Below are 144,179 nucleotides of genomic sequence, written 5' to 3' on the forward strand. Positions count from 1 at the left end.
GAGGGTGGTTGTAAGAGAGGTGATGTGTGATGGAGTGATGGAGTGATGGGAAGTGAGTGATGGGGTGATGGGCATGTACTTGACATATATGGGTGTGTAAGAGAGAGAGAGAGGGGGAGAGAGTTGACTTTGGGTTGCTTTTGGGGATGGGACATGTACTTGACATGTGAGGTGATTGATTGATTGATTTAACATGTCATAGAGATTCTCTTGGGATTGCAAACACGTGGCATTTTCTCGAACTGAACGCGGGTCCACATCTCCCTGCTAGGGTATCGGATCGGTATGCAAGACACGACGTTGGAACCGTGGCGACTGTGCAGTCGCAAAGATACAAGTTTCGAGTCGAGCCGATTCTGCTATACAGGATACGACTTAGGGTCAAGCACAAACGTTGATCATCGGTCGCAGGTTGCCAGAATTCGATGGAAAGGATCGCGGGAGTCTACGGAACAGTACGGAGTACGGACTAGGATACGGGCCTTATAAATGTAATCCGAAATCACTAAAAATGGACATATAATACGAAACATATGAACATTTTACGAAAAAGGGCACGATATAGAAAATATGGAAAAAAAAAACTAATAATAATAAAATAAAATAAAAATTCAAAGTCAGAATGCAATAACTGGCCATTGGATGGTTGGTTGTCATATAAATATTTTTTAATATAAAAAGGAGCCTTGTTGTCCCTTTAACATTTTTTAATAAAAAGATAACCTACAACTAGCCCTTTAAGGGGCTAGTTGTTCAACAAAACCATCTTTCTTCTTAGAGCATCATTACCTATCTCAAAAAGCCAACGTGAAAGAAAGAGAGCCTATAACCTACAACCACCCCTTCAAGGATTGGTTGAATGTCACGCCCCGAAATTCGGCACCTGGGTATATCCGACCCCGATTCTGTACCCGCAGGCATGACTTATGTTTTGTATGTTTACACTTCATATTCCACGCATATATTGACAAAATAACCTCATTCATAAAATATAACAATCCAAAATTTTAATAATTAAACATTTATTTAAAGAAAAATGTCCATGTTCCGATTATTCAAGATTATCATCAAACACATATCATCGTAATGTTGTCATACTAAATGTTCATTACACTTATTTAGAAAATGGTAAAGAAACAAAATAAATAAAAGAAAATCTCTTTAAGCTCCTCCATGTGATCCTGATCCTGAAATTTTAAAATCCCAACAGGGTAAGCTGCGAAGCCTAGTGAGTAATCTCAACACAGGTTTCAAAATAACCTCATATAACATGAATAAAAGTATTAAAAGATACAATATCTATTTAGGTAAAACAACAAATGAGGAGATCTAATAAACACCAAATTTCAACGTAAATTTAAAGAAACATGAATGAATGAAATCAACATATGATATACTCCATAATAAAGGTGTGGTTTATTCTTTTTTTAACACCAGGGCCAGTTTACACCGGTTGGCCAACACCCGCGCCAATACAACACCTAGCCTGACAATGGGAACCTCTTGCATGACATGCTCACCCATCCAAAGGGCACTTGGTGAGGGACCCATTTGTACGTTAGCTGGTCAGACTATTACCCTACCGAACCTGGCAGTGGGAACCTTTTGCAATCCTGGCATGCTCACCCACTCAAAGGGTACGGTAGATGTTCCAAAAGGTACCAATTGGGTTTCTAGGACTTTCAACCCAAGGGTCTTGATCGCCCCACCTATTTACGCTTTAGGGATTTTCAACCCAGAGGACTTGATCGCCTCACCTATTTTCTGGTGTTTGATAACTATTTTAATGATGCATGATTTTAATATTGCATAAATCAAATATTTCTAAATATCTTCAATGACTACTATTCTTCGGTCAATCCATAATACTTGATGTACATGATTTAATAAACTAAAATTTTCAATCAATGTAAATTGTATGTAGATAATTAAAATTTTACATAAAAATAAAATAAACATTCAACATAATCTATTAGATCATGGTTAAAATACAATGAAAAAAATAAACATGCAACGTGATTTATTAAATCTTGATTAAAAAGATAAGCATGCAACATGATTTATACGATTTAAAATCTATATAAAAAATATATATAAACTCAAGATTTTGCAATAACTTTTAACAAAACAAAATCTAAATGCAAATAAATAAATTTTTTTTTTTTTAAAATAGGATTAACAATAAGATTATAAAACTTCAATGAAATCATATTAAAGCAATGACAACAAAAATAATAATTTAAACAACATTTTAAGAAGCAGGGTAAGTAATTACGTCAAATTAAAAAGTACATCTAAGATGGCAATTTTGTATTATAAGTACAATTGAATTAACAAATAAAATGAATTAAATTAAATTATATAAAGTTTTCATAAATATCAAGTGAGAGAAAACTCACTTTTTTCTTAAAAAGTATATTTTTTTTTTCTTTTCTTCCTCTTTCTTCCTTTTTCTCTCTCCTCTTTTCTTCCTTCCTTTTTCTCTCTCTCTTCTCTCTCTCCCTCTCTTTCCAACGTGAATGTCTAGCAACTTTTTTTCTTTTTTTTTTTCTTCTCCTTCTCTTCTCTCTCCTCACTCTTCTCACGTCCCTACACTTGCTCTTTATCTCTCCTCACGTCACACACTTCCTCACTTTTCACACTCACCTCTTGGTTAAGAGCGATCCTCTAATTTATAGTGTTGTTGTAGGCACGTGCATTAAAGAAACTCTCACCTTTATTACTACCGTTTTCATTTTCTTTTGGCCATGTTTTTTTTTTTTTTCTTTTTCATTTATAGTCATTTACTGTCTAGTGTATACATGTACCATGCATTTCACAACTGCCACGTGTGTGCCACACACATTTGTCAAATGTGTGTACATGCCACACATGTGTAAGTGTGTGTGTCTCATGCATGTGCCACATGTGTGTGCATGTGATGCATGCGATGTATTTGATGCATGTATGCCACGTGTGAAAGGTATGTGTGCATGATGTGTTTAGTGCATGTGTGTGATTGGGATGTATTTGATGGTACATGGATGATGTAGATGGATGGATGGATCAATGTATAATAGATGGACGAATGGATGTATGGGTAGATGGATGGATAAATGTACGGCAAGATGAGATCGAAGAATGGACTTTGTTATGTACCTGTGGATTATTGGTGAGATGGACGGTCAGTTTAGATGGATGGTAGATGGATGGACAAGTATTCTGATGATTTCACCATTTGGACGGTTTGATGGTTGTATTGTTGGATGGATGGCTAAATATAGGGTTGGATTTATTAGTTAACGAACAATTGGATTGGATATGTCCAAATTAATGGTTGAGATTGAACCAATTGATCTTGTAGATCGACGGTCATATCAGGCTAATTGGATACATTGGTCAATGGTTAAAATTTGACGGTCAAGATTTATTTGGGTTATTACATTGAAGGCCTATTTAAGCATCACAACAATGAGTCCTATACAGGCAGAGTGATCAGATAGGTAGAAAGAGATATATAAAGAGGGAGATAGGGGGAGAGTATGGAGAGAGTTTAGGCTTTAGGAGTGGTTTGGTGTGTGGTCCATCTAAGGTTCCAAAGTGTCGAAAATTTCCAAATGCACAGAAATTTTGCCCAACTTAGGAGATGATTTTTAATCAAAGAAGCCACTGAAGATAAGAGTAAGCTTAGAATTAGGGATATATGACCACCCCTTTTACAAAAAAATAAAATAAAATGGCATATGGTCTTTCCCTTTTCCCCCCCATATCTCAATTCAATCTACATTACATTCCACACATTTCAAGCACATTAATAGCACACATTCACTTTTATTTTATTTCTGTAATAATTTCTCTTATCTACATTCTCTTTTAACTTATTTGTCTACTCATGGACGTATACCCTGTGAAGTAAGGTTAAGTGTAACTTATTTTTCTTTTTTACCTACCCGGGGTCATAAACCTATGTCCGAAGTCTTAAACTTTGTGAAACACAGCTTGATGTAGTAACATTGAAATTCTTTCAAATCCCCCCAAAACCATTAAATCATATAAAATAGATATCTTATGTTGTACAAATAGAAAAGGATGCTAGCTAAAAGTGTCTGAGACTATTCCTTCAAAATTTAGGGCTTGTTTGATAGTTAGCAATTCCTTCTAGTCATGTCCACCTTTGTTGTGGACCGGCCATCATGTGGGCCCCACCTTTAATGTGGGCCACCCACCCACCATTCAGAGCTTGCCCTAGATGTGGGCATTCATCATTAGAGGTCAACCTTTGATGTGGATCATCTAGCATTTGAAGCGAACTTGATTGGGGCCATTCATCATGTGGGGCCCAGCTTCATTGTCCATTACTTAGTATGTGGACCATCCAACATGTGGGCCCCACCTTGGAAGTGGGCCATCCATCATACGGCCCATTTTGGATGTGGTCTATTTATCATTAAGGGTTGACCATTGATCTGGACCATTGATTATGTGGGCCATGTTAATGTGTGATCCATCATGTGGGGGGAAACCTTTGATGTGGATCACCCATCATGTGGGCCACACTTTCGATGTGGACGGTCCATCGAGTGGCCTCCTTTGATATGGACAGTGAGAAAGTAGTAGAAAAGTTTTTAAAAATTTTAAAAAATATTTAAAGGGTATAAGTAGCTTTTAGCACATAAGTTGCTTTTGTAATGATGCTAAGGAATCTACCTTGAGGGAAAAAAAATTTAACTTATTGACTTGATATAAGTTAGAAAATAACATATTTGGTGTTATCCAAATAGGCCGTCAAGATCAAAGTATGGATTTTTATCTACTTAAACCACCATCCTGGAAGAATCTTATAATCAATAGGTAGAGATGGACACAAAACAAGGCTTAGTTCGGATAAACTCGACATGAAGCTGGGTTTAGGTTGAGCCGAGCTGAATTTTTTAGCTCAAAAGAATTTCAAGCTGAGCTCAAGCTGGCCCGAGTTCACCTGGACTCATCTTGGCTCGAGTTATATATATCTATATATATATATATATATATATATATATATATATATATATATATATATATATATAAGGGCCCGACTATATAAAAACAAAAAAATAAAAATAAAAAAAATGCTCAACTTGAAAGCTCAAGCTTGAACTTGGCTCGAGCTGACCTGAGTTACCAACTGAACCAAGCCAAGTTGGCCAATCAGGCTCGAGGACCGAGCCAAGTTGAACTTGAGCTGGGATAGGCTGCTAACGGAAACGAGAGTTCAGTTTGTGTACAGCTCAGCGACAGGAGCTCAAGTCTTTCCTATAGAAAAGATCACTGAGATGATGGAATAAAAACAACCAATGAGATTCCCATTTCCTAATTTCTTGTTAATTCCTGCACGGGGGATGGAATTCCACCAAAATGGGAGTAATTAGGCAAAAGACCCAAACTCCTCGTTCCTAACTCCTAAGATGCTTCTGAGAAGGGTAGTCCAAATCAGTTCTCTCCCTCTTCATGAAAGGGCTCATTGTAGAAGCCTTTTCGTTGATCAATTAAGAAGATAGCAGACATGATATCCAGAGAGAGAGAGAGAGAGAGAGAGAGAGAGAGAGAAGAAAAGATGCGAAAGCAATTCATGCAAGGAGATTGAGAGGCACTTTATGGCACATGTATGAAACCAAGCCATTCATCAGGACAGGCCCACCACGAAGATCTGGCTAAACTGGGGTCATTTATCATGAGGACCACTATATGAGAAAAATGTTTGGTTAATGAAAAGAGAAAAAACTCAAAAGAGTACTTTTAATGTAGCCAAACCTGAAATGTATATAGATTTTTTATCCTTCTGTTTCCAACCATCCGTTTTTCTCACAAGTAGTCCATGTGAAACAACTCTTCATGGGGTAAAACGCTAGCGTAGCTCACGTAGGTAGGTAATCGGGCAGGGTAACTTTCACCATCCAAGTACCACGTGAGGATTGCTTCAGCGAGACTACAATGTTAGTTTTCCTGCTTTGGACCATTTAAATTTGGACAGTAATTATTTTTGTTTTAACCATCCATCCGGTAATACATTAATTGGCTAACAAAGATTGATCAATCAGTATGATTTTAGATTTATGCTCCATCGACAACGGGACCCACAATTTGGATGTTCTGCAAAGCTGAAGAACGCAGTACCACGTGAGGAATACGAGTCAGGAGTCTAATCCTCCTCTCCATGACACCATGCAGTGCTTCAAGAAAGTTATGAGTTATTATACCTACATAAGTTGGGTAGGGCAGTTCCTAGCAAAAGGCTAGATTCTCGCACAGGCATCCATGCTGCCACATTGTCCGCCCATCACCTATTCAACCTCCCCCCAAATTCCTTCAGCATTTCTATATGATATAATCATCCGCATATCTCCAAAAGTACCAGCTATTAGAGAATTTTTAAGGGTGAAATCCTTCCAACAATCAATAAAACATCCTGTGCAAGATTTATGGTTCCGGACCAGTGTGTATTGCTGGATACCAACAGTTTTGTTCATAAGAGATACCTGTACCATTTCAATACAATCACAAAACAGCCTGAAGGGGAATACAGCCCAGTTTCAGTGGTGTCCTGTATTGTAATCTGTAATCCATTTTACGGTGTGGATTGATATCTCAAAATTTTCTAGGATGAATTGGCTGATGCAGAATGTAAAACTGAAAATGTTGCCTCTTGAGAGCACAGGCCAGGGATTTTACCAATGAATTAGAGAAACGAAGTTTGGGGAGAGGGGCAAGATAACCTGTCAACGGAGGTCATGGTTGAGCAGAAAAGGGTAATTAGAGGTGCTTAGAAAAGAAAATTAACATCCTTGAATGGTATTCTACTAATGCTACTCTGGTTGTCCTTATCGTTCAAACATAGCACAAGAGAATTGCATTTAAAAAAAAAAAAAGTCCACAATGATTATAAGGAAATCACAATATCCATAACATACAAAGACGACCTAATTTCAATACTATGCTGCTCTTTGATAATGGTTAATTCCACAATTTTCTCAACATAGACCAGAAAAATTATCCTGTGTAAACCAACATAAAAGCAGCGAACAATGCTTTTACACTAACAGTGCTGACTGAATTGCAATGCGTCTCTCCATAAGTTTACAGATATAATCTACAAGAGCTCTGCTTTAGTTACATGAGAGATGATTGGGGGGGGGGGGGGGGGGGGGAAATAAAAATAAGAAATGCAAAGCTTATAACCAATCGTAGCAGAAACAGCAGAAACAGCTTTCCTAAAGTTCTCCAATCACACATTCTTGAGAAAAATAAAAGAAATGTCAAAACAAACAAGGCAACAGAGAGAAAAGACATGCAGCAATTTTATCGTGGATGTACAAACAGCAGAGGGGTGTATTAACAAATCCACCTTTCATCTTGGGCTTGTGGCCCATGGAGGTGATGCTTTAAACAGCAAGCCTTGTGAAGACGCTCCTCCGTAACTTGAATCCAGATTGTGGAGTTGCTCCATGAGTTGTGAGCGTCGTTCCTTGAAGAAGTCAAGACGTGTTGTTAATTCCACCAGAGTAGAAGACGCTGTAGGTGCCTGCCTCTGCTGCTTGTAAAACCAACCATACCATGTCAGCACCGCATTCACATGACAAGTCCAAGCAAACAGTTTTTTTTTAAAGGTTATAACATGATGTTAGTAAAGACGTGAGTGCTATCATACCTCAGATGCAATGCCCCTACTAGATGTATTGGCAGGCATCATGGCAGAATTGACAGCAGAAAGCTCATCCATGGAAATGCTTGTCGACGCCTCTATGCTCTTGGAATCACTCTGATTTGGTGAATCTGTGCATGGCTTCCGTGGAAGCTGCTGCTTGCTATTGACTGACATTAATGCCTGTGCTTTATTGTTTCTCCAATCTGTGCCCAACGAGCTCTCCTACCGTACATAATTTGAACAGTGACAAAATTAGACTTTGGGTGGAATGACACTTGAATTGCAGGCATACAAAGTAGCAACAGATGTTAGGCAAGGCATATTTCCCTCACTGGTGCCTGTTTCCCAATTATATATTAATATTATTAGATACATTAAGAAACTATATCATTGCATCAATCAATCAATAAAGGAACAACAGCAATTATAAAATAAACGAAATGCTAATCCCAACAAGCACGTAGAATTAAGTGTCATACCCACACCTCCGTTGGTCACACTTGAGATGAATATCATCCCTAAGCTAATGTCTGTAACACACTTTCATTGGTCACCCTATCAACTGATCACATACTATTCCACTTTCATCACCACAGTAAGCTTTTGCCCACCATGTTTTTTTTTTTTTTTTTTTTTTTTTTTAAAGAAAAAATATATCACATAACTTTATCAGGAAAGGAAATTATGGATGGGGGTGATTGCCATGAAGTTGGTGCTCTATACCAATTCCCGTTCCCTCATATTATAATACAATGGACAGGTAGAAATTTTATATGATGAAATGATCAACACAATTCATGTGAAAAGGACAGGTAAGAGGATCCTCATTTTGGCAAAATAACCTCCACAACTTCCTCAAGAGTCCCAAGCTTCTGCTCTACATTGCAATGAAGTGTTACCTCACCACTACCCGTGTGTGCACCAGAGTTCACTAAGAGAAAGGTTTATAGTTTCATGAATTGCAAAGGTAAGAGGCAACAAATTCAGGTGTGAGGGAAGCATTAGTTGCTAAATGTTAGCAAGTATAAACAGCTTAAAGTGAATGCATGAATCCGAAGCCTGGTTCTAAATGGGAACAGCACATGGGCAGAAGGTTTGTGTACAATTTAGGCTTACCCCCAGTTAGCATCAAAGAGCCAGCGCAAGTGCCCCACAAGTTTGAGGCTAGGGTTTGGACAAACCCGTAATACCAGTCCTCAAAAGTAGACCAAGTTTCCATGGCTTAGCCTCATCCTATCATGGAACCTTGATTCTATTGCAACACTACTAACGGAAGCACCCATTGTGGCTTTTGCCTAAAAAATATTTTGAAGTGGAGTATTGACTCACATGTTGACATATGGTAAAGATAGGCATCCAATTATTTTCTTTACTCAGCAAGTTGAATGATATGAGAGGGACAGATAATGACCTATGTGATATAGAGTTTCAAGCAATTATGTGAAGCCTTAAATGCAACAACAAAGTTGCTTATTCTAGAAAGATTAAGCTTATTTTACACAACAGCTTATTTTACACAACATTGAAAATGTACAAAAGGAGCAACACAAACTGAACCATTGAAATCCAAGTTGGAGACTTTCAGGAGACTATACTTTGGGGGAAGACATCGACACCACTTCTCAATACTTAGTATTAGATGGGGACCTACTTCAGCAGAGGAAATAATAGATGACAAAGGGCCAAGATGGACCCATGCCAAAGCATTGGAAGTCTACCAAGATTTCAACTCAAGAGCAGGTTATTAGGAACTGGGAGTACTAATGCAATCAAAGAGGGCTTGCATGCCTAACTCAAGAAGCCAAACAAGCAAACAATAAAATCATTCACAGCACAAACTATGTAGAGAAATATTCAAGAATTCATTTGAAAGAAGTATTCTGGATTGCTGTAGCATATGCCCAGAGAGTCCCAAAAGCAGGCAATTCAAAACCATATATTGGGTGGGCTACGAGTGTAAAATTATTCAAGGCCTATGATGCCTATAGACCACACAAGTACATCATAAGTAGCGATCGTATAGTTAATACAGATTAGCTAAGTGCGCACAAATGTGCAAGAGAGTGTAAAGCACATATGCCAAAGTGGAATTCGTGTATGAGAACCAAGCCGCCAGCAAGATGACTCTCACCATGCAGAAGCCCTCGACCAAAAATTTTGCACGTCCACTGATCATTTGAGTGGGAAGTTTTGGATGGCTAAAGAATTTAGCCAAGTTTTTCTAGACCATACTTTTGCTGGCCTGTTTGATGAGTGGACTGGCCTGATTCTTAGGTAGGGCTACAAGCTCAAAGCCACCTGATAGACTGCCTGGAAATATGTATGCCACATAGACAAATAGATGGTATGTAGATGGCTATCTTATACATGCATGTGGGCTTAGCAATCCTTCCAGTTAATAAGTATAAACATGCAAGCAGTACAGATACGATGTCCATGTTGAAGCATAGGTGTCACAAGTTGCAGCTTTTTATTTAATCCTCGAACAAATTCTGATCTCTACTAAAAAAAAAGTTCATATGAACATCAAGAATTGTAAAAACAAATGGAATGATGTATAACTCAATCGAACTACCATAATAACAATGTCGGGAGTTTCTCTTTACATTAGAATGCCCTCAAGATATTTATGGAAGAATAGGAAAAGTATTCCTAGAATTTCCTGGCAAGAACCACAGGCATAATGGCATATATGTTTCTTTACGAGTGGGGAAAAAAAACTATACCCTTAAAAAGTGAACATTTTACATAATCAATGGAGCTAAATACCATACCTATCTTCGGATTTATAATCTGATAAATCTTATAATCAAATGAAATGGAAACATCAGGAAAATGAATGAAAGAGACGGACCTCACTTCTTTGTTTCCTTTCATGATTACAAAAGGCAAGGGTCATGTCAAAATCTTGTTGAAGAATCTTCCTGCAGCCATTAAACATCATATTGTAAAGGGATAAAAAAAACTAACAACACGTAAGAAACTTCTAGACATATATATTGCATCCCTTCTTTCTCAACATAACTCAAAACATTCATCACCTCAATTAAGTACTTTTTTATGTACCATATGCATTTGAATTCATATGCTAAAACCTATGACACCCAGATAGGGATATTTTGATACAAAAATGGACATGAGAATGGGGATACAGCTCTCAATTTCTCAGAAAGAAAATGTGGGATACAGACACATGATAAGGGTATCTCTTTCGTGGCATGCTATTCATATATACTTTTATGATTTTTACCAGAATCAATTGCCCTATTCTATTAATTTTTAGTTGTATTAAAGTTAGTATTGTGTTTTAATTAGGATTTAACTAAAACACATCCTGCAAGTATCCAACGCTACTATCAGTATCTAGTCGTATCCGAGATAATATATTGAACATATAAAAGTATATCATAGGTTAAAACTAAATTCATTTGTGTACACTTTAGCATCCTGAGAACATAAATTAACTGAACCTAAGAAAGAAATGCAGCAACAGGAACATGAAGAAGCGCATTGCATCTTCTCTTCGCAGCAATAAGAACACATAGACAAAAACCACCCCCTCGAAGTTACTAGAGTCTTTGTAGTCATAATTCCCACATTTCTCTTTTGTGTGCATGTGCATGGTTTTTTTTTCTCTTCACAACAATAAGAAACACAGACAAAAACCACCCCCTCGAAGTTACTAGTCTTTGTAGTCATAATTCCCGCATTTCTCTTTTGTGTGCATGTGCATGGTTTTTTTTTTTCGTGGGGATTATAATTCCCTATTTATTTCTCTGTTGCAATTTTTCTGCCACTGGGCTGTCAGACACAGCTATGTAGTTAGCTAGCTAAGTCCTGTTTTGGCTTGCTGCTATTTTTCTAACTTTAATAGTTGTCCAAGATAGTTAAGTAATGGTTTAGGCACTGATGTAAAATATGTTTTATAACTACGTTTTTCCTAATTCACTAAGAAAGATTTAACCGGAAGCTCTGGGCAAAAATGAAAAAAAAAAAGAAAAAAAAAAGAAAAAAAAAAGGAAAAAAAAAAGAAAAAGAGAAGGCTTAATTTGAATGTGTAACCTATAGTTGCACAAATCGTGAAGCAAAGCCGCAACAAATTCAGGTGTGGGAGCGGGAAGCATCTCTTTCAAAATGTAAACAAGTATAAATAGGTAGGAAGTGGGAGCAGGAGTGAGAGTTCAAAGTGGGAGCGGCACTTAGAAGGATCCTGCAACCAATGTGTAACTTTAACATGGACACATGATTGTGTTGGACACGGCAGCTTTTAAAAGTCAGCTTTGCTGGCACGTCCACAAATTATTTTACTCCCACTCCTTGAGACTCTGGTTTGCGTAATTTCTTCCATTGTGCCATTTGAAATTTGTCGAATGAACTGAATGTGTATGAAGCCAGTCTCACTGTAAAGAAGATCATGAAATGGTTCCGAAGCAATGTGATGAAACAGGGTAGATGCAGTTCTTGTCGGGGTGAAAAATGGAATTCCACAAGTTTCACAATAACACATCCTCTACATTATCACATACCCTGGTTATGTCCAATCAATCGGCAATGTTTTCTGATCCTCGCCTACCGATAATGATCATTGGAGGCCATGGTGATGGTAATGCAAACGGAAAACACAGGTGTGTATAAAGGTTGAGATACTAAAAAAGCTCGTCAGCTGATTGGATCAAATCATTTTTGTACCCATTGCATGGGATGAATCATACCATTGATAGGTGCTAGGATATTATTGGGAAACCATACGGTTCATTACTTTCAGATCAATGCCACTTCAGAAGAACCTGGAAAACTAATCTTGATAAATGTTTATTGTGTTCAATAAACAACTCCCTAGGAGGCTGCATTTCCTTAATCCCAAGAAGAATCTGAATCTTTTCAGCAATCCAAATGGAAGGATAATGCACATTTATCTAAAGAAATATTAGCCCAATCAGGTAACTGCATGTCTACCTCATACACGTCTCATAACTCATCACCATCATCATCTAAGCCTTATCTCAACTAACTGGGGTCAGCTACACAAATCCTATTCTGCCACTCTAATTTATCAAGGAACATATCCTAAGTTAAACTGTGGGTCATCAAGTTTTTCTTACTACCTCCACCCATATCCTTTTGAGCCTTCAACTTGAACTAAATCACTCCTAACCAGTGCAGTTCTTGGACTGTTGCACATGGCCAAACCATCTAAAGTCTACTTCCCCTAATCTTATTACCTATTGATGCTACTCATAAGTTCCCTCGAATGCATTCTTTTGTAATTCTACCCTTCCTCATCTTGCCACTCCATCTCAACATCGTCACTTCAGCTATGCTCATCCTATGAAAATGTTGTTCCTTAACTGCCCAACATGTGTTCCATAAAGCATAGCTGGTCTTCCAGTTATCCTTACAATCTCCCTTCATTTGATGGGTATGCGACAATCACATAAAACTCCAAGGCACATCTCCACTTCATCCACTCAGTTCTACTCTAAGAGCAACATACTTCTAGCATCTCTACTCTCATGAATTATTGACCCAAAATATTGAAAATGATCATTTTGGGGTATTTCTTGGTCAACAATCAGAAATAATTCCTCATTGCCACTCCTATTGTTACTAAAATTGCATTAAATATACTCTGTTTTAGTCCTATTAATTTTAAAACCTTTAGATTCTAGAGCACCCCTCCATAGTTCAAGCTTTATATTTATCCCCTCCCTCGTCTTTAATCAAACATACGTCATCATCAAACAACATGAATCACAGGACCCACAAGACCTCTTCCTGTAAATACCTCGTTAACTCATCCACAACCAACTTAAAATGATGCAAGCCAATGTCGGCTCCTACTGTAAGCCTACAATGATTGGAAACTCACTGATCTCTCAACCGATGGTCCCCACATTTGATGTCACCGCCTCATACATATCTTTGATCATGTCTATATGTCCTCTTGAGACTCATTTCTTTCCCAACACCCACCAGATTAAACCTCCAAAGACCCTCAAATGTGCTTTCTCTGGGTCAATAACGACCATGTGGAGATCCTTCCTCCTTTCCCTATATATCACCATAAATTGTATAAGTAGGAAAATAGCCTCAATGGTTAAACTTCTTGGCATTACATCCAAACTGATATTCTGATATATTCATCCTACCCCTTTATCTTTGCTTAATCACTCTCCCAAAGTTTCATAGTATAAATGATAAGTTAAATCCAAACTGATATTCTGATATAATCGTCCCACCCCTTTATTCTTATAAATGGGGATACTATCTTTTCTTCCATTCTTTTGACATTTTCTTCAATCTTTTAATCTTGGTAACAAATTTGCCTCCCAATATCTCCCGTGCAGTTCCAAACCTCCATGAAAGCATCTACCATCACTGACTCATTTGAGTTTATGATTCCTTCTTTCAGTTCAGATATCCTATTACTATGAAAGTATCTACCATCTCTAACTCATTTGAGTTTATGATTTGTTCTTTCGGTTCAGATATCCTATTTCTACGAAAGTATCTGCAATCTTTGAACTCATTTTAGTTGAATGCATTTTTGTGTTAGGACCTACCCTGTTATTTATGTTTTTTGGATATAAATATTTTATCTTGTTAATTTATGAACTCTCCTGATTCATAAATTAACAAGATATTTTATCTTGTTGAATGCATTCAACAAGATAAATTAACAAGTATCTGCAATCTTTGAACTCATTTTAGTTGAATGCATTTTTATGTGTTAGGACCTACCCTGTTATTTATGTTTTTTAGATATAAATATTTTATCTTGTTAATTTATGAACTCTCCTGATTCATAAATTAACAAGATATTTCATCTTGTTGAATGCATTCAACAAGATAAATTAACAAGTATCTGCAATCTTTGAACTCATTTTAGTTGAATGCATTTTTATGTGTTAGGACCTACCCTGTTATTTATGTTTTTTGGATATAAATATTTTATCTTGTTAATTTATGAACTCTCCTGATTCATAAATTAACAAGATATTTTATCTTGTTGAATGCATTCAACAAGATAAATTAACAAGTATCTGCAATCTTTGAACTCATTTTAGTTGAATGCATTTTTATGTGTTAGGACCTACCCTGTTATTTATGTTTTTTAGATATAAATATTTTATCTTGTTAATTTATGAACTCTCCTGATTCATAAATTAACAAGATATTTCATCTTGTTGAATGCATTCAACAAGATAAATTAACAAGTATCTGCAATCTTTGAACTCATTTTAGTTGAATGCATTTTTATGTGTTAGGACCTACCCTGTTATTTATGTTTTTTGGATATAAATATTTTATCTTGTTAATTTATGAACTCTCCTGATTCACGTGGATTTATTTTATGAAAACTAGAAGTGAAAGTGTCATCCACTGTTGAAATTTTCCATAAATGGTTCCCACACAGTTTTGATAAGAAAATAAAAGTGTTTGCATTAGACAAAGCAAACGAATATCTATGCCATGATCATTAGTGTTGTTTATGTGATCATAGTATAAATTCTAAACATCCAGTCCTTGTACACCATGGTGTGCCGTAAAGGCTGTTACGGGGCCGTAAAGGCCGTTACGTAAAGGTAACGGTGGCAACCGTTACACGTTACGGGATCGTAACAGCCATAACAACCGTTATGGAAAAAAACGACCTGCAATTGCCGTTAACAGCACGTTACATCCCCTATAAAGGTCGTAATAGCCCCGTAATGGTCTATTACAGGACATATACAGGTTTTTCATACTTTTTAATCAACATTACGGGTAGATATAGGTTTCTCGGGGGGTTTTTCAATAAATAAAAATATAAAAAAGAGAGACCGTAACAGCCGTGATGAGGTTGTAATAGCTGTCATGCCCCGTATCGTAAAGGTAACGGTGGTGGCTGTTACGGCCACCGTTACCGTTACGGAACACCTTGTTGTACACCTCAATAGAATGGAATCTCAAAACCTCAAAACCGTCATCTTCTAGAGGTCAGCAGATCCATATTAATTAGGATGAATATTTAGAACTATTAAGATGAAGCAATTCTAATTGCTACCTCTATGATCAATAGAATGCCAACTCTATCAGTTGGAAATAGTTATCCTCTAAAAATGTTAAAACCTGATCTCCAACTGTTCTCTAATCCCCCAAAGACCCTTGGTTGTGTGTTTTGTCGAAATGTTAGGTTCATTTTAGAGATTAGCCTCCCCTCAGTCTATCAAGTGTATTTTCTTGGGTAATTCTTATTGTACTATGACCTAAAAACATATATCTCCAAGGATGTCACAATCTTTAACAATGCTCCTTATTTCTCCTCATAGTTAACTGCACTTGCTCCATCTAGTAGTGATGCATTCCCTCTTCCATCTACTCTGTCACGTGCCCTGAAACCGGCAGTCGGGCTCTCCAACTTGCCAGGCGCCGATCCCAGGCTGATCCAGATTCCTTGCCATGCACCAAACTTCGCAAACGGGCTCACCAAATTCCCAACCTCCAAATCTGGCTTCTGGCGGAGGGAAAAATTGTTAGGCAGGCTAAAGCTACAATGGAAATGTAAAGCATTGCATCCTCGTAGCATCCATCAATCAAAAGGGCAACCCAATCCTTCCAAGGAAGGATTGGCAAAAGCATATCCATACATCACTAAAGTATCATCCAAAGTTCATAACGTCTACATGCCCAAAATTCAAAATGAAAAAAGCAATAAGAAGGGCATCCATCAACGTTTATATGTACCTTGGATCTGATAATGTCCTAAAAGCACATAAGAAAATATGGGTAAGAGCACATAAGCTCGCGGATCATACTGCATGTCGAAAGTTGAGCACGACTTATCCTGGACCTTCCTCGAACATAACAAACTACCGCTAAGCATGTTAAGCATATTATCATAAGTATGCATGTTACAAAGAGAACACAAAATGAATGGTTGAGTTGTAATGCGTTGCGTCGTGGGCCGATAGGGGCCTCACACAAGGGCTACAACCCACGTTAGTCCCATACCTAACGTGCAAAGTGATTCCGAGATGATAGAGCCTCGATCCCGAATAGTCACATACCTATTGGGGACCATGGCCCACGAATTGTGGTACTTAGACTATATTTAAACATCCATAATCCCGAACGCATGAATACTGTACTTGTCAGCAAGTCGCATCTGTACCATCATAGCCAAAACCGTATCCATAATCATAATCAGAAATTTTGGCGCCATTCCCTCACAATGGCTTACATACATAGAGGTTTCTGTCACACTCGAGATCAGGACTAAGCTGCCTTGGACGGGGTAGATGACCCATATTTTTCCAATGAGGCAATCTTTGGGCTAGTCATACTCCTTCCCCATCCAACATTCGGCACTAGACTTGGCCACCCGGTTAAGCAACATAAGCCGCATTTGTTTTTCCTACATGACCATCGCCATTGGGCCACCATCTCCAACTAATACCCTCACCCGGTCCTAGCAGTAAGTAGGGTTGTTACAACTCTTTGCATTCCTGATCTTAATAGTAGAGTCTTGACGCCCCTTTAGTCATGCGAGACTACACTCACTCATCTGCCTGTTGCACCTCAATAACTCTGCTAACAACAGATGGTTCAATAGACAAACTCGAAAGGCGGGCAATAAAAGACTCCAAAATCAGCTACACATAAAAGTCTGTCACCGCATCCAATGCTGCCCATGGCCATGCTTCGTACACCAAATCATGACTCATCCCATGCCTCTTGCCACCTCAACAAGCCACCCAATCAATGCATGCCCCCTAGTGTTGCCACATCATCACCTACAACCAATCACCACACATTCTTCCACCTCACATCCACTACTGACACCACCTCCATAACCACCCACCAATGCATGCTTAGGAACCAACTTGTCCAATGCATGTGCAAGGCCATTCCACATCACCCATCCATCACCTTTTCCATTTAACAACACCTAGCAGCAATGAGAATTCAAGGAATTGCAAAGTAGACATTCCACTAGCTAGCCACCTCATCCTTTTGCTTTTCTACCGCCAATAGTATTGCCACAAAGTGCCACATAAGCTCCACATCAGCCCCTCTTTTCTATAAAAGAGAGGGAGCTCTCTCACACTCATCCCCTCCAACACCTAGCAAAAAATCCAGATTTTTTCCAAGTGAGAGAGAGAGAGAGAGAGAGAGAGAGAGAGAGAGAGAAGTGGGGCCAAGGTGTGTCCCACCATCTAGTTTGTAAGTGGACAACCCCATCAAGCCAAGTAAAGAGTGGACCACCCCAGATCATCCAACCAAACCCAAAATCCCTCTTTACTTACTGTTTTTCAAAAAAAAAAAAAAAAATCTAAGTACTAGAACTGCTTACTGGTAGCCCTATTTGATACCTGATGGACCCCACGCTCTGTAGCTAAGAGTTCCCCCATGGGAAATGTCTAGTATTCGTATCAGAGGGTTAGGGTGTCCCACCACCTTGATGAAAACGGGCCCCAAGTGTTTGAAAAATGAGCCCCAATTTGGGACAGACCCCAGTTTGGAAACTGTAGTGTCTGATTTTTCTTATTTTGGACCAACTTTTAGCATCTGTGGCAGGCCCCATGTACGAATTATGTGGGGACCACCATTTGGGCTTTTTAACCTATATATAAGGCTAGAAAAATGACCTTTTACTTCGGCCTAAATGGGCCCCATGTGATTGGTAATCAGGTCCTAAAATGGGACCAGTTGAAGTTGTGCAGAAATTTATAGTAGCCATGTTTGGCCTTGCACCGAAAATTGTGCATGCACATTCAGCAGGCCCTGCCTTGGGGGTTTTGAAGCCCATATATGGGGTTATCCCTGGGTGGTGTTCCTTCGCCAAAAGAGGGTCCCGTGCGATTGTAAGTGGAGCCCAAAACTAGGCCGAACCCATTTCTGAAATAACTGAAACTTGGATTTTTATTTGGTTAAAACTTGTGAGGACCCCACCTGGTGTGCATGTGCTGATACATGTGGTCCATTTGGTTGTAGGCCCCTCAGGATGTGTAGGAGTATATATATATATATATATAAACTTTACCCACTCTGTCCATCCAGTGGGTCCACTGACTATGGACCCCACTTAATGTAAGCGTTGTATATTCACACCATCCATCTATTTTGTCAAGCCCACTGGAGGGCATCCCCAAAATGAAGCACATTCAAATCTACCGCGCTATACGAAAACAGTGGACTGGGCCCCATTTACCTTAGGGCCCATCCTAACACGTGTTCTCCACACCACCTACTAGAAATCAGGTGGGCTGGTTGACCATAGAGCCCACCTTGAAGTAGAGCTAGGCATGGAACGACTCGACTCGCCTGACTCAACTTGTCCGACTCATTCAGACCCAACTCGACCTAAACCGAATGGGTGAGTTGGCTAAACAGAGCAAGCTTCGCCCAATCCAAATTCAAACCAAGTCGAGTTCGAGTTGCCTAGTAATGACCCGAAACTTGATCCGGTCAGACTCGACTCAATTTGAAACCGTCTCAACTCGGATTCGGGTATATATATAATAAAAAATCCTAATTTTTAAGTATATCTAACCATATACACCGCACCCAACCCCTACCTGATCCCAAACTCTCTCTCCTTCCCTTATCCTCCTCTTCCAAGCCCGGCAACCACCCATCACCATCACCACCCTCCTCCTCCTCTCCCTCTCTCCTCTCCACTCCCTCCCTCCCTCCTCTTCCAAGCCGGTAGCCACCCACCACCACCATCACCACCCCCCCCCCCCCCCTCTCTCTCTCTCTCTCTCTCTCTCTCTCTCTCTTCCAATCCCGATAGCCACCCACCATCCTCCTCTCTTTCTCCTCTCCTCTCCATTCCCTCCCTCCCTCGTCTCTCGATTCGAATCGGTGTCAACTCGAACCGACTCGGTACTTTTGACCGGGTCAGACTTGGTCTAGAATAGTCTAGGCCAGACCTGGATTCGAATCGGTTCAGGCATGCTAGACTCGGTACTGAGTCGAGTCGAGTTCGAGTCGGGCCTATTTCAAAACCGGATCGAGTCGGGTCAGTCCTAACTCAGTTTGACTCGACTCGAGAAGTATGTATTTTCTATTCACCCTGCCTATCAATTTTGGAAGCTCATGTGGCCCACCTTGGTGTATGCATGTTAGACCTATGCTGCAAATTGTCTTGGGCAGTGAAGTAGGCCTTATGGCAAGGCCCAAACTAAGCCCAATAGTGGAGCCACTTCAAAAGCCCAAATAAACCAAACCAATGGGTTATTATCCAGGCCATATGTGAAGCCCAAACTAAGGCAAATTGTAAGTGCCAAAAGGCACAACTACTTGAAAGGATAAGCTCATCTAATATTTAATGCACATGAGGTCGTGTATGCATGTGTTGAATGTGATTGACTGAAATGTGTGGATATGATCATATGTGATGTGATTGCTTAATGATGGTTGGTTTCCATGTTTCATTCGGCCCATTGGCAATAATGTAATAAGCCCATAAGAACACGTGATGTACGCATGGTGAAAATAACATGTGACATATAAATGTTGTAGATGACATGTGATGTATGCATGATGTAGGGATTGATGTTATTGGACCTTGGTTATGCCCATGATGAAGCCCATTGCTTATGAGTATTTCGGCTATGATCTGGTCCACATTTGAGTAAGTTAAAATGGACTACCACAAACAAGGGACTATGAGAAAGGGGCCAGAGGACCCATGGTACACTTGGTAGGAAATGCAAAGTGGCGTTGTATTTTAATCTAGCATCCACATATGATATTGTACACATGATGACTTGTTTAGTGGTTCATAATATAAGCATGCATGGCACGTATGCATGAGCATGTCATGATATTTGGGCCCTTTTGTTCGTTTGTATGCCTAGACGAGATCTAGAGGGGTATTGAGTATTGTAATAGATATTATTTATGGTATTGTGAGATTGCGAGTGGCATGCCCTTGAACCCAAGTAGTTCTATTCTATGGATTTTGTGCTCGTTAAGTCGGTGCCGACGGGTCCCTTCCAACGTGGTCGAGTAGCGGGCGAGCAAAGTTATGAAGTGCCAAGACCCTCAAATATCGAGACCGGGAAGGCAGAGGTGTAACAAGCTTACCTACTACTAGGACTGGGTGAGTGTATTAGTTGGAGATGGTGGCCCTACTGTCGATGGTCAAGTAGGGAAAACAAATGCGGCCTCCATTTGTAGACCGGGTGGCCAAGTCCACTGCTGAGTGTCAGATAGGGAAGAGGTGTGATGATGCGGACATCAGTAGTGCACCCTTTAGAGTATACCAGAAGAAGAGGCGTGGCTGACAGAGTACCGGAGTAGAAGAGTTGATGTGGATGGACGCCGGACCCATTTTCTGACGCATTATAAGTGCAGGAGTGGCATGACTACATCCTGACCGCACGCCCATGGGGCGGATTTCAAACCCTGTCGTGCAGGTGCTTTTAGTTTTTAACCGTTTTTTTGTTCTTTTCCTTGTTTTTAGGGTCTTTAGTACACTTTTACTTTTTCCATGACTTGTATATACACTGTGAGAACCCTATTTTATTATTATTGAATGAATAGAAATTCGTATCTTTTCTTCCTCTTTATTCAAGAGATTAGTATTTCAGGATTGACCCTTGCGTGTTGAGGATTCTACCCCGGTTTTAGGTTTCCTTCTTTCTGGATCTTCGAGGTGCAAGAAAAGGTAAGTATCAAGTGTCTATTTCTTTGATGCCCTAGAATTCGTACTCGATCTCATCTCCAACCCATCTCTCTTCTTCATCCCTTTCATTCCTCACTGGATATACTCTTTTGATTTGAACGGAAAAGAGGGATAGTTAGTCAAGAGAATCAGATCCAAACTTGATTGTGGGTTGACTTATGTTAAATATGGGATATCCTCATATCCCTAGGTCCTTCATTTTTACTGTTTACGTGATTTTATGCCAAGGGGCATGATCTTGACAGAATGTCCCTTCTTGACCTCTCAGTTATCTTCCTAGGTTTCGTTGTATCGTCAGAGAGTATGTCTGCAGACCTTGAGAAAGTCAAGGCCATTGTCAATTGGCTTAAGCCGCATACCATACACGACGTGCGAAGCTTTCATAGCCTAGCTACATTCTATCGACGGTCAATCCGTGGATTTAGCTCGATTATGGCTTCCATCATAGATTATATACGAGAAGGGGAGTTTCAATGGACGAAAGCCATGGCACGGGCTTTCTCAGTAATTAAGAAGATGACGGAAGTGCCAGTCATGCGTCTACCTGACTTTACCAAAGCCTTTGAGATAACATGTGATGCATCAGGAATTGCCATATGCGAAGTGTTAAGCCAAGAGGGGCATGATGTGGCCGTTTTCAATGAGAAGTTGAACGAGGCTAAACAATGTCGTGCAATCATTGCGCCATTGGCAGCATTATTTATTACCACAAGAATTCATCCTGTTCTCTGATCATGAGGCCTTGAAATGTTTGAGCTCTTAAAAGAAGTTGAGCCTTATGCGTGCCAAGGGGGGGCACAGTTTCTTCAAGAGTACACGTTTGTGCTTAAGCACAAGGCTGAAAAAGATAATAAGGTTGCTGACGCACTTACCGTCATATCATGATGTTGCAATCCATGAGTATTGAAGTAACAGGCAGAGCAACTCAAGGGTGAGTACTCAAACCGTCCTAATTTTAGGATCATTTACGCGTCATTGTCTAGTGACCCGCCCTTGAGGAGTGTAGAGTTCGTCCTTACAGATGGATATCTTTTTAGAGGGGACAAGCTCTGTATCCCATGCACATCCCTCCGTGATTTTCTACTTTGGGAGTTGCATGTTGGAGGGATGGCAGGTCACTTTGGTCGAGATAAAACAGTTACCCTTGTGTCTGATCGTTTTTATTGGCCTAATCTCCAGCGAGATGTGGCTAAGATTGTAGGGTAGTGCGGACATGTCAACTGGCAAAGTAGAGGAAGCAAAATATAGGTTTATATACTCTTTTGCCAGTTCCACATGCCTCGTGGCAGGATGTCAGTATGAACTTCATACTTGGGCTTCCTAAGACTATTCGTAAGCACGACTCCATACTCGTGGTTGTTGATCGATTTTCTACAATGGCTCATTTCCTATCCTATTATAAGACTTCAAATGCCTCCCACATTGCTAAGTTATTCTTTCAGGAGGATGTGCGACTTCATGGAGTACCTAGATCCATTGTGTCTGACAGAGATACTAGGTTCACTAGTTATTTTTGGAAGACTCTCTGGCATCTTTGGGCATAGGGCTCTAGTTTTCTTCAACATATCATCCCTAGTCGGATGGTCAAATTGAGGCAGTGAACCGTAGCCTAGGGAATTTGTTGAGATGTCTGGTTGGAGACCGCCACGGAACCTGGGACACGGTTCTTCTCACAGCACAGTTCGAGCATAATTCTTCAATGAATAAGTCCACAGGAATGAGCCCGTTTGAAATTATTTTAGGTCCCCCGAGTCCCCATAGATTTGATCCTCATAGCTACCCCACGGCGTCCTTCAGAATCAGGAGAGTCCTTCATCTAGCATATACATGCATTGCATAGTGAGATTAGGAGGAAGATTAATTCAAGTAATGAACATTATAAACTTTTTGTTACACTCACAGGAGATTTATGGAATTTCAACCTGGAGATGACGTCATGGTTCGTATTAGGTCTAATCGATTTCCACCTGATCCATGAAGAAGCTTTATGCCTGTATCATAGACCCATATAAAATTGTGAAAGGTTAGGGTCTAATGCTTATGTTGTTGATATCCCAGCTACCATGGGCATCAGTTCCACATTTAATGTGGAAGATCTAGTTTCCTATCACGAGCCATTACCTCTATCTATTGATTCTCCTGTTTCTTTCCAGACTCCCATTATATATGGACCTTGGCCACAACCTGACTTTCCTATACCCAGCTTCCACATTTAATGTGGAAGATCTAGTTCCCTATCATGAGCCATTACCTCTATCTACTGATTCTCATGTTTCTTTCCAGACCCCCATTATATATGGACCTTGGCCACAACCTGACTTTCCTATACCCATCTTACCTTCTCTTCCACCTGCACCGCGAAGGGACGAGATAGAGGAAATTTTAGACTCGGAGGCGGTTTCCGGAAATTCCTAGTCAAATGGAGGAATAGGCCCGCTACAGATAACTCTTGGATCACAGAGAAAACTGCAGCGCATTGACCCCCGATTTGTTCAAGAGATTAAGGTTCCTACCCAAGGAGAATTGATGCGGACATCAGTAGTGCACCCTTTAAAGTGTACCAGAACAGGAGGTGTCGCTGACAGAGTACAAGAGAAGAGTTGATGTGGATGGGCGTCAGGTGCATTTGACCCATTTTCTGACGCGCTATGAGTGCGGTAGCGGCATGATTGCACCCTAATCACAGGCTCGTGAGGCAGATTTCACACCCTGTCGTGCGGGTTTTTTTTAGTTTTAGGCGTTTTTTTGTTCTTTTCCTTGTTTCGGGATATACCCTTTAGTGCACTTTTTACTTTTTCGTATTTTTGTTATTTTCCTTGTTTTTAGAAGCTTTAGTGCACTTTTACTTTTTCCATGGCTTATATATATACTGTGAGAAACCCTAATTATTATTATTGAATGAATAGAAATTCGTATCTTTTCTTCTTCTTTATTCAAGAGATTAGTATTTCAGGATTGACCCTTGCGTGTTGAGGATTCTACCCCGGCTTCAGGTTTCCTTCTTTCTAGATCTTCGAGGTGCAAGAAAAGGTAACTATCAACTGTCTTTTTCTTTGATATCCTAAAATTCGTACTCAATCTCGTTCTCATCTCGAACCCATCTCTCTTCTTCATCCCTTTTGTTCCTCTCTGGATATACCCTTTTGGTTTGAACGGAAAAGAGGGAAGGTTACTCAGGAGAATCATTTCCAAACTTGATTGTGGGCTGACTTATACTAGATAAGGGATATCCTCATATCCCTAGGTCCTCCATTTTTATTGTTTACGTGATTTTATGCCAGGCAGCATGATCCTAAGGGAATGATCTCATTTATGTGTTGAGATTTGCCTAATTCCTTTGATTGAGAACAGTTAGTTGATTAATTTATTTATTTGAAACTCTTCATCCTGATCATACATGCATCTAGAGTTAGGCCATCACGTCCCTACACATGTGACGAGCCCAAAGATTGCCTCATTTGAGAAATATGAGTCATAGACACTATCCGAGGGAGCTTAGTCCTGATCCTGAGCGTGACAAAAAATTCCATATATGGTTCATTGTGAGGGAATGGCGCCGAAGTTTATGATTATGATTTTGGCAATAATGGTACAGATGCGACATGCGAACAGGTACGATATTCATGCATTCAGGATTGTGGATGCATAAATATAGTCTAAGTGACCCATATTCATGGGCCACGGTCCTCAACATAGGACTATTCGCACGTTAGGTATAGGGACCAATGTGGGTTGTTGCCCTTAGTGTGAAGCCCCTACTGGCCTGCAATGCATCGCATTATGACTCGACTATTCATTGTTTGTTCTCTTTGTAACATGCTTGTGATCAATGTTCGTAATATCGATGCTATCGGCCGATATTATCCTTATCGTTGGCTAGTGATACGAAACACCTCAGAATGCCCTCAGAAATGCAAAAACAAACAATAATAATAATAATAATAATAATAATAATAATAATAATAATAATAATAATAATGGAATTCTATATATCATGTGATATATCGCAAAATATCGTGCAATATCGATGATATATTGTAATTTATCGTGATTTTCAATTGATTGTATACACGATATCGTCGATATCCACGATATCTTTCTATAGCCACCTACTAAGGAATCTTCCTATAACCAACTACCCCTGGTATCAATAAAACAAGCATCGTTTTCGGCAAGAGTGGCCAAATCCCCTCTACCAGTTTCATAAATTTCAAAAAATATATATATAAATATATATAGGAAAATCTCTCTTACCTTTAGATCTACCTGTGGGAGTAGCCTTTGACTGGATTTAGTGGGCCAATTGCCGAGTGCGTCGGATCAGATAAGAAAACTTTGAAACCCCTTTTTTCTTCCGAAGAGAATTGCTTAAATAAAACAAAATTTACACCGAGGTTTTGGGGACTTGGGTAGGGATTTTTTTTTAATGAAATCCGGGCGAATTTTTTGGCCTATTGAACGAAATCGCAGGGATTTGCAGCTGCGATACTATGGCTTTAACGGAGAAGAAGACGAGCGGGTTTCATCTTTCAAACGGAGTTGGGAGTGCTTAAAAGGGAGTGGATTCGGTGCAACTTCAGCTGCATTTAAGACCGTGTGGCCCTTACAACGAGGCCCACATTTATGTATATATTTTATATCCATTCTATCCATACGTTTGGGGAGATCAATTTAGGTCATGAGACAAAGAATGAGTCATATCCAAAGCTCAAATGGACCCATCACAAAAAAATAGTGGGGATTGAACGCTTACCATTAAAAACTTCTTGAGGGTCATAGGTGTTTTCGATCACGCTGATATTTGTGTTTTCCCTTCATCCATATCTTCCTAAACTTATGAATAGGTTGGATCTTAGATAAACATCATGGTGGGCCCTAGGAAAGTTTTAAATTTCAATGGTGAGAGTCAGTCCCCGCTGTTTTCTATGGTGGGGTCTACTTGAGCTTAGGATCAGCCTCATTCTTTGGCTCATGCCCTAAAAAGATCTCTCCAAATGGATGGACAGTGTAGAAATAACACATACATCATGGTAGGGCCCACGGTCAGGGTCTCGCCCACTTTGTCAATGCGGTTTGGGGAGTACCCCAACTCAGGTGCGATTTTGGTGGATCCCTAACTGTAGGGCCCACTGTAATGTATGTGCCTTACATCCATATCATCCATCCATTTTGAAAGCTCATTTTAGGGCATGATCCCAAAAATGAAGCAGACCCAAATCTTAGATGGTCCATAATATAATTAACAATGTGAATTGATTGTCTACCATTGAAAATTTCTTAGGGTTTACAGAAGTTTTCAATCAAGCTTATATTTGTTTTTTTCCCTTCATCTAGGTTTGTGTGCAAGGTATCCCGTATCAGTATCGGTTGGCGTAACGGTGCCCACCGATACCGATACCGATACCGATACCGATACCGATACCAGGGTGTATCAGCGATACGGGGGCGTAACGGCCCATAACGCTGCAAAAAAAAAAAGAATAAAAATTGCCAAAAAAATATGAAAAAAATATGAATTAAATCCGGAATATTCTAAGCATTCCAAATATGCATTCATTTATAAATTGGAACATGTTTATGGTGGTGTAACGATCCATTCTTTGGTAAGAAGCTGTATCGGACTATCTGATGAATTTATGAACCAGACAACCTGGTATTGGCTATAGATATTTTATATTTAATTATTTAACTATATAATATTAATATGAATTAATTAGAATGAATCTAATACCAAAATATCTCATATTTGTAGGTTTGGTGTATTACATACCTTGTGACTTGTGTACATTTTATTTCAACATACAATCTAGGGACTTTTATGTCCAATTATATAATTCATATATCTAACAAATTAATATAATTTTTCCCAATAAATCATAAGAAAAAATTTGAAATTATATTCACGTAAATAGTGTTGTTAATTTAGAACTGATTTGGTGGACCATTTGATGCCCCAAATCAATGTTAAATTCATGCAATCTATTGGCACTTACCTCACTAATGGATTGGTGGATATTTATTGAACAATGATAAATGAAAAATATCAAATGATCCTATTTCAGCAAAACAAGTGTTTGCAAATTAACGGTGAAAATCATTTAAATAATTTAATTTTGGAATTGTGACATGGCAACAATAGTGCCATAATTTAATTTATTAATTTTAAGATAATGTATGCCTCATGGACAATTTTTACAGCCATGTACATAGGGCCCACCACGATGTATGTATTGTATATCAATGACATCCATCCGTTTTATCAAATCATTTAAGGCATGGTCCAAAAATGAGGTCGATCCATATCTAAGGTGGACCACACAATAGGGATTGAATTCCCACAATTAAAACTTTTATTATTATTATTATTATTTTATATATATATATATATATATATATATATATATATATATATATTAAGCTGCGACTTTTGTTTTCCTTGATCCAAGTCCATGCAACCTTATCAGTAGTTTTGATGGTAAATAAGTTTTTAACAATGGGCATTCAATCCTACTGTGTGGTCCACTTGAGATCTGGATCTGTGTCATTTTAGGGACCATGCCTTGAAATGATCAGGAAAAACTGATGGGTAGCATGGATTGGCTGGTGTACCTCACCTATATAGCTGTTGTATTGACGTTAGCAAGTTCTGTGGGTCTGATCATGAGGTATGTGTTATATCCAAACCGTGCATCCATTTTGTGAGCTCGTCTTAAGGCTTGAGATGAAAAATAAGACAGATCTAACTATCAAGTGGACCACACTGCAAAAACTAGTGGGGAATTGAACGTCTACCATTGAAACCCTTTTTGGGGCATAGAAGTTTTCGATCAATATGAAAAAAAAAAAAAAAATCCTCTTCATACAGGTCTTTGTGACCTTATGAACATATTGGATTGAAAATAAACGTTATGGTGGGCCTACGAATTGTTTAAAGGTGAAAATCATTATCTCCGCTGCTATTTGTGGTGTGGTCCACCTGATCTTTGGATATGATTCATTTTTTGGATAATGATCTAAAATGATCTCCTATGGGGCCCATGTAACTTTGATCTCCTTTGAACCGTTCGTACAGCTCGAAGCTCGAGGAGCGTCAGTGCTCGTCTCCGCATGACACGTACCTACATCATCTATATAGCTGCAGTGGTACACCAGCCCATCCGCTTCCAGCATCAGTGCTCGTCTTCGCACGACACGTACCTACAGCAGCGATAGCTGGTGTGTGGTACACCAGGCAATCCGCTTCCATTCTTTTCCTGACCGAGAGAGAGGGAGAGTGAAATGAGAGGGAAAAAGAAAAAATGAGAGGGAAAGAAAGGGAAATGGAGAGAAGAAGAAAACGAGTGGGAAAGAAAGACAAAATGAGAGAGAAGGGGAAAACAAGAGCTGCAACTGCAGCCTGAGAAGGAGGAGGAGAAAATGAGAGGGGGGGCCACAGCTGTAGCCTGAGAAGAAGAAGAAAAAAAAAAAAAAAGGGTACGTATTTTATTTTCTTTTTCTTTTTTTTTTAAACCCTATTTCTGTAACAGTCGTTACGGGTCCGTAACGGCCGTTATGGCCCGTAACGGCTCCATAACGGCCGTTACGATCACAGAATCGGGGGGGTGCCCGTTTCAACCCCGTATCGCGTAACGGCCTGGGCCGTTACCATTACGTAACGTACAACCATATCGTAACAGATACGGGACACCTTGTCTGTGTGACCTTATGAACAGGTTGGATTTGAAATAAATATCATGGTGGGCCCTACGAAGGTTTCAATAGTGGGCGTCACTGTTCCCATTGCTTTCTGTCGTGGGATCCACTTGAGCTTTGGATCGGCGTCAATCAATTCTTTGGCTCATAACCTAGAATGATCTCTCCAAATGGATGGATGGTGTAGATACAACACATACATCATGGTGGGGCACACAATTAGGGTCCCACCCACATTACCATTATGCGTGGATTGGGCATTACCCTCGCTAGGACAGGACATGGATTTCCCGTGAAAGCCTTCCATAGGAAGTTCCTGCTCTAGGATGCTAGGTGGGGCCCACCGTATTGTTTGTGATAAATCCAGACCGTCCATCCATTTTGGGAGTTCATTTTAGGACATGAGACAAAAAATGAGGTGGATGGATCCAAAACTCAAGTGGGCTGCATAAGAGGAAACCGTGGGGATTCAATGACCACCGTTTGAAACTTTCGTATGGCCACAAAGTTTCATATCGGGCTAAGTTTTGGGTGTTTTCACTTCATCTGAATATGAATGACTTTATAAATGGTTTGGATGGCATATAAAGATCAAGGTAGATCCCAGGAAGGTTTCAACGGTAGGAAACTTTCCCCAGTTTTTCCTCTCGTCTAACCCACTTGAGTTTTGGATCCACATCATTTTTGGTCGCATGTCCTAAAAATGAACTCACAAAATGAATGGAAGGTGTGGATTTCTCACAAACATCACAAGGGCCCCACCTAACATCTGATGAGAACATCACTTCACGTACACCATTGTGTACGTATCAGAGAAGGCAGGCTACACCGATTTCCCTGTGGCTAGGCGACAACCCGTGATCATGTTGAAGACCCCAAGTGCATGTGCAAGCATCCGGAAGACCCACCATTAAGAAGATGCACATGAGTTGCTACATGGAGTGATCTAGATAGTTAGATTGGAGGGACATGACGATCAGGCCGTTGGATCGCATAAATCATATGATTTGGCCATTGATCTTAGATCGTCCACATCAGTTTTTTTTTTTTAAGATTTTATCATCGTTTAGGATTTAGTTTTGATTATTTTATGTTTGGACACCTTTTATGAGTGATTTAATAAATTCTATTTAGACTAGGGTCTTTTTTTAATTAAAATTTCATAAGACGGTGTTTTTTGTAATTAGTAAAACTTGTTGAATCTATAAAAAGAGGGTGAGCGTGCGACTCTCTCACTCATTAGGTTTTGTGGGGAAAAAAAAAAGAGGCTTTTTCTCTTTTCTTCTTCTTCCATCTTCATGAGATTTGAAAATACTTCCATGTGATTTGGAAGGGAGATTGGTGTGAGGCTAATCTTCATCAACGGAAGTATGAGGTCTCTATCTATCCTTACAAGATCACCCTTTCATTATCCATCAAGGTATTTTCTTCTTTAATTCTCCCATCCCAGATCTTCGTCTTCTTCTAAAACCTCACATTCCCACACCCATCAACAATCCAAACCCTAGAAGACTTAAACCCATCCAACCTACCCTCACGTGTGACCGTATGGCCACACCTTGAGCCTTTTGGCTTCCCATCACCCTTAAATCAAAACCCTCTTGTCTTTTCCCCAAAATCCCTAACTTCCCTTCAGCCAAAACCTTAATTCCCCTCTACCAATACCTAAATCCATCAATCCCCTTAACCAATTCACCCAATTTATTAATAGATTTCTCAATTTCTTTAACCCTAATTTCACCCTAGGGTGTATTAAGTCTTCTACTTAAATTTAAAAAAAAAAAAAAATTAAAAAAAGCCTTTAACATATGCTAATTGGATGTCCCTACATCCATTGGATCCTAGTTTCTTTTATTTAATGATCTTGTACTACGATGTTGGTAACCTATGCTAGGATTATGCATGATATTCTTATGGTTTAGTTGGTATCGGCGAATGATAATTGCAAGTTTTATGTTCTTTTGTTGAATAACTTAATCTTGATGCTTGATCTCACATAATATTTGGCTCATGCATTGGTCCTACATCAACATTCCAGTGCAGGAACTTCCTACTTTTGTAGGAAATCCGCATCCACCAGGACGAGCACAACTTGGGCAAGACCCTGAAACCAGCGATGTGGGTGAGGCCCTGACTGTAGGGCCCACCTCGATATGTGTGTTATACATCCACGTTGTCCATCTATTTTTCCAGATTATTTTAGGATACGAACCCAAAAATGAAGCCCATACAAGTTTCAAGTAGACCACACTACTAGAAAAAGTGATCATTGAACTTCCACCTTAAAAGCTTCCTAGCGTCCATAGTAATGTTTATTGAACATCCAACCTGTTGATAAGGTCATACAGATCTAAATGAAAAAAAGCAAAAAAGAAGTAATATTAGCTTGTTCTAAAACTTGTGACCCATAAAAGGTTTTCAATGGTCATTAACCATTTTTTCCTGTGGTGTGATCCACCATTAAAAACTTCCTAAAGGCCCGTTGTTTCTTCTGGTGTGGTCCACCTAAGAATTGGATCAGCTTTATTTTTTAGCCCATGCCCTAAAATGAGTTGGCAAAAAGTATGAACAGTGTAGATATACCACACACACACATTGAGGTGGGGTCCACATATTGAGCTCGGGCATGGCGGGTTAGGAAAGGAAGGGAAAGGGTAAGAAATGGATGGATGGGTAAGGTAGGGTTTAAGTTTTAACTTTTTTATTTTTAAATATAAAATAATATAATATAATATATATTCAAGTCAAGCCGAGCTTGAGCTTCGAGCCGAGTCGAGTCAAACTCCACTATGTTTGAACTCGGCTCGTTTTCAAAACGAGCTGGGTCATATGAAGCTTGGCTCGCCTCGAGTCGTCATTCAAGCCGAGCTAGATCGAGCCATGCCGAGCAAGCTTTTCAAGCTAGCTTGGCTCGTGTACGGCCCTACAGGGGATTTACGCTATTTGTTAATGCTATGGGTGCTATTCGAAACACTGCTTGCAAGGTGTAGTTTAGCCTATTCAAGATGTGGCATCAATGGGTGATTTTTCCTTGGTTTGGCACAATAACAAGCTTAGGAAGCAAGAAAGAATTGTTCCAAAGATGTTCTTGTTTGCTAGGGAAAGGAACGGGAGATGTTTTCAAAATATTAGTAGCTCAACAGTGGAGGTTTTCAGCAGGGTGAAACTTTATGTAATGGAATTGGCCTCTTGTATTAAATCCCTTGTGGGATTCAATTTTTCCCTTTGTTTGGGTCGTAGTTTTGTGCGCCATCTCGGCACTTATTCAAGAAAATATCGTTACCTTTGAAAAAATAAACATATTGCATATGATGTTAGTGTGGTTAATCAATCCTGTCTTTCATGAATGGACAAAACACATGGAAGTTTATTGTCACTCCGTTTGCGAGAGGATCACATCTAGACTACTTTGTACTCATGCCAGGTCATATGATCAACTGGCAAATATTCTTCATACATCCTTCTCATCTTCAATCTATTATGTGCAAACTAGGCATGTGTGACATCTTTGCTCTAGCTTGATGGGGAGTTTAGGAAACGTAGAGTTAGTGTACATGTGTATGGGCAATAGGTGTATGTGTTGAAAAATATCTTTTATATGGGCGTGGGTGTATCGTAATTTTTTGCTCCCAATGCACCCCATTTCTTTTAGTTGATAGGGTTTAATAATAAAGATTAGGGTGCAATAGATTTTCTGATCTCTACACAAACATTTCCCCCAAAAGCTTCTCTCTTCTTCTCTCTTATTCTTCTCAATGTGACAAATATTAGAAGGCTTTGTTTCTGGTGAATCCCGCAGATTAAGGAGACCCCTATAGGTAGTCCCAGTGTTTAAAATATCAACGATATGGGCCAATATATTCCACGATATATCTTGTATCCCACATGTGGGATACGAAACACACAAGTAGTGGGATATATCCCACATGTTCGATCCGGTGGGCATTTTTTATTTTCAATCCTTTTTTTCTACTGTAAATCATGTTAAATTAATGTCAAATTGTTACAAATCCATGATTTTTCATGTTTTGCGTGAAAAATCATGGATTGGGAGCTTCAATTTCAACATTGGAGGAGAAGAACCGAGTAGTGGAAAAATGAAAAAAAAAAAAAAAAAAAAAAAAATTCTCAATTTCTCGCAAATCAGTTGCAATTAATCTGTCCAAACATAAAATCAAACATGTATGTAACCTAATCTAGTGATTCTTCTTTTGCTTTTAAATGTATAACTTGTGTTTCCACATGTCTTCTTACATTTATAAATTATATGAATATACTTGCATCAATTCAGTTCGACAGTGCATAGATTAGGGCCCCATACAAAGAAAACCTATTATGTGCACTTGTTTTTTGTAATCTTTTGATTTATAATTGTGTATTGATGTCTTTTAAAAGACAATCACTAAAATTGTATTGAAAAAATAGACCAATTTCCAATGTTTCTCCATGTTTCCAACAACAACGATACATTATGCAATACTAACTATATATCTCATGCTTATCTATATCCCAAGGATGCGATACGTAACACGATATCGATATTTCGAACACTAGGAAGTCCAACTTGCTAGTAAGGCGAAATGAAGCAACTTTCCGATACCAGACCAAGGATAAGGCAAGTTTTGTAACATGCTAAAGCTACATATATCTTCTTTCACGCATCATGATATAAAACACACAACCAACATATCAAAAAGAAGCGCAAAGAACCTATAGATTCCATGAATAGATGAAACACATGGGAGTTCAGATATCTCACTGTTGAGACTGAAGATTTTGGACATGTTGATATCGATCACATGCATCAGAGAGTGACCCATAGTGATGTTGGCGTTGTTGGTTCAGTTGAAGGTGGAGTTCCGCAACCTTCTGTTTCAGCCTTGCGACATCTGCTTCAGCTAGAGCAATCTCCTCAAGCTCCGCCCTTGTCTTCAGCACAGAAATAGGCAATAAGATCATGTATGATGGTCACAATCTATTCTGTTAACAAGTCGCTATAAAGACAGTGCAAACCTTGGAATCCATACTACGTGAGCTAGAAAAATGTCCTGAAGACATGCTCAGACCGACCTCCAATGCAGCTCTAAGATCCCTCTCGGCTTGCAACTGTTCTTGCAGTCTCGAAACCTAAAAAGAGCAGACAAGAAAAAAATGTAAATGTATTTCACAATCAAAGAATATTACTTGTTGACATTCAGGCGTCAACTTTTCGCTAACAAGTACTTTTTGGTAAACAATTTCACATGAAGCTGCACACTATAAAACTTCCCATATGCCATTTGAATAATACTTTTGATGCCATAAAGCTTTGTATCATTATGGAATGATCTTTAATCATGGTAGAATCTGGACATAGTTGCTCAAGCAACTTGAACCCAGTATCATGTTACATCATGATGACAACCTTGATTTGCAAATTTTCTGTACTTTTATCTGTGATTCTGAAAACCTGCTTAGTTTTTCACCTGCCTAATATTTTGCAGAAAACAATGTAAACAACTATCACCAAGTACTACATGATTATCATTAGTTAGATAGAAGTCAAAACATGATTTGATAAAATCAAAAGCAATACAATTCAAACACAATATAAAGATAAGAGAATAGAATTCTGCCATTTGCCTCGACCTAGGGCAAAATCAAAGCCTGTCGATGATATAACGGGACATATTGATTAAAGAAACACAACGAAAAAGAATCATGAACTGAATAATCGCAACATGTTTATCCCTGTTTTCTACCAAAAAGGCAAGCAAGGACAAAAACATAATTTAAATGGAAGGTTGCCATCATGTGTTGTAAAAAAAAAAGTATTCTTCACATTTAGACAATTTTATTCTTAGTACACAATAAAGGTACTTGTTCTAGGAAAAATTTAGGCCTCATCATAACAATGAAGGAAAATATATTAGACAGAAAAAAGATAACAAACAGAAATACGAATGTAAAGGACATTTAGTATTGGGCTAGAAATTCAATACATCTTGCTCAAGTGCCAAGCGGCGCTCATGTAAAGCTTGCTTTCTTCTCTCCAAACTTGCTTGTAAAATGGCATTCCCCTTTGCCTAAAATGAATGATAATCTATTCATGTTAGTAAAACCCTAAAGTACTATAATCTAGGAAAGACATAATCTAAGAGAAAAGTTCGTATCACCTCTTTTGCAATCCGATTGCGCAAGTCATTTTTTGTAATCTCAAGTCTCTGAATGGCAAGCCTGCATACAAGTCACATAATTATTTTGTAGTATATCAAAATCCTCATCTACAACACAAAATATAACAAATACGCCATTTATCGAACGACCTCATCTAGAGCACATATGATAAAACAAATAAGACAATTTGTCCATTGAGTGCATGTTAGTCACAAGTCCATAATAGAAGTCGTTAATGAAAGTGTAAAAAACAGTAAAGAACTTACCAGCATAGATTTCATGCTTTTGGTCAGACGTAGTTGCAGTTCTAAAAATGTGGTATATTTATCACCTATGTTATATAATGTGTGTTGTTCCTAAAAATACATTGGGATCTACCAGATCATACAATCAAAAGATTTTCACACGATGGGCCATCTATGTTGAGACATAGTAAATGAATGCTTCCAAACATTGATACTAAGCCCCATATACAAGAGGTTGAGGACCACCGAATAGTGGTCCAATATCGATATCTTTTACCTTAATTACTGGATATAATAGTTATGAAGAGCACGACCATGTGCATTCACAGTAGTGAGGGAGCTAGTGCACTTCTTCTAGCTGCGACATGTGATATCTTGCAAGATGAAACTCATCTGGTGAGCCACCCTATAAATTTCCTAGGCCAGAAATCCATCCAGTTCAACAATCGGGTGGGCTACATGTATATAGAAGAAATCCGACCAATAGCACACATAAAGTGCACTTGTGTGGCCCACCAAATAAGCTAGTAGGCTAATGTTTGGCCAAGTTAACCATGTAGTGGGTCCCATCCTACCTATTGTGGTACCAAGCATGAAGGGAAAGAGCAGCAGATCCCTATGCAGGAGCAGGAAAGCATCTTCTTCAAACTGTCAGTAAGTGGGAGTGCAAGTGTGACTATCGAATATGATGTGGAGCAGTGGCATGAGTATGAGTCTGAAGTGTGATTCACAGCAGGAGAGGCACATGGCTCGTGCCACTCAGGTCCCACCTAAGATCCTCTCTTTACACCTAGGTCAGCTGTATGGTACATGCACCACAGTGTTGAGTTTTCCACACAGAAATCGCACAGTACAGGCACTGCAAAGCATGTGGTACACACATAACCTAGCATTCCAAGGTTCATTAGTTTTGGCCCTTTTTAGCCAACTGATAGGCACATGTACCAGTATGAACCTACATGATATGTGGTGTGCTCTTTACTTTTGTGAACCCTAAAGCCTCCTCTGGCCAAAGGGAGGCCTATCATATCATTGACATAGAGAACAAATCCATGTGCACTGCTAGTATAGCACATGCTCTTGTTGAATCTATTACATCCCGATGCATCAGGGCCCAATAATTGGAAGCTTCCAGTGTCTTTAAAAGATATTTCTCGTGTCAAGCCATTGCCTTCTCCACACGTACCTTTACATGCAGCACACATGCCAACCTGGCAAGTATGTGGGACATGCAAGCCGTGTGTAAGGCGGCCCCTACCATGAAGATAGCCATACTAAAACATCAGGCTGGTTACTCATCAGATGGGTAACCCCCCTACAAGAAAAGGGCGGTTCAAAAGAATTTGCCAATGCTCCACATTCAACTTCCACGTGCGACCTGCCTGATGAGAAGGCCACCTTACAATGTTCACATGTCCAACACAGCTGCCAGGTTAGCGCTTAGCCCAGACACTGCACCTCATGATGGGAGGTCTGTGGCTTAGCAAACCTCAAATCAAGAATGATATATAAAACTGAAATTTTTTCTCGAGGCTAACTCTATACTTGTTAGTTATTTAAATATATGAAGTAATAAAACATCCACGGAATGAATAAATTAGACACATCTGCAGAAAATTATAATCCACTATATGCTTTTTTCCCGTCATGAATCCACTACATGTAAGAACTAAAAATGTATAAGAGTGAGAAATCTTTATCTAAAAACCTGCAATTTGGATGTTGAAAAATATATTGAGAAGCTACATAACATGGTGGTAGCCCAGGGAAACTTACTCCTCTTCACCCGAAGAATCAATTGATTCCATTGACAGATTCTTTCTAGCCTACAGAAACAAATATAAAATATCAGCAACCCCAAATTTAATTTTCCACAGTAAAGATTGAAACCATCAAATTACTCACATTTGAAAGTTAACACTTGCAAAACCAGCTTTTTTTCACACAAAGCATAGAGAGGCCAGGGAAGAAATAAATTCAAAATAATAGTATGTGCCAATCACAACCAAGCAAACAGCCTAATATTCCATATGAACACAAAGGGAACTAGCATTTGTTTCACACAGCAAAAAGCAAAGGAACAAACAACACAGATTCCAACTCATCACCAAGGAGTATAAAATAAATCAAACAACTCCAGAGAAAGTCAAAGATGAAGGCAAAAATACAAACTGCTTAACAGTTGTTTTGAAGCTCACGAGAGCATTTATTTGCATCCAAACATGTCAAGATTTCTAGTTGGTTACAAATTGAAGCATGAGAGAGAGAGAGAGAGGCAACCAAAAACTCACGCTATTACGTCCCCAAAATGTTGTGCGCTTGACACTGGGATTGGATCCATTTAGTTTATTTGTGGGCTTCTCCAAGCATAATTCAGGTCCATGCACAGGTAGAGAGAGTCCTGTATCCATTGTAGACAGAATGTCCCCCATTGACCGGTGAGACTCACTAGCAGGTAAAACACTAGGAGCATCATTTTCTGGCAACAAGTTCTCGCTACTTTTCTTCAATAGTGACTGCTCATTTAAATGAGCATGGGTATCTCTTATTGACTTCAGATTTGTTGCTGAAGTCTGAGTGTCCCTAGGGGAATCAACATCCGAATCAACACCTCCAAAGACCTGTATATATGTGAAAATCAGGATTGTGAAACTGTAACCCCAGAAAACAACAGATAATGCACAGAGTGAGATATAATGTGCCAAGATTCAAAATAGTATTTTATTTTCCACAGAACTAATGCACTACCATTATCATAAAGATACAAAAGCATCTGAAAACAACTTATCACCTATTATAGAAGAGCATTGAAAAACAAAAGCTAGTGGGGAACTTTTGCAGATTATATTAAGAAAACAAAAAACAAAGAAGAAGAAGAAAAAGAAGGAGAAAAAGATAAAGATAAGCAGAAGAACAAAAAACAACAAACACCTTTTCATGTCATTCTCTGAAGCTTCAATCCACCATTCTCAACTTCTGAAAAGACACTCAAGGAGTTCTGAGGGGGTAACACATACTACAATGCTATTCCCGAAATTAGTTTACTATATCCCATAATCCATCTTCCAAAGATTCCTTGGTAGCAAATCTTAGGGCTTGTTTGTTAACAATGAAAAAATGAAAATAAAAAATCACAGAATGTGGAACTCAGAAAGCACTCCACGTTAAGTGATGTTTGTTAATGCGGAACCTGGAAAGCGCTCCATAATTTTAACAGAAATTTTTTGGCGAGGCAGGTCTGGCTTTACAATGAATACGAAATGCGCTCCATGGATACTTCTTAAAAAAAAAAAAAAAAAAAAAAATTCTTCCAAATTTACCTCTAAGCACATTGCCAAGGAGATTCTCTCTCCAAAATAGATTGTGTAATACACAACCCAACTTTTAACTTGTAGAACTTCTCTGGCCTCAACATGATTTATGTTTTAGATCCACACCATCCATCAACTTTTCCAGATAATTCTAGAGCATGAACCCAAAAAATGAGACACATCAAAAGCTCAAGTGGACCACACCATAGAAAAGCAGCGGGAATTGAATGACTACCATTGAAACCTTCCTAGGGTCCACTGTGAGGTTTGTTTACCATCTAACCTCTTCATAAGGCCACACAGACCTAGATGGAGGGAAAACACAAATATCAGATTTTTCAGAGCCTTCTATCGCCCCAAGAAGTTTTCAACGGTAGCCAGCCAATTCCCACTGTTTCCTTTAGTGTGGCCCACTTGAGTTTTGGATCCGCATCATTTTTGGTTTCTTGTCCTAAAATAAGCATGCAAAACAAATGGACGGGGTGAATTTCACACAAATATCACAGTGAACCCCACCTAGCAACCCTAGTGCAGGAAGTTTTTGCGAAAGGCTGTAACAGGAAATCCGTGTGGATTGCGTATAACCCTACCAATAGTGGAACCAAATTGCATGGTGTGCCACACACCACCGACTTGACGTCACCACATTATGTTGGCCCACCATGACGTGTGTGTTATATCAAAATCGTCCATCCATTTTGTGAGACATTTTAGTGCATGAGATCAAAAAAGAGGCATATCCAAATCTCAAGTGGACCACACCACGAGAAAACAGTGGTGATTGAACACTCACCATTAAAAACTTCCTACAACCCACTGTAATATTTATTTACCATCCAACCTGTTGAGTAGGTCACACAAACTTGAATGAAGGGAAAACACAAATATCAGCTCGATCATAGCCTTCTGTTGGGCCAAGAAGTTTTCAACGGTATGCACCCAATTCCCATAATTTCGTGTAGTGTGGTCCACTTGAGCTTTAGATCTGCCTCATTTTTTGTCTTATGCCCTAAAATAGTATGGAAGAATGGATGAATGGGGTGGATAAAACATGTATGTCACGGTAGGCCCCATAAAGCCCCTAAAAGGAACATCCATCACCAACTATCAACCTGCTTGGTCCTCTTCGGCCCGTTTCATTCTAAAATGCTAGAATTCTTTTAGTCATCATTTCAAGTGCACGCGCTTTCGTGGCAAGGTCGCGGAAGGTTCTTACGTCAGCACTTGTTAAGCCGAATGCGATTCTCATTTCCATTGAATTCAGACATATCTTCACTTGTTCTTTCTCTTCTGGCAATTGTCTGCACGATGCCCCCAGAGTCTTCCATCGATCAATAAACTTTTCTACCGGTTCATTTTCTCTTTGTCGTACAAAAGCCATCTCTGTGATGCTAACATCTCGATCGAATGAGAAGAAATCTGCCATGAAAGCGTCTTGCATCTCTGCTCCCACATGCGTATAGATTCCGGGGCCAAATTGGAGTACCATCGGAACGCTTTCCCTCTTAAAGAAGATCCGAACAGTGGCAGGCAATATTGTGTAACCGTGGAGAAATTACCCATGGTTGTGATAAAATGCATAAGGTGCTCTTCTGGAGATGTCTCTCCGTTGAATATCTGAAAGTCCGGATACTTGAAGTTTGCAGGGAATAGTACGTGTTCTACCTCTCGAGGATATGTGATGGGCACATCACACACACGCACGCTGCCCCCCCTATGCACGTACATAAGGAGGGCCCCATCGTCGATCTGGATTGATGACGACGTCCAGGGAGGGCCTCCTAGTTAGAAGACTGAGTTTTGGTTCGTTAGAGTGGGCCCAGTAGTCAAGTAAAGCCCATCATGGGATCTCATGATCGTGGCCCACTAGTCTAATTAATCTCATATTTTAGGTTTTGCTTAGTAATGCTATTTAGAATATCATGGACGGTTTAGATTTCTTTGATTAGTTTTTATTTTAGTTTACTTTATCACCAAGTAATAGGTTGCGCACATGGCACGAGTTTTGGGGTACAAGGTTTTCTTATAAATAAGCACCTCTTATAGCTTTTTTATTCATTGAAGTTTAATAAAAGAATTCCTGTGTTTTTTTTACTCCTCTGAGTTCCTAAGTTGTGAAAAAATCCAATTGGGTGCGAAGCCCTCCCTTCATCGAAGAGCTAACTACCGTAGTGGGAAGCCACCCTTATCTTCTATTACCCATACTTCTCACCTTCTACAACCATCATCGCTTTGAATCCATCAGTTTTTTTGCAGCAGCTTTTCTCCCTATAGCCAGTTTCCCGAATCGAACCTTGCAGGAAGGCTAAAACTTCGACGGAGCACCACGCACAGACCACGCATCCGATCGACATGCAACTCAGGGGTTTCGAAGCTCTCCCCTAGCCGACCAGAGCCAAGGAGGCGCTTTCTGCATTCGGCGCCCCCTCGCACTTGCGGTCAGGCCCCTGCGCACATGCGACAGGCTTAACCCGCTATCCGCGCGCGGGGACTATCTCCAGGTTCAGATTTCCTGCCTATTTTACCCCTCTCATACCTCTTTCCCCTAACCCTAACCCTAGATTGCATTACTTTCAATTTATTTGCCCCTTTTCTAATCCTAGGGTTTTCTGAACTGAAATTAGTGAATCTCTTGGGTTAGGGACTGATTGTTGTGCATGTGTGGATAATTTTCACTTCCCTTTGAATATCGTTTGGCTAATAATTTTTATTGATCCAACCCTAGCATGTGTAGGCCTGGACCTGCACAGATTCCCCTTGTTTGAATGTTTGAACTTTTGTGTAGGATGTGGAAATTTTACGTGAATGTTTCTGAATTAGTTTGATCTAAAAACTGAGATCTCCCATATCATAGTCAATTTTCATGTCCTGCATCAAATTTGGTTTCAGAGCCTAGGGTTCTTATAGGGGAATGCATTACATGTTTAGGGTTAGTTTGTTTATGTCCATCATGCATCCAGTTTCATTATATATAGCTGTGTAGAAGTCTGTAGTTCTTGATATTACTTGCTGAAATTTCTGTTATCAGGAAGTTAGCAATTCACATTGCTGTAACTTTCTGTTATCCCCTTATTTTGACAACTATATTGCTGGATTTTGGTAGCATTGTGTAGTTTCCCTCATATAGAGTCTCTTAGGATCATTTAGTCCCATTTAGTTGCATATAGTCGATATAGAAAGGTCCTTAGGTGGAGTTAGCAGTTGTATGCCCACATGTACGGGTCGTGGTTTTGGCTTGCACTATACACTAAATGGGACTAAATGAGTGAACAAGTTAACTCAGCAGGTTGAGTCTTTGGGTAGGCGCCTGGAACAACGTATGGACCAACGCCTTGAGCAACTTAATGTACGTGTTACCCAACCAGAGACTTCCCTCGAGGCAAACCCCACCATTGGGGAAGATGCTCAATCTCAAGCAGGTGGTCTGGAGATTAGACCAAGGAATGGAGGTGGCCAAGGACTTGGTGATGGGCGTGCACTTGTGCACCCACACTGCGAGGGACAAAATAACTAATATGCCCAGGTGTGCAACTCCTCAAGGGAGTTAGAGTAGATGCCCCTACGTTTGATGGCCACTTGGACCCTAAAGCCTTTTTAGATTGGTTGGTGGATATGAACAACTATTTTGAGTGATATGACATGTCAGATGCTCGTCAAGTCCAATTCGCCAAGATGAAGCTTGTGGGTCAGGCATAGAGGTTTTGGGCGACAGTTGAGTGAAAGAAAGAAAGAGCGAGGGAGCTCCCAATAGTCCATTAGGGATAAATGAAGGAAACGCTTAAGGAGAAGTACCTCCCTTTCTCTTATCGTCTACGGTTGATTGAGGAATAATAATCTCTTCGACAGGGTTCTATGAGTGTTGCTGAATATATTCAGAAGTTGAAAGAGTACTTGACCCGTTGCGAGGTTGATGAGGACCTCGTACTCAACCTTGCTCGTTTTAAAACAAGCCTCCGTCCTGACATTAGGAGAGAATTGCTTGCCAAAGAGATAGACACTATTGAACAGTTATATCAAATAATGTTAGACGTCGAGCAATACCTTAAGGCATTTGTGGGAAAGCGATTTGACTTTCGCGATCCTAGTGCTAAGGCCAACCCCTCTGGGGCTAAACCTAACACTGGGTACCAAAACAAACCTTCCAACAGTTTTCAGCCCAGGCCCAAGGATGATAAGGGTAAAGAAAGTGCCGGGTCCAGCTCGCGTGGAAGTGGGGCAACTAGGTGTTTTAGGTGTCAGGGGTTTGGTCACTTTGCCCACCAGTGTGGCACGAGAGGGCACCAAAGTATTCCTTATTGATGGGAAGTAGAAGTAGTGCCCCCAGAGAATGACGGTGAGGAGGAAGAATATGAGCCACTCAAAACCTCTAGTGTTGAGGAAGAGGGAGCGCAAGAGTCTACGACCCTCGCAGTTGTGCTTTGCGCCTTTGCTCAAGCCAAGAATACTGACGATTGGCGCCATAACACGATCTTTTATACTTATGCAAAGTGTGGGGAAAAGAGCAGCAAGATGATCGTGGATAGTGGTAGTTATGCCACCATATTTAGTCGTTCAAATGTGTTGTACATTGTAGTTTGAGGGCAAAAAAGTCAAGCTAAATCCACTGCCACCCAAGAACACGACTGGAAAGGAGTTCACCACACAAAGTGGTGTGAGCGGCTCGAAAGAATTGAAGGAGTCAAATTCCAAGTCGAAACCTCTCCATATTCTAAATGCCAAGGACTTTGAGCGAGAAACGGAGGCGGACTTGATAGTATACACCCTTGTGGCAAGGGAGAGTGTACCAGAGGCTATCGTAGAGTTACCCACTGAGGTCGTTTAGGTAGTGCATGAGTTTCACGATGTCTTTCTTGATGATCTACCGAATGAGCTTCCCCCCTATGAGGGATATACAGCATGCCATTGATTTAATCCCTGGGGCGACTCTATCGCACACTGAGTTGAAAAGACAGATTGACGAACTCCTAGAGAAGGGTTTCATTCGAGAGAGCATATGAGCCTGTGCCATGCCCGCCCTTCTTACACCAAGAAGGATAGCACATGGATGATGTGTGTTGATAGTAGGGTCATCAACAAAATCACAGTTAAGTATCGGTTTCCCATACCGCATCTTGATGACATGTTGGATATGATGGCTAATGCTACAATCTTCTCAAAATTTGATCTCAAAAGTAGTTATCACCAAATCCGTGTACGCCCTGGTGATGAGTGGAAGACGGCCTTCAAGACAAAGGACGGGCTATACGAGTGGCTAGTTATGCCTTTTGGGTTAACTAACGCCCCAAGCACCTTCATGCGTGTGATGACCCAAGTGTTGAGACCCTTTATGGGGAAGTTCCTGGTCGTATATTTTGACGATATCTTGATTTATAGCATGACCAAGGAGCAACACCTCAACCATTCGAGGCAAGTTTGTGGGATCCTTAGAGCCGAGAAATTGCATGACAACCTAAAGACATGTGCATTTTTGTCTAGTAGTGTTATCTTCTTAGGCTTTATTGTGTCAGTTGAGGGCACATCGACGGATCCCGAGAAGGTCAAGGTCATAGTCAATTGGCCTAAACCGCGCAGCTTTCACGGCTTAGCCACCTTCTATAGGCAGTTCATTCAAGGTTTCAGTTCCATGATGGTTCCTATCACGGATAGCATAAAAAAGGGAGAGTTACAATGGACAAAGACAGCCTCGAAGGCCTTCAAGGAAATAAAGGTCAAGATGATCGAAGCTCCAGTCACGCGACTTCCGGATTTTTCAAAAGCTTTTAAAGTCGCATGTGACGCGTCAGGAGTCGGCATAGGAGTACTTAGTCAGGAAAGGCACCCTGTCACCTTTTTTAGTGAGAAATTGAATGAGGCGAAGCAAAAATATTCCACCTATGACAAAGTTCTATGTGGTCGTACAATCACTGCGCCATTGGTGTCATTACCTATTGGCGCAAGAATTCATCTTATTCTCAGATCACGAGACCTTGAGATACCTGAACTCTCAAAAGAAATTAAACCCTAGGCATGCCAAGTGGGTTCAATTCCTTCAAGAGTACACTTTTGTGCTTAAGAACAAGGCCAGTGTAGAGAATAAGACTGCCGACGTGTTGAGTCATCGAGTCGCATTACTCAATTCCATGAGTATCGAAGTCACGAGTCTTGAGCGCATCAAAGAAGAGTATTCTGAGTGCCCAGATTTTGGAGTTGTATATGCATCATTGTTAGAGAGTCCGTCAGGAGCTAGCAGTGAGTACTCCCTCTGTGATTTTAGACGGGTATTTGTTTAGGACTGACTGCTTGTGCATACCACGCACCTCCCTCCGTGATTTTCTTGTCTGGGAGTTACAATCAGGAGGGGTTGCGGGTCATTTCGATCGAGACAAGACCATTGCCCTAGTGGAGGATAGGTTTCATTGGCCAAGCCTCAAGCGAGACTTGGCCAGAATTACAGGGTAATGTCATACTTGTCAACTGGCAAAGCAAAAGATATAAAATACAAGATTATATACACCTTTGTCAGTTCCATTCATCCCTTGGTAGGACATCAATATGGACTTCGTGCTTGGACTCCCCAAGACTATTCGGAAACACGATTCCATATTTGTTGTCGTGGACTGTTTTTCTAAGATAGCCCACTTCATTCCTTGTTCTAAGACCTCCGACGAATCTTATGTTGCCAAGCTGTTCTTTAGTGAGGTCATCAAACTATATGGGTTACCAAAAACCATAGTGTTTGACTATGACGTGCGATTCATGAGTTACTTTTGGAAGACACTATGGCACATGATGAATACTAGGCTCTAATTTTCTTCTGCCTACCACCCTCAGACTGATGGTCCGACTGAGGTGGTCAATAGGAGCCTTGGGAGTTTGCTCAGATGTTTGGTGGGGGAGCACACCAGGACATGGGTCGCCGTACTACCCATAGCCGAATTTGTATTCAATAGTTCTGTCAATAGGTCCACAGGTCTAAGTCCTTTTGAAGTCGTTACTGGTTATAAGCCTAAGAAGCCTATTGATCTTGTCCCTATGTCATTGTCCCATACGCCATCAGAGTCTGCAGTCTTTTGCGCATCACATGCATTCAATTCATCAAGAAATCAGGCGAAAGATTACTAGTAGTAATGAGCATTACAGATTTTCTACAGACCAGCATAAACGCTTCAAGGAATTCAATGTAGGGGACTTCGTGATGGTCCACATTAGGCCCGAGCGGTGTCCTCAAGGGGCCGTTCATAAATTACACGTGCATAACACTGGACCCTTCAAAATTATAAAGTGAAACTGTCCCAATGTGTATGTGGTAGATCTTCCACCTTCCATGAGAATTAGTTCCACATTTAATGTGGAGGATCTAGTTGCTTTTCAGGGGGCCACTGATACTTTGTCCGGCCCTTCGCCCACCCATCTCGATTCCCCAGATTTGTCCCTTGATACATGACCTCTTCTCGACTTTCTTCCCAACCTCTACCTCCCATACCTAACCTTCACACACTCAGAGAGGAAATAGAGGATATTCTAGACCATCGGATAGTGTCAACGTTGGACGGCGGGTTTCAGAAGTGTTTGGTCAAATGGAAGTCACGCCCAGCTTCAGAGACTTGATCCTGACATCTTGGAGCAGTTTAGGAGTTTTGTTTCACTAATGGCGAAATCCTCATAGCCGGGGAGAGTTGATGGGGACATCACGCACACACGCACACGCACGTCGCCCCCCTACGCATGTACATAAGGAGGGCCCCACCGTCAATCTGGATTGATGATGACGTCCAGGGAGGGCCTCCTAGTTAGAAGACTGAGTTTTGGTTCATTAGAGTGGGCCCGGTAGTCAAGTAAAGCCCATCATGGGGTCTCATGATCGTGGCCCACTAGTCTGATTAATATCATATTTTAGGTTTTACTTATTAATGTTATTTAGAATATCATGGACGGTTTAGATTTCTTTGATTAGTTTTTATTTTGGTTTACTTCATCGCCAAGTAATAGTTTGTGCACATGGCGCGAGTTTTGAGGTATAGGGTTTTCTTATAAATAGGCACCTCTTGTAGCCTTTTTATTCATTGACTTGTTTTCGCCATACACACGGCAGCTTCCCCGCTTCCTGATTGCATCATCATTCGGGTAGGACAGGGGTATGCTATCATGGGAGAACTTGACGGAGGAGAACTCCTATTGGATCCTTTGACACTTTCGTAGGATCTTGATGATCTTATTACAACTTGTGGAGACATCGTGTGCGATGGCGTGGTGAACTTCGAAGAAAATGATTCGTCTTCTACAAGTGACTTACCTTTCTCCTTCCTGGTCCATCAAGTAGTTGCAATAGGGAGGGCTGGAAAGTCTTGCGAAGTAAAGGAGCTGAGAGATTTTCCTAGGTATAATGGAGGAGGAGCAAGTGCGGAATTCCGCTTCGCAGCATTACACATCATCGGTCCCTTGATCATCTATAGCGGAGCCAATTTCATGACTGAACGGGATCAGCCTTTTAATTTCCTTAAAGGTACCACAATCCACTCTTCGTTATTATCTTGAGTTATTGGCAATGCGGAAATCGCTCTTGTCATGGCTTGCGGTACGTTGTTTTCAATCGGCACTCATTGGTTCTTTTGATTCAGAGATTTATCGTGAGCGTACTCAACGACAAACCCAGTTAGTGTGAAGTAGAAAATTGTTTTATTGAAAGAAGCGGCCATTGCGATCGAGTAAAATTATGATTCATGTGAAAGACAATAAAATATTAATAATAAGGATTTGAATAAATTTGCGCGTTATTTTGGACATGAATGGGAGGATGTTCCCGTTGAAAGTCACCATTTTGGCGTCTGTACAACGCCAAACAGTGATAAAAGTTCTCTAACGAATTTCTAAGTTAGTATTGAATAATAGATTCCGAATCCCCGATGGAGTCACCATTTTGTTTCGTCAAGAAATGAAAGTATTTTGATGAGGGAGATCTTATTCAATAATAACAAAGAAAGAATAGGAGAACAATCACCACAAAATATTTTATTGATTCTGGAATTTGTTTACATCCTCATGTTTCCCTTGATTCCAAAATAAGGCCGACAATTATGAAATACAATAATCAAATCTATTCAAATATCAATTTAGGTAGCGTTTCGAATCGTGATATGATGTTCCGACTATAGAGGTTGTTGTACGGAAACAATCTCTTAACAGATCTTTTCGATCCTTGAAAAATTCCTTTCCTTTCAGATCAATTGAGCTGTTGGAAGAATCACGAGGATGAAGTTCATGAATATGAGATCATTATGCACGCAACAGACCTGTTGTGCGCCGCATGATGGATATCAGGTCAACCATCGCACGACCACCCTGTTTCGCGCCGCGCAACAGGTATCCCTTAATACCTTGCTGAGTTCTAGAGAGATCTTTAGACTTCTACTGGCTTCCGGAGTTTTCGAATGTTGCAAATGAAGAGAGGTATTTATAGGCAACCACACGTGTGAACTCCGATTTCCGCACAACAACTCCATGTTGCATGAGAGATGAATCCTATTGCGCCCCGTGCAATGAACAATCATCTAATCCCATTGCGCAGGCAATATACCTCCATTCCATTGTGCGTTGAGCAATGCTCTTTATCTTTTTTCTGTCGCACACCGCACAACCAAAGTACATCGGTTCTCAGTTTTATGCTCCAACGCTAAGTTCAGCAATTCATCATGGTAGATCTCATGTCCTGCATCATTGGGTGTATTCATAAAGATCATCATAGTCCATATGATTCAATAAGGGATCCACTTGGTCTAGCCTAGACATGACTAGTGGATTGATCTTATGGTTTGGACCGTCTATCAGGTGTTTTAAAGGTTGGTTGCCAACTCTTTTGTTTTCAATTGGTTAATTGTGTGTTTTCAACCGTTAAGTTTCAGTTTTAACCGTTAATTACTTTTAAACCATGGTCAATAGACATCTAATAGCTAAGATTTGTCAATCCAGTCCTTGGACAGACATAAAAATTAGCCAAGGATGGTGACAACGGATAATAGAGAGATTTGGATGAAGATGAATAAACTTCCTTCACAGTACAGTACACACGAAGTGTGTAGGGTGGTAGAGCACCATAAGTGGAACACCTAAAAGCCCGACCTCCTCCTTATAAAAGAGGAAGAGAGACCTAGAGATGAGAACCTAGATGACCAAGCCCTCCTTGAGTGTCACCACTAGAGCTAGAGAGTGTGAGAGAGAAAACATGGGTTATGCCCACACTCTCACACATGGACATGCCCCAAGCGTGTGGAGTCCACTTCATAGATGGCTCAGGTCAGCCCTTGGCCCCTACTAGAGGTTTGACGGTGGTTCTCCTCCTCTCCCACATCCAAGATGTACAAGGTAGAGACTTCCTACATTGGAAGATTGGCAACGGCAAAATAGAATAGTTTTCTACATGCATAGGTATGAGATGTTTTTTTTTTTGTGTTTCGGCATTTCTAGAAGCATGGCATAATCAATACGGGGATCCATAGGGCTAATCTAAAACCTGAAATTTCCCAACCTTGTTTTATTCTATTGCGTTTCGAAAAATGCACTTCTATAACCATATCATGATTTAAGCATTCTCCTGAATACATTAATCCTATCACTATCTTTCCCATTTGGCTTCTCCATGGTTAAGAGTTTTAACTTTCCCTTAGCCACCAAGGAATTTGCAGGAGAAAATTTGTTCCATTTGAATTAGTAAAACTCATTTAGACCTCAACAAAATCATATTCGAGGACCAGTAAAACTCATTTAGACCTCAACAAAATCATATTCGAGGACCAGTAAAACTCATTTAGGCCTCTACAAAATCAAATTCAAGTACCCAAGTTTACACTCACATTTTTCCATTGGAAGTAAAACATAAGATCAAAGGAAACCAGTGCACAACTGCACATAGCTTACAAAGAAAGGGATTGATGTGTTTGCAAATAAGAATGCTTCACCCAGACACACAAACATGATGTACACACTGTGCTAGATGCACCGAATAGCCTAACAAGCTTCAACCAAACACTAGAAAGAGGATGATCACATACAAATCACACAAGGCATCACATGCAGGCTATCATGGAGGTCGACAAACAAAAAATAAAAAATAAAATTAAAAATAAAAATAAAAAAATGAAACCCTAAGTTTCTTCGGAAACCCTCAACACATGGGAATGATGAATGACAAGAACAAAAGAAAAAAAGGATTTCAAGAGGAAAGAAGACAGTAGAAAGCCCTGGCTAGATTGATTAGAGCTCTGGTTTTGGTACCATGTAGTTTGATATAGACAATAAGAAAAGAAAGAATGGGTAGAGGAGAAGAAAAGAGAATATACGAAAAGAAGAGTTGGGGAAGAAAAGAAGAGTTAGGATTAGACATCCCTAGCCCACTTCGTTATATATTCAAGTGATAAAACAAATAACAACGAAAGCACCCCTCACCTATTACAATAAGATAATTAAACACTAAGGGCGCATTTGGATACATGGAATCCATGCAGAAATGGAAATTGGTTTCTACTGACAAGAAAGTTGGGTTTTTTGGATATTTAGATTCCACACGGCAACCATTACTCTCACCTATGGCCAAAATTATCTGCAACAAGAAACAAGGTAATTGTTGTCTAATAAATTCGAGGACTCCACTTCCTATCCAAATAGGCACCCAATTACTCGGATCCTATTTTCTACTATGACCATGGAAATTATAAATTGGGCAATCATTACATTATCCATGAAATTCAAACGGAACCCATGTATCCAAACACACCCTAAGTGCACTAGATGTGACCAAAGAACTTTATGAACAAAAATAACGATCGTAGGTCATACAACTGTACGGCACCTTATCCCATTCATCTAGGAGGGCCGAAAAATCTTACAGCCCCATATTCATTATTTCGTTAGCAACAACGAAATCAAAAGTTATTAAGTGAAAGCATCAATTTTCCACAAAGCAATACAGTCTATAATCATACTGCACGGGGGAACTTTCTCATGACAACTGGTTGATAGAAAGAAAATATAACAACGTTCAGTGTTTTGAAGTGAGATGAACAATTTTCCATAGAAGTAAAGCATAAACTATGGAGTATCACGCTACCAAAATGAGATTAGTTAGTGGTACGTATAGCATCTATCAATTCTTAAGAGTGCTACCAGGACCTAAAGCAAAATAATGATGTACAGCATCTACCAATTCTTAGAGTGGTACCAGGACCTAAAGCATAATAATGACGTACAGCATCTACCAATTCCTAGAGTGGTACCAGGACCTAAACCGTAATAATGACGTAGACCTAAAGCATAATAATGACATACAGCATCTATCAATTCTTAGAGTGGTACCACGACCTAAACAATAATCACGACGATACCAGCAAATATATCGAGAAATGCCACTATAGATCAACTAATTGGTTATCAGAAAAATCTCTTTCAAAAGATGCATCCTAACATACACTCTAACGAGCAGGAGCCAGTGTAGTGCGAGTGATCCAGGTTTCAATCCCTGGTAGTGTTACCTTTACCCCAAAAAAAAATAAAAAACAAAAAGCAAACAAACAAACATAAAAAAACCCTAACCTTATAGTCATAAAGATCACTGCCAGCAGAGCCACTGCTTTCACTCAATTTCCCACTGAGTACACGTTCAGGGTCATCGTCCAACTCCGGATCTACATCATTTTCAGCATCATGGTATCCATTGTCTTTCATATCCAAATTTTCATCATCAGATGATTCCTCACTCCCACTGTTTTCCATCTGAGAATCAGGTGAAAGAGAGCATTTGTGCAGATTCTCATCCTGAAAAACAGAAGACCAAAACAAAGGCATTAAACATAAAACATAAACTAAATAAAAAAATAAAAATCAGAAACATAAAGGCTAAACGCCACCATTAGAAAAGAGCTATATAAGGGAAATTCACAAAATCCACTATAACATATGCAAAATTAAACATGTATATGTCATAGAGTTAAAGTATAGGATACGTATCTACAGCTGTACATGAACAGCTATACATAATATAGATAGGTATAAGGATGAATTTGGATGGATACATGTAAGTTGATTAAGATATCGATCTACAAATTCCCATCTCTTCTATATATTCCTGTCATTTTCAATGAAATAAATATAACTAAAGAAAAAGAAGCCCAATCATGATTTTGAAATCATTACAATTAATAACAAAGTTAAGAAGAAATAAAAAATGAAACAAATTAATGTCAGATATAGAGTTCAAAATTTTTTAAAAAAATAAATAAATAAATAAATAAAACTTTGGAATTGATACGACCCATGAATTGAAAAGGTCAAAGAAGAATACAAAGGTAGCTAATGATATTGGTTAGATATCCCCTTCCTGTTGTTGTCTAACATGCAGAGCACCCTAGAGATTATATCATTGGTAGAGAGTATCTTCTGATATTGTAATGGTTCGCCTAATTGTAATAGCTATCAACGGAGTATAACTTGCTCTCACCCTCACTGTCCCTATCACCATCACCATTGCGGTCACCACCATTGTTGTTATTGTCGTTGCCGTCCTCATTGTCACTCTTGCTGTCGTCAGTGTTGTTGCCATTGTCGCTACTGTTGTTATTGTTGAGGTTGCTGCCGTTGTTGCTCTTGTCATTATTGTTGTTGTTGAGGCTGTTGCCGTTGTTGCTCTTGTCATCGCTGTCATCATTATTGTTGTTTCTGTTGGCTATCTACATCAGGCTCAAACCCAAGACCTCTATGTGAAGACTGCTTAACATTGGCCAAAAGGCTTTAGCTGCCTACTTTCAAATGGATACATGGAGGTAAGGCTGTCAATGAGTTGGACCTGGGGTTGGCTTCAGCCGGGATTTAAACTGTTCGGTCCAGGCCTGCCAGGCTGAGCCTATTCAAAATTTTGAATTAGCCTGGCCCAGGTCTGGCCCATTTACAGCCCTATATTGAGGGGCTTGGGTACCATACTGGTTCAGTTAGAGACATGTCGGAATCTCTCAAAGATTGTCAAGTACCTATGATAGGATAGTTTCTAATTAAAAAATGCGAAGTTTTATACATGTTATTCAATTTACAGTTACTGCCCACTAATATTATTATTGATGGCAAAAAGTTATAAAAAATGAAATACATATCGATTTCAACTCAAGCTGATGTTACACTGACACATAAATCCCACGGATTAAAGAACATGCCAGACCATCAGAAGTGGCATGCCCTACGGAAAAAAATTGGAATGAATCTAGCACCAGCGCATTCTTAAAAGCAATATACTTCCAGCACAGTGAATTATGAAACTAAAACATATACAAATTAACAGAGAGGAAAGATTGTCAGAAAATCCAATACAAGCTAAACAATCATGACAAATATTGATCAAAAAAGGCTCAGAGGTCTAGACCTCATCCAGGTTCTACAACAGTTATTTTGACCTCATCAGCCTTTTACCAGAAGAAACATCATCCTAGAAAGCTTTAGAGTTTATATGGCACAAAGTCACAGAGGAAAATGTATGTATAAGGGATAAATGAAAAGAGCTCTACAAAGAGGTAACAGGGGAAATTTTCTGCAAATCCAAGTAACAAATTAACATCCAGTACAACTATTTATTGAACAAACTTAACAGGGTTGATGCCTCATTCAAGTTCTCCCACAGGATTTTTTTTTTTTTTTGGCTGTGTGTGTGTGTGTGTGAGAGAGAGAAAGAGAGAGAGAGAAAGAGAGAGAGAGAGAGAGAGAGAGAGAGAGAACTAAAGTCCAATGGTTCAACCAAAAGCAATACCACATACAGGCAAACATTGAGTTGAACCACCACAACAAGAACCCAACCAGATGCATCACGCCCACGAATTAATACCAGGGACTGCAATATAGCACTAAGTTCAAATAGGAGCTAATGGAAGCAAGAAAATCTATAGCTAACATTCTTTGGAGTTCAAAAAGAAATTATTAACCATCAGTTGAGCCAAACATAAATGGATGCATCATATCCTACAATAATAACAATAAATAAATAAACTACGAGGGATAGATAGAGGCATACATCAAATATATTCTCATACTCCTCCACGAGAGTTGTTATGATAGCTTGTGCATTATTAGCGGCATTCGCTGCAGCCAGAAGCTGAGCAGAATTATCACCATTCATATCAAAGTCATCCTCTAGTTCACATTCACCAGCCAAAAGTGGGCGTAATAACAAGGGGGCCATGCAGGCAGCAACAGCAGATGCAGTCATTCGGTTCTCAGAAGTATGTGAAGCAATAGTATGCATCATTTTTAAAATCCTGAAATCACGCAGCACCAGTAGTAAACAAATGTAGAGTGAAACAATTAATGAAGATTTGTGGATAATAAAGAGAACACATCAAACGATACACAAATATACACAAAGAAACACACTCGTGGTCTCATGCAAACATGGACATATCAACAAAAAGAGAGATTCATGACCTAATTAAGTAATTATGCCAATCCGACACTGACCCAAAAGAAATTGACCCATGACCATTCAACATAAAGCCCATTAATTATGACTTATGAGGATTCATGGTGGTCTGAAACATTTTGATCTCCTGATTCTTTTTTTCTGAAAGGTAACAACTTTTATTGAGATGCTGCCGCAAAAGGGTGGAAAATAATACAAGATAATTTTATTTTTTTAAGTAAAACAATTACAAGCCCAAAAGGGCAAGGACAACAAAAGTGTCCAGATCCTTAAACTCGGCTGCCCATTCAACCACCCAAGAAGCAATTTTCCGAAGGGTTAACGAGCTGTGGGCCCCCCATATCATCAAATCTTCACTCGACTCCTCAGGCTTAACGAGCTTTAAACAATCCTGAAGGCTTATAAACTCCATAGCTTCCTGGTCACTAAGACCCTTCAACAAGGGAGCACCCACACCTAACCAACTTTAGAATAACAATGAGCGATTGTGATATTCCTCTCCAGCAGTAGCAAGGCTAATCCTTGAGCACATAATCACCAAGATAATCTTTCCAAAAACAGATGCAGCTTCCATTACCCACAGCAAAAGAAACCCCTTCCTTGAATTTGGGAGAAATCGAGATAATAGCTTTCCACCAACATGTGTTTATGATGCTTAGATCAGTCCACTTAGACATGTGTTCATGACGCTTTAATCAGTCCACTTGGATGTGTGGTAGTGATGCTTAAGATCAACCCACTATAACATGTGTTTACGATGCTTCATTCAGCCCACTAGAACAAGTGTTTATGATGATAAAACCAATCCACTTGGACATGTGTTTATGAAGCTTAAACCGGTCCACGTGGATATGTAGTAATGATGCTAAGAGCAGCCCACTAGAACATGTGTTTATGATGCTCAAATCAGTCCACTTGGACATGTATTCACGATGCTTGAATCGGTCCACTTGGATGTGTAGCAATGATGCAAAGATCAGCCTACTACAACATGTGTTTACGATACTTAATTCAGCCTACTAGAACATGTGTTTACGATACTTAATTCAGCCTACTAGAACATGTGTTTACGATGCATAATTTATCTTACTAGAACATGTGTTTATGATGCTTAAACCAGTCCACTTAGATGTGTGGTAATGATGCTAAGATAAGCCCACTAGAACATTTGTTTATGATGCTTAAATCAGTCCACTTGGACATGTGTTCATGATGCTTGAATCAGTCCACTTGGATGTGCGGTAATGATGCAAAGATCAGCCCACTAGAACATGTGTTTATGATGCTTAAACCAGTCCACTTAGATGTGTGTTTATGATGCTTAAACCAATCCACTTAGATGTGTGGTAACAATGCGAAGATCAGTCAACTAGAACATGTGTTTATGATGCTTAAATCAATCCACTTGGACATATATTTACAATGCTTAAATCAGTCCACCTGGATGTGTGGTAATGATGCTAGGAACGGTCCTTTAGAACATGTGTTTATGATGCTTAAATCAGTCCACTTGGACATATTTATGATGCTTTCGGTACACCGGAATGTATGGTAATGATGCTAAGATCAGTCCACTAGAACATGTGCTTATGATGCTTAAACCAGTACACTTGGACATGTGTTTAAGATACTTAAACCAGTCCACTTGGATGTGTGGTAAAGATGCTAAGATCAACCCACTAGAACATGTGTTTATGATGTTTACATCAATCCACTTGGACATGTGTTAATGATGCTTAAATCAGTCCACTTGAATGTGTGGTAATGATGCTAAGATCGATCCACTACAGTGTGTTTATGACACTTAAATCAATCCACTAGGACATGTTTATGATACTTAAATTAGTCCACTTGGATGTGTGGCAATGATGCTAAGATAAGTCCACTAAAACCTGAGTTTATGATGCTTAAACCAGTCCACTAGAACATGTGTTTATGATGCTTAAACCAGTCCACTAGAATGTGTGTGAATGATGCTTGACTTAATTCACTTGAACATGTGTAAATGATGCTTGACTTGGTTCACTTGAGCATGGGTGCATGGTGCCTATGTTGGTCCACTTGACCATTTGTTAGTAGTGTACAAACCAGCCCACTCAACCTTGTGTGGTGGTGACTAAAACAGTCCAGCATTTGAATGTGATGTGTGTGCAAGATAGACTAACGTTCAAGTGTATTAGTGTGGCAAGGTAGACCCATGAGGTGCACACTATGTGTGTACAAGTTAGACTCTAGCTCAAGTGTACAAGTGCAACAAACTAGACAATGGTGTATGCGTAAGTATATGCAAATTAGACCGCTTATTGAATGTACAATCCTATGTAGACTGGCCCTTTACTAAAGTAGCAAGTCATGTGTAAACCTACCATTTAATAACTTGTTAAATTGAAAGAACTTTCTCTCGAATCATGCATAAGAACTCATGCATGTGCACCATGAAATGGTAGGAAACAGTGAACTCATGTGGATAGTTAGAACCTTGAGATAATTTGGATTTGTGAGCTGAATGGTTAGAACCTTAGAATGGTTCGGAATGGTGAACTCATGTACCCCAGACATGTGGATGGTTAGAACTACAAGCATATTTTAGGAACATCAGAAAATTTGAGAGGGACAATTGAATCCCAGGGTTGAAAATCCCTAAAGCTAAATCGAAGGGACCATCAAAGAGTCCCATGAGTGAGAGGCCCTAAACCCCACTTGGTACTAATTGGGACCTCCACTACCTGGTTGGGTGGGGTGAGCACACGTTAAAAGAGGTTCCCACTGCCGATGTCAAATGGAGAAGAGGTGTAACAAGCCCATAGCATATGTTGCAATAAAAGGGGTTCCCTATCGTCAGGCCAGGTTGAGCAAATTGGGCATGCAACAGGTTCCCATTGTCAAGGTCGGATAGTGGTTAGTAGAATTTTGGCCAGATGATGTAAAATGGCCCCGGTTGATCAATGAAGTTAATTGTACTGAGATGGGTAGGCTATTGTATTGACAAGCATCGAATTCATCATTATCTCACATGCATAGTTTTATACACATTTCCCAAATCAACATGTTAGTCGTGATTAACTATGGTAAGATGTGATTAATTATCTCACATGTAAAGAGGTGTATTCGCTAGGCTTATTAAGCTCACCCAAGTTGTTTTTTTCTTTTTTTTAGGGAAAGTTAGCCCACATCAATAACTTTGGCATGGACCTGAGGATATTTTGCTTAGTTTATTTCTTGGAAGCATTTATTATTATATTTGTAGTGGGAACATGTATTGTTTTACAAGCTCGAATGGTTATCAATTGAGGTTAATGCTGGTGACTACTTAGTTGAATGTTGTAATATTTGAATGATTAGTTGTGTGCCTAGTACTTAACAAAGAAAAAAAAAATATTCCTCCCAAGTCATGCCTTCGAGCTTGGTGTCGGGGTCACATGTGTATCCGAGTGCCGGATTTGGCGCGTGACACGTCAATTGGTCCATATCAGCAATCCGGCCAGTTTAATGGCCCAGAATATTAATCAGGCTTGTAATCAAAATCATTGGAAGCACCTTATGAGGCCTAATAGATGTATTCTGATGGAATGACCTTCGATTGACCCACTTCAGTGGCCTAATTGCATCGTCTGATTAGTTGTGTATTGTCCCAGATGTATCATATAATCAACCAATTCCTCTTCCTACCAACACATGATAGTTCAAGTGATGCAGGACATGAAAATTAAATATGATATGCGAGATTTCAGACTTAAGATCGCGTTAGTTCAAAAACAATTACACAAATTTCATATCCCACATGAAAGTCTAAACATTCGATTAAGGGGAATCTATGCGGGTCTAGGCTACACAAGATAGGGCTAAATCAATAAAAATTATGAACCAAACGATACTCAAAGATAAGAACTAATCATCCACACATACATAGTAATCAGTCTCTAATCCAAGAGATTCAGAAATTCCAATTCGGGGAACCCTAGGGTAAGAAAAGGGGCATAAAATTGGAGATTTGAGTAATTTAGGGTTAGGTTTAGGGATTTTGGGTGAAAGAGGAGTGAAAAATAAGAGAGAGACGAACCAGAAAAGTACCGCACGCGTGGACAACAACAATGGCCCAGACGCACGTGTGTGTGATCCCGGCCGCATGTGTGTGGGGCCCACTATTCAGAAAAAGGCCACCTTGGCCTTAATCGGCTAGGGATGGACTCCAAAACCCCCAAATCTCAGCTTAATCTGATGTACGGTTTGTGCGTGGTGCTCTGCCAAAGTTTCAGCCCTCCTGTAGGGCTAGATTCTAAAATTCTGATATAAGGAGGAGAATTGCTGCAATAGATGATTGATTCGAAGTGTAGATGATATGGTGAGATGAGAAGAAGGGATGGTAGAAGATGGGTAGTAGAGATGGCGATAGATGGGGGCAAACCAGGATAAATTGGCTCGTACCACGGTAGTTAACCCTTCGATAAAGGGAGGGCTTCGCACCCAATTAGGCTTCACGACTCAGAAAGTAGGAAAACGCAGAATTTTTATTAATCTTCAATGAATCAAAAGAACTACAAGGGGTGCCTATTTATAGAAAAACTCTAGACCCCAAAACTCGCGCCATGTGCACAACCTATTACTTAGCGATGAAGTAAACTAAAATAAAAACCAAACAAAGAAATGTAAAGTGTTCATGATGTTCTAAATAATAACAATAAGCAAAACCTAAAATATAAAATCAATCCAATTAGTGGGTTACAATCATGAGATCCTATGGTGGGCTTTTCTTGATTGTCAAGCCCACTCTTTTGAATCAAAACTTCATCTCCTAACTAGGAGGCCCTCCCTAGACGTTGTCATCGATCCAGTTCGACGGTGGGGTCCTCCTTCATCTGGCGTACGTGCGAAGGGGGCAGCGTGCGTGCGCGTGTGCGTGTGATGTCCCCATCATCAAGCCAAGGTAATCTAAAACAATTTCTTAACAGCCATTATGTAATGGTATCAATGTAACAGTTACATGTTACAGGGTCGTAATGGCTGTTACAGAAAATAACCCGTGACAGTCTGTTACAAGGCCAAAATAGATTTTTCCATAAATAAATAAACACATATACACACACACAAACACAAACACAGATGCACACGCACAAATATATTCGCAACGATAGCTACGAGGGCCGTTAATGTAACGGCTGTGGCCATAAACACACATCCGTAACAGTGGTTACAAGGGTCATTAATATAATGGCAATGGCTGTTACAGACACCATTACCATTATTGAATACCTTAGTTCAAGCCCATTTTAGGGTAGGAAATGCCCATCTGTTCCAAGTTGTCTAGGATAAGAATCTTGTTAGCCACCGCACTCGAGGAGAACACTTCAACATTTATTTATTTATTTTGAAAGATAGAACAATTCAACATGAGGGCAAGAATCCCCAAACCTTTGCACATGGAAAACTATCGTGGAAGCAAAGTAATGCGAAACTCTTTAGCAGAAAATTCTCCCAAGCCATGTAATAGTCAACGTTCCCCATTCCTTAGAAGGTGGACATCTCAAGAATCGTTAGGATTCCAAATCCTCAAACTCTAATAAGTCGCTCCTGAAAGACACTCTACAACTATCCATCCCTAGGAATTTCATAATATTTTTTTACAAGGATGTTCCTTCTCCAAAATAGAGAAAAGATGAGGGAAGCATCTGCTAGCTCAGCATCACCCACCTAATGAATCTCCCAAAACCGAAATTTTTTTGCCTACACGGAACTCAAAACTCACCCCATTGGCAAAGACTTCACGACTCCCCAGGAATTTCATAATATTTTTTTTACAAGGATGTTCCTTTTCCAAGACAGAGGAAAGATGAGGTAAGCATCTGCTAGCTCAGCATCACCCACCCAATGAATCTCCCAAAACCGAAATTTTTTTGCCTACACAGAACTCAAAACTCACCCCATTGGCAAAGACTTCAGGACTCCTCTTGACTTATCACTGAACTTCGATAGGGCCTGCCAAATGAGAGAACCCTCCATCTAATAACAACAGCAAGAATCCAAACCCTTTGGATTCCAATATCTGTTTATTATCTGTTGTAATAACTTTTCTCCAACGGGCTTGGCATTCGAATCTTGAACCACCGCCACCAGTTCATAAGAAAGGCCCAACTATTCACTTTTATTCTTCCTCACCCAAATCCCCTCTGCCTTTGACTTTTGAACCTCATCCCAAATTATGAAATTGAATTTGAAACCAACACTCTTCCCACAACCCTTTGGATCTTTTCAATCCTCTCCACAACTTTTGCAAGAATCTAAAAGGTTGAAAGATAATAAGTGGGTAAATTGATTGAAGCAATTTTTGTAAGAGTCATGCACGCACCCAGCAAGACGTGAGATATTTTCCAAGCAGCTAGCTTCTTGAACATCTCCACCATGTCCTAAGTTGACACCAGCCATGGGTTTGCACCAAGGAGAAGCCCTAAATATTTCATGGGCTGGGCAGCAACATCATGTCCCATGCATGCAGCAAGAAACTACATCTAAGATGCCTCCGATACCACCCCGGCCGGTATGCTCTTGCTGAAATTAATCCGCAAGCCCAACACCCCTTTGAAAAATCAAAGGATTTCCCTGAAACCATCAATTTCATCTCTACAAGAATCACAAGAGTACCATATCATTGGCGAAATGAAGATGTGCTATCACGACATTCCGTGATCCAACAGTGAAGTACCTGATGAGCTCAACATCTGTTGCTTTTAGACTCAGCTCATTCAAACCTTCTGCAACCATGGAAAAGGAGGTTTTCCCCTACTTCATGTAATTTTCTTCTTTCAGCAAAATTGACTATCAAAACAACGTACATTAGAAGTATTGCAAGGAAATCAATAATTTATTGATTTTCAAGATTAGTTTCAAAAGAAACTTTGTAATGCTACAAAAACTAGGAGTGCATACAATAAAATTCGATGCAATGGGCAGGAATAAAATATAAAGGGTCTCAAAGATTAATCCATATTTAACAATAACCTAATCACATGACTTCATGTAAAGATTCACAGATATACCATAGAAGCAAGAATTTCATGAATGAAAAGAGTAACCTCTGTAATAAACGCCGATTTGGCTCAGGAAAAGTCTCAGATATTGCAGAACGCATCGCATTAACTCGGGCTTCCTTTCTTTCAATTCCTAGAAGATAACACAAACACAATAAAAATGAAAAAAATAAAATAAATCTCTACTCGAAAAAAAAAAAAATGCAAACATGAAACAAAGAAACAAAAATGTTCAGTGATTTTTTTAAGATCAGATAGAAAATCTAAATATTAAAACCAAGGTCACAAATAAAGTTTACGCACCTGTTTGTGAACCAGTAAAAGAAAATATTGTAGAATTCATGGAAATGGAAATGCTTTACATGGAAATGCGTGGAAATAAAAACTGTTCAACAAAGTCTTCCACAAAATAGTCCTCTTAGCTCCCCTTTTAGGAGGGATGATCATTCACGCAATGGTTGGAAAAATAAACGAACCATATTTATTATCATAACTTCTAATCAGTGATTTGGACCATCCCCAAAGAGAGCCACCATGAGATAGGAACATACTAATCATCCGATCGATGGATAGGAAAATGGATGGTCTACATTATTTATGATAATAAAGAAGGCCCAATGAACGATCTGGATCACCTATCATATGGGGCCCATATTTGATTGCCCATCCCTCCCAAAAAAATTCTGTTAATTGATCCTTACCATCTAGTCAATGGCTAGGAATGGGGATAGCCCATATTTATTATAATAGAGAAGGTGCGACCAATGTTCTAGACCATCAATCATGTGGGGCCCACCTTTTATTGATTGTCCCTCCTAAAAAGTCACTTTGGTCAAATGATCTTAAGCATCCGACAGATTTCCAGGATAATGAATAGTCCATATTGCTTATAATAGAGAAGGTCCAATCCATCCATGATGTGGGGCCGACCTTTGACTCCTTGTTACTCCCAAAATTTAATTTTGATTGGACAATCCTAACCATTTGATTAGTAGCTAGGGTAATGAACAGACCATGTTGATTATAGTAGAGAAGATTTAGTCATTTGTTTCGATCATTTGTGATGCAGGCCCCACCACTGATCGCCTCGTATAAGATGAGATGATAGTTTTTTTTTTTTTTTTTTTTTTTTTTTTTTTTTTTTTTTTTTTTCCATGAAAATCGAATTTCCTGTTGGTTGAGTAGGGAAAACTATTATTTTCCCATGGAAAATTACAGTTCCTCACCATTTTTAGAAATATGTTGTGCTCATAAACAGTGTAAATGCAGTCTTCAATAGAAAATTGTTTTCCACAAAATGGTTTCGTAGTTCCCAAACTGACCCTATAAGAAACTGAGATCAAAAAATAGGGAAGAAAGAAAATGTAAAGAAAAGAAAGTCAAAATGATTTTTGTCATTTTAGTTTTCATTGCCTCCAAACTCTTTTCTTTTCTTTTATTATTATTTTTTCTTTTCTTTTTTTTCTTTTTTTGCTTCAAATACCTAACTAAGAAAACGATATGGACTATCTCTCAATCTTCCAAGGGGAGAAGAAGCATCAAGATAGAGGCAAAGATAAAGATAGAGAAAAGAAGCGAGAAGAAGGAAGCAAGGAGATTAGGTACAAAGGTAAGGAGATACAGAGACACCAGGACGATGCCAAGGAGCTGAATCGAGGCAAATCCCGAGCTAAGGAGAAGGCGCGGGAGAAGTCCCGATCGAAAAGTCATGCAATGAAGGTCTAATTCTCTAGATATTCTTGTAGCTCACAGGAGAAGACTAAAAGACGCTCTCATGTTGGCCCTTCTAACTCCACATCTTCATCATATTCATTTGAGAGCCATCTACCACCTGCTCAAAGGCATCGCCTTAACAAGTCCCCGAGGGCAAGATCACCTCCCATGTCAAGGGGAAGGTTTGTGGCAATGTTCAACTCTCATGTCGAAGGCAAGATCACCACTCGTCTCACCCCAGGGATATCCATAAAGACATTCTCAGCAGAGCTCCTACCTCGCACCTGGCCAAGGAGTCTAACGAGCAAGGATAGACTAGTGTTTTCAATAGCACTATAGCGTAGTGTGTAGCATACGCTATGTAGCATAGCATAGCGAAAACGCTACGTAGCATACGCTATGTAGCATAGCATAGCGAAAACGCTACGTAGCATACGCAAGTAGCGTAATTCCCTAGTAGTGTAAGCTACAGGGTATGTAGCGTACGCTACAGTGCATGTAGCATACGTTACATGTATTGTAGCGTGGTGTGTAGCTTGGATAGCGTAAGCTACCTGAAATCTCTTCTTTTTTTTTTGTGTTTTTCTATTTTAATTTAACACCTATTTTAAAATGGTGGACTTATACCTATGACACATGGCACTAAATTAAACTAATCCAGACCATCCAAATTGTGGTCCATATCGCAGATAAAGCACTTAGATGAATCTGGACCATCCCAATTATGGTCTATATCATGAATTTGTGATGTTTCAATAAATAATTTTTTTTAAGTCACACTTAGAGATGTCTAAAGGCAAAGAGAGAGAGAGAGAGAGATAGAGAGAGAGAGATTTTACATGGAAATAAGTGGTTGATGATCTAGATGGATAGTCAAGAACTCGTTGAAATTATCTATTTTGTAAATTTTATCATATTTTCTATTATTTTAATTAAAAATATTAAGGATTGTGTAGCTTATGCTACATGATAGACTACCATATACCAAAGGCGACCCCCAGCTCCACCTATAAAGGTATCCTAGCATCGCCTCCCAATCTACCTGACTCTTTTCATCTCCAACTTTCCGATTAAGTGGGACTCTTATGCCTTCAACTGGGTTTTCTACAAGGCAAGGGTAGTTAAGGATACCGTCAACCCAAAGAAGAAGGCTCCTCGGACAGTCGAGGTTGGCTTTCGTTCAAATGGAGACCTATGAAGCATCCAAGGCTCATTCCTACACTTCGATTACAACAGCATCAAGATCTTGCGGCAAATGGCCAAATATGTCCCTAACTCTGCCACAAAAGAGAAAAGTCGGGAACTCACCAACCAATGGTCGTTCTTTTAAGGATGTTATTGTAGAGTTCTCTTCCTCCAACCTTCCACCTCCACAACACATCATGTGGTCACAACCGGTCAGATGATGTCTATTGCTTGGTTCACGATGGAAAAAATTGTGGTTGCCTTTGTCTAGAGCCTTGCAATTAAAAGTCGAGTGGGTGCCTCTATGATGGGCATTAAATCTCAATTGAAGCTTTAAATGCAAGCTCAACAAAGGAGATTATGGTCTTGAGCCCCTGAGTGATGACGAGCTTCTTCTTAATCTTAAGACGGGCATTTCCATCGACCGTATCATCACTACTGTCTATGGGAGCTCTACATTTCAATGGCCCAATGGTATCCCTGCGCCGGTGGGCAAACAACTCCATCTTCGGCTCAAACGCCTTGTCGTTCACTTTCAGAGGAATTCCAGTGGAGCTTTGGTGTCGGGAGTTCTTGATGGCCATCAACACCATTATCGATGAAGTTTTGGTGTTCAATCCTATGATGTAAAGTGTAAGAGAACTCCAAGTGGCTCGCATTCAGATCAGGAAGAAAAGGCTTTTCCTCATTAGGGTTGTCAATGGGTTGGGCTAGCCCGACAGGCTTTCGGGCATGGCCGGCCTGGCCAGGCTGGAGTATCAAGCCCAAGGGCCGAGTTCAGGCCTAAAATCCAAGTCTATTTCTCAGTCGGGTTGGGCTTGGACTTACCTATCTAAAAGCCCGTTAACCTGAATCAACCCAATAACAATTTTAAAATTCAAAATTTAAAACAAAATCTCTCTCTCTCTCTCTCTCTCTCTCTCTCTCTCTCTACTAAAATCGAAAGAGGAGAGGTGGAGGAGCTAAAGCCAGAGGGATTGAGTTGAAGCAGATCCAAAACAAAATCAATCCCGAGGTAGAACTGAAGTAAATCCAAAACAAAATCAATCAATGGGTGAGTATAAATGCATTTTAGCTCCAAAAAAAAAAAAAAAACATTTCTTCCTCGCTTTGTGTTTGTTTGATGGTTTTGATTTAGATCTTGATGGTGAAATTGAGGAGAAAATCATGGGGACAAGAGTTGAAATCTCAAAGTTATTTTTGTTTTTCAATTTTGTATCAAATCTCACAAGAGCTCTCTCTCTCTCTCTCTCTCTCTCTCTCTCTCTCTCTCTCTCTCTCTCTCTCTCTGTGTAGCCAGGCTTGAGCTCAGACCGAGTTTGGACATGCAGGTCGGGCTTGGACATAGCTTGGCCCAGCCTGTTAACACCCCTATTCCCCATCCCCTCCTCGATTCCATACTAGAAGGGGGACGACCGTCTCCAGATCACGATCTAGCAAGAGGTGATGAAGGTGGGTGTTCATGAGGGTCCCTGATTTTCCAATAGGTGGAGCACTTTGGCAATCAATAGTGATGACATATTCCCCCTGCCCCAAAAAAATAAATAAATAAATAAAATTCAGTCTACCTAGCCCAACCTCAGGCCAACCCTAGCCCCTTTCTCAATCCACCTAGCCCACCCCACGGCCCTCCTAAGCCTTTTGCCAACCCATCTAGGCCCTCTCCTAGCCTAACTTTGAGTGCCTTAGGTAGGGTCCATGAACATAATCATCTCTCCACAACCCAACTACATGGAGTGCCCTTCACTCATCCTTGTCAAACGGCCATGGCATCGTGGATTGCCCCCATCTTGGTGCTAATGTCCCTACCATCCCTTTCCCTCAAGCCATGTGCCTCCATAAAGACTCCCTCACATCAATGCGTTGAGGCTCTTGCTAAGACACCTTGCTTGTTTCATTAGCCTCTATCTCAATGACGACAGCGCTCTTAATGACAACTATGATGGTGCTAGCCTCGTCCACTCTGCCTAGACGTGTGGCTGCTCCTTGCAATTGCAGTCCCTCGAGGCGCACTCTTCAAGCCTAATCTGGAAATTCTTTGACGTTAGACCACTCCGATTCGTCGCCCCATTCTCTAGTTAATGATATCCTCTCCAAATGTACAAACCCTCTTTGGATTAAAGCGGCCTTTATCAAGTTTGGGAAATCAGTGAGGGTGTCTTTCATAATCATAACGACAACTACATCGCCATATTTTAGCTTATAAAGGTGAGAGGTGCCATGATGGCTCAGGAGATATAAAATAAATAATAATAATAAACCACAAATCTCCTAAAGGTTGGAGAGAGAGACCGTCTAGAATCTTCCATCAACTATGAAGCGGGTTCCAACTCTAGAAGTGTGAAGAAGGGAAGAAGAGGGAAGTTGGTTCCTCAATGAAGATCCTTTTCTTGGAATGCTCATGACCCTAGGAGTGGGCATAAAAGAGCTCTCGTCAAGGATTATTTGTTGTTGTTTCAAAGCCCAAATCATCACTCTATAAGGGTTCAAGGTTTAGTGGGTCAATCGTTTGTTGATGGCCTCCATCTGGACTCCTCTCATAATAAGTGGGTCTCCTTAGATGCTTTAGGTGCTGATGGGAAATCTTGGTGGCCTAGGACTTCAGGTCTTGGGTCGAAGAAGATTTTCTCAGTGGAGACTTCTTTGTTTCGATGGTCTTTAAATGCCCTTCATCTGGCTTCAAATGGATCTTTACGGCGGCCTATGGTACCTATGTAGTTGCTATTTAGCATCTGCTTTAGGAAGACCTCAATGCGATTAGGAAAACCAGTGTTTCAAATAGCGCCCGTAGCGTAGCGGTAGCGTACGCTACGTAGCGTAGCGTGGCCGTAGCGCTACGTAGCGTCCCAAATAGCGTAAATCCCCTGTAGCGTACGCTACGGGGGTCGTAGCGTACGCTACAGCTATGTAGCGCGTAGCGTCCGTAGCGTAAGCTACAATGTATTTTTTTACTGTTTTATTTTTTTATTCTTTTTTTCACGTTTTCTTTGTTTCTAATGTTGAGGAATGTAACACTTGCATTGTACTTGATACTTTTAACCTATGGGATTTTTATTTTTTTTCATAACTGTGACTTATGGTTTCAATTAGACATTATTAATTAAAGTGGTTAGCTTAGAAAATTGTTGATGTGATAATTATTTAATTTGGATTATATATGTGGATTGGCTTTTGATAAATGATAACTAATAACTTTTTTGAACATGCTTATAATTTATAAAATGAATCATCTTTTAGGCATTTTTATATTTTTTTTCTCTTTTTTTTCACTATTTATTATATTTGTCCTATTTTTAAATTAAAAAAATAGAAGTATCGTGTAGCTTACGCTACACGCTACGTATTTACGCTACACGCTATAGAGGGTAAGCGCTACGCATCACGCTACTGCTATTTAAAACACTGAGGAAAACATAGTCGATGTCTTAGTGTTTCAAAGGCAGTATCAATGTGATTTGGTTTTCCTTCGAGAAGACAAATGGTAGTCATCTTTCCTAAAGCCTACGACTACTAGAAGTGGGTTGCAAGAAACAACTTCATCGACCTTACACTCCAGGACATTAAGTCCACTTGCTTGAATAGCCAATCTCCTCCCATTCTCTCTCACCTCGACAAATTTCTTGTCTCGCCTAACTAGATAGACTCCTTCCCCATGGTTTCTTGGTGTGGCTTACCTCATCCCACCTTTGACCGCCATCAAATCCTCTTGGACTTTGTCAAGGAGAGTTGGGGCCCCAACCCCTTTCATTTTGAACTCTTGTGGGTTGAAGTTGAAGGTTTTGGACTTCCTTATCCATTGCAGTCTCCCTGGCTTCGTCCTCTGCTAAAAGCTTAAGTTAATAAAAAGAAAGTTGGCGTTGTGGAGAAGGGAATACATGGGATAGCATGTTTAAGTTAATAACACCCTGGCTGCCATCTAGTTAGGCGAAGAAAAAGAGCTAGGCCGACTCTCAGCCGAAGAAATAGCCACTCGAGAATCTCTTTACTCTATTCACTCTGGAAAGATAAAACAAGAAAGTAAATGGAGGCAGAGGTCTCATGCCCTCTAGCTCAAGGAAGGAGACAAAAACACTTGCTTTTCCATAACATAGCTAGTGCTAGAGCTTGATGTAATAAGATAAGTTCTATCTCCATTATGAGTCCCAGTGTTGTAATGTGTGGGAGCATATGTGAATATGTGATCGCATATATGCATATTTATGCATTGATCACATATGCGATCAATGCATATATGTGATCGCATATATTGCATATGCGAGAATATGCAATTGCATATGCGATTTATGTGATCACATACACCATATGCGATCGCATATTCACCCAATGGTCAGAAATCTGACCATTGGGAACCTTCTTTTTTTTTTTTTTGCAAAATCTGGACATTTTGCCTATAAAAAAGCCTTCAAGTCCCCTCTATACACAAGTTTCATTCACTTAAACTCTCCTCTACTCTCATACTTTCAAATCTCTCATTCTCTCTTAAATTCTCCATAATTCAACTCTCAAGTTCCAAGTCTCCAAGGCCCAAGCTCCAACTTCTTTCAAGTTTCAATTACGAATCAAGATTCAAGATACAAAAAGCAAGATGACATCGAATTCCAAGTCTCACATTACATAGTTCTACATTCTCTCATTTCATTCATTTCATTTGCTGCATTCTCTTACTAATTAATAGTAGTTGTTAGTACAATTTAGTAATTTACATTCTCTCATTTCATTTCATTTTCTATTTTTAAGTTTATAGATACATTCTCTCATTTCATTTTCTAGTTCTACAATATGTCTCATTCATTTCATTTTCTACATTCTCTTATTAGTGACATTCTCTCATTTCATTTTCTAGTTTTAAGTTTCTAGAACTAGATACATTCTCTCATTTCATTTTCTAGCTCTACATCTATCTCATATTCTCATTCATTTCATTTTCTAGTTCTACATCTAGATTCTCATTTCTACAATCTACAATCTAAATTCATTCATTCTCATTTCTTCAATCAACAATTCTATATTAATTCATTCTCATTCTGATGGGGACATCACGCGCACATGCGCATGCACGCCGCCCCTACGCATGTACGGAAGGAGAGGGAGGGCCCCACCGTCGATATGACTCGATGACAACGTCCAGGGAGGGCTTCCTAGTTAGAAGACGGAGTTTTAGTTTATTCGATTGGGCCCGATAATCAAATAAAGCCCATCATGGGCTCTCATGATCGGGGCTCACTAGTCGGATTGATTTCATATTTTAGGTTTTGATTATTTATGTTATTTAGAATATCATAAACGTTTTAGATTTCTTTGATTAGTTTTTATTTTGGTTTACTTCATCGCCAAGTAATAAGTTGCGCACATGGCGCGAGTTTTGGAGTATACAATTTTCTTATAAATAGGCACCCCTTGTAATTCTTTTGATTCATTGAAGTTTAATAAAAATTCTTGCAAGTTTTTTTCTACTCTCTGAGTCTCTGAGTTGTGGAAATTTTCAAATGGGTGCGAAGCCCTCCCTTTTCGAAGGGCTAACTACCATGGTGCAAAGCTACATCTATGCACATCCGCCCCTACCCTCTATCATCTATATTTTCCCCTTCTACAATCAACCTCGCTTCGAATCCGCCAGTTTTTGCAGCAGTTCTTCTCCCTACAGCCAGTTTCCAGAATCTAACCCTACAGGAGGGCTGAAACTTCGGCGGAGCATCACGCACAGACCGCATCTCAAATCGAGCTGACAATCAAGGGTTTTGGAGTCCTCCCCTGGCCTATAGAGAATGCTAGTGTATTGTGTATTGTGTGTGGTTAGTGTGGGCTCTTTTAGTGTAAGTGCATGTGCACACTTCCCTATTCTCCTGCGGTGTACTTTATGCTTTATCATAATAAAATAATATGTGTTAGGGCAAGCAAGCCTAACACATTATCTCTCCCAAACTCTCCTCCTTCTCTCTCAATATTCTCATCTCTTCTTCACTTTATCCTCATCAAATCATTCTCTACTTGGTATCAGAGCAAAGATCCAGACATTCCGCATCCAACGGGTTGAGAGGCGACACGTCACCTTGCTGACGTCAACGTTGTACAGACGTATGGACTCCGTTTGAGCTAAAAGTTTAGGGGTTTGATAGATCTTGATTTTAGAAGATTTGTCATGATTTTTTCAGAATTTATTGGGCCTCATTTCATGGTATTTTGGGCGAAATAGAGAAATTCAAAAATCGGTCCCAGATTTCGTTTTTCTTCGATCTGCCTCAAATAGGTAAGCTTTCTTTGGTTTCTTTGCTCAAGATGAACCCAAATCTTCCTCCCAAGCTATCCATGGTGGATTTTTTACTTAAGATCAATGTTTGAGAGGTTTTTAACCTCAAACGGGCATGCGGCTGGGCCGTTTTTTCACTCGTCAGGCCCTTTTTTACTGTGTTTCATGGTTTTTTGGATGATTGATATTTGTTTGAAGTTTATATCTTGTTATCTTGAAGGATTGAGTTAGATAGAGTTGTTTGAATCAGTCTTTCTTAGCATAGGGGGTCTCTTGGCATAGGTTTATTTCTCTTGGACTCTACTATGGCTGACAAAGGGCCCTCATCTCTTGGCATAGGGTCTCTTGAATCCAACCCCTTGTAGATTACCTCCATTAGGTTGAATGGTGACAACTATCTTCAATGGACACAATTTGTAAAAGTACTTTTAGGAGCCCGTGACAAGTTGTCATATATTTTGGATGATCCCCCAAGCTCTACAGATGTTACCTACAAGTCTTGGACAAAGGAGAATTATCAAGTTATTACATGGTTGTTGAATAGCATGGATTCCTCGATTAGCCACTCAGTGATGTTTTTATCCTCGGCTAAAGGCATTTGGGATACGCTTCATGATATGTTCTCGGAATCTCAGAATTTTCACGGGTATTCCAGCTTATTCAAGAAATTGGTCGGTTTCAACAAAACTCCAGATCCTTAAAAGACTAATATTCGACGCTTCGGGGTATGTGGGATGAGTTGGATATGTATCAGCCTCTTCCTTCCAAATGTAAAGAGGATCATGAACATGCTCATAAGCAACGGGATGATACTCATATCATGCAGTTCCTCGCTGGGTTGAGTTCTGATTATCTTCACGTTCGCGATCAGGTTGCTATGCAGGATCATCTCCCCCCATTGACGACAATCTATGCCATGTGTCAGCGTGCTATGGCCTCTACTCTTCCTTCTCATTCATTTGTGCCACCCGAGCGTTCGGCACATCTTGTTGGCGATCAGTCCTCCCTTGGTCTTCGGGTTCCATCCTTGAGCTCAGGGCGCATTTCTGGTTTTGCCGGTCATGGTAGAGGCCACGAGGGAGATCGCAGTCGTGGCAGCCGTAGTCTTCGTGGTCATGGTGGACGTGGACGAGGACGTGAAGGTTCCCGCATTTGTTCACATTGCGGTGGAACTAATCACACTGTTGATTATTGCTGACAACTACATGGTCGTCCTACGTATGCCGCTACTTCTGTTGCTTCAACCGTTGCTTCTGGGACACAATCTTCCACCCCAACAACTGAGCAGACTACTTCAGGGGAGTCTCTTATCATTTCTCCGACGGCATATGATGCCCTTATGCGGCTTCACATTCGGGATATTCCTGAGCCTTCTCACGCAGCTTCGGCCCAATCAAGTACTGCCCTTCTTGCGTCATCCTCCTACCTCCTGGGTCATCGACTCTGGAGTTTCCTCCTATATGACTAGTAAGTTGCAATTCTTTTCTTCTTATTCTCCTTCTTCTCCCACTCAGTATGTCACAGTCGCAGATGGAACCCAATCTCCCATCTCTGGGATTGGTTCCATCCCTCTCTTCTTCCTTGTCTTTGTCCTCCGTATTGCATGTGCCTCGTTTTCCATTAAATTTTTAGCTCTCTTACTAAATCACTCAATTGTTCCATCACCTTCTTTCCTTCTTATTGTTTGTTTCAGGACCTACAGACGAAGAGAGTGATTGGTGGGGGCATGAGCGAGGAGGCGTTTATCTTCTCAATGATACACATGTTGCCGCTTCTAGTAACCTTTCTCTAGATCGAGAGTCCATGACTCGGTGGCATTGCCGCTTAGGCCACCCATCCATTGCTAGATTGAGACTTTTGTTTCCCTCCTTATCTGTCACTAAACCATTATGCTGTAATATTTGTGAATTGTCTAAACATCATCGTGCTACGTTTCCTCCTAGCTCTTCTGGGAGGAAATCTCAACCTTTTCATCTAGTTCACTCGGATGTCTGGGGACCAGCTCCAGTTACCTCGACTTTTGGATTTAGATATTTTGTTACCTTTATTGATGATTATTCCCGCATGACTTGGATTTATCTTTTGAAATCTAAAAGTGAAGTGTTTGATGCGTTTAAAGTGTTTTATCATGAAGTGTGCGCTCAATTTCATTGTTCCATCAAATCCCTCTATTCTGATAATGGGGGAGAATACATGTCTACTGCCTTTCTGTCCTTCTTGCAGGAACGTGGTATTTTGTCTAGGACGTCATGTGCTTACACTCCTCAACAAAATGGTATTGCAGAACAAAAGAATCATCATCTTCTTGACGTTGCTCGCACCCTTCTGCTTGGTATGCATCTACCCAAACATTTTTGGGGTGATGCTCTTTTAACTGCTACTTTTCTTATTAATCGTATACCCTCACGTATTCTGTCTTACAAATCTTCATTTACTATATTGTATCCTCATGATAATCCATTTCCTCTGCCACCTAAAGTTTTTGGTTGTACATGCTTTGTTCAAATTTTGGATGGGAGTAATGATAAACTTAGCCCCAGGGCGATTAAATGTGTCTTTATCAGGTATACTCAGAGTCAGAAAGGGTATAACTGCTTTGACCCATTGACTCGCAAGAAATATGTCTCTACCGATGTCACCTTCTTTGAGGATTTTTCTTTTTTCTCCTCCCCAGGCCATTCCCTTTGTGATCCTCTTGCGAGTCAGGGGAAGTATGACTCTTATCCTCTTTCCACTAGTGATTATGGGAAAACTCATCTCCCCTCTATTCAGTATCCTGTTGGTGATATGGGTGAGCCTAAGCCTCTGTGGGTGTATCATCGTCGAGATAAATCTTCACAAGCTCGGCCATCCACCCTTCCGCTCACTTTGGATGTTGGTTCAGGTGACTCTCCTAACTCGAGTTTAGATCTTCCCATTACCTTGCGCAAAGGGTCACGATCTTGTACTCAACACCCCATTAGTAATTTCGTTTCATATGATCATCTTTCACCGTCTTTTCAGTCGTTTGCAGCTTCCCTTTCATCACAGACTATTCCTAGATCTCTCTCACATGCTCTTCAGAGTCCTGCTTGGACAAAGGCGATGATGGAAGAAATGTCTGCTCTTGAGAAGAATCATACTTGGGATCTTGTGCCACTTCCTGTAGGCCATAAACATGTTGGCTGTCGATGGGTTTATACAATCAAGTTTCTTCCAAATGGTTCAATTGATCGCTATAAAGCCCGTCTTGTTGCTAAAGGTTACACACAGACTCATGGTGTGGATTACTTCGAGACATTCTCTCCGGTGGCTAAGCTTAATTCCATTCGCGTTGTGCTCTCCTTGGCCGTTAATTTATCATGGCCCTTGTTTCAGCTTGATGTTAAGAATGCATTTCTCCATGGGGATCTTGTAGAGGAAGTTTACATGCATCAACCTCTTGGCTTTTTTGCTTCTCATAACCCTGCACTTGTATGTCGGTTAAAGAAGGCTCTTTATGGACTCAAACAATCTCCACGTGCATGGTTCAAAAAATTTAGTCAGGCTCTCTTGGAGTTTGGCTTTTTTGGTAGTCATGCCGATCATTCTCTCTTTATATGTCGTCGATCGACGGGCATCATGGTTCTCATTATCTGTGGATGATATTGTTTTGTCTGGTAGTGATTCTGCTGGAATGAGGGAGGTCAAAGATTTTTTGAAGACTAAGGTTGAGATCAAGGATCTTGGTCCTCTTCGCTACTTCCTCGGAATTGAAGTTGCTCGCTCATCATCCAAATTGGTCTTGTCACAACGAAAATATGCGCTTGATCTTCTCATGGAGATCGGCATGTTAGGGTGCAAGCCTACTACCACTCCCATGGATACTTCACAAAAGCTTTGACCAGATGATAGTGCTCTCCTTACTAATCCCGAGATGTATCGACAACTTGTAGGCCGGCTTATTTACCTGACTATTACTCGCCCAGATCTCTCATTTGCGGTGGGGGTTGTTACTCAATTCATGCAAGCTCCCCATACTTCTCATCTCACGGCTGTCTATCACATACTTCGGTATTTAAAATCAGCCCCAGGTCTTGGCCTCCGCTTTCAGTTGCATGGTCATCTTCATCTTTCTGGCTATTCCGATGCTGATTGTGCAGGTAGTACTTTTGATCGCCGCTCTACATTCAACTTCTATACCTTCCTAGGTGGCAATCTTATAACCTGGAAGAGCAAAAAGCAGCCAGTTGTTGCTCGATCCTCGGCTGAAGCAGAATATCGTGCTATGGCTCATGCGATATGTGAACTCGTGTGGCTTCCCAATCTTCTTGAAGAACTTGGCTATCCTCCTTCGGATCCTATTCCTCTTCACTATGACAATCAAGCGGCCATCCATATTGCTCGTAACCTAGTTTTCCACGAGCAAACCAAGCATATTGAGGTCGACTGTCACTTTATTCAGGAGAAAGTCGCTTATAAGGAAATCGTCACTCCTTTTGTTCGATCTGGGAATCAACTTACTGATGTTCTTACGAAGTCCTTGAGTCGAGATACTCTTCATCGTGTTCATGACAAGTTGGGCATGATCAACATCTATGCTCCAACTTGAGGGGGAGTATAGAGAATGCTAGTGTATAGTATTGTGTACTGTGTGTGGTTAGTGGGCTCTTTTAGTGTAAGTGCATGTGCACACTTCCCTATTCTCCTGTAGTGTACTTTATGCTTTATCATAATAAAATATTATGTGTTAGGGCAAGCAAGCTTAAAACATTATCTCTCCCAAACTCTCCTCCTTCTCTCTCAATATTCTCATCTCTTCTTCACTTTATCCTCATCAAATCATTCTCTACTTGGCCGACCAGACCCTAGGAGTCGGTTCGGGGAATCGGGCCACGCTCGCACGTGCGCCAGGCCCTGGCCTGCTGTCCGCACACGCGGACTATCCCAGGTTTAAGTTTCCTCCTTATTTTCCTCATTCTTATACCTGTTTTCATAACCCTAACCCTACATTGCATTATCTCTAACTTATTTGTCCCTTTTTCTCACTCTAGGGTTCCTTGAATTGAAATTAGAGAATCCCTTGGATTAGGGACTGATTGTTGTGCATATGTGGCTGAATTCTATTTCCCTTTGAGCATCGTTTGGTCCATAATTTTATTGATCCAGTCCTAACCTGTGTGGGCCTGGACCCGTGCAGATTCCCTTTTACTTAAATGTTTGAGCTTTTTGTGTGGGATGTGGAATTATTATGTGATTGTTCTGAATTAATATGATCTAAGCCTGAAATCTTGCATATCATATTTAAATTTCATGTCCTGCATCACATTCTCTACAATTTATACATTCATTTGATCATTTCTATTGAAATTTGAATCTATATCACTTTCTATCTCTCTTTCTCTACATTTAAATTAAGAGATGAGTCAAGCAAGACATTTTTTTTTACATTTTCCAAGTTGCCAGTCAAGATTCAAATTTCAAGAATCAAGCAAGAGTTCAAAGAGGGCAAGAATCTACATTCTACTACTAGTCTACAACTACAAGATTCAAGACAAGATTGATTGATTAATTGAAGAATTTTATATTCAAACTTTTTTGTGTAATTGTAATTCTAATCTACATTCTACTACTAGTCTACAACTACAAGATTCAAGACAAGATTGATTGATTAATTGAAGAATTTTATATTCAAACTTTTTTGTGTAATTGTAATTCTCTCTCTCTCTCTCTCTCTCTCTCTCTCTCTCTCATCTCTTCAGTCTTTACTCTTTACTTTAGTTTAGTCTTTTTAGTTTTTACTAATTACAAGTTACAAGTTATAACAAGAATCAAATACCATGTCTTCTTCTCAATCTTCCTCTTTGAAACCCAAGTCGAACGACTCAGGTTGGATGTATGGGCACTATCGTAATGCTATGGCTAAGATGCATATAGTATATGAGTTATGTGGTATGTGGGTTCCGTTAGCATTGTGAGGCACAAGCAACACCTTGCACATTTACACGGGTCAAACGCAAAAGCATGCAAGAACATTACTTCAGAAATCCGAAGGGAGATTATGGTTTATATGGATAAACAATCGAGAAAGAGATGCAATAGTGCCCTACGTCAGGAGGAATTTATGGAACAATATATGTACAAAGATATAAACGTAGTTGATGCTGTAAATGAAGCTATCTTTATCTCCCCTGCGTCAACAGGCCCATCTAGACCACCACCAGCCTCAAAAAGGGCTCGTGGGCATGGGCCCACGGATAGACAATGTAAACCACACACTGAATATGTGGTCGAACAAAGGAGTCGGGGCAAAGGGCCAGCTCAAACAACTTTAGAAAACCAGTATGTATAAAAAGATAGGAAAACTACTATTCAATATATCGGCATTGCTTTCAACACAGTTATATAAAAAAGCTTTAAAGCTTTTGACCCCGATAAATGCTCAAACACCTTGTACATTTACCAAGGTCAAACAACTTTACCAAACCAGCATTGCTTTCAACACGGTTAAATCAAAAGGCTTTAAAGTTATGGTTGAGGCAATAGGTTAATTTGGACCTGGGCTTAAACCTCCTTCATATCATGGAATGAGGGAGACGTGCCTCAAAGTCTCCCTTAAAGTCAAGGTTGATTATACATGATCATTTATAGCCGAATATAAGAAATCGTGAAAAGCATATGGTTGTTCACTCATGATCGATGGATGGACCAATAGATCCGGTCGGTCTCTTATAAACTTTCTGGTGAATTGTCCAGTTGGGACAATGTACTTAAAGTCTGTGGATATATCAGCCCATTCTTTTTTCTTTTTCTTTTTTTGAAGACACGGGGTGTCCCCACCTCTTTTTTTGAAGTGAGACCTGCGGATACACGCAATCACCCACAACCACGTGTATCGGATAAAGCCAAGGAGGGGAATCGAACCCTCACCTATAGGGAGCAAACCTATGGTGAAGACCATTCGCCCAAACCTCATTGGGTATATCGGCCCATTCTCATACTACAAATTACTTATTTCATTTACTAGATAGTGCAGTTAAGGAAATAAGGGAAGAATACGTTTTGTAACTAATTACAAACAACACGGCCTCTTATGTAGCTATCGGTTGTCGTCTTATGGAGAACAAGCGCAATTTATTTTGGACCACTTGTACGGCCCATTATGTAGATCTTATGTTAAAAGATATATGTTGGATATTTTTAAATGTGATTGCAATGACAAAAAGAATCACGATCTTTATGTACAAATACGCCCTTCTTCTAAGTCAAATAAGAAAACACCTTAGGGGTAACTTGCTACGTCCAGCAGTCACCCGTTTCGCTACAGCCTTCTTAACACTATAAAGATTAAATGCAAAAAAATCGAAACTTATAAGCTGGAGTGTTGACCGATTTTACAATTGGGCCTTAGTCAAAGAAGGTTAAAGGGAAACAGGTTCAACAAATAATCCTTTCGCAAAAAAATTTGACACAAGTGGTAAAGGCGCTAAAAGCATATGAGCCCTTAGTCGCTATGTTGCGATTGGTGGACAGGGATGAGAAGCTAGCAATGGGTTACATATATTATGCAATGGAGAGAGCGAAAAATAAGATCATGGACCATTTTAACTATAAAGAGCATGATTACAAGCCTATTATAGATATTATAGATAAAAGATGGGGCAGTCAAATGTATTTCCATTGTATTCGGATGCCTACATTCTTAACCTAGCTTGTTTATTCGCTTCCGCCGATCCGGTGAAAGCACAGACTATACATATAGTTAATTTTATTGACATGTTGGAAAGAATAATTCCAAATAGAAAAGAACACACAAGATCTCAGCTCTATTGGACTTCTATATAAAGAGGGCATATTCTCAAGGGATATCGTCATTAGGCATTGGACAATGAAATTGCCTCGAAGTAGTATGAATTTTCCAACTCTCTTACAAACAGTTTTTTATGATCTAATCTACAAAATGTAACCTACTTAAACTATTTTCTCAGCTGACTGATGGGTTGCTTGTGGAGTGGACCCAAATAAGAAAGATTCAGCTTTAAAGAAGTTGGCCTTGAGGATTCTTGGAGTCACGTGTTCTGCTAGCGATTGCAAGCGCAACTGAAGCATGTTTGAAACGGTAAGTTTGAATAAAAATGAAAATGTTAATATGTTATAGTTTGGGATAATTGTAAGTGTGTAACTTATAAGCACAAGCTAAGTTAATGCCTAATGCACTTTCTTTCATGCAAATTTACACCAAGCAAATGAATCGTCTTGAACAAAAGAAGCTCAACGACGTAGTCTTCATCTAATACAATCAAAAATTACAAGACTGATTCCAATCTAGAAAAGAAAATCCTGATTTCTTTTAACCTATCTGCTTAGATGACTTGGATGCAGATATTGAGTGGCTCGTATAGATGAAGGACTTGGTCTTTGTCGGCGAGGAGTTGATATGGGCCCTAGTTGAAGATACCGCACACGGATCGACGCCTGGAGAAGGTACTTCTACTTCGCTCAAAGGCGAAGGATAGGGAGGGCTAATAGTAGCAATCAGCTCGAGGAAGAGATTGAGGAGATAAAAAGGGAAGATGATAATCAAGTTAAAGATCAACAGTTGGATGTTGATGAAGTATTAGTACATACAAATGATGATGAAACAGAAGAAAAAGAAGTATATGTGGAAAAAGGAGATGACGGAGATGATGACGATGGAGGTGATCAAATGTCACAAAGGTAAATAGATCAATGTATATAGCAATTAGTATTATTTTGTTAGTGACTTAGTGTATGACTTGTAACTTGTAAATTATATTTCCATTTTCTACAACCAATAATAAACAAATCGCTTCTTCATTCTGTTGTTAGTTACTCGTTACTTCTTAGTTCTTACTTATTGAGTGTTAAATGTTAATAGTTAACTATATACTTAAATGTTAATGACTTGATGTTGTAACTTTTAATCATTGTTTAATTGATTTTATTTCACTCAAATGTATTTTAAATATGTAAAATTAGTTATCCATTAACTTAGAAAGGTTCTCCCTACTTTCTTATTTTTTTGTTAACATTTTTTTCCTTTTTCCTCTCTCTCTCTCTCTCTCTCTCTCTCTCTCTCTCTCTCTCTCTCTCTCTCTCTCTATATATATATATATATATGTGTGTGTGTGTGTGTGTGTGTGTGCGCGCGCAATTGTGCGGCCATGTCATATATATGCAATTGTGCAATCAGACATGACCGCATATACGAAATGGCAACATTGGTGAGTCCAGAATTAAGGATAAGCAGTTAGTCATCACATCTCCTTTTATAATTTTATTCCAACTTGCTTTATTCAAAAAGCTGGGACATTCCCAATCTTGACTCTCTCGAATTCCCCCGGATCTCTGCCAAGGGGTGGGAGGCTCCTGAAGCTCCCTTTTTCAAGAAGGAACTCAAGGCTAATAAGGCTCCAAGGCCGGAAGGGTTTCCCCTAGCCTTCTACCGCGTTTTACGGGATGGGATTAAGCCTTACTTAATTGCTTTCTTCACTAATTTCTTCTCCAACAAACGGCTCCCCTAATTGATGGGTGCCTCCTTCATCGCCCTTATCCCGAAAATTGAGCGGGCTTCTCATTTGAAGGAGTACCATCCCATTAGCTTGATGGGGGATCTTTACAAAATTCAAGTTTTGGCATCCAACTCCGTCCTGCCCTATCCAGGGTGGTTTCTAAAGCTCAAAGTGCACTTGTAGCCAATCATAAAATCATTGATTATGCACTTATCACCCGCAAATGAATCAATTCCTGCCACCAGTCAGGGAGGAGTGGTGTCATTTGTAAGCTAAATCTTGAGAAAGCTTTTGACCACATTGATTTGTCCAACTTTGGACTATATATTAAGTCGTCTAGGTTTTGGTTTGAGATGGCCCTCATGAATCAAAACTTGCATCTCCTCCACCATGTTCTCTATTTGGTTAATGGCTCCCCCCAAAGGTTTTTTCCCTCTTTTAAGGGGTTGAGATTGAGCGACCTGCTATCCCCCTTCCTATTCGTAATTGTTGTGGAAGGCCTCAACAAGATGTTGCGAAAGGGGGAGTCCAATGGCCTTTTTAGTGGGTTCAAGGTATAGAGTTCTAGCCCCTCGGTGACTCACATCCAGCTCGCCAAAGACACCGTCCTTTTTTGCAAGGCCAAGGAGTCAGTTGAGAACCTCAGAAAAAATCACCCACTACTTTGAGGCAGTTTAAGGCCTTAAAAGTCAATCTTTGTAAGAGTGAGATATTGGGTAAAGCTAGCTTCTTTCACTCTTCCCATCTACGCCTCCCCCTTTACATTGGTAAACTTGCCCAATGGAAGCGCCACACCCTCTCTCTTAACGGTCATCTAACCCTTACTAAAGAAACCTCGTCCAACCTTCCATCTCACTTTCTATCTTTCATTGCCCCACACTCTTTGTATCTGGGCCTCCCCCTTCGCATTGGTAAACTTGCCCAATGGAAGCGTCACATCCTCTCTTAACGGTCATCTAACCCTTATTAAAGCAACCCTGTCCAACCTTCCATCCCGCTTTCTATCTTCCATTGCCCCAAAATTTTCCTTTCTAGGATAGACAAACTAAGGTGGGATTTTCTTTTGAAAAGCTCCTCGGGTTCGCACAAGTTCCACCTTTTGAGCTGGGTTGAGGTCTGTCGACCCTACTAAGAAGAGGGAGCTGGCATTCCGGAATTGGATTTGGTTAATTAGGCCCTCCGTAGCAAATGGATATGGCATTTTGGTTCGGAAGCTAGGACCTAGTGGAGAGAGATTATCAACAGTAAATATGGCTCCTCCGAAGGGGGTGGTACATCAATCCAGCCGCCCTTTACAGAGTTGGATGCATTCATTCGCCTCTTGCAGCTATTGATTGATATTCAACCCCCTCCCAGCTCTGAAGATTTGTTTCCTTGGTTGTTGGATGCCAAGGGCAATTTCTCAGTGGCCTCACTGCCGAAGGTCCTCAATGATTCCCCTTTAGCCTCAACTTCTTTTCCCTCCTTTAACGGGTCTTACAACGCAAAAGTTGGTGCCTTTGTGTGGCTCCTTGCCAAGGCGAGGAGTACCCTCACTGTCGACAATTTGCGTAGGCATGGGATGATTTTGCCTAACATCTATGTTATGTATGCAAAATGAGGAGTCTATCGACCACCTCTTCATGCATTGTAGCTTTGCCCGAGGGGTCTAGTCTACCTTCCTTGATTCAGCATTTCTTAGGTTATGCCTCTACATTTGATGGAGCTAATCTTCGCCTAGCATTGTAGAAAAGCAGGTAGGGACCTCTCCGTGATTTGGGAGCTATCAATTATGACAATTCTCTAAGGCCTTTGGAGAGAGAAACAAGCGTTGTTTGGAATGTGATTGTATAAAACTTGGAGTTTATATTTTACTCTCAATATATTGTGATGGATTGTAAGTGATTGTATAAACCTTGTAAGATATTTATCTCATAAGTCATAACCTAGAATATGGGACCGAGGTCATCGTACATGGGTGCCGAATTTTAGGGTGTGACACGTAACATATAAGACCAGAGTATATGTACCTGTGGACCCAATCATAAGCCCACACGCACTTGCACCCATAGGCCCACAGGTACATAAGCCTAGGTCTTATATGTCATGGGCCTTTGTCCTTATTTTTGTGTTATGGGCCTTGGTCCTTAATTTTCCTGCCTTTTATCTTTTTTTCATGCTCTCATTATTTGGCCTTTTTAAAAAAATTTCCTTCATATGAGGGCATATATGTAATTTTACCTTTTCTTCTATTATTATAAATAAGAGAAGGTTGGACATCCCAGCCCCATATGATCTCTTTCTCTCAAATTCTCTCCTTCTTGGCATTAAATATAACGTCTCAATATTTTATTTTATTTTTGGGGTGAAACCAAATTCGTAAAGCTGATGCAAAATAACTAAAAGAAGATTTAAGACTAATGGTCGTGCTTTGTTGTTAGTGATTTAATTAATGTGTTAGTTAAGGTGTTATTTATTGCCAATGTTTTAGAAACATTTACAAAAATTGTGTTTACAAACAAATATTTTAGAAATGGGCAAAGCTACAATGTACATCCATCACAATTGAACAAATTGTAGCAACTCATCTATGGTGCAGATGACACATACATGCAGGCCAATCCACAACATTAATAATGTGTGCCCAAAGCACATGCAAAAGATATTGGCACAAAGCAGATGCTCAAAGAAGCTACTTCCCTACCTAGACCTGTTCTCGGTAAAATACATGAGTGAGAGGTATTTGATATAAGCTTAAAACTACAGAAGATCTAGTGTGACACATTGCATGAAAATGGTAGATATGATCTTGGAAACAAATACACTAGAACAATCTTAGGTACACTAACTAAACCATTCATGGTACAAAGAATGACTTTGCACAAAAAACCAGACATCAGTACCTATATATGATGATAAACATTAGTTGGACTTACTATATGCTTCTAGTAATGCAGTGCAGCATGTTGCGGGGACAGGAGACGACGGAAGCTCCCGAAGGACGTGCTGAAAGATCCAAATCATAGAAAGTGAACCAACAAAACAGAAACAAATAGAAGCCTCAACCTAACCAGGATTATTTTTTTTTTTTTGTAGAGGGGGGGGGCAGCATATTGGTGCAATACCTTGACACAATCCCCAACAACATGGGCATCCTCATCCTCACCAAATTCAGTCTTCCCTGAAAGCCAATGAAATGGATAGCCTCCAGTTTAGAAATATAAGCATGACAAAGGCATTCAGGAACCAATAAATGATCACATTGAAATGAATAAATCTCCAACATCAAAATATCAAAAAGTGTTTCCAATGCTATGAACAAATGTGAAGACAAGGATCTTGATTTTGGATCATGAAGAATAAAACACAACCTTGTTCATATTCTTGAACTCTGCGATCAACCTCCTCAACATCAGCAGATTGTCGCAGGATTCCTTCTACTTTTGTTCCTGTGGCAAAAGTTTAAGAGTCAATTTGTTCATCATAAATGTCCAGAGGTTTCAGATCTTTCAAAAGAAGCTCTTCAGAAACAAATGTCAATAGCAAGGGCAGAATAAATAAGATAAAAAAAAATATGAAATCCAACCATTCATTGGTGCGGCCATGGATATTAACATTGCTGCACTAAATACCAATTAAAAAAAAAGGACTATTTTCCCTAGTCAAATGTAACATAATGTGTATGTAACTGAAGAGATATTAACACACATCTAGTGCAGACAATCCCGTAGCAGGGACTAGGAAGTGATGATTTTGTTGCTTTTGTTTGTCATCTACCAACACTGACATAAATATCAAGTTACCAGCCAATAGGACTAAGAATTCTAAAATCAGATGCAAAGGTATTCTTGATATGTTATCTTCATTTATATATCCCTCTTTTCTTCTTTTTCTCTATGTTTTTTTCTGATTGTAGAATGCAAAATCATTTGTGTGAAACCTGACCCTTCATTTTAACATATACAGTCACTTGAAACACTGCATACAACCAATGTACAGCAAGAAATTCATTTTTTTCTAATTGTACAATGAAAGCTAGTTTCTTGTAATTATTTGCTGTTCTTAGCAAATTGCTGAGCAGCTTTTCAATAAACATCAATCATCCTTCAAAAAGGGAAAAAAAATCATTTGTGTGTTCCTTCTAACTCATACAGTCGCATAAAACACTGCATACAACCAATGTACATCGAGATAATCTGATATCTTCACTGTAGAAATTTCTTATCTCGCAAAGCATTTTTCCTAGAGATTTCCACGGCATTCCGCGCTCACCGTGGAACTCGTCAAATCAACAGTTTGAATCCCCAAACCACGCTCCTGAATGCAAGGCATCTTACAGCTCAGTAAAGCATGTTTGTTGATGAGAGGGACATTATGGTTCCTCTATAGGAAAAGAACTAGTGATGCTTGCCAAAAAGTAGATTTTTTACTTAAAGAATGTGATACCAATCGGCGTCAAAGGGACTCCATTTTGAAAATCAGCCTGCCGGCACCAGAGGTACCGCCCCCAATTGACAAACTAAGTGAAGATACCCGGCTTTAATAAAGGATAACATCGCGACACCTTCCTCAAGAAAGACCAAAGAAAACAATACAAGAATTGCATTAACTTCAATCCAAGTTGGGATGAAAACTTACCAAAGTTCTCAAGAAAGCGAAGAGCTTTCTCTAGAAATGATGGACCTCCATCAATATCTTCTAGAGCAAGCAAAATGGGTCTGCCAACAACCATTGACTTGACAGGGCGTTTATCTCTCCCTGTGTTGCATAGGTAGAAAAGGTAGCATGCTTCAGTACAAAAATCTCAATATTGAGGAGCAAATCAGCAGACAAACAATTCATCCTTGGATAACTATGAATGAAACTTAAAGGAGAGGCACAAACATTGTTGGAAAGATCCATCCATTGTGTCAGCAGTGTCATTCCGAAAAATCCCATTGTGTCCCATCACAAGGGCAGCACTTGGTGCTTGCGCCAAAGCATGTTCTAGGGCTGTCTTCCATTCGAATAAATCTTCAGACGACTCAGCCTGATTATCCAGTAACAAGAAGAATAACAGCCAAAAGCATATAAGAATCAACCAGACAACTACAGCCAGTAAGAATGAAAAGTTGCTCCTTTTGCCTGAAAGAAAAAAGAAATCGAACAGTTAGTGAAGCACCTTCAGGGTAAACGCCCGTCCATCACGTCCATCAGGAAACAATACAGTCAACAGCTTCTTATCTTCCCTAACCACCACACTGCAAATAAACTGTTAACAACATAATCCAGGTGATGAGATAAGTGTTCTAGCATGAAATATATCATGTGTACCTCCCTGAATTGTTCAGGTCAATACCCCCCAAAGTTAAATTCACTTCTCCGCCTCTCTGGGGAAGAGCACTCTGCAGATCAACCAAAAAACAATCAGTACTTGCACCCATTGCCATCCAAAGTACCATATGAAGCTGGAATGTCTAGCAGCACAAGAAAAAAGGACTAACGATGTGATGCAGGAGTTCATGACTGCTGCAGAAGAGTTTAAAGCAGCTTCAGCAGTTGCATCCTTGTGATGTTGACCCAATTTGGGGTCACACAGAATTCGATGATGGTGTTTCTAAGTTAATAGAGGGCCTGTTTAGAGACTGTTATTTTGGGGATAAAGTGCTGTGTTCAGAAGTTTGGTTTAACTGGATTGCCAGAATAAGTTTATAACGAGAGAGAGAGAGAGAGAGAGAGAGAGAGAGAGAGAGAGAGTGTGGATTCAGGTTTGACGAAGTGTTTAAAGAGTTAAATGCTTTCCTTAAAACTGTATTAAGTAGGTCTTGATGGTTGAGATTACGATGATCCAACAGGTAAGACTACATGTAATTTTAGGGTTCATTAGGCTTAATATCCATTTGCATAATATTTGTAAACACAGCTCATTGATGGAAAACCATATTGATGATGGTTTGGGTCCTTACTCTTAATCTGGTGGTAGACTCTCAGGAGTTTCAACACCTGGTGGAGGGTTCGAGTTCTCATAGGTGGTGAAATCCCAATACGGTGTGAGTGTGTGTGCGTGTTATATATATATATATATATATATATATATATATATATATATATATATATATATATATATATTGATGATGGGTTTTGGCTGGTATTACAATTGATGAAATAATAAATTTACTGATTCATACTTGGTTGTTTTGTTTGAATATGAATTTCTTTTTGGTATTGGAGCAAGTTACAAGTGATGCTATAATAATTGCAAGAGACCATGGTTATGACGGAAGATTGAATCAGAACTTCAACAAGGTGATGAAATAAGAGAAAAATGTAGGCAGGCTGATCAACTAATACAAGCATGGTATCCGTAATGGTAACGGTGGCTGTAACAGCCACAATCATGACTGTCACGATATGGGCCATAACAACCGTTATGGTTCCTTTTTTATCATTGAAAAAAATCCTCTGTCAGCCCTGCAACCGACTGTAACTCCCATTACCGGGCCATTACAGGGCCATAACATGGCGTTACAGACCATTACGGGCTGTATTTTCCGTAATAACCGTTACGGCCCTGTAACACACGACAGTGGCCACCATTAACTTTTCGTAATGACCATAACCATTTGTGCATACCTTGAACACCAGGAACCAGTTGCCCACCAAAGGAGGTGAAAAGAGGGGGGAAAAACTTGATTGAAATGGAAAGGATCACTAGTTGGTAATGTGAAGCTCTTTTTTTTATAGGGGTGCAATCAGAGATGTGGATCCATAAGCATTAATGGCATTATCCAAGACACAAAATTGGGGAAAAATCTAATTACTCCAGACTGATCGGCATCAAGGACTCAAATAAGACTAACAAAGAGTTCGTCCAAAGCCTAAAAGTGTTATTCAGGCTCCATAGGCAGGATAGTTTACAGTATAAGGTGCTTTGGTTCCCACGATCTCTTGGGATTCTAAATCTAACCCAAACCCATGAGATTAGAGTCAGCAACTATTGAAACTAGAGTTATTACAGATTCTTTAACATCAATTTTAACCGTTATTTGCCAGCCGAATTTGCCAAATGAGTAGATAGTCTTACTAAAGGAGTTCTTAAATCTTCTCCTTGCGCCAAGTCAATGCCTTCAAATAGTTTCTTCTAATTGGAAGAATGGTGCTTTAGAAAAACAACCTGATAACTCAGAACTGGAGATAAGTCCTCCTTTCTTGGTCCTTGTTTTGTTTTGGTTGTGATCATGGGCTGTTTGATTTGTTGCGAGAGGGCTGGCCATTGTTTTCTCTTTTTCAGCTTTTCGTTTGTTGTATATTGTGGCTGCTTTCTTTCTTTTCTGAATAAAATTTTATTTACCCATAAAAAAAAAGGTGTTGGTTACGAAAACTAATGATGAAATTGTGAAACCTCAAATTGAAAGATTGCCTATGCTCTATAACATGATTATGAGGAAATTCTCATCAAGGAATCTCAAGAAGTTATAGGCAACCATCAAGAATTACATAAGGTGAATTTGGACTCTCTACACTTCAGTTTTCTCTATAAAATCTCTCCCCAAGCATTTTTTTTCAAAAAAAAAAATTCCGTAACCATTACGACCTGGATCATAATGGTAATGGCAGTGGTCGTTACGGCCACCATTACCATTATGGAAAACTCAACATAATGAACTTGCCGAAACAAATAAGCAACTCGCAGCCCACTGATGCAGGACATGAAATTAAATATGAGATGCAAGATTTCAAGCTTTCGATCATACCAATTTTTAAACAATCACAAAAAAAAATAAAAAATAAAAAATCATATCCCGCATATGTTCAAACATTCAACAAAGGGAATCTACGAGGGTCCAAGCCTACACACGTTTAGGGCTGGATCAAGTAGAATTATAAACCAAACAATACCCAATGGAGTGTAGATTCATCCAATCCTGGAAAGGATTGTTCCCCAATTCAAGAGATTCACCATGTTACAAATAGGGGAAAACTTAGGGTTTGTAAAAGTTGGAAATACTTAGGATCTAGGATTTTCTAGGGTTAGGGTTTGGAATTTAAGGCGAGAGAAGAGGGGAATAGAGGAGGGAGAAGAACCTGAGAAGGATCCTGCATGTGGACAGCAGGCCTACCTGGATGCACGTGCGTGGCTGTATGGCCGCACATGTGTGGGGCCCACGAAACTGAAAAAGGACTCATTGGGTGTGGTCGGCCAGGGGAGGCCCACTCTCAAACCAAGTTTCACGACGATCCGCCTTTCGATGTGTGCATGGTGCTCCGCCGAAGTTTCAACTCCTCTGATGGGTCAAACTCTAAAACTCTAAAAATCTGTTGTAGTGGAGAACTTGAGCACAAAAAAAAAAAAAAAAATCAGAATAAGGGAGGGCTGTGTAAGATGGTAGATGTGGGGTGGAAGAGATGGAGATGATTTGGGATAGTTGTGGCTTCACACCACAGTAATTAGCCTTTCGAGGAAAGGAGGGTTTCGCACCCAATTAGCTTTTTCAACTCAGAGAGATAGAGAAGAAAAAACGCAGAATTTTATTCATAAGCTTCAATGAAAAAAACCTACATGGGGTTACCTATTTATAAGAAAACCCTAAACTCCAAAAGTCACGCCATGTGCGCACACTATTACGTAGAGACGAAGTAACAAAAATAACAACCAATCAACGCAATCAAAACCGTTCATGATGTTTCTAATAACGATAATAACCAAAACTCAAAATCCTACATCATCTAGAGTAGTGGGCCACGATTATGAGATCCAATGGTGGAATCCCTATGATGATCGGGTCCACTCCAATGCTCCATGGTACAGCCCCCTAACTAAGAGGTCCTCCATAGATGTCGTCGTCGATCCAGATCGATAGTGGGGCTTTCCACCTCCTTGAGTACGTGCGTAGGGTGGGGGGGCATGCGCGTGTGTATGATATCCTCATCAACTCTCCCCGGCTGTAAAGATTTCGCCATTGGCGAAACAAAACTCCTAAACCGCTCCAAGATGTCAGGATCAAGTCTATGAAGCTCCTCCTCAGTGAGTCACGCACTGTCTGAAGTTGGGCGTAACTTCCACTTGACCAGGAACTTTTAAAATCTGCCGTCCGACGTCGATACTATCTGATGGACCAGAATATCCTCCATCTCCTCTCTGGGTGTGAAAAGGGTAGGTATGAGAGGTAAGAGGTTGGGAATATGGGTCGGGAAGAAGCCGTGAATCAAGGTAAAGGTCTGGGGAATCAGGATAGTTCAATGCAAGGCTGGACAATATATCAGTGGTCCCCTGAAATGCAACTAGGTCCTCCACATTGAATGTGGAACTAATTCTCATGGAAAGTGGAAGATCTACCATATACGTATTGAAACTGTTTCGTTTTATAATTTTGAATGGTTCAACGCTACGCGTGTGTAATTTACGAATGGCTCCCTGAGGGTACCGCTCTGGCCTATTGCGGACCATCAGAGTCCCCTACATTGAATTCCTTGAATCGGTTATGTTAGTCTGCAGAAATTTTGTAATGTTCATTACTAGTATTGATCTTTTGCTTGATTTCTTGATGCAATGAATGAATGTGATGTGCAAAAGACTCTGCAGACTCTGATGACCTATGGGACAGGGACATAGGGACAAGATCAATAGACTTCCTAGGAACAACATCACACTAAAGTGTGGCTTTATATGATCCAAACTGAATAGAAACAAGACAACGGTGCGAGACTGGACTGGAAGTTTCCTCAACCCAAGACACTATATAGGGTTGAGGATGGGCTTCAAGATTTAAGCCCAAACGGCTCACAGTGCCAGTTGATGTCACGTTGGTACAACTACCACTATCTACGATCATCCTGCAGCTCTTATCACCACATTTTGCGTAAGTATAGAGGGTCGTGTTGTGGAGTCAATCGTCGGTATTCTTTGCTTGTGCAAAGGCGCGACACACAACTGCAAGGGTCGCAGACTCTTGCGCTCCATCTTCCTCATCACAAGGGGTTTCTGCTAGCTCATATTCTTCCTCCTCATGTCACTTTCTAAGTGCACTACTTCTACTTGCCCATCAATAAGGAACACATTGGTGCCCTCTCTCGTGCCATACCGGTGGGCAAAGTGACCAAACCCCTGACATCTAAAACACCTAGTCGCATCACTTTTGTGCGAGCTAGACCCGACAACTCCTTTACCCTCATCATCATTGGGTCCAGACTAAACACTACTGGAAGGCTTATATTGATATCCAGTGCTAGGCTTAGCCCCAGAAGAGTTGGCTTTAGCACCAGAATCACGAGGCTCAAACCGCCTTTCCACAAGTGTTTTGAGGTATTGCTCGACCTCCAACACTACTTGATACATCTGTTCAAGAATGTGTATGTCCTTGACGAGCAACTCTCTCATAATGTCAGAATGGAGGCCCGTCTTAATCAAGCAAGAGTGAGTACGGGATCCTCATCAACTTCACACCGGGTCAAGTACTCTTCGAACTTCTCAATGTATTCAGCTACACTCATAGAACCTTGTCGAAGAGACTATCAATCTTTAACCAACCTCAAGTGATAGGAGAAAGGGAGGTATTTTTCCTTAAGAGTTTCTTTTATTTTTCCCCAATGGACTATTGGGGGCTCCCTCGACCTTTTTTTTCTTTCGCTCCACAGTAGCCCAAAACCTCTTTGTTTGGCCCACGAGCTTCATTTTGGCGAATCGGACTCGACGAGCACCCGACATGTCATACCACTCAAAATGGTGGTCCATATCGACCAACCAATCTAGAAAAGCTTTAGAGTCCAAGTGGCCATCAAACGTAGGGGCCTCCACTCTAACTCCCTTGAGGAGTTGCGCATCTAGGTCATAATGATCATGATACCCCTCGCAGTGCGGGTGCACGGGTGCGCGCCCATGACCCATTCCTTGGCCACCCTCATTCCTTTGTCTATCCTCCTGACCACCTGCCTGAGACTGGGCATCTTCCACAATGGTGGGGTTTGCCCGGACGGAGGTCTCTAGTTGGGTAGCGCGCGCATTAAGTTGTACAAAGCATTGGTCAATACGTTGTTCCAAACGCCTACCCAAAGACTCAAACTGTCGGGTTATGTTGTTCATTGACTCTTGCATTTGCTCCATGTTTAATGTAGCGTGCAAACCAAAACCACGACCAGTACGTGTGGGCATACAACCACTCACTCAACTCAAAGACCCTCTAATACAACTATATGCGTCTAAATGGGACTAAATGATCCTGTAGGACTCTATATGAGGGAAACTACACAACACTACTAAAATTCCAATAATATAACTGCCCAAATAGTTTGTTAACAGAAAATTCAGCCAAGAAATTTGGGGATTTTCTGACAATAGAAAATTCAGCGGCTCATATTGTGACTTATGGGTCTTAAACAGCCTCATATGATGAGACTTGATGCAAAATAGACAAACAAACTAAACCCTAAACATGCAATGCATTCCCCTATGAAAAACCTAACCTCTGATACCAAATTTGATGCAGGACATGAAATTAAATATGAGGTGAGAGATTTCAAGCGTTAGATCATACCAATTTCTAAACAATCAATAAAAAATTTAAAAAAAAAAAAATTTTTTAAATCACTTCCCACATACATTCAAACATTCAACAACGGGAATTTACGGGGGTCCAGGCGTACACACGTTTAGGGCAAGATCAAGTAGAATTGTAAACCAAACAATACCCAATGGAGTGTAGATTCATCCAATCCTACAAAGGATTGCTCCCCAATTCAAGAGATTCACCATGTTACAAATAGGGGAAAACCTAGGGTTTGCAAAAGTTGAAAATACTTAGGATCTGGGATTTTCTAGGGTTAGGGTTTGGGATTTAAGGCGAGAGAGGAAGGGAATAGAGGAGAGAGAAGAACCCGAGAAGGATCCTGCGTGTGGACAGTAGACCCACTTAGATGCACGTGCGTGGCTGTCTGGCCGCACGTGTGTGGGGCCCACGAAATTGAAAAACGACTCCTTGAGTGTGGTCGGCCAAGGGAGGCCCACTCTCACACCAAGTTTCACAACGATCCGCCTTCCTGTGTGTGCGTGGTGCTCCGCCGAAGTTTCAACTCCTCTGATGGGCCAAAATCTAAAAATCTGCTGTAGTGGAGAACTTGGGCACAAGAAAAAGATAAATCTGAAGAAGGGAGGGTTGTGTAAGATGGTAGATGTGGGGTGGAAGAGATGGAGATGATTTGAGATAGTTGTGGCTTCGCACCACGGTAGTTAGCCCTTCGAGGAATGGAGGGTTTCGCACCCAATTAGCTTCTTCAATTCAAAGGGATGGAGAAGAAAAAACACAGAATTTTATTCATAAGCTTCAATGAAAATAAAAAACCTACATGGGGTTACCTACTTATAAGAAAACCCTAAACCCCAAAGGTCACGCCATGTGTGCACACTATTACTTACAGACGAAGTAACAAAAATAACAACTAATCAACGCAATCAAAACCGTTCATGATGTTTCTAATAACGATAATAACCAAAACTCAAAATCCTAGATCATCTAGGGTAGTGGACCACGATCATGAGATCCAATGGTGGAATCCCTATGATGATCGGGTCCACTCCAATGCTCCATAGCACGGCCCCCTAAACTAAGAAGTCCTCCATAGATGTCGTCGTCAATCCAGATAGATAGTGGGGCCTTCCTCCTCCTTAAGTACGTGCGTAGGGTGGGGGGCGTGCGCGTGCGCATGATGTCCCCATCACCCACTGTCTCAATGTACTTCGAACAAATCACATAAGAACTTGCCACCCAACACATCCAGAAGATCAAGAAAGCTTATCAATTTGAATTATGGTCAGAGGAAAAGGTACAAAGGAATATTCATCAAAGGGCATTAATCAGACAAGCATGGATGATGCATCCTGGCCACAGATCGAGCATATAAATGCTAAAGGGGCCCAAGGGTGGACTGCACATGTCATCCGATGATGGGGTGTGGCCCATATTAACATCTGAATAGTATGGATGACCCAGATTTCTAACTGATTGCAATCTGGGGTCCAGAAATCTAATTGGATATTATTTCCTGCAGTTTATATTCTATTTCCAGCAACGAGGTGCTATTTGCAGCATCATGTTTTCCATATTCAGCATCTAAGGAAATCCCCTGCAGCAGTATCCTGTTTCCGGGATATATATCTGTATCTGCTATTTTAGCAGTGTATACAGCCAGCTGCAATTCATCAGACCTCTTATTCAATCAGCGAGATCTACTTTGAAAAGTATATTTGCAATCTTAACCAATATTTTCAAATCTAACATTCAGTCTTAATTTAGAAAGCTTCTTTACAGCAGAGGGAATTGCCATTGTTTTAAATAGAACGACAGCAAAGAGAACAATTTGAAGAGATACAAAAAGATTGTTAATGGATATATAAATACCACAGACAATACAAATGCCTAGGATGATTAAGACCTTCATGAGAATAATACAAACATATTTCTGAAAGTTATGAACTCTTCATTAGACTGTATTACTGAGATACGATGGCACCAAGTTTTCCAACTAAATGTAATAGTAAATAGATTCCCCATCCAATTAGAATAAAAGAGCACATCTAAAGGCAGATCAAGGTCATAATGAAATTTATTCCCATTTAAATTTGCACTGTTGTTGCAGAGTTGTTATAGACAAGAAGCAGCACTACTATTTTCTTTGGTCCTATTAAGTTGCTACAATTTCCAAATTGTATGTGACCAGCGAATGATGCATATTCTCAAAATATGGTGACAGAAGGAACTACCAAACCAAATCAAACACCAGTTTCAAAACAAGCACTCAAAAGTACTGGACATATACTGACAGGGTCATTTTTGAAGAAAACCAAAGATGTGCGTGTCAGGATGAACCAACGCTTTTTCCAAGACTTCCAACCTATTCCTGCAAAAAAAAAAAATCACATAAATTACCGTGAGGATATCAGGAATAGTAAAAATAAGCCATAGAACACAGGTCGTATTTACTGCATCACTGGACAAGCCACTTATACTACCACATTAGTTGATAAGCTATTTGCAGTCAATTTGCATTTTACACACACACACATGCAGTCCCACATTTTTGGGTTCCACTGATATCAAAACAGCAACCAAAAACAATTCAGTTAAATGCAGTAATACAGGTAAAGGGATCAGCTGGCTGCCTATGTAAAGTTGGATATGCAACTTTTGAATGTTATTTGCTCTACACTCACCATTGGATATCATATAGGTAGAAAAAAGCTGTATTCGTGTCTCCCTCTTTAAGCCACATTGCTCTAGATTCTTGTCTCCAAGATGATTCTTCCTTTCTAAGAATATCATGATACCCAGACTTGAACACCTCCCTTTCCTCCGCCATCCTTTCCTCAAGATCACCATTCTCCTCCACCATGTCAAATACTTCAATATTACTCAACAATTTCTTCCTTCTAAAATGTGTCAGCCTCCAAAATAATTTTCCTCAGTCTTTTAGCTTGACCTTGAGAGATTGCAGTTTCTCCAACATCCTAAAGCCTGCCCACCCTTCCACATGGAATTGAAATCTCACCACCAATCAACAATCATTTGGACAAAGGCATCATACCCCAAGCAACCATTCTCAAATTCAAAAGCATACACTTCAATAGTCATGCATGATGCCTTTGAGACAAATAGGCACAAATCTGAGGCGGTGTTGGAAGAACTGATTGTGCATCTCCCATGAACTGACTCTAACAATCACGCAATATTAGGAATCAATCAAGCATGCACATGACCAAATCCTCCTGATTGTTTGACAGGGTGAACCTATCACCCCTCAGGGGAAGATTCACCAAGTTATTTGGCAGAAATTCCGCAAACTTCTTCATAGACGTTGTAATGCAGCTCCCTCTCATCTTTTCCTACGAAACCAAAAAATGTTGAAATTGCCATCTGTACACCATGGAAGGCCCCACCTGTTTTTTATGTTGGGATAGCCCAAACATTGGTTCATAATTTCAGGTAATTGTTAGGAACTGCCCATCTATTTAAAAACTGTTCCCTTACTGATGAGCAGACCAAAGAACAACAAATACAAGTCTTTCCAGCTGGGTCCACCGACACCGAGTCACAATTGCTATCCCCTGGCATTCTCCCTGGAAAGAATTAAACATGAAACCTTTATTGCTGGCATTCCATATCTCCATGATCAACCTACGGTTATCTTTTGCCATCTTAGAAAATGGATCCTAACAAAATCCACTCTTCTTCTCTTTGGCAAATCTTTCACAGCCATCATTCAATTGGGGATACCAAGACCACAGACATTCTACGACACTTACTTTGCTGCACTTGGCTGATAACTTTTTCACCCTCTTTTCTGTCCATCGCCTTAAGCCATGCTGACTTCGCTGATCGATCTAGTTCACTAAGATTTTGAATTTGCAAACTCTATTATATTTTTCTAAATGAGGATTAACTGAATCCCTGTGATCCATGTGTTGCAACTTGTTGAACTAGTATTTCAGATCATGATTTCCCCCTCATAAAAACAAAACCAAGCATATTGCTTAGCTCCACCATCCCATCTATGCCCACCCAGGCCAAAGACATAACCATGTTCCTCACAGTCAAGGATTCAATGCATAAATATCTTCATCCTTTTCAATAGCAACTTTAGTTCACTAAGATTTCAAATTTGCAAACTCTATTATATCTTTCTAAATGAAAATTAACTGATTCCCTGTGAACCATGTGTTGCAACTTGTTGAACTACTGTAAAAGATCATGATTCCCCCTTGTAAAAGCAAACCAAGCATGTTGCTTAGCTCCACCATCCCATCTGTCCACCCTGGCCAAAGACATATCTCAAGTGGATCTTCTTAATCCATATTTCCGACAAAAAGAAGAGAAAAGGATATTCATCCAAGGCTCAAAGTAAATAGATCGACCAAACCTTACTGTGAGGCATCAGAGGAGAACATCTGGTGTAGAAGACGAGGAAGCCTCTAGTATGGTAAAACCCTGATTGGTTGCAGGATTGCAATGCACTGGATCCCACACTGAAGTACTCCCTGTGCACGCCAGAGAAGCAGGACATACCTTTTTGCAGACCGAGTCTTCCAACCAAGGTTCTGAACATTGGTCAGATAGGCCTGTAGGCAGAAAACAATATGATACAGACATGATGCAGATGTATTGGACCTGTATCGGCCCGTATGGGCCATATGTTCTATTTATTTGGCCAAAAAAAATCAGGGGAAAATGGAAACTCAAGAATCTTTCGTCTTTCGTATTGGGTTCTGGATATTCACTCAATGGTGTCCTGATATGTCCAGAAGAATGCCGCCTATCAGGATGAAATGTTGAAAGCTGTGTTGAGTCTTTGACCTCAAAATGTTTTATGGTTCTTATAAATTGATATGATACATGAATCTATCAGCTATTATTTTCATCTGCTCATGTACAAACTATAAGACCATCGGCATAGACTATAGAGTACTGAGTAATAGACTATATAGAGTATATGGACTAAAAGACTTTGCAAATTGCAAACCTGACAAAACACCAAAACATGAATATATAATCAATAAACACAGTCCACATATTGCAATTGTACAATGGAAAAACAAAGTGATACAAAAACCAGTAAAATTAACAAAATAATATATCCATTAATCTAAAATATGATTAATCATACCTCGTCTTGGTTTTCTAGGGTTTCTTCTATGCTTAGAGAACTCTCAATCTTCTTCCATACAATCGATCCATTGGTCGATTGATATTTACAGATTGAATGGCCGGAGGGAAGCTGCAGATTAAGGAAAAGATTTATCTTCCTCAAGCTATTGTGGCAAAGCAGAGCTCGCAGGAATCTGAACAGGGAGAATCATCACAGGCTGGGCAGAAGGCTAGGCTTGGGCGCAAAGGGGAAGGGGAAGTTGGTAGAGGAAGGGATCTCTGCAACTCTACCGGAGGACCAAGAAGGATGGCAGGTGGTCTCAAACAGGAAGAAAGGGAGAAAGGAGTACCACAGCCGCTCACTGCACGATTTTCCTACTCTTTTCGTTGAAGGATTTCCCTTGGAATGCACGGTTAGCCACTTCCAAAGCATATTTGGAAGATGCAGTCAAGTGATGGATATAGTTATTCCTCGGGATAGGAAGACGCTGAATCTTTGGGCCTTTGCCTTTGTGCGAATGCAGACAGAGGAGCTGGGGAGTGCAATAGAACAGCTTCATGGCCAGGCTTTTGATGGTAAGCTGATTGTCATACAGAAAGCTCATTATGGTCCAAATGCGACGAATGATGTGGGTGTGTTATTGGGTGGTTTTAAGAGGGCTAGCAGCGGAGCTAAAAGGGGAGAGGGTTTCGTGGTTGTGGCTAGGGCAGAAAAACATAAGCTCCGGGGGGGAGGGGGACACTCTGATCGCATAGGCAGAACAGAGAAAGAGAGGGAGGTTGGAGATAATGGAAAGCCAGTTTTGGTTCCAAAGTCCTTCGTTGAAGCAGTAGTTGGCAATTGTAAGGAAGAAGCAGAAGGGGGTAAAGAAGTTCCAAATGAGGATGATTCTCAGGGTAGAAAAGAGCGGTGAGCATGAAGGGTAATGGAGAACGGAGTCCCGGTAGTTAGCGTCGATCCAAACCTTCTAAAGGAGACCCGGCCTGTATTACAACATTCTTTGTTTGTTAAGACAGGAAAGGGCGCTGCATTACAGGAGGTGCAAGGGTGGTTTTTAGCATATTGCAGGCTTCAGGTGGAAGCATCATTAAGGTGCTGGGAGAAACAGAATTGTGGGTATATGTTTGGCTCGATGCCAACCTCGACCAAATAGTTGCAGCAGCTTTCTGTTCAACGAAACCAGTAATGGTGATAGATTGATGGGCCAAGAATTCCCTTTTTGGTGAAGTGGGAGTTTGGTTTCTGTTGTGGAGGATACCACTAGAGTTATGGGTTACAGATGTCTTTGAAGCCTTGGGGTCGTGCTTAGGTGAAGTTATTGACATCAATCCATTGACTGCTAAGTGCTAAGAGGGAGGAGATTAGTGCAACCAGGATTTGCGTGAGACGAAGAGTAACATGGCAGAATGTAGAGAAGATTACAGTTGATGTTGGAGGGGAGCGAATAGTTGTGGGGGTGGTAAGGAATCAGGGAAGGGTAATCCATGCAGGTGGGTGAAGAATGGGTGAAGAGAGGTGGGGGGGAGCACCAAAGGAGGGGGATTCAAGGTGAGGCGGCATGTGGCAGGGAGTGGAGAGTTGTGCGTCAAAGGGTGGGGGTATGTGTCTCCCATTGGGAGAGTTAGCCAAAGGGGTAGTGAGAGAATAGACGTGATTGAATCTAGACCTCTCTGAGCATTGCGATGCGATGATGGATGATCTGGATCAGCTTCCTTAGTTGGTTCGAAACCGGGGTTAGGTAAGGTAGCATATGAAGGTTTGGGAGAGGGTCAAAGGTCGATTACCTGCTTCAGAAGGAAAATTTCAGCTCGAGCGGACATCAATGGCTCAAGAATAGTGGAGAGAAAGAAACATACTCGAGAGGAGTTCAAGTATGGGGACAAGTGTCCTACATAGTTGGCGAATGGCTCGGATTTGCTTGCTCTCATGAGGACACGTGTCGTAAGAAATGATGTCTAGTCTCTCAAGCACTCGCATACAAACCGTCAATTGACTTGTGCGAAGGCAGCGGTTGACTTTACGTCTCAGATTCAGGTGGCCCCCATGACTCTCAAGCCACAGTTGCCATGTGAGACGTGTCGTGCTATTTATCATCACATGACTCAAAACTTAAAATGCCACACATGGGAGCTAGACTCTAGCATTATAAATCAAGGGAATGGGGGTTTCATATGCTTCAACCTAGAGTTCCCAGCAGATGCAGTGACTTGGCCTCCTCTCCAGCCAAGTGATGGCTTTTTGCTCTTAAGACATCAATTCTCCCATCCTAGTCGGTCAAGGAGGTAGTCTAGACTTCGTATCGGATGAAGATCCTAACGGAGAAGACAACATCTTGGATCTGGAGGACGTAGACCCGCTCTATCCAACTACAGAGGTGGCAAGTGTCGAATGTATGATGATGCTCTTAATGCCTTTAACATGACACCCCTTGAGGCAGTTAGGGAGCTTCCATGTCGGGCAAGTGATCATCCCCTGTTCCCTTCCTTGAAGATTCCTATCGAGCTTCTGAAGGATATAGTGCGATGTTGAAAGAGGACTTGGCATGGTATAGATATATGTTGGAACTAGTGGGGAAGAAGGTTGATCTGTCTTTCAGAGCAAATAATGATGATGTTCACACCTTTATCCAATTCGTGGAGAACAAAGGTAACCAGAAGATGCAAAAAGTGCAAAGGCAGAAGACCAAGAGGAAGATTCCCAAGGGGTGGAGAGAATTAATCGACCAGGAGTGTTCGGTGAGCTACGAATCACACAGCACTAAAAGTGGTAGCAAGAAGGGAAGGAGCTTGCTAAGCTAGAATCTAAGGTGACTAGGTACTAAAGCAAAGAAGATACACGTTAGGAAGGTACGTACAAAATATAAAGCTCAGATTCTTTCAATTTAAGAGACAAAACTCGAAACATTTTATTCAATCCGCCTCGACTCCATCTGGGGTGTAATGAATGTGGAAGGTGCTTCAAGAGGAATTGCAATTGCGTGGAATAGGGATCCTAGGAGTTAGTAGGCAACGTTGTAGGTTCCTTCACATTTGTGTATGGGCCATGCACACCCAAACGAAGGGAACTACTATGGAAAGAGATCAATGAAGCCAAACTGAGATTCAATTACCCATGGTGACAGTCACAAGGTTAAAAAAAGTACGTAGGGGTTTGAAGAGTGGGTTACGTCTATCAAAATGATTGATGTTCCAATGTGTGGTGCTGAATATACTTGGACCAATAGCCAAGAACAGTCAATTATGTCCAAATTGGACAGATTTCCTTTGTCCGCAAATTGGGTTGATAGGTACCCTATGGTTTCATCGGAGTGTTTGCAGAACAATATCCAATCATCGACCAATATTGTTGGATGCAGACAATGAGAGTTGGAGCCCAAAACTGTTCCAGTTTGAACTAATGTGGATGGAAGTAGATGGATTTTTTTATCTAGTTAAAAACTGTTGGCAGTCAAATTGAATGAATGGATAACAAGAAGGTGTTCCATGCATAACAAGCTCCATTTCTAATGCAGTATACCAATACAGACTCTCCATTCGAGCAATCCCGATTCAACTTCATTGTCAACATAGTGCATAAGTGCAAGAAAGGAGTTCTATGGAGGACAACGTAACGAATGAGGAAAGAGACAACACCGTGGATAACCAACATCGACGAGATCGGCAGCAACAAGAACGAAATCGACGAGACACGGAAGTGAGGGAAGTAGCTAACGCTAGTCTATCCAAGGATAAGAACGTGGGGGAACCAACGGATCTACATCAGGAAAACTGATCGGCAACATCCGTAGGATGGACTAAAGTCAAGCGAAGAAAAAGGAAACCCCCAGTTTCGGATAAGAAAGACAGAAAGTTTTCAAGCTACCCAACCCTATTCGTCAAAGGATATCCGATTAGATGGCTCCCTATTAACATTGCAAGAGTGTTTGGTTGGGCTGGAGCAGTCATGGATGTCGTTATGCCTAGGGACATTGTATCCAGGCAATACAGAGGATTTGATATCCAGAGCATTGTTTATGCTTCATGGCGAACGTTTTGGAGGGGTTCCGCTTCTGGTTCAAAGAGCGAGATTTGGCCCAGATCGGACAGGTAGGAAACTTAACCGCCCTCCTCCCAAAAATTCCAAGAAGGCGCTGCCGGTTAATCGCCAAAGCAATTCCCTTCCAGTAAATGGATCCTCATACAAGGATGCTTTAATCAATTCAGAAGCCTCGTTGAAGTCGATTCAGCCCCAAAATACTAATCTGAGGACTAGTAATGAGGAGGTTAGGAAGAAGCAAGTCAAACCAAAGGTTTCAAACGATGCCTATATTTTGCGAATTAACCAAGAGCGTGTAGAACAATCCAAGAAAGATTTGTTGGACTCAGTTGTGATCAGTACTAGAGAAGGGGTTTCCAGTCCTCAAGTCAGGAATTGGATCGATAGTTGTTGTAGAATCTGACCTTCACAATATTCCATTAAACGCATAGGTTACAATGAGTTGTGGGTCAAGCTGTGTCCGGGTCTGAAACTGGACATTTTTATCATGGTAGGGGTGATACACACAGACGGTCCAATTTCAAGAGTGCAAGGCTGGGACGAGTTTTCCATTTTTGGATTGGAGGAGGTGTGGATCCTCATCTGGGGTATTCCTCTTGAATTCTGGTACGATGAGTTCTTCATCTCAACAGCAAAACTCCTAAGCTCACTCGTCAAACTGGATCTCAAAACTAAGCTTGGCGAGGAGATGGCGGTTGCTAGAGTTCTCATCCGTAGAAATAAAGGAGATTCTCTTCCGAACTAAATCCATGCTTTTGTGGATGACAGAGAGATTTCTCTCCCCTTATAGAAGGAAGAGAAGCATACTCTGATCCCCATATGGGGTGATCTCTGGCATGCAAAGGAAACCTACTCCCCCGGTCTCGGCCATGGCTGCTGGAGCTAAGCACGAGGGAGTTCGGTTTCAGTGCTCCCGGGGAGTACCCAATCCTGCCTCTGCTCCTTCACCTACCGCAAACAATGATCGCGACAGCGAGTGGTCTTTTCGTCAGATGCGTGGTGCTTAAGCTTCTTCCCATCGCGCTACTTTCGCTGGCGGTGAGACACGTGGCATTGAATATCGCAATCAGACAACAGATATCATGCCACGTAGCAGCCTCAATTCTGTCAATCTCTGGGTGTCAGATCGCAACATCAGAGAACAGTCAATAGGGATGCATGGCGGACCCGGCGTGGAAAGGCAAGGACCCGCACCCAGTCCCGGAATCGGCGTGAAAAGGCAAGGATCGGGACCCAATGGATCCAAAAGGGCCAAATCAGGTCCTGATGGTATCGGGTCTCGGGTCGACTTATGTTCATCGGATCTCGCACCTTTCAACCTAAACCTACCCTTGGAGACGAACCCGATTGCAGACTGAAGGTTAGTTTATCATCTTAACAGCCCGACTGACTCTTATGTCATCATTTCAGCCCCCTCAGGCAAGGCTCCCTCTCCAATCAACCCCTCCCATGTGCGGCATAATCTCTCTCCGGCTCCAACCTCCCAATAGTTGAAGTTAGAGGTGTACATTTGTGACCCGATTCGGCAGATCCGACCCGATCCAACCCGATCTGGCCCATTCCGAACAGATCCGACTGCCAAGATTGGGCCTGATCGGGTTGTGATTTCCAGATCCGATTTTTTCCGGATCGGGTCCAGATAGACCTCTGTCCGGACCGACCCGACCCGGATACTCGAACCAAAGGGACCCGAACCGCACCGAATAGACCCGGACCGATAGGCGGGCGGGTAGTATAAAATATATTTTTTATTTTTTACCCTAACTTTCCTAAAAATGGATGGACAATGTGGATAAAACACATAGATTGGATAAAATATGTTGATCAGGACCCAGATGAATGGAAAAAATAAATATCAGCTTGATCCAAAACTTTTATGGCCTACAAAACGTTTTTAATGGTCAAAATTCATTCAACACTGTTTTCTATAATGTGGTCCACTTAAGATTTCAATATACCTCATTTTTTTTCTAATAACTTAAAATTATCTTTAAAAATAGATGGAGGGCATGAATGAAACACATACATCATGGCGAGGCCCACAGAGCACCGACGTCCGGTGGCAAGGGGAGTAGCCAGTCCGTCTCCAGTACAACTATACTGGCCTGACGTCTGGCCTCCTCGAGCTCCGAGTTGTACGAACGGTTCAAAGGAGATCAAAGATATATGACCCCACAGTGATGTATTTATTAGATCTACGCCGTTCATATATTTTTAGAGATCGTTATAGAGTATTATTCAAAAAATGAATAATATCCAAAGATCATTTGGACCACACAACAAATAGCAGCATAGAATGATTTTCACTGCTAAACCATTCGTGTGGTCCACATGATAGTTAGATCTGTCTTATTTTTCGTCTCAAGCCTTAAGACAAGGTCACTAAATGGATGGACGGTTTGGATATAACACATCCCATGATCACACCCCTAGAACTTGCTAACGTCAAAACAAGAGAGTCCCAGACTTTTGTGAAAACTGAAAAGACGACACTGCACTTTCGTGCAGTGCACGTCAACAATATAACACCTCCAATGTAATTGCATATATGTTCTTTCAGATACATGTGGGGCCCACCTTGATGTATATTTTTTATCTAAGCCGTTCATCAATTTTGACATATCATTTTAGACATTGAGCACAAAAGTGTGGTATATTGAAGGCTGAAGTGGACCACACCACATGAAATAGTTGGACTAAATTCCAACGATCCGAATCTTACCCAACCTGATCCGACTCGGGCAGGGTGACCAAGTTGGACTCGGTTCGGGTCAGGTTAGCAAGTGTCGGATCTGTCCAAGTCAGGCGACCCGGACTTGGTCCCGGGTCGGATCGAGTTCAGATTAAGCTACTGTGATTTCGAATCTATTCGGATTATGCCCGATCCGGTCCAACCCGGACCGATGCCCAGCTCTAGTTGAAGTCGACGGCGAACCGGTATAAATACAATCATTCCCCGCTGATCGATTCAACCCTCAGGAAGATCCTGGGCGCCGAAAGTTCTGAATTTGACCAAGGTTCATATCAATCGGAAAACCCACCTTCCCCAACGACCCTGCCCTCTTCCCCTTTCTTCTCTATGCGACTGGACAAATCAAAGCCTCCTAACGCTTTTTCAGGAAGAACCAGATATTGAGGTTATAGAAGCAGAACCACTGCAGATTCGTGCGGGCTCTGTTCCGGCTCACGAAGAAGTCGCCATCAAGCTGACCGCAGGTGATTCTAATAGAACTAATTTTCTACAAACGATTTAGAGGAAGATGTGGATCAGAGACACAATAGGCCACGTTGGCAGATCTCTAGGCCTATCTTTCGAAGACTGTCCGGAGGACGTCATAGCCCTATTCCACTATGTGGAGTCTCATGGCAGACCCCTCTCAGATACGAAGTCGCCAAGAAGCCATCGCTCCAGATCCTGCAGCAGCAGAGAATTGCTTCGTCTTGAGGATTGCCCAGGAATTTCATATGATTCCACAAGTAGGGGTAGCTATCAAGGACTTCGGGGAAGTTCGGTTGCCCAATGAAGTTTATTTCATGGAACGTTAGGGGAGTGGGGTCCAAACAAAAAAGAAGGTTAATAAAAGACACCTATGATAGGAATAATCCAGATGTCGCTTGTTTTCAGGAAACGAATATCGACAGATTTGACGACAGGTTGATGGGTTCCCTCTAGAAGGCTAGAGATGCAAAAGGGGTAGTTCTGGACTCTACTGGCAGCGCTGGAGGTATTCTGGTTGCTTGGAAATCATCTTAGTGGTTTCTCCTCAGCAGTTAGGTCGGCTCCTTCTCGGTTTCGGTTAGGCTGCAACACATCTCTTCGGGATTTAGCTGCCTGTTATCCTCAGTTTATGGCCCTACTCAAGAAGCTTATAGGAATCAATTCTAGGATGAAGTTACTGCCTCTAAACAGATGTTTGCAAGGCCCTGCTGTATTGTGGGGGATTTCAATATTATCAAGTTTGCTAAAGAAAAGTCCCACGGGAATACGGTGACTCCAGCGATGGCGTCCTTCTCTCGTTGGATTGACAATCAGGAGTTAGTGAATCTCCCATTGCTTGGTTCCAGATTTACTTGGTCCAATGGGAGAGCAAATCCCATCTTGTGCAGACTTGACAGGTTTCTTGTATCCCCTGATTGGTTGGAATTCTTCCCCTCAACCTCTCAATCTGTCCTTCCTAGAACCACGTCTGACCACTGCCCTCTCATCCTTGATGTTGAAGAGCAAAACTGGGGCCCCAAACCCCTTCGATTTGATTCTTCCTGGCTTAAAATTCATGGTTTTAGTCAAATGGTTTCTGATTGGTGGTCTGGGTTCCTGGTTGATGGGTTTGCAATTTTCGGGCTTAGCTCTAAACTAAAAGGCTGAAGGAAGCTTTGAAGCAATGGCGCTAGAGGGAATTGTGAATCAGGGAACAGGAATCAAATTCTCTATTATCTGAACTGCTCAGCATTGACGTTCAGGCTGAAGTGGCTCCGATGTCTTCAAATACTAGAAGATTCCAGTTAATCCAATCTCTTGCTGGCAAGGCTCTCAAAAAAGAAATATCCTAGAAACAGAAATCTCTGACAAAATGGATTAAAGAAGGTGACAAAAATACTCGTTATTTCCATAGCATTGCTAGTATGCACGCTAGGAATAATAAAATCAACAGTATAGTTGTGAATGGGGTTCGGATAGAAGACAAAGACATCATAACAGACAAGATTGTATCTTCCTACAGTACTCTACTTAAGGGAGAAGAATGGCGTAGGCCAACTTTGGAATCTCTTCAGTTAGACAGGATCTCGTCCGTGGAGGCTAACATGCTAGAATCCCCCTTTTCAGTGGAAGAAGTAAAACAGGCGATTAGATTCTCTCGGTGGCGATAAGGCTCCAGGTCCTAATTGTTTCCCCATTATCTTTTTCCAACACTTCTGGGAAGTGATTCAAAAAGATGTGATGGACATCTTTTATGAATTCCACGATAGAAGCAGGATATCAAAAGGCCTTGGGGCCTCCTTCATTGCTCTTATTCCTAAAATGTCGGGGGCAGCCTCTCTCAAAGATTTCAGGCCGATTAGCTTATTGGGAGGTCCCTATAAAATTCTTGCAAAAGTTCTAGCGTCCCGATTAAGGAAGGTAATTGGGAAGATCATCTCAGGTAATCAATGTGCTTTCATCTCAGGTAGACAAATCGTGGATGCGGCCCTCATTGCTAATGAATGCCTGGATTCTAGTCTTAGATCCGGTTCGAAGAATATTATATGCAAGTTGGACATAGAAAAGGCCCATGACCATGTCGACTGGGGCTTTCTGCAGTATATGTTGAATTGGATGGGGTTTGGGGAAAAGTGGAGAGCTGGGATGAGAGAATGCATCGAGTCGGCTCACTTCTCTATCCTTCTCAACGGATCCCCTAAAGGCTTCTTCAAGAGCTCGAGAGGTCTAAGGCAAGGAGACCCCCTTTCCCCTTTTTCTATTTCTTATTGTAGGGGAGGCATTATCTAGAATGCTGGCTCAAAGGTCAATCGGAAGGTATTTTAAGCGGGATCAAAGTTAAAGGTATGACCAGTCCGATCTCTCATATTCAATACGCGGACGACTCCTTAATCTTTTCCGATGCCAATACAGACAAGGAGGAAAACCTTCGTACCACAATTCGTTGCTTCGAGGCAGTTTCAGGCCTGAAAGTTAATATGGCGAAATCCAAGCTATTTGGGATCAACATGGAGAGAGAGGAGATCGAAACTCTTGCAAAAGCTTTCGGTTGTTCCGCGGCCTTCTTCCCGTCTTCCTTTGTGGGTCTCCCCTTATGCATAGGTTCGCCGCCTAAAAGGATGTGCGAGAGTCATTTCCAAATTTGAGATATATCTTGCTAGATGGAAGTGTCGATATCTATCATTAGGAGGTCGCCTCACCCTAATTAAAGCAACTCTCTCCAATCTCCCAATATATTTTATGTCCCTCCTCAAATGTTCGATCTCGGTGTTGACTACCCTTGAAAAATTAAGGCAGGATTTCCTTTGGCACGGCAAGGAGGACAAGAAGAAATTCCATCTTCTTAATTGGAAAGAGGCGTGTCTTCATATCTCGGATGGTGGAGCAAGGGTTAAAGACCTCAAGGCTATGAATAGAGCCTTACTCGGCAAGTGGATTTGGAGACAAGGGGCGGAAGATGGGAGTTTCTGGAACTCCATTATCAAGCATAAATATGGGAGATCAGCCGGTGGGTGGTGGACCAAAGACACGTCCTCCTATAGGGCGTCGGCCATCTAGAAGGATATCTTGAAGATGAAAAAAGAGGTGCTCACTGGCGTCAATTTTGCTCTCGGTAATAGGGCAAATAGGAAGATATTTATGTAGGGGACTTGCCTCTTAAAACTAGATTTCTGAATATATTCCTCGTCGTCCCTGATAAGGAAATTTATTTGGCTAGTTGTTATACTGTGACCAACGGCAAGATTGTGTGGAATGTGACTTGTAGAAGGAACTTGCAAGACTGGGAGATTTGCGAATTTGTTGATCTCCTGAATTGCATCTACGCTACTTTTCCTATCCACTCTTCCTCTGACAGCATTATATGGAGACCGGAAAAATCCTGCAGATTCTCAGTTCGATCTCTTTACAATCGGATACACATGTATCTGACCGCTCCTGATCTTAGTCAATCCTCCCACTTCTGGAAATATGATGCCCCCCCTAAGGTCGTGGCTTTGGCAAAAAAAAAAAAATTTCTTAACTGTAGACAATCTAAGGAGAAAAGGGATGATCCTTCCTAACATTTGCTTATGTTGTATGCGGGAAGAAGAAACAGTCAACCACCTTTTAGTGCATTGTCTTTTCATCTCCTCTATATGGTCATATTTCTTCCTTCAGTTCAACATCAGCTGGTGCGTTCCTGTTGAGACTAACCTTCTTCAAGCGTGGCATGGGGTTCATATCGGAAAGGTTAGGACGAAGATTTGGAGGATGGTTATTCTTGTTGTTTGGTGGTCAATTTGGGAAGAAAGAAACAACAGATGTTTTAGGGATATCTCCAATCCCGAAGGGGTCGTCTCGTCGAAGGCAAAGCGGAGTTTAATTGAATGGGCCACTCATGTAGATTCCCTGAAGGGCTGCAATTTCCTTTTCTTAGGTGTTTTGTTTTGTCTACTATCTCAGGGGGCTCTTTTCTTATTGTTGTAATCCTTTTCGTTTTTTAATATAATCGTCATCTTTCAAAAAAAAAAAAAAAATTTTGAATGAATGGAAGAAGGATTTTCAAAATAATAGGGTAAAAGCCATGGAAGGCCTACTAAGTGAAATTCATGAATCATTAATGCAGAGGCATTTTCACACTAGGCTCGAGTGGGGTTGCCTGTGGGATGCAAGGACACACTCGGGGTGGGCGGGCAGTGTGAGGCGGGTGGCTTGTGTGAGGCAGGCCCCACCCGTGTGAGACGGGTGGCATGTGTAAGGCGATACCCATGTGATTTGGGGCCCACGAGGGGGGTTCGGCTGAGGTTCTAACACATGAGATGTGGGGCCTAGGCTATGAGATAAAGGGATTGATTCGCAATGCTCTAACGGTTCGAGCTTTTAGAGCAAGTGGTTGATTGTCCTGCATCAAATTGGTATTAGAGCGGGAGGTCTCGTGTTCGAGACTCCTCATGGGGGGTGATTAATGCAGGGGCATTTTCACACCTCTAAGGAGGACCGACAAAAACGTACATTATTGTCATCCGAATACTCAAAGTACTTGAAGGATAAAGAGATCAAATGGCATCAGAGATCGAGGGCTTTGTGGCTAAAGAAAGGTGATAAGAACAAGCAATTCTTTCACAGATTGGAAAAGGAAATTAAAGTTGCAATTGACTCGTTGGGCAAAGACAAGGCTCCAGGGCCTAATAGATACTATTTGCTTTTTACCAAATTTTTTGGATCATGGTTAAGACGGATGTGGAGTTTGTAGAAGAATTTTAAGGGAATGAGAAATTGTCTAAAGGGATAGGGGGACTTCTTTCATAGCACTTGTCCCGAAGAGAGGAGCCGAATCACTAAAAGGCTTTTGACCCATTAGTCTTATTGGAAGCCCGTATAAGATATTGGCCAAGATTCTAGCAGCCAGATTCAAGTCGATGTTAGCTTCAATTATCTTTGTGAATCAAGGAGCCTTTGTAGCAAATAAGCAAATTTCAGATGGTGCCCTTCTCGCCCATGAATGCATCGGCTCAAGATACAATGAATTAAAGGGGTGGTATGCAAACTAGACATCGAGAAGGCCCATAATAATGTCAACTTGGGGTTTCTGGAATATATGATGAAAATAATAGGGTGCGGGAACAAATGGATATGTTGGATCATGGATGCATGAATGCTCCTCCCCCACAACCTTTACAGTCTTGGTGAACAGCTCTCCTAAAGGTTATTTTAAAGCCTCTATAGGCTTAAAGCAAGGGGATCTTCTCTCCCTCTTCTTGTTTAGTAGAGGCATTAAGCAAAATGTTGTCAAAAGGTCAAGAGGTGGGGCTTATTTCTGCTTTCGAAGGAGCGCAAGATGGCCGGACATATCACTCCCACCTGCAATTCACGGATGACACTATTCTATTTAAAGAACATCTCAGCATCTTCATGTTATTCATGGGTTCATGAAATGGATTGCAATGTCCGTCATGCAGAAGAGCTCTATCAGATGAGGACATGGCACAATTCCCTCAGTTGTTAATGCGGCTTCAACATTTTCATCTTTGGGAACATTCTTAGTTAAAAATTCTATAAGATGCTTATAGTTCCTGAGGCGTCAAGAAGGCAATAGTTCTTCCATGCGTTCTAGCATGGTAGCAATTTCCCAAAAGAAAAGCAGTTGACTTGGTGGCTTGGTAGTGTGGAACACATGGCAAGAACGAAATCAAAGATGCTTCCTCAACAAACACAGACCGTGGGGTCAAATAGTTGGGGAATCCAAAAAGGGAGATTTTAGAAGTGGGTGAATGGGAATCAAGATATAAATGTAGCCTTTGTGACTTCTATGTTTGGGTTGTAAGAGCTTGTATCCATGATTTTTGTGGATCTATATCATATTTGGATATTTCAATGTAGGATATTGGACTGTATTTCTGTTGTACTTTTTCAGCTTAATAAAATCATTTTGTTCACTCTTCAAAAAAAAAAAAATGTTATAATATAAAAAGCTACATTTTGTATGTATTCATTTAATCATATAACTATTTTAGTGTTACAAATTACAAAAACATTAAGAAAATGATGAAAAGGATTAAAAATAATAAATAAATAAAGTAGAAAAATTGTGGCTTTTTTTTAACATTGGTTAACATTTTATTAACAAAGGCCATAGACAAAATATACAAATATATAAGAAAAATCAGAAAAATACAATTACAACTCAAGCCAACTATCCGGAAATTGGGCAATAGCCTTCAATGCAATCGCCCATTCCTTCACATGCATATTTGCCCTGTTGAACACCTCCAAGACTCACCCTGCCTGATTCCTAAAACAACGAGTAATTCTTTCTAGCCAAAAAAACCAAATCCCTATAAGAAGACTTGGGCGCCAAACTTTAGACCCCAACTTACTTAAAACACCTCCATGCCACATCAAAAAGAATTAACCAATGGAGTTCAACCACACCTAGCTTACTTCAAACATATTGAATAAGTTTTCCCACAGTTTCTTTGCGAATGAACAATGAATAAATAAATGATCCACCATTCCTCATCCTAGAAACACAGTGCACACACATTTGATAGAATCATCTTCCTTTCGCATAGGTTATCAACCGCAAGCACCTTGTTCCATCCCACAAGCCATGCCAGAGCAGCCACCTTTGGAGGCACACCATAATGCCAAACATAAGTTGATTGACCGACCCCACCACTGAGCATCTTGAAGAACGATTTAACTGAAAATTTTCCTAACTTTTCTTTTAACCACAACATCGAATCTAATTCAGATAGCACTGGTTGCACCTTGGAAAGTAACTTCAACAAATCTACAAACCCCTCGAACTCTTCATCATATAAATTCCTTCTACACGACGGAACCTAAATAACCTCCTCATCTTGCAAATTAAAGCAACTTGCAACCAAACCATCCGCACCACACTGACAACCTCGCTAACGTAGGGAAGACCTTACCCAATTTCTACTCCCCAACCCATATATCCTCCCAAAACCTAATATTCAATCCATTACCTAAGGAAAAACCAACCCCTTCCTGTACCTTGCTTTTTACCAAAGCCACTAATTTCCAAAGTCAAGATGACCTATACAACGACGAGGGTTTACCCAATTATCAAGTTTTCTCCAAAATGGAAAACCCAACTTCAATTTGTCAACTCACCCTTGAATTTTTTTTCTTTTTTTTTTTTTATCTACAAGACATAGCTTAAATCTATTTTTTTTTTTTTTTTTTTTTAAAAAAAAAAAAAAAAAAAAATCGCCTACATTTCCTTTATCCAAGCTCAAAATGAGAAAAAAAAAATTAAAAAATTAAAAAATGTTGCGGTTGTGCGTATGCGTATGACCGGATATGAGGATATCTCGAAGCTTATACAAGCAGATACACCTAAGAACACATGTGAGGCAACTGTAAACCCAGGTATCATTCCTAGGATGTGCCAATATAGGGCCAATGTGTGTCCATTTTTTTTTCATCCATGCTTCTACCAAATAGTCATGGTGAATTTCAGCAAGGTTTGCATTCAAATTAAGACACTCGAAAGATATCCTCACCAACATAATTGAAGTACTTTGTCTTGTTGGTTCTTCTTTACCATTATTGAAAGCAAACTTTCCCACCTCTAGCACATGGATGGACTCCTTGGTTAAGTGTTAGGGTAATTGCATAAAAAATTACAGGAGATAATTCTATCCCTCCAATCAAGGCAAGCAAACTCACAAAAATTTCATAACTAAGCACGAGGCTTCTACTATGTTGACTACTCAACTGTTAATTTTATTTTTAGCATGAGTTCGAAGCCTTATTTGAGCATTCAAACTCATAGCGTTATTAATTCATCTCAATTTTGTGAGTAATTATCCACCACGAAACACATCATGGGGAATTGCTCCTTGTCACAAATCTTGTATGATGCAATAGCTCAAAAACTTGTGCTTCTAATAAGCCTACTTAACTATTCAAGTTTTTCTTTTAATTTTAATGTGAGCTCTAAAACTTTAAACCATCCAAATTCATTGTTTTTGTTGATTACTTTTGAATTCTCATAGGCCGTCCGTCCGCCAACGAAATGCATCATGGATTGTTGTTCCATTTCCACGAATCACGTCCATTTTGATAGGTCAAAAAATAAGTCGATACATTCATTGAACTCCTTCATTTGCTTCATTTTGTCAACTCTAACATTGCAATTGTGAATAATCCATCAAAATAAGACGTTATTAAAGCTACTCCTTCATAACCATCCAAGATTTGATAGGTGGTTTGCTAGATGATTCCCAGGATTCTGCTTTTTTTTTTTTTTTTTTTTTGAAAGATGATTCCCAGGATTCTTACAAACACTGCCAGCAAATTGAAGCAATACTCTTCCCTTTCTCCTTGACAAACTCAACTTTCTATCCGTCATCTCCTTTCAATTGAAGCTGTCCATACTAATTCACCAAAAAGGAACGTTTCAGAATTTGATTTTCAACACAAAGCAGCTACGTAGAGGGAAACTCCTCAATCTCAACCTTCAAGGAACAATGTTTTGTTATTCTAACTCTCACATGCTAGGACATCTTTATGATCACAATCAGAAATATTTGCCGCCTCAGTAGCATCAAAAGCACCATTTTGATAACCCTCGTCGCCTTTGAATAAATTGACAAGCTACAACCCTCTATCTCTTGCAACAATCGGATCAGCGATTTCCATCAGAAGGCTGTCAACGTGTTGTCTACATTGCATCTCCAACACAGATCAATCCAACTGTGTATACATGCTTCTATTGCTTCAACATGTTGATTAAGGTTGATCCTCGCTCCACCCTTGCCTCCTTGCCACACGCAATGCACCATGGAAATCAAGCAAACCATAGGAAAGAACTTGATGCTATACCAAATAAGGTATGCAAACAAGATAAAAATCCTTTTTCAATTTCAACATCCCCACAAACAATCTCACAGACCAAATAGAGATAACATTAAATTATTGGCGCAGAAATCTCAGCAAAATGACATTAATCTAGGACAATTCAAAAAAAAAAAAAAGGAAAGGTGGCAAATCTCACCCATGCTTTTTAGGGTTTTCTACCAAGTATCCAATCATTTTCTGCTTTTTTTTTTTCTATTGAGTAACAAAATGTTATTAATTATTAGATAGAAGGGAGATACGAAGGAGAAAAGACTAAGGGATGGGAAAATGAGTTGATGAGTATTGAACTGCAATTCTTGGCATAACAGTGGGATGCTCATTCTCAGCATAGCAGCAAGATGTCCTTGACCACTCATATAAATATTGAATTGAAATTCAATATCTTTTTATCTTAATAAATGTATTAGTGTAGAAGCACATAACTTGTGTCTAGAAATGTATAGTTGTATCCACATCCAAAAAACAAGATGCATCTATGAGTGAGTGCGTGCATGTATTAGAGAAAAAGATGGAGCAGGATTGCATGAATACTGTCTAAAAGTAGAAATCCAATCAAATTCAAAAGTCAGCTCCTCAAATAGATTCATGCATGCAGATAACCATGTAGTTTCAGCATGCACTAACAAGTTAACTACATTGCTGCATAAACATACAGATTCCCACCAATACCTGATCAGAGAGATGAAACAAATAACAAGGCAAACTAACCTTTTGACGATATGAAAAGTGGGCCACTCTTGAAAACCTGTGGAATAAACTCAAAAGTTACAGAAGCTACAAAGAAATAGCTGAAGTGCTATGCATCTAAAGGTCTAGTAAGAAATTATCATGCACCTTGGTAGACCACAAAAAGCAGTAAAAACTCTGAAAACATCTGGAAATAAATTGTGTATTGTATTCTAGAGGATAAGTCTCCTGTTTGTGACGAACAGGGAGTTCCCCCATAGTTAACTGAATTTGTAAATGTGGAACCCTTTGGTAGGTTTATCCCAAAAAAAAAAAAAAGAATTCCCAAGTTGGAAGATCCTAACCATTGAATCTTATCATTTCTCCATAGGATGAGGACCGTTGGCACATTTCTTAACCATGTATTTACATGCCAACAGTGGAAAAGTTAAGAGTTCACCAATTGAAGAGAGTTTCTGGGTATGGTCCATCCATGATGGGGGCCACCAGATAAGCTGCTTTGAAAAACCAACCATGGGCCCCACATGTACAGATTCAGTACGAACAGGGACCTTCCCTGTACGTCACAAACAGAGAACTCAGCCTCTGTAACTCTACAAGGAAAACACTAGAAAAATTAACTCCCTTGAGCAAGCATTTTTGCACGTCCCTCCCTCTCTCAATCTCTAACATACATAAGGCAATTGTCCAAGGTAATTGGAGCCACTGACCTCATAGACCACCGGTTAGACGGGTAACCTAAAAGTCACTGTAATTGTATGACCTCAGCTGTCTAGTTGGCGAAAATTCCGCGCATTGGAACTGGCGCACTTCCGCTCGCACTAACATCAGACGTATTTCAGGTCCTACCTAAGATGCATCTGATGTTAATGCGGGACGGAAACCGCAGAAACCACAAAGGCCGAATTTGGCAATGCAAATCGCAGGCAATGAGCAAATACTAGCAATACTAAGAGAGGTGAGGATGATGATATTTACGCCCCAATTTCTTACAAAATACCACCATTTGAATGGACTCGATGAATACTATGAAATTAAAGAGGCAGGGAAAGAAGAGAAGAGGGCAATCCATACCGTATTTGTAACAGCGGTTCTGGGACGCTCGAACGGCGCCAGAGAAGCCGACATTTTCTGATGAGCCAAAGTATCTGCAGATGCGGAGCATTTCAACCTAGAAAGCTAAAACCACTACCCCCAGAAGAAGAGAATGAACTGCTCATCTCTCATCGAAGCTAGCCGCGGAAAGAATGGGCTCAGATGGTATTTTTATGCAGCTGCAATGGCCGGGATCTGGACTTGCAGAGAGAGAAAACTAGGGTTTTGAAGGAATGAGAAGGAGACGACACCTGAAGGAAGCAAACAACACAGCCTCTCCCTCTACCAAATCTCCTCTCTCTCTTTCCCCTTTTCAGTGGCGAATGTTAGCTTCTTCAAAAAGTTAAAAGATTAGGTAGCCCGTAACTCAGAAGTTATACCGTACTCTGCCAGACTATGGAATATCATGCGCATGCATGTAACCTGGTCAAAGTTCAATGCCCCACGGGGTACGAAGCCTGTCCCAGCAACCACGCTGAAACTGATGATCATACACCATCAAAGATGTGGTCATGAAATGTGCAACTAAAATTCGATTTATCAATGGCTCAGATTTCATAGAAATTGTTTTGTTGATCTAATTGTCCTGCGGGATAGTTTAGCTTGCCCCATGACCTGAATGGTTTGGATTCGGCCACTTGCAAGCCAGTATGTAGGGTTAGTGTGCGTGTGCAGTGATACACCATACACTCTCAGAGTATGATATCATTACTTACTCAGGTGGTGGTGGGTTGGATAGTCCGCCTTGGAATACCCAATTAGCTAATCCACGATCTCTATCGGTTATTCCGACCCAACTCACCTGTGCTCAGTTGGAGTCCCATGTCAATGTGGGTAGCGCTATTGCATGATCACGGCCATTGTCATGCACGCTACTGATTGTACGGTTTGGATCATCTGATCACTATGATTTCTTTTCCAAGGTCCAAATAGGTTACGTGGATACTAACGTGTCATGGAATGCATTTACCCATCACGTCCATTTTTTTAACAAGAAAAAGTACACCATCGGATGGAGAGGATTATACACCGTCCAGACATGGTGGGCCTGCAGAATGAATGATCCCCATCAAAAAAGGCTGTCCGACTGTATGGTTACTGGTCAAAGGAAAATCGTGGTCAGGCAAATCATTTAATGTTTAATCCCCTAATGTGCTGATAATCATGAAAATGCATGGCCCACCAGTGATCAGCCAATAAAGAAGCATTAGGAGTAACTAAATTCCTCGTCCTGAGGACTAGAATCATTTGGCCCTTTTAGACTTTGCTTTTTACTCACTGTAGTCACCTGGGCAACGGAGGGGAAACCGGATTTCACCTGCGGTGATTCTCGTCTTGGAGCACTATGTATATTTTACTGTGATAGTTTGCCACCGTTTAGAAGGAGGAGGTGGCCAACGTCCATGCATGAATCAATACTAGCCAAATCATAGGATAGTGTATATGGAGCAAAACTCCATGGAAACCCCAAAGTTTGGATGATATTGACCGTCTGATGTCCACTATTGAATCTAGATATCAATTTTACAACTCTTAATTATCCATTTGATAGCCAACAAAATCGATCGTTAGGATGGTTAGATAAGAGCAATTTTTGGGCAACGCTCAACTCAAAAGTGTTCCATTTGATTTGAACGGTCTGGAATGATGGTCGTGTATGCTGAGTGTGAAATGTATGATTCGCTGTCATTTTTTAAATGGTGGTGAAACCTAACCACAGTCTTGGCGATGTTTGCCCATGTGACTCCGAGTCGTTTGGTTTTTGCACCGAAAAAGTGGTATGGACTGCTGTCATTTAAGGCATTTTGTTCCGCCCGTGACCAACAACATACCAATACGCGCATCGTTCCTTTCTTTTTCTTGAGACGGGATCCACTACAAACGTTCCTGTGGGGCCCACCATAAAATTTTGATGATATCCAATCCGTCCATCATTTTCACCCCCTATTTATCTACTTGAACGTCCATAACTAGGTTGATCAAGGAAAGATCTACGCACCACACTGCAGTGGAAAGTTGGGATTGGAACGATCACCGTTGAAAACCTTCGAGATTATATATGAGGCCCACTACGTTTTCTATAATCCATCTAATCCATTCAGTAGATGCCTCTGACAAGGATGAATGGACTTTCAAAATTCAGACCATTCCAAAACTCATGTACGCCAAAACACGTGATTTTAAATGTTTTAAACATGAATTTATTTGGTGTAGATCACCTGAGTATTGGATTGATCTGAATTTTAGGATCCCAGAGATTTAACACGGGGCTCGCATTATGTACGGACTGGATGTAACTAAAACGTAAAATCTGGCCGCAAACGCGGATTTGCCTGATAAGCCTAAAGTTGAAACGTTATCGACACTTTTTTTCGTTTTTTTTAATGGATGGTTGGTGAGCAAGGGAGCCGATTACGTGTCACCGTTGTAGTGAAGCCCTCCTTGATGATATGCTGTATATCCACTTCGTCCCTCCGTTTTTCCATTAGGCAGTGAACCCAGTAGATCCAAATCTAAGGTGTATCACACCATAGGAAACAGTGGTGAATGAATGCCCACCATTAAATATTTCCTAGTGCCCACCATAAGTAGATGGTAATGTTTATTTTCCATCCAACCCATTGATAAGGTCAAACAATCTTGATGAAGTGAAAATGCAATAATATCAGCTTGATCCAAAACTTTTATAGCCTACAAAAAGTTTTCAACAGTAATCCACCATTATTTTCAGTGGTGTTGTCGGCCGGAGATGCAGATCTGTTTTTTTATTTTCCGACAAACTTTCTAGAATAGGGTGAAAAAAGTTAGATGGGCAACAACATTCATCGACGTCGGTCCTACACGGTGAAGGTAGCAGCCAGTCGGACGCAGATTGGGTCCTACGCCTGCCCGTCTCCAGCTGGTAATGGGCAGGAGCTTCGACTGGCCACGGGGACGTGATGTATGGGTCCTATGCACACCGTTTATATATTTTTTTTATATCATTTTAAAATAAAAATCTAAAAATTTGGGCAGATTGGACCACACCATACGAAGTATCAGTGATAATGATCCTCTCATTCAAAATTCTTAATGCTGATGGTGATGTTTATTTACCATCCAACTTATTTATAAAAGTTAGATTGTCTTGGATGAAGAGAGAACACAAATATCAACACCATCCAAAACTTTTATGGCCCGAAGAAATTTTAGATCCTAAAATTATAGGAAAAAAATGAATAGAAATGGCTGATAAGACACATCACCGTGGCCACACGAAGCTCCTGCCTGTCCAGCCGGAAAGTAGTAGAGGTAGGATGCAACCCGCGTTCACAGCGAGTCATACCCAGGTAACACGTAATCTACTTCTCGGTGAAGCCGTGCCAGCAATAACCCACCGGACGCGGATTAGCTACTGAGACAGTAGCGAGATGGTACTTGGAAGTGATGTCACCATGTCCTGTGGACCATCATAATGCATGTATTGTATTTACACCGTTTATCCATTTAGGGAGGTTATTTTAGGGAATGAGGCAGATTCAAAGCTCAAGTGGACCCACCGTATAAAATAGTGGGACGTCGGGACACCGATGACTGCTATTGAAACCATCGTAAGGCCCACCATGATGTTTATTTGAGATCCAACCAGCTTATAAGTTAACAAAGACATGGAATAAGGGAAAATATAAATATCAACTTGATCAAAAAAATTTGGTGGTCTCTATAAGTTTTTAAGGGTAGGCGTTCAATCCCAACTGTTTTTTTGTGATGGGTCCACTTGAGCTTTTGATATGCTTTATTATTTGTCTAATGTCCTAAAATAGTCTCTCTAAATGGGTAGATAGTGTGGATACAACACATACATCTTTGTGATGCCCGCGGAACATAGTGACATTACTTCACAATGAGTCTCGCCACTGTAGCTAATCTGCGTCCTAATCCACCTGAACTGTTAGACCCACTCGTCCAAATCGTTCATCCGGTGAATGATAGCTGATGGAACACATATTTCCTTCACCATCGCCGAAACAATCCCAAGCATCCAACTGTCATACATTTCTACAATTTGCATACGGGCAATTGGATTACACCTTCGTTGCACGCACCATTACTATTCGTTAACACGTGGCAAAACACATTGAAGATCGGAACCAGACATTAGGTAGGTTTTATGTTGGATGGCCCAAGCGGTGCCTCTACACATTATTGGCCGGACGCGGATTGGGTACCACCCCCACGAGGATAGGACTTAACAAGAGACGGACGGTCTTGGCAGTGGCTTTGGGGGGCTATCATGATTAATGTGTTTTATTTGCACCATCTTTTTCATCTCCCCATTATGGTCAAGCATGTTAGACGCAGATTGCGTCCTACCCCTGCTCGTCTCCAACTAGGAACACTCATGACCTCTGAGTAGCCACCATGATGTATGGATCTCATATATACCATCCATTCATTTTTTTTTTTTCATATCATTCTAGGATATAAGCCCAAAAAATGAGGCAGATCCAAGGCTCAAGTGGAGTACACAATGGGGATTAAACTCTTGCAGTAGAAAACTTCTTTAAGGCCATGAAGTTTTGGATGGAGGAGATATTCATGTTTTCTCTTCATCCAAGTTTACATAATTTTATGAATAAGTTGGAAGACAATTAAACATCATAGTGGGCCTTAGAAAAGTTTCAACGGTGAGAATCATTATCACCACTACTTCCTGTAGTGTCGTCCACTTGAGCTTATGATCTGCCTCATTTTTGGCTTGTAACCTAAAATGATACGAAAAAAATGGATGGACAGTGTGGATAACACTCATACATCACGGTGGCCACTTAAAGCTCCTACCCCTTCCCAGTTAGAGACGAGAGAGTATAACGCAATCCGCGTTCATTCCTCTTAAGAGCCAATTAGAGCAGATTACATGTAGTTTATACAAAATCTGTATGGTGTATTTAGAGATTTAAATAGATTGCTTAGCAAATAACAACTGAAACGTATCAGACAGTACCACGTAAATATCTAAGCAATCGATGAAAAAGTAATCGTGAAGAAAGGGTCATAAGATAGATGGCAAAGGAAGAAATAAAGGAAGTCAAGTAGTGGCAAATAGGGGTGTACATCAGGCCGAACCAAGTCGAACTGGGCTCAGCCCGGCCCGGCCCGGTCACCGGGCCAACATGTCCAGCTCGAACTTGGCCCGGTCAGCAATCGGGCGAGTTCAGGCCGAGTGCGGGCCAATTTCGAACCTTACAGTAAGTTCATAGGTCAGGTGGCGTTCTCACTTCTCTGTCTCAAATGGTTAGAGTAAGGATTTAGGAAAAAAAATTATATGTGTGTGTGTGTGTAAATGGCTGAGTCGGGCCAGGTCGAGTCGAGTTTCGAACCGAGTCGGGCCAAACTAGGACCTGTTCGAACTCGGCCCGAACTCAGTTTCGAGCTGAAGAAAATGGCCCGTCCCGGACCAAACTCAGTCCTGGGTCGGGCCAAGTCAAGCTTTTTCGGGTCGAGTCAAGTGAGTTAACCAGGCTAGCCCGGTTTGTGTGCAGCCCTAGTGGCAAACAATTTTATCAACCATCCGAATATGAGAAGGATCTAGATGGCTGAATAAAAAAAATAAAAATAAACTATAAATAGAAGATGAATGTAAGAAGAAAATGAATCTTATATCAACCTAATCAAACCAAATATATCTTTCAATTACCGAGTCAACATTACATTTCGTAGTGTAATCCTTTACTTTTCCTATTAAGCAAATTACATTTCTTAATGTAATCTTTTACTTTTCAACCTGATGTTTACATTTCGTGGTGTAATCTATAGCATTAACCAAGTATTTGGTAATTTTTGAAATTATGGTTTTTGCTGCTATGTGTTAAGTGCGAAAACTTGGCGGAGCTAGAGAATGAATGTGAAGCCCGTATCCTAGCCCGTACTGTTCCGTAGGCTTCCGCGGTCCTCCCAGTCGAATTCCTGCGATTCGCGATCTGTATTCGATAGTTGCGTGTGACCTTGACTCGTATCCCGTTTTTCAAAGTCGACTCGACCCGAAACTTGTACCCTTAGGACCGCGTCGTCGCCGCGGTTCCGATGCCACGTCTCGCTCGTCGAGGCGATACCCAGGCCAGGAGATGTGGGCCCGCATTCAGTTCGAGGAAAACGCCGCGCTTTGCAAAACCTAAGAGAACCTTTCAAATCAATCACATCAATCACCTCAAGCAAGTACAACCACCCCTTCCCTAAAGTCAACTCTCTCTCTCTCTCTCTTATAACCCATACATCTCAAGTACACCCATTACCCATCACTCACTCACCCATCCCTATCTCTCTTTACATCCCATCCTCTCTCTCTCTCTCATTTCTTCATTTTCAAGCAAACCCCATGAAAATCCAACGTCTAAGGGAGAGGAGAAAGCTAGGTGTGGCCCACCTCCCTACCACCTAATCCCACCATTCGAAGATCATCTCCACCGTTAAAATGCATCCCCCGGAGCTCTAGGATGTATTAAAGGAAGAAGAAGTCCAAGAAGATCAAAGGTGGGTGATTTTTGTGTGATTTTGATGATTAGAGGGCCCACATATGGTGGGACCCATCTTGATGTATGCATTGTTTAAAGGACCCATAGTGGCGGGGTCCCTCTGCTACTCACTTCTCTCCCTCTCGCTCTATCTCTCTCTTCCATATTTTGCGGCCCACTAAGATGAATGTATTTTATCCATGTCGTCCACCCACGTGGAGCCCACCTGGCATACATCCCTCATCCAGGTCGTCCATCCGTTCACTGGACATCCAGCGTCCCTGTATGGAGTGAAAATGCAAATATCAGCTTGATCGATACGTGGGGCCCATTTTAAAGATGTGTTGTACCCAACACGTGTGACCCACTGTTATAGAAAGCAGATTGGCTGGTGTACCTACTGTATTAATGCCACCAAATTACGTGGGTTTTATCCAAACCGTCCATTCACGGCCCACCTTGTACGATTTCAATCCACGCCGTCCAGGGGCAGGGGACCACCTTGATAATTACTAGTCCCACACCGTTCAATGACAGATTGTGAGACCCACTCCACACGTGTTGCACGTGTGGAGATGGGCCCACATCGATGTATGCATTCCATCATTTAGACCGTCCGTCAAGACCGGACGCTAGACACTAGAGCCTCACTTATGCATTTTAATATATTATATTATTTTAACATAAGGCTGACAGGTATTATGGTGGGCTCCACGTGGGACCTACCTGTTGTGGAACGGATTGGCTGGACGGTGGTGATCCAGACCGTCCAGCCTCACACGTGGTGTGAGGCCCACATGATATATGTGTTTTATCAAGACCGTCCATCCAGCATGTAACGCCCTGAAAATCGGGGGTCGAGCAGGAGCCCAACTGCCAAGTTCCAGCATGTCACTTATGCAACATAGATAATGATGATTAAATGTTGTCTGTATTAGTACATTAAATAAGAATGACATTACACTAAATTAGCATATCATACTCCAGAGACCTTTAAATTACGTAAGCAGAAGACTGTGATAAGTATATAAAACGTATAAGTAATTATAAGTCCCCAGAGTATGAACATGATACCAGGTTAAATAATTACATGTTTGGTTCCAAAATATACAAAATGATAAAGTGTAATATTATCTAATCCATATTCCTGTAGCCCCAGTGACGCAACTCCAGGTTTACATAAACTCGCCAGAGAGTTGCAAATAGAAGAACTCCTCCTTGTTGTCGTAGAGGTCAGGCTCAGCCTCGTAAGCCTCGACATCACCTGAAACTACAAAAGAGTCTGGTTGGTGTTTTAAAACACCGTCCCAGAGTGGGAGTGAGTGATCAACTCAGTGGAGCTATAAGGCAAAGGTTAACATGTTAACAATTCAGTCAAGCAGTAATGATAAAGCAATACAACAAGTATTCCTAAATATTCTGGTTAATGCAAGAATGATATGTATTAATGATGTATGCCCTCGCCTGCACTCCCTCTGCGACATCATCTCACGATCACGGCATGCAACATTCCTACTGTACTCAACTTCAACGCCAAAGGCACATGCAATGTGGTGCATGTACGTAATTAGCCAAGTTCTTAATTAGTCTTATTCATATAGCAGGTTGGGAAGCTAAGACACCTCCCTTTATATCATTTACCCCAAACAACGATCCATCTAGGGTCGTCAATTCTAGTTAATCTCATATGATAGCAGTTCTAGGTCACTACGGAGAGGCTCGTCACCTCAGCGCTGCTTAGTTTATACTCGAAGTCACTATGGAAAAGCTTGTCACCTTAGCATAGTCATAGTGTATACTCAAGGTCACTATGAGAGGCTCGTCACCTCATCGTAGACCGACAGCTCGAATACAGTGTCCCATACCACCGTATTTGGCTCACGAGTTTGGGTTGTTCACTAGTCACTACAGGGAGGCTCGTCGCCCCAATGTAGGCCGATAGCTCGACCACAGTGTCTCATACCACCATGTTTGGCTCATGAGTCTTGGCAGATCGTGGTACCAAGGTTAAATGGACTTTTCACTGGTAAGTTGGTACCTTAGTTTCAAATACTAGCATCCATACATGGTGAACATACATTAGGTTAATCGGGTTACTTGACAAGCCCGACTGGTACGAGCGTATGTTGAATTAATTGACATGGAGTGCATACGCACTCCTCGTGGCCTAACCACTACCGATAATCACCGTACGACTCAGATTCATCGAACGTATCTGTCGTGGCTAAAACAGTTCCGCCACTGATTGTAAACCATTACCGATTACCTGGACTACATCGTAGCCCCAATCACACTCCAAAGTAGTAGCACTCACATGTGATAGTCAAAGGTAGCATGTAACAATCAATTCAAATATAAATCTCATTTGAGCATTTTTACAAACACATAGTGTACATGTTATCATGCATAGGCATTTCAATCATAAAGCACGTAGTAGCGATATAGGTTACATGAAGGAAACTGTAACTATAGATAAGGGAATTGAGAATCTTATCTTGACACCCTCATTAAATACATTTCAATAAACATTTTCTCATTCAGGCATTTTATCAAACACTTAGACTACACATATCACATACATGTAATAAATTAGTTAAAACATATATTATAGCAAATCCTTTCACAAGGAAGTTGCCACACATACAATAATCGTGTATTCCCAAACAACAATCATGGCAAGTAAAAATTATAATTTCATATTCATACAAACATTTAAACAAACAAACATTTAAACAAACACATGGAATGCTTTATTTTCAACATAGTTCATATATGTGTATAATACGCGGAAAACATCGCATCTAAGCATATGTGATAGCAATCAAGTCAATCATAAATCATTAACTGATATTGAAAGCCTTGAAAACCATAACCTAAACGTTTAGAGTCCGCACCTTTTGCCGGTAAACTTGTATCGAACTCAGTTCGAACATTAAGTCTTCGTCTACGGCACAACGGCAACCTATAGCATGAAATAGGTTAGCTATTTCATCATTTACTCTATTTGGATACCTAAAATAAGTTAGAGTTAGGATTTCTTACCCAACAACTGAATTGAAATCGCCGGTGTAGCGACATGGGAGAGGCGTTTCAGCACGTAGAGCGGTGGGATCGAATCCCAGCAACTATCCCTCACTCTCTCTCTTCTCCTCACCTTTTTCTCCTCTTTTCTCTCTTCTCTCTCCTAGGGTTTAGGAATTTCGTATGGAATGAGAGAGGGGTGGGTAAAGGCCCTTATATAGGCCCAGAACTGGTGTAAATGGCCCCAGGGCCATGGTATACTTAGGTTATAGCTAAAGAGTGGCTGTTTCGGTCCAACGGAGCCCATCTGGAGGCCCATTTTTTGCATACGATACAAAGAAAGTTCCCTGACAATGGATCTATATCAGGTTAAGTTTTTGGTTCGATCAGATTTACGAATCGACCGCGGAGGACCAGTTTCAATTCAACAGTTATCGTCTCTCAATCAGGGCCACAAGTACACTGACATGTGTAGGAAAATTTTCCTAATCCAAGGGTGTAGTTGGGTCGAAATCTGACGGTCTGAAACCTTAAATTTGGCTTGCAAGCGAACGGCCCAATTCACTTAAGTTTGAGTTCATTTTATAAAGATATTTGCGTTTCTCACACACTTTGCTTTGGGCTCAAGTTGTGCATTTCTGGATACTATTGGGACTTGATTTTTGAGATGGTTGTCAAGCCCAGTAAGGCGGTCATGACCGTATAGTTTCACGTTAATTAAACTTTTGACGCGAGGTCCAGGTCCGATATGGAGTTTCAATGTGCTCCTAAGAGCAACTAGGTTTTTAGATTGATCCTAGGTTTCTTGGTAATGTGGCATTAGCGATTTTACTAGTTTTGGTCTTACAGATCGTATAGAAAGCGGTTCAAGCTAATCTACCGATTAATTCAGCTTATTACTTAATTAATTTTCATCTAATTTCTAAAGGATTCGGTCCTTAGTGATTTTTTCCTGAGGTGGTACTCGGGTCTTTGTACGGATTTTTTCAAGACGTTACATAGCAGCAAATAGCTGCTGGACTGACGTCATCAGGTTATGTGGGTCCCACATGACCTATGTGTTATATCCAATTGTCCATTGTATGGACGCCAATAAGATATGGGTTTGATCGACGTCAGTAAGATGTGGGTCTGATCATGGATAGGTATTATATCCCTACCGTCCATATGTTTGGACATCAGTAAATTCTCTGGGCCCGATCATGAAGTATGTGTTTTTCCAACCGTCCATCTGCAGCAGGTGGGGCCCATCTTAATGTATGTATTTTGTATCTAGGTCGTCCATCTGCTGGATGGCTAACAGTTTTTGCTACCGCTGCAGTTGATGTCAGCAAGTTCTGTAGCCCACTATTGATGCATGTGATGTATATCCTAGACGAGTGATGATAATCATTCATGGCCTTTTAGAATTTTATCCTTTAAGTTTACCTTAATTGAGTTAATGCATTTTATCTCGGCTTTTACATGCCCTTTTCCATGCTATTACCTGTTCTCGAGTTACTATGATTTTCTATCTATTTTTGTTTAATTTCTCATCAACAATTATTGGTCCTTTTGGAATTATGACATGATGTTAATTACAAGTGATCTTTCTGAATTTATGTGGGGCCATGTATACAAGCCTTACCCTTGCCTTATCAAATTTATTGAGTTGGCCCTGCCACTCGTCTCTTTATTTAATTTGACCCTGCTAGTCTCCTTATTATTGAGTTGTCCATTGCCACTCTTCTATTTGTTGAGTTAGCCATTGCTACTCTTCTTTATTGAGTTGACCATTGTAACTCTTCTCTTTGATTATGTTAGCCATTACCACTTTTATCTATATTGAGTTGACCATTGTCACTCTTCTCTTTATTATATTGGCCTTGTGCTGTCTATCTTTGAGGCTTGGGTATGTTTCTTGATATTCCAGAACCTCCATGATTCAGATCACGCTCTCTATCAATGTAAGTGATGTGGTGAAGGTATCACAACTAGTAATTCAAATATTTATCATGGACGTAATGCATTACGTGTAGCGGCCCTCTTGGTCGGTATGTAATTCCATGGGTTAGTTGACGTGGTGCACAATCGATGTAAGTAAATCATCATGCATGTTACATCACTTTTTAGGATTGGATGCCGCAAATAGTCACTCCATGAACACATTATGTTACGTAAATCCTCTAATCGCGTTGTTGTGTCGCCTTGAGATGTTTGCATAAATCCACGTTAGCGTTGGCCATGCTGGCGAATTCTATAGTTATGGGATGCGGGTCGAGTTAGATTTTTTATGAATTATATTCTACATTGTGATGATCACTACGTATGATGAGCTGCACACATTATGTTAAGTATGCATCTCATCTAGGTTGTTTGCACATACTAATATCTCATGTATTAGTGGAGTACGAGACGTATCAAAACTATTATGTTACTTTATGAATCTCTTGAATTATTATTAATCTTAAAGGATAACCATCACTATAAGTAAGGCATTGACCATCTCCCAACCATACAGATGATGCAGGTGATGCATAGATTGAAGACCTAAAGGACCATATCCCTATGAAAGATTATATTGAAAGAATAAGAAGATAGTTTTTTGATTTAGTTTTATACTTCCACTCCAAACTCGATAAATGTAATAAGCTCCCATTGAGAGGGTATTTGATTATTTGTTGAATTTGTTTACTCTGATAAAATAATCAATACAGTCGATTTTATTCTCATGAATGTTACCTTCATGAATGTATGTAGATGTGACCCAAATGAAAAAAATAAGTTACGATTTTTAAAGCATTCAATTTATACATTATTAACACCCGATTTTCTCGTGCATGAGTACAAACTCTGGCCGTGAAAATTCGGGATGTTACCACTTGCCCACTCCACTCTCAGCAGATGCACTTAACCCATGAGTGTACCAGATTTTACTATCGGAAGTTTTAAATTATGTTCACCTGTAACCTTTACAGCCTTCCACAAAGACTCAAAATATAGGCTTTACTCTCGAGCCAAGGTCCCGCACAAGAACTTGAAGATTTAGATCCTACACAAGAGCCAAGATCCTACACAAAAATCTGAAAATTTAGGTCATACGAAACAGTCAATGTCCTACACAAGAACCTTGAGATTTAGGCCATATGGAAGAGCCAAGGTCCTACATAAGAACCTAGTTTGAGTTTGGGACACAAACTCTTACACTCCAAACTACACAAGGAAGGAATGTAAACTTGGATTCTTACAATTGACATTTACTTGTTAGATTGAGTCCCTTTTGTAGCTTCATCTTGGGTTAATTTATCTCCTCTCTTCCGTGCTTTAATTAGCTCCCCGATGCTCCATCGATCATGCTGCTGCTGATTGGCCAAGACTCCAACTCCACGATCAGCCGCCTTGCATTTGATGCTCCTCTGAGGTGAACAAGGTAATGGGAGGCTGGTTGAATCTCCTACAACTAGTGAAAAGTAGTTTTTCCCTAGGGGATTCACCTAGATGGGTCTTCTAGATGATTTGGACAATGATATTCCAAGATTACTTAAGTCCAATCTCTAAAAAATGGAAGGGTTCAAGCACATCTTCAATGTAGAGGTTAGAATCCTTATATGAGTGTAAATCTCAAGAAAGATTACCTAGAACACCATGAAATAGAGGATAGGAATGAGGGATATAAGTATGGAATCACTCAACCTCCTGTTGCTCTAAAAATCCATCATAAAGCCCAAGAACCGAATGCCCTTTATAAACAGTTCAACCTCCAGTAGTAAAAAAATGGGCAGAAAATGGCTTCATTGATGTCATCGAAGGTCCTTAGATATCATCGAAGGGTTCCTCGTTGCCATCGAACAATCCAAACAATATATAATATTTTATTGCTAGACATATCTGGACATGTTTCGATGTCATTAAACTAACCTTCGATGTCATCGAGAAAATTAGGAAAAAATCAATTATCTTGTTGGACAATTCTAACCTTTAATTGATGTCATCTAGGGGCCTTCGATGTCATCGAAACATAAGTTTTTATGTCATCGAAGGGACCTCGATGCCATTGAAAATTTCAGAGAAAAATCCAGTTTGGTTGCTGGACATTCCTGACTGTCGATTGATGTCATTGAGTAGTCCTTTGATGTCATCGAAGGCTGTTCAATGGCAGCTCGATGCCATCGAACATCATTCGAATTTTGTTGTTTTTAGCTAACTTTTATATAATAGATTCGCACATTTTCTAGCCTTGTTTATCATATTTTTATTAGTCTCCTAAGGCTAAGGGATGATCAATTAGGTATTCATATTACGTCATTATCATCTAGAGGTATATGAGTTGTTTTGGGTCAAGGGTTAGGGTCACCAAGGCACCTCACTAGAGTTGGGCATCGAGTCGAGTCGTACCAGATTTGGTCCAACTTGACTTGGTCCGAAATTTTCCATGAACTAACTCGAACTTGATCCGATCCGGGACCAAGTCTGGGTCATTTGACTCGATCCGATCTGATGCACTGGTAGCCTGATCTGAACCGAGTCCGACTCGGTCAGGGAAACCGAGTTGGATCGGATTGGGTACGGTTCGGATTGGGCCTTCTATTTTTTTTTTTTGAAAATTTAAAAAAATTATAAAAAAAATTAAGGGTAACTTTCCTAAGTTATTAAATAACTAATTTTACATATATTTAAAATATATTTGAGAAAAATAAAATCAATTAAAAGAGAGATTTAGACCACTTGGTGTGGAAATGTAAGAGAGAAAGAGAGAGGGATTAAGAGTCCATACATCGCATATGCAATCACATTTGTGCTAGATCGCATACGCCATAATCGCATATTCACATATATCAATATGTTAGACCATTTAGGTAGGTCATTCAACTATTAAAAACATAATATATTACAAATCTAACTTCCAAAGTAAATAAACTACATCCATAAAATGAACAAAGTAAATAAACGTTGTCCAAAATCAAAAGTAAATAAACCTAACATGCGCATACAAATTAAGTAAAACTTTCATACATTCAATAACCTCTGCATGATGAATGCTTTTGTAGTGTGTAACAAGATGAACCTTATCTGTAACCATAATAGTAACCCCCTCTTCTGCCTCCACCTTCATCGCCAGAATCATCCTTTGGTTCTCTTTTTACAGCTTCAACTGCAGGAGAGCTCTGGGCCGATTTCAAGATGGAGGTGTCCAAAAGATGGTCGTTCACATCTATTGAATCGAATGATGGAGATGCCTTCCCATCGTCCTCATTCATAGATGCAACAAATTTTTGTAGTCGCTTTTTATGATCTAATTTGTACGGGATTCTAACCGCTTATAAAATGCTACGAGACTTTTAAGAAACTTTGATGGTTTACTCGTGCCTGCTTCAGCATCATGTTGTCTCGAAGGTGGATGTTATTGTCTGGTACTCCTTGATCTGGATGTCATTTTCAAACTTTCTTTTATAGCCTCTTTATAATCGTGTTTTTCTTATTCCCTTAAAATTCTCTCTTGTTCTTCTTCTCTACTAACTTTGGAAGGCCTAAAACCAGAGGCAGTTCCTCTGCTTAACCCTTCTTTATTTATAATAGGCCTACTTTTATATATTTTGTGGCTAGTTGTATTGGTTGTAATTCTAAGGGGAGGGTGTAGAAAGTCTTTATATTTGAGTTGAGAATGGCTCGAAATAAATCCCGGACTTCGGCATCTCCTCCCCGACAAGCTAAATATAATTTCAGCTAATTTGTTTTGTTTACAAATTTTTTTCCACACAACTTACATTGTAACTTTATATTTCCATCGCAGGAGTAGACTTGGACTCCATAATCCTAAATATCTTTTAATGCATCATCTTCCGATGACATATCTACATGTGTATATCTGGTTAGGTTAAGACAACATAAAAAAATAAGTTATAGTGATGAATGAACGCAATTACCCAACAATATAATATGAGATTTAAACAACATTAACTAATTGAATAATATAAATGAAAATAGATAAATATCCATCCACCCATAAAATATTACAATTTAAGCCATAATAAAATAATTACAAATATCCTGATATAACTTGTAAGCAAATGCAAGAGAAATAGAAGGTAATGTCTTATACTGTAGGTACTGTCTCATCTTGCTTGTCACTCTCCTCTTTCTTGAACTCCTCATCAACAAAGTTCCCTTCCCCTCATATTGGACATAACCAATCCTGTGTACAAACAAGCGCTTCAATTGATTCAAGTGTAAGTGAGCTTCGATACGTGTTCACGACCCTACTCCCCGTTCTAAAAGTAGATTTTAAAGTTACAATTGAAATTGGAATTGATAATATGTCTCGTGCCATTAATGAGAGTATATGGTATTGTGAATCACGAGATTTAGTCTTCTACCAGTCCAAAACATCAAATTCATCACCTTTGAATTTTACAAGTGGCTCCTTGAGTTAGTTTTCAAGTTCTGATACATGTGTCTGCATTTGAGCCTCATGCCGCTGTGCCACAAAAGACATGAAATCATCTACCATTTCTTCTGGTGGTTTATCACGAATCTTATCGACCTCAGGGGTACTCATTGCACCATACAACTTACTACATATGAATTTAGCCATGATCATCTTGTATCGATGATCTAGAATGACTGCAACGGCCATTACCAGACTACACTCAGACCAATACTTATCAAACATTACCTGCATACCTATTGTCATTAACTGTAAAAATTCTAGTCAACTACTGCTTTTGCATAAGGCATCTTTTACCTTCCAAAGTTCTAAAAGGAATATATTTTTTGTTGGATACTTGCTTCCCGAAAAATTTTTCGTACTGTTGTAAACAACTGAAAGGAACTTGCGAATCGATTCAGCTCTTGACCAATCATCTTCAAAAGGCAACCCAAGATACGTACTATCATGCTTCACATAGTGAGAGAATGTATATATGAAAGCTATCGCTGAATCCAATATTTCAAAAGTTGAATTCTAACATGTCATGACGTCCAACTTCATCATTCTCTGAGTTAACAAATTCAATCGCTTCACGATCTCATTCCATGTATGTAATCTTGAAGGTGATATCATATGTACTTCACACTCTCTTATGTTCTCGATCGTTGGTTCTATTGTTTTAAGGTCATCTTGTATAATTAAGTTTAGGATGTGGGCACGACAACTAAAATACAAGTCACCGGTGGCCCTAAACTGGTTCTGCAAATTCGTTATCATGTTATCATTTGCAGAGGCATTGTCTAGAGTTATTGAGGAGATTTTCTTCTCAATTACCCACTCCACCAGAAATTTGTACATGCAGTTTGAAATCATCAATCCAATATGAGGAGGCACTAGATAACGAAAGCTTATGATTATCTTGCAGAGCTTCAATTTGGCATCAACGTAGTGAGTTGTTAGTGACATATACCCATTTTGTTGATTGGATGTCGTCCACAAATCTGATGTCAGGCTAATTCAAAAAATCAATTCCAACTCTCCTTTCAACTTGATCTTCTCGCTTTCATACATCTTCATGTACACTCTCTTTATTGTTGTACGGGAGATCTTCTCATATCTAAGAATAGAGAAATAACTATGGGTGATCTTGCCCATTATCGGCAGTTGCCCGGAGAGACGTGTGAGAGCCATATCACATAGTTTAAATGGGCAAAGAGTCGTTGTAAGGTTGTCATGATCGAAGCCGAATTTGTGTAACTTGTGCAAGATGGGCTTGAATATAAACTGCGTAAGAAGTTCGTAGGCATAGAATTCATAGACTTATATGACCTAACCAAGAAGGTCTTATGAGGAATTCCTGCAACAAGGAACCAGGCAAAAGAACTCGTCATTAGGGACGTATTACAACGATCTAAATTATGGGATCGCAATTCTGAGGTAGTGGCTAAGAAGCCAATAGTGTGTTCTATGTTGGTCAAAGCAAAATCGACTGCATCGACATCACAAAAAGCTCAAAATGTTTACACCTTTGACATCACAAGAGTTGAGGAAATATTTGACTTTCTGTTGGCCAAATTTTTTATCAAAATTCCCATGAACCATAAGATACCCTTGGGCGATGAATTGAAAAAGACCGAATATTGCAAATGGCACGGAACTTGTTCTCATTCAACTAACAAATGCTTTGTGTTCAGGAATGTTATCCAGGATCACATCAACTGCGGATTGCTAAAGTTTTCTGAGAATTATGAGGAAGCCATGCTGATCGATACGGACCTATTCCCATCCAACCTTGAGGTCAACATGGTCACGACTAATCTGAGGAATCAGTCGCGGTTGAAGGTCGGCCTCGCCCTGAGTAATCAAGGAGAGGTATCAAGACAACTATACAGGGCTAGCGTTGGCCCTCTCGTTCGAATGATAATCGATTGAACACCGTTCGACGGGCCAGTTGAGGCTCGAAGCTATGCGACTAGTGTGCTCGAAGAACTGTTCCTGGATGGTAAGATCCTCTCGAGCCAAGATGGAATGGTCATTACATTGCTCCTCAGCCAGTTAGAAGCAATGAACGACATCGACTGCAACAGATGGCTCCCATGGAACCATTGAGCTAAAGGATGGTCAAACCCCTGACGACTCGAGAAGGAATATGGAAACGAGTTATGCATCCAAAGTTTCCAACAGTGCCAGGGGCACTAATCCAAACTCAAAAGCATCGATTGCAAAGGCATTGAGCTATGTTAAGGAGAAAATAAGAGGTAGCAAAACCCCATCGGTCAGAAATAACTCAACCTAGGCCTTTCTGGAGGTCCCGATGCTTGAAGGTTGAGTGGATGTAAACACAGTAGGAGCGATACTTTCTCTCGTGTTACAAAAGCAGGACTCAAATGTTCTCGGACGAAGTAGTTAACCAACGATGAGTGCTTCCCAGTGGATGAATGGTTAGGTAATGAACTAACGTCGACCGCTAAAGCACTGAAATTTGTCTCACCAACAGACGCCTCAGCCGAACTTACATCGATGGAAGAGTTAATCAAATAGAAGATTACAGAATGAAAACAGGCAATGAAACACTAAGGGGGCAATGACCAAATGATGGAATTATGTTTAGGATATTGCCACTGTAAGACCTGTAACCTTGCGAGACTTTCCGTACATTTCTACTTAAATAACGGCATGTTCCCGGTGGACCAGATCGATGAGTTTTGATCATTATCCTACTTCTGTACCATGATATCCCGAGACTTGTACCTTAGCAACCGCGTGGGCACTACGATTCCAACACCACGCGGCATGCCCCATTTTGACCCTTAGATTAGAAGTTATAATTTTAGTACAATCAGAGATGAGCCACACAATGCACGTGGGCCCCACTTGTATAGATCCCTATGTTGTCAAATCAATCAATCCATCAACTCATCCATCAATCAAGCCATTCATTACTCATGTCACTCTCTCCCTATTAGTCAAACAAACCTATGTCATTCTCATGCAACCCATACCCCTATCTATGCTAGCCATGATTTTTTTCTTCTTTTTCTCCCCATTTTACCCCTCTATCTTCCCCTTATTCCCTCCATATCCTAAAATCTCTACCACAAAAACACTCTAACTTCCTCTCATTTTTACCATTTCCTAGTGTAGACACCCCACCTCGGATAACATCTTGAAGAGGCAAGAACAATATGGGCCATGATCAAGAACCCGAACCCAAAACCCTAATCCAAACTTACATGAACCCAAAACCCTAATCTGAACCTACCCGAACCCAACACCCTAATCCAAACCCTACCCCAACCCAAAACCCTAATTCAAACCCGAAACCCTAATCTAAACCATACCTGTAACGCCCTGAAAATCGGGGGTTGAGTAAAAGTCCAACTCCCGAGTTCCAACACATCACTTATGTAACATATTTAATGAGGATTAAATGTTGTCTGTATTAGTGCATAAAATATGAATAAGATTAAGCCAAATCAGCAAAACATAATCCAGGGACAGTTGTAATACGCAAGCGGAAGATTGACTCCAATATGTATAACTCTACAAATCAGTATAAGTCCCCAAAGTATGTATGCATCGCCAGGTCAATAATTACATGTATTGTTTCAAATTTCAAAATATCAAAATGTATTAGGCCACTACAAGTATAACCCTGAAGCCCCCGTCGATTCAGAACAATCCACGAGAACCCACCTGAATACTGCATATATGAGAATGCCTCCTCATCATCCTCAAAGTCCAGCTCTGCCTCATAGGCTACGCCATCATCTGAACATACAACAGGGTCTGGTTGGTGTTTAAAACACCGTCCCGTAACGTGGGAGTGAATGATCAACTCAGTGGAACAATAAAGTAAAGGTTAACATGTTATCAATTCAGTCAAGCAGTAATGGTAAAGCAATACAATCGAACATCCCTAAGTACTCTGATTAATGTAGGAATGCTATGAATAAATGATGCATGCCCTCGCCTGCACTCCCTCAACGATCTTCATCTAACGGTCGAGCATGTCAATCACTTCCTCGTGCTCTCTACACATCGCCAAACGACACATGCAATGTGGTGCATGAATATGATTACCAAGTTCTTATTAGTCCTTTTTATTCAGCATGATTGAGAAGCTAAGGTACCTCCCTTATATCAATTCCCAACAATGATCCATTCTAGGGTAGTCAGTCCTAGCAATTCTCATACGATATTGCGGTTCTAGGTCGTTGCAAAGGGCTCATCACCTTATCAGTGCAGGCCTAGTGTAGTCTTGTTGCTACGTAAGGGCTCGTCGCCTCTATGCAGTCTTCGAGTACGCTCGAGGTCACTACAAAGGGCTCATCTCCTTATCAGTGTAGGGCGATAGCTTGAATACAGTGTCCTATACCACCATATTCAGCTCACAAGACTGTGTTGCTCACTGGACACTAGGGGGAGGCTCGTCACCCTAGCGTAGGCCGACAGCTCGACCACGGTGTCCCATACCACCATGCCCGACTCATGAGTCTTAGTGGATCGAGGTACCAAGGTTTAAAGGGATTTTCACTGGTGACTTTGGTACCCTAGATTCAAGCAGTAGCGTTCATACATGGTGAACATACATCGGGTCAATCGGGTTACTTGACGAGCTCGACTAGCACGAGCGCACATCGAATTGATCGACATGAAGTGCATGAGCACTCCGTATGGCCTAACCACTGTCGACAACTGAAGTACGGCTCGGACTCATCGAACACATCCTGTGGGCGAAAACAACCTCAGCCACCAAATTAGAACCTGTTACCGATTGCCTGGACTATTACATAGTCCCAACCACACTCAATACCAACAAGAGTTCATGTGAGATAATCAAGCAGTAAGTAATTCAAATCCTACAACCATTTAAGCATTTTATGAAATACAATATAAACATGAATTCAAATATATGTATTTCATAAGTAATCAGATAATATAATATATGGTACATAGAGGGATTTATACACATAGTTAAGGTAGTTGAGAACCTTATCTCAACGCCAATATACAATACAATTCACCAATTACTTGTTCATACAGACAATTTATCAAACACTTATACTACACCTATCGACATACATGATATATGTTGATTTTTTAACATATACTTGGACAAATCCTTCCGACAAGGAGTTGTCACATACACCATCATCATGCATGTACATCCCATAGCCACGGTAGGCAGCAATCATGATTTTATATTCATTCAGTCATTTCAACAAACACTTAAACTACACCCTTCAACATACATGACGTACATCGGTCATAACATGTATTTGGATGGATCTTTTCGCCAAGGAGTTGTTACAAATACAACTATCCCCTATCCATGACAGATAATCATGGCAAACACGAATTCCATTTCTACACGCATTCAATCATTTCAACAAATACCTAGAATACACTATAGTCAATATAATTCATATATATCTGAAGCGCGAAATAAACGACGCATTTGGCATGTGAAATAACACCCACATCAGTAATAAACCATTAACTGACATTGAAAGCCTTGAAAACCATAACCTATACGTTTATAGTCTGCACCTTTCGCCGGTAGACTCGTAATGAACTCAGTTTTAAAGCTAAGTCTTTGTCTACGGCAGATTGACAACCTATAGCATAAATTAGGTTAGCTATTTCATAACTCACACTATCTGAAACCCTAAAACAGATTAGGGTTAGATTTTCTTACCTAAGAACAGAATCGAAATCGCCTGTATAGCGATACAGGAGTGGTGGTTGAGTGCGTGGAATAGCGGGATCGAATCCCAGGAAGAATCTCCAACTCTCACTCTCACTTTCTCTCTTTTCCTTTCTCTTTTCTCTTCTCTCTCTCCTAGGGTTTCTTAAATTCATATCAGATGAGAGAGAGAGGGTTTAAGGACCTTATATAGGCCCAGGATTGATGGAAATGGACCCAGGGCCAAGGTATACTTAGGTTACATCCAAATACGGACTGTTCTGGTCCAACGGAGCACTTCTGGTGGCCCCTTTTCCACGTGCGGTCGGACTTAAGCTCCCTAACCATGGATCTAGTCAGGCTGAGTTTTCGTTCCGATTGGATTTACAGATCAGCCGTGGTGGACCAGTTTCAGTTTAATGGTCACCGGCACTCGATCAGGGCCACAAGTACACTGACATGTGTGGGACATTTCTCCTGATCTGAGAGTGTATTTAGGTCAGATTCTGATGGTCTGAATCCTTATATTTGGCCCGCAAGCGATACGACTCAGATTACTTAAATTCGGATTTTTATTTCTAAATATTTTCACGTTTCTTACACACTTTACTTCGGGCTCAAGTTGTGCATTTCTAGACACAATCAAGACTTGATTTCCGAAGGGGTTGTCAAGTCCAGTAATGCGGTCATAACTGTATAGTTTCGCGGTCATCGGACTTTCGACGTACGGTCCAGGTCCAATACGGAGTTTCAGTGTGCTCCTGAAAGCAACCGGGTTTAAAGACGGACTCTAGATTTCAGGGTAATGTAGCGTCAATGATTCTGCATGTTTTGGGTCTTGCAGATCATATTTAAAGTGATTAGTGCTAATTTCACAAGCACTCTAGTTTAGCACTTGCTAACATTAACCTAATTTTTTAAAGGTTTTGGTCCTGGGTAATTTCTGCCTGAGGTGGTACTCGGTTCTTTGTACGGGTTTTTCCGAGACGTAACAATACCCGAACTTAAAACCCTAATCAAAACCCTTAGAACCTCCCAAACACAGCCTGAAGTCCTAAATCTAGGACCTATTCAAGCCAAGTCAGCCTAGAAATACACCCAGTTGAGCCGAAAACCCGAAAAAAGGATCACCGGACGAACCAGCATGCCACATGAGGACAGCACATTTGGGCCCAGCCCGGGCGGTAGTTTGATTACTGCCGGCGGTAATTTAACTACCGCTGGCGGTACTCCGATTACCTCCACTCGCCGAATGCGTGTGTCCTCCGAGCAATAGTTGGCACAGCATCCGAAAGTCAACTTTCTCTAGGAATTACCCCCTATCCGATCCTATTTACCATTTTACCAAGTCCAAGAGCCAATGAGAGCATGCCACGTGGCATTTCTCTCTCCTCAACGAATCACCACTTGCCACCTCAGCTTTTACCCTTGCTAAAGCTCGCAATTATCGCAATGCCATTGGAGAAGACTATAAATAGCCCTCTCCTCTCATTAACAAGATGACATCAACCATCTCCACATCCAAGAGAGTGAGAGAAAGAGAGAGAGAGAGAGAGAGAGAGAGAGAGAGAGAGAGAGAGAGAGAGAGGAAGAGAGGGAAGGAGAGGGAAGGAGCTCCCAAGCCCCTAAGATTTGATCCTTTAGCCACCCCCTAGCCTTTCCTCTTGACTCTTCTAGCCTAGCCCATGTTGGTCATGGTTCAATCCATTTTCTAGCCTATCCTAGTCTAAAGCCAAGGATCCACTCATCTCATACACCATCATGACATTTACTCCCTTTTTAACCCCCATGCTCCTCTAGACTTTTAGCGAATGTCTGCTCTGTGACTTGCCGTACTACAGATCCTGTCATATCAGAAATTCCTAGCAGTCTAGTCTATTTTTCTTACCTTTTTGTATAAACATCATTACATCCACCTTCTAGACATGCCATGAACGCATGCTCTGTGGTTTGCCGAGACTTCGGATCTTGCCGCATCAGAAATCTGCGCGTGTACCTAGTCCCATCTCGACCATGGCATCCATCTTCCTTTGAGAGTATTTTATCACACAAAGTAGAGATCGTACATTTGTACGGACTGAGAGGGTGCCTAATACCTTCCCTCTTTGTATCTGAGGTCCCTTATCCGGAATCCTGGACCGCAGATCAGGAATCACTCTAAGGTAGGAGAGTCTTTAGATTTCTCGAACGCTACATATTTCGCGGTTTTTAGCCGACTATGGGATTTTGATATTAATTGGCTAGTGGCGACTCCAACATTCACAAATCGGCCTACTAACCCCCACCTTTCAAACAAAAACATTTAAATCAGCATGGGTGCCAATTTTCAGTGTCCACACCTAGCAAGAGTAGAGAGGGATTAAGAGAGAGAGAGAGAGATAAAAATATAAGAAAGATTAGGGAGAGATTAAGAGAGAAAGAGAGAAGAAAGAAAGATTAAAGAGAGATTAAGAGAAAAGAAAGATTGTGAGAGCATTAGGAAAGATCAAGAGAGTAAGAGTAAGAGAATAGAGAAAAGAGTGATTGAAGGAGGTTAGGGGTAGAGAGGAGCTTGGTGGACCTTCCGATCACCAATTCAAACCGATCCAACCGTCCATCCTTCTAAGTGAGTGCATGGGAAGGTCAAAATCCTCCCTATCTTTGTGATTTCTCTATTTTGGTGGGCCCATAAGGGTGGGACCCACCTTGATCATGTATTGAGTATGTGGTGGACCCCATAGTGGCGGGGGGCCACCCCGATGGCAGGATTTATTTCCCTTCCTTTCCCTTTCTTTTCTTATTCTCATGGTGTTGTGGGATCCACAAGTGGGCCACGCTATTGGAGAGCGTGTCCTGCACGCTATTGTAGCATGGACCACCTTATGTGGCCCACTGTGATATTTATTTTCTTTTTAAATGAATTGATTTTGTAAGCACACTTGGACGGTGAAAATATACTAAAAATGGATGTGATCCAAAGCTTCTTGGCCCCACCATGAGTTGGACATTCAAATGGATGGAGTGGATTTCCTAGGTGGGCCCTACCTCACCCTTAAAACAGGAGAGGGCTAGTGGCACCGTCGTTGCTGGACATAAAATGTCTAGAGACATGTCTCTGGCACAATTACCTTCCAAATCCACCATGTGGACTTCACTCTTGGGCCCCATCATGATGTATATATATCATCCATATCGTCCATCCAATTTCCCTTCTCATTTTAGGCGTTGAACTCAAAAATGAAGCTAATCTGAATCCCGGGTAGGCCATACCACAAATGCTAAGGGGTTGTGTTACCCACATTTTTTTCTTTTTTCATGGGAGGTTTGGAGTGGGTGTTCACTCGTGGGACCCATATTGATGTATTTCTTATATCAACACCATCCATCCATCTGCTGGCTCATTTTAGCTGTGGAGCCCAAAAGTCTACCCGATCCAACCATCAAGTGGACCACACCGCAACCGATGGTGGTAGTGGGAGCACCCCCTCATGTCAACCATGCGGACGTGAGGTGGGAATGTCTTAACCATGTAACCACATTGATGTATTTATTTAATCCATGCCGTCCACCACCTTCTCCATGTCATTTTAGGCTATGAGAAAAAAATGAGACAAATCTAAGTTCCTAGTGGACCACACCGAGGGAAACAAAGTCCCACTGTTGGAACTTTCTAAGGCCTACTGTTATGTATACAAGTGGTAGACCTACCCATCATTGGACTCCTTTGGTCCATAGAGAGCTGGCCGATATAACGGATGGAATGGATTATCCACTAGTGGACCCCACATAGTAGAAAGCAATATATATATATATATATATATGTAAAGGAAGAAAGAAAAATAATAAAAAAGATGTCATTGGGCATTATTGCTCATTGACCTGTGGGAGAAAAGACCATTTGGGCTGCCACACACATGGACCCCACCATGATGAATTTGTTTAATCCACACCGTTCGCCATCTCCTCCATATAATTTTAGGCTATGTGCTAAATTTTGAGGTAAATCTGAGTCTCGAGTGGACCATACTAAGGGGAACAATGTCCATTTGTTGAAACCTTCTAGGGCCCACTTTGGAGTCCTTGATCATCCAAACCAGTCATAGTCAGAGTTTATTTGACCTCATTTGAGGTGGCCAAGACGATGAACGGATTAGATCATCCACTTGGGTCCCACATTAATAGTGTATGCAAAACACACAAGGAATATAATAATAACATGAAAAATACATGAATGCCATGCACGTGGGCGTTAATCCATTCTTGGCCAATTTTGGTCTCACAAGTGGGACCCTGTTATGATGTTTATATTAAATCCACACCATCCACAGTCTTTACAAGATCATTATAGGCCTTGGGCTAAAAGATGAGACAGATTCGGGTCTCAAGTGGGCGTAATGCGGAAATGAACCATTGCTATTGAAATCTTTCAAGGCCCACTATGGAGTCCTTGTTCGTCCAAATCAACCTAAATCAGAGCCCATTAGACCTGCTCGAGATCGACTACGCGGTGAATGGAGTAGAAAATCCACGTAGGGCCTACATTGATGGTGCATAGAGCTGGGCATCGGACCGAGTCGAATCGGATTAGGTCCAACTCGACTTGGTTCGAAATTTGCAGGGCCTGACCTAAACTCGATCCGATCCGAGACTGAGTCCGGGTCATTTAACTCGAACCGATCCGAACTCCTGCTGGCCTGAATCGATCCGAATCTGACTCGGTTAGGAAAACTGAGTCGGATCGGATTGGGTAAGGTTCAGATCGTTCATTTTTTTCAACGGTGCAGAAATCATTATTCTCAGTGTTTCATATGGTGCGATCTACTTGATTATTGAATATACTTCAAATTTAGTATCAACCCCTAAAATGATCTGAAAAAACTGATGAACGGTGTGGATAAACCAAAAAAAATTCAAGATGGGCCCCACATAGTTTACTCAGTAGGATAAAAACGTACAACTATATAGCTTCTTAAAGAAGCTTTACACCAGCTATATAGCTTCTTGAAGAAGCTTTGTAATTCCTAAGTACTGCTTGTTGTCTGTAGCTAGCACCAGCTATATAACTGCTCTAAGTACGTGTAACATCCCGAATTTTTTCCAACTTGGCAATGGACGTCCTTGGACGTAGAACTGCCCTAGGACCTTATTCTATTGTAATTAGGGCGTAATTTAGTTAAGTATTAATAGCTTGGATCACTCTCTATACAAACTACAAAGACCCGAGTGCCACCTCAGGCAGGAATTACCCATAACCAAATCCTTTAGAAATTAGGTTAATATTAGCAAGTGCTAAACAAGATTACTTATGAAATTAGCACTAATCACTTTAAATATGATCTGTAAGACCCAAAATGTGCAGAATCATTGACGCTACATTACCTTGAAATCTAGAATCCATCTCAAAACCCAGTTGCTCTCGGGAGCACATTGAAACTCCGTATCGGACTTGGACCGCACGTCGAAAGTCCAATTACCCCGAAACTATACAGTTATGACCGCATTACTGGACTTGACAACCCCCTCGAAAATCGAGTCCTAATTGTGTCTAGAAATGCACAACTTGAGCCCGGAGCGAAGAGGGTGAGAAATGTGAAAATATTTAGAAATAAAATCTGAATTTAAGTAATCTGAGTGTGTTGCTTGGGGCCAAATATAAGGATTCAGACCATTAGAATTTGACCCAAATATACCCTCGGATTAGGAAAAATGTCCGACACATGTCGATGTACTTGTGGCCTTGATCGAGTGACCGTGACTGCTGATCTGAAACTGGTCCGCCACGGCTGATCTGTAAATCCGATCAGAATGAAAACTCAGCCTAACCTAGATCCATAGTCAGGGAGCTTAAGTCCAACCGCATGTGGAAAAGGGGCCACCAGAAGTGCTCCGTTGGACCAGAACAGTCCGTATTTGGATATAACCTAAGTATACCTTGGCCCTGGGGCCATTTCCATCAAATCTGGGCCTATATAAGGACCCTAAACCCTCTCTCATTCACTCCATACGAATTTGAGAAAAACCCTAGGAGAGAGAAGAGAGTAAAGAGGGAGAAAGTGAGAGAGAACTTGGAGAAGATTCCTGGTATTCTACCCTGCCTCTTCCCGTGCTTATTCATCGCTACTGGATCGCTATTCTGGCAAATTCCATTCCGTTCTCAGGTAAGAAAACCTAACCCTAATCTGTTCTAAGGTTTCTGATCGTGTAGGTTATCAAATAGCTAACCTAATTTATCCTTTAGGTTGCCAAATCTACCGTAGACAAAGACTTAGCTTTAAAACTGAGTTCGTTACAAGTCTACCGGCGAAAGGTGCGGACTATAAACGTATAGGTTATGGTTTTCAAAGCTTTCAATGTTGGTTAATGATTTATAACTGACTTGGGTGCTACTTTATATGCAAAATGCGTCGTCTGTTTCGTTTTACAAGTATATATGAACTATGTGACATATAGTGTATTCTATGTATATGTTGTGATATTTGAATACGTATGGAATTTGGAATTATGCCTAACATGATTATCTGTCGTGGATATATGCTTGTTATATGCGACATCTCCTTAGCGAAAGGACTTGCCCTAAATCACGCCATGACCAATATACGTTATATATGTTAAAGTGTGTAGCCCAAGTGTTTGTGAAAATGATTAAATGAATATGGAACCCGGATTCATGCATGCCATGATTATCCATCGTGGGTATATGTGTGTGGTATACGGGGTAACTCCCTAGTGTAAGGATTTGTCCTAATATGTGTTATCACCAACATACATCATGTATGTTGGAATATGTAGTCTAAGTGTTTGTAGAAATGTCTGAATGAATAAGTGTGTAGCATATTGTACTTTTTATGGGCGTTGAGAAGAGATTCTCAATTACCTTAACGATGTGTATGATTTCCTCCATGTAACTTATCTTCTTTGTTTGTTTTACTTAGACACTACTTATGTGTGAATTCATATTTAAGTTGAAATCCATCAAATGCTCACATGCTTGTATGATTGGAATTGTTGATCCATTACTGTTCTAATTTGCATGTATGATTATCTGTTATCATTGAATGTGTTTGGGACTACGGAATAGTCCAGGCAATCGGGAATAGGTTCTGATATGGTGGCTGAGGCTGTCTCGCCAAATAGGACGTGTTCGATGAACACGAGTTGTACCTTGGTTGTCGGCAATGGTTAAGCCACACGGAGTGATTACGCACTTCATGTCGGTCAATTCAACGTGCGCTCGTACCAGTCGAGCTCGTCAAGTAACCCAATTGGCCCTAATGTATGTTCACCATGTATGGACGCTGCTTCTTGAATCTAAGGTACTAAACTCACCAGTGAAAATCCTTTTAAACCTTGGTACCTTGATCCGCTAAGACTCATGAGCTGGGTATAGTGGTATGAGACACCGTGGTTGAGCTGTCGGCCTACGCTGGGGTGACGAGCCTCCCCGTAGTGACCAGTGAGCAACCCAGACTCGTGAGCCGCATACGGTGGTATGGGACACTGTATTCGAGCTGTCGGCTTACACTGATAAGGTGATGAGCCCTTTGTAGTGACCTCGAGCGTACACTAAGACTGCGTAGAGGCGACGAGCCCTTACGTAGCAACAAGAGTACACTAAGCCTGCACTGATAAGGTGACGAGCCCTTTACAGCGACCTAGAACCTTATCATCATATGAGATTTACTAGGATTGACGACCTTAGAATAGATCATTGTTTGGGAATTGATATAAGGGAGGTACCTTAGCTTTCCAATCCTGCTATATGAAAAGGATTAATAAGAACTTGGTAATCATGCTCATGCACCACATTACGTGTGCGTTTGGCAAAGCAGGTCAAACACTGTGGCAGTGTTGCATGCGCGATCGTAAGACGAAGTCACTGAGGGAGCGTAGGCGAGGGCATGCATCATTATTCATATCATTCTTGCATTAATCACAGTACTTAGGGATGTTTGCTTGTATTGCGTTATCATTACTTCTTGATTGAATTGATAACATGTTACCCTTTGCTTTATTGTTCCACTGAGTTGATCACTCACTCCCACGTTACGGGATGGTGTTTTAAACACCCATCAGACCCTGTTTTAGTTTCAGATGATGGCGATGCGTATGAGGCGGAGCTGAACTTTTATAATGATGATGAGGGTTTCTCCTATATGTAGATATCAGGCGGGTCTATGTAGACCATGTTCTGATCGACAAGGTTACAGGGATGCTGATTAGATGCCATTACACTTGCTATTTTGCACCTTTGGAACACCCATGTATCTTTATTTTGTTCATTTTTAGAGT

General features: G+C 40.6%; 1 protein-coding gene across 4 annotated transcripts; it reads right to left on the reverse strand.

The window, feature by feature from the left end:
* Positions 1–6,923: 6,923 nt before the first annotated feature.
* LOC131251259 (rho GTPase-activating protein 7) lies at positions 6,924–114,627 on the reverse strand. 4 transcript variants are annotated; one of them, XM_058251875.1, is made up of 22 exons: positions 114,284–114,626; positions 113,231–113,267; positions 93,596–93,672; positions 85,117–85,187; positions 84,965–85,043; positions 84,688–84,832; positions 84,442–84,561; positions 83,175–83,252; positions 82,929–82,984; positions 82,740–82,809; positions 61,234–61,321; positions 53,762–54,005; positions 51,304–51,525; positions 37,723–38,052; positions 37,208–37,257; positions 35,186–35,246; positions 35,012–35,095; positions 34,044–34,157; positions 33,790–33,959; positions 10,515–10,584; positions 7,664–7,882; positions 6,924–7,543 (listed from the first exon to the last, which is right to left on the reverse strand). In XM_058251875.1, exons 1-22 carry the CDS (start codon positions 114,335–114,337, stop codon positions 7,364–7,366), a joined length of 2,619 nt encoding a protein of 872 aa, XP_058107858.1. In that variant the 5' UTR covers positions 114,338–114,626; the 3' UTR covers positions 6,924–7,363. The 4 variants fall into 4 exon arrangements, with proteins under 4 accessions (XP_058107858.1, XP_058107857.1, XP_058107860.1 ...); XM_058251874.1 differs by having other exon boundaries at positions 6,924–7,549; XM_058251876.1 differs by lacking the exon at positions 6,924–7,543 and having other exon boundaries at positions 7,705–7,882; positions 10,520–10,584; positions 114,284–114,627.
* Positions 114,628–144,179: the final 29,552 nt, after the last annotated feature.

The sequence above is a fragment of the Magnolia sinica genome, chromosome 7, assembly GCF_029962835.1.
Source record: "Magnolia sinica isolate HGM2019 chromosome 7, MsV1, whole genome shotgun sequence".
Classification (NCBI taxonomy): Eukaryota; Viridiplantae; Streptophyta; class Magnoliopsida; order Magnoliales; family Magnoliaceae; genus Magnolia; species Magnolia sinica.

Excerpts from the sequence above, each read along its gene's own strand:
- LOC131251259 (XM_058251874.1), bottom strand. The coding sequence starts at position 114,337 with ATGTCGGCTTCTCTGGCGCCGTTCGAGCGTCCCAGAACCGCTGTTACA. Across the intron at positions 35,096-35,185 it reads GCAATCGGATTGCAAAAGAG|GCAAAGGGGAATGCCATTTT; the intron begins GTGATACGAACT and ends CATTCATTTTAG. Across the intron at positions 7,550-7,663 it reads GTAGGGGCATTGCATCTGAG|CAGCAGAGGCAGGCACCTAC; the intron begins GTATGATAGCAC and ends TGGTTTTACAAG.